The 144,179-nt window shown below is 43.0% G+C and overlaps 1 protein-coding gene across 1 annotated transcript; it reads right to left on the reverse strand.

Annotated features, from left to right (window-relative positions):
* Positions 1 to 26,667: 26,667 nt before the first annotated feature.
* LOC144717914 (adhesion G protein-coupled receptor B3-like) lies at positions 26,668 to 88,827 on the reverse strand. The gene is made up of 28 exons (XM_078593717.1): positions 87,157 to 88,827; positions 84,628 to 84,795; positions 83,779 to 83,886; positions 66,549 to 66,647; positions 65,456 to 65,562; positions 65,088 to 65,282; positions 59,131 to 59,199; positions 58,726 to 58,834; positions 57,462 to 57,608; positions 54,805 to 54,874; positions 53,018 to 53,120; positions 52,290 to 52,333; positions 47,892 to 48,021; positions 44,970 to 45,076; positions 44,522 to 44,624; positions 43,627 to 43,777; positions 42,917 to 42,986; positions 41,808 to 41,874; positions 37,264 to 37,349; positions 36,822 to 36,920; positions 36,090 to 36,261; positions 35,010 to 35,105; positions 34,778 to 34,817; positions 33,686 to 34,344; positions 33,335 to 33,370; positions 31,897 to 32,001; positions 31,516 to 31,560; positions 26,668 to 28,744 (listed from the first exon to the last, which is right to left on the reverse strand). The coding sequence occupies exons 1-28, from the start codon at positions 87,929 to 87,931 to the stop codon at positions 28,568 to 28,570; spliced, it is 4,137 nt and encodes a 1,378-aa protein (XP_078449843.1). The 5' UTR covers positions 87,932 to 88,827; the 3' UTR covers positions 26,668 to 28,567.
* Positions 88,828 to 144,179: the final 55,352 nt, after the last annotated feature.

Raw genomic sequence — 144,179 nt, forward strand, 5'->3', positions numbered from 1 at the left:
CGTTGGTTCGTTTACATTGACATGCTCATCCCTCACAGTACAATGACCACCTACTTAGCTCTTCTTCGTTGTGGAGGTGCATCAACCACAACCTCCCCCCCCCCATCTCAGTTCCCATCTTTGGATTTCCCACTCGCTGAGGCACAATCTCTAACCCCCACCCTCTTGACCGATGCGGCAAACCACAGTCTCTCCCCCTCCTCTCGGCTCTCTATATATAAGGACTTGTTTTATATCAGGACTTGTTTCAGAAGCCTGTTTCTCTGACCCACCGGAAGATGATTGCTTGTGTGGCGATCGAAACGTCGTGATCTATTGTTTTTTCTACCCACGTGACTTTACCGAAAGAACCGAAGAGTATGGATTCCTGCAGACAGGAAAGCTTCAAATCAAGATTGCGTGTAAACTACAGAACCACAAGGAACAGAGCAAGAGTTTACATTGTCACGTGGTACACATTGGACGTGCTGAGTCACTCTTGGTGCAGACTGAATTGTCACGTTGAAATAGTAATACTTAAAAAGTGTCACCGATCGCTTGAGTCCAAGTAAAAAAATAAATGCGATACAGAACGTCCCAGCGATCACGGGGAAATGTATGCAATTGAAAAAGATAATTCTAAAATCCATAAGCTGTACAAGTTACAGCTTAAAAGGGTGCACCACTTGTGAAGTTTCAATATGTCCTTCAATTGTCTCCAGCCAAAAGAATATTCACTTTGACAGAAGTGTTGAATCGCTGTCCTTTGAATAGAGGCTAAGCACTCGTGAGTTCTCCTTTCTTTCTCACAGATCCCAACGAGTGGTGGGGCATGTTTGAGTGGCTGTTTAAAACAAATGAATGAGGACATAATGCATTCTTTACGAGTTAAAACACGAACTGCAGAACAACTGTTGCTGCAAGGTGAGAGCGACCTTTGGTGACACGGTGAACGCGTGGTCTCATTGTCTCGTTAGTGTTGCGGAGGCCATCACTGCCAAGCGATCCAATGCGGTCTTGTGCTTCGTCACTCACGGGCAATGGAGAGTGCGCGCGGTTTTATTCTGTGGCCCAACAACTGGATTGCCGCCTTCGCTGATGTTTTGCTCACGCAGAGACGTAATATTCACAAAGGCTACAGAGCTCACTGGCGGTTTAAAATCATTGGCGGTCCGTATAACGCGCACAAAAAAAGATAGTTCTAGATTTGAAGCTTTCGTGACTGCAAGGATGCATACTCTTAGGTTTTCTCGGTAAAGTCACTTAGGTAAAAATAAATTATAATAAAATAATAGAAATAAAATTATAAATCATGACGTTTTGGAGGCAACACACGTCTCCGTCATCAGGTGGCACCGTCACAGCTAGATTTACTGTATCAAGTGAATCTAGCTGTGACGGTCCCACCTGATGACGGACAACTTGTGTTGCCTCCGAAACGTCGTGATTTATAATTTTATTTCTATTATTATTTCTATCATTTTATTTTTATTATTTATTTTTACCTACGTGACTTTACCGAAAAAACCTAAGAGTAAAAAACGATAGTTTTTTTTTAGTCCATTGCTGACAATGAATGCCACGTTGGTCAATGCGGGTTGTTTGACCACTCCTTCACCAAGCTGGTCAATGCGGGGTTTGTCAATTGGGGGGGGGGGGAGGGGTGCAGCATAGGACCAATTTAGATGTCACCACTCGCCAGTGATGTTGGCCATGGCTGGGGAATCGAACTTGGGCCGTCGGGTTACATTGTGCAGTTCATGAACCACTCTGCCCACAGCTCCGTCCCCAACGTGCGCACGCATTAAATCAGTGTAACTTGACTCGTTTATAATTAATGTGTTGCAAGAGGTTCGTTGGAACAGCATTCTTCTTTTGAAAAGGAAAACTGTGAACACCTACGTGATGATTGGAAAGACCATCGTGGCAGCTCAATGCGAATTAATAATTCATAAAGGCCATAAACATAAGAAACACACATTTCACACAGGCATGCACATCGCATAAATTGATGTTTTTTTGGTAGATGTACATCTTATCTGAGAACTAAATGTGCACTGCACACATTCAAAACTGCCCTTCACTTTTAAGCAGTAACAAGGTTCGAAACACAAGATAAAGGAAGTTTAAATGATTGCTGACAAAAATCGGTAGCTTCCAGCGATGTTATCCTATTTTGAGTTCAATCCAATGTATTAAAATGCTCTAACATGAACATTGCATTTTATTTGAACGAATAATATGTTAGTAATTTGGTATGTTATCGGATTGTGCATGACCATGTGTGGAATACTGGTCGTGTACAGTGTACTATATACTCTCTGGTTCTTTCAGTAAAGTCACCTAGGTAGAAAAATGTAATAAAACAAAAAATAACATTCCACGACGTTTCCATCGCAACACAAGCGGTCGTCCTCAGGCAGAAAAATATCATCCAGCAGTGGAACTGCTGAACCAGCGAGAGAGCTGTTACAACAAGACGTTATTTCTGTGGCGATGGGCAAGCAAGCGGGGTCTGAGCTGGAAAGGAATTTCATCCCCGGACGCAAGCACATCAGTTGTGTTAATGGGGGAGATTAGGGAGAGAAAGATTAGGGTAAAGGTGTAGCCCTGTAATTCCTTGCTCACAGAATTGCTGGTGGAAGGGCGTCCAGTAGAAAGCCCTCCGAGAGGGTACTGGCCTGCTCATCCACACGAGCCAGACCTCTTGCAAGCGGTGGACGTATCCACACTTCACCTCGCCACACTCACTCACTCACATGGAGAAACTTTCCCATCGTTTTAACTGCCACTGCGGGAGATCAGACCGATAATCTCAGGAGTGCAAGTCAGGCGTAATCATCGTTATACCACAGCAGCTTCCCTTCATGTGTAAATAAAAAAAATCCTTAATTAATTACTCACAACGCTTAATAGTATTAATTTTAAAAAAGTGGTGCAATGGCAGCGTGACTGTTACAAAATCATATTCGGGACCGTTATTAATTTTGAATGAAAACTCAACGTAAAATTCATTAGTTGTCATTTGCTTTATTTGCGCATTTTTTTTATTGCTCGGCCACATCTGTCAGGTTCCATTACGCCAATAAATTGAGGAATGCGGCGCCAATCTTGGATCCTGTTTATTGTCGAGGATCAGATGTTCGCTGCTCACTCAGCGCAACACGGACGCCCAATCAGACAGCTGTCCGATACTTCTAACCCATCCCAGTGAGTGGAATGGACACAAACGGAATCGGTGATCCGTGTCTCCTTGAAGAAGTGTCCAGGATATTTTTTTTTGCATGGTGCTCTTTTTCTTCATTCTATTTGTATTATTGGTTTTCAGCGAGTGAACACGGACAGCAGTGGAGCGATAGCAACAATATAATAGGTTCATGGCAATCGCTGGACATCAAGTGTTAGATTACACTTTGAGAACGAGTGTTGCCCTAAGACACATGCTTGCCCGCAAAAACAAAGAATCGTCGCGTTGAAAGCGCTGGACTTCATAGCGTTTACAGTGTGAAGGGTATTGTTCAAATGTATGCCCCATGGGCTTCAGGTGCATTACCTAACGTTGCCATTTTTCAACGGAGCCTTTATAGGATAAGATTAGTACTGTAGTCATTTTGAAGGCGCACCAATGTATTCCTAACATCGTGGGCAATTTACAATAATGCTGCAAATAAGATCTGGAGTGTGTGTGTGTGTGGCGCATGGGGGGCTTGGTGGTGGTACCGGTGTGCGAACCGCAGAGAATATTAAACCGGCAGCAAAGCAAACAGGACAGGGTGAGAAGATGCAATCCCAAGCAGATGCAGAGGTGTCAACAGACATCTCGGTGAATGTCATCTCCTGCCATGTGCCAGTCTGATGGCCACGTCTGCCCGATAGTGTTAAAATACTAAGTCTCTGCCCTAGCCGAGGGCAGAGACTGTAGTCAGAGACTTAATATTTTAACACTCTTGTGCGTGCTTCTGTTTAACCATCATCCATTAAGTCGTTTAGGTGTCACGCAATGTGCGAGGGGTGCAACGGTCAAAGTTCACGGGAAATTTTGATCAATGAACCTTCCTGCGGGACCGCGGGGTCCCGAATAAACGGAAGTCAAAATCCTAATTCATTAATTTTTGGCGACTCCGTCCCACCGCGCACATGAATGCCGCGACCCACCTGGCGCGGATCATTCTGTCGTCACGTCGTGTCCAAGCGCAACGAGGACGAATGCGCAGAAGAGCTGAACAAGCGAATGCACTCCATGCTCGGGTATGGGCAGGATCATAATAAGTCTTATCCAAAGCTGCTCAAACTGCCTGCACGACTAAAGTCCTTTATTTGTCATCACGGGATGCATAATACAGTGAAACTGCTCTCTTATCTTCATTATTATTTGTGACCTACCAATGTCTGCAGCCAGGATCAATCGATGACAATCCTATTACCTGCAGATATTTGACAGATGAGATGCGTTGCACCGTTAATTCCTCCTGTCTGAGAAGACTTCTCTTGTCCGTATGCATCTGTACAGATCGTTTTTTTTTGGCAGTTAAGCCATAGTCCCCAAATACCGCTGGGATCAATGCGGATAAGAGGAGTGGCGACCCACTACTCTGTCAAGTAACATTGGTATAAAGTCTTGTTACAATATGAACAGCGCATTGAAAACGCATACTTTTTTATGTACTGTTTACAAAGTGTGTTTACAAATCCACACTGAGAAACACGATGATTGACAGAGGGGTGTAAATTACTTTGTCGATAGTGTATTTAAATAAAGGTACGGCAGGTAAGTAGTTTTCAGTTTTAAAGGCAAAGCTTAACAAGACAACACTTGCCACCATCCTTCAAACCCGTTAGTGAAAAAGAGCAAAGTTTTTGTTTAAATGATATTATAATATCCTTGGTTCTTTCGGTAAAGTCACGTAGAAGGGAAATAATAAAATAATACAAATAAAACATAATATTATTATGTTTTACTTTCATTATTATCATGTTTTACTTTTATTATTTTATTATTTCCCTTCTACGTGACTTTACCGAAAGATCCAAGAATATGAATCCCTGCAGTCACGAAAGCTTTAAATTGATATTATGTTTATGCTTATGGGACCCCGGGGTCCCGCCATGAGGTTCAAATTGTCGCTGTTTCAGTGGCCATTCAGGAGTCAAATGTTTTTTTCGTCTCGTTTTTCATCGCTTCGTTTGTATTGTTTCTGAAATAAATAAGCATTGCTCCCTTCTTTGTTCACTCCATTGGCTTAAATGTAACATTAGCATTTACATGAATATAAAAACACAAATTCCCACACAATCTCTTTGATGCATGTATTGTAGGCCTTAGAAGTTAATCCGAATCGATAAATATTTACATTCTGACTCTACCTTAATTTTCGAGGGAATATTATTTAGGCTTTAAAGGTGTTTGCGGTGTGTAGCCAAATTGCTGTTGGATGATAAAACACGGTTGCCTAATCTGTTCGCATGGTTTTTAACCCAGACTATAGGTGCACGATCTCATTGGTTAAGAGCAAAATCACACGTACACATATGGTACTCACTCGACATTAGTGAAGGTTAGATTCTTGAAATGTTGCACGAAAATATAATTCGTGAATGTAGATCAAGTGTGTTCTCCTATAACGCTGTAGTTGTTCCTGAAGAACACTGCATCATGGAACAATCGCGTTATAACATAACATAGGGAAAAGCATAGTCTGAGATGACACGTGAGATGTGGATGCAGGCTGAACAAAGACCGAGGCGCGTGGGTAGCATCTAGAAGAATCCAGCAGCATCCCGCCTTGCGTGATGCTACGCCCAGACAGCCGTACGACCGCTTATTCAATTCGCGCGATGGAGTTCTCTTAATTCATTCACGTTATACCCAATTCGCGTTATGAAAACACGCGTTATATAAGAACAGACTGTACGAATATTCTCCGAGTCAAGAGTGAAATCAACGAACGGCAGCGTTAATCCGTCTCCCTTGTTCGCAGGTGGAAGGGTTCAAGTTAATTTAATGCAACGGCTGCGACCCATTGCCTATTCTGACACAATGGTGGCCAATAAGACCCATATTGTCAGCTCCGTTCCAGTGAGGGCAGGCAACGTCATTCTTAACCGAGGACAAAAGTGAACCATGTCGACTCACCCCAACTCCTGCCGACCCCAATCTGTCAAGGGCACCAACAAATTCAGGCCGAAACACAAAGTGCGAGAGAGGGTTGCCCAAACGTTTGGGCAGCTGCCTGTAACAAAAAAAAGGTGAAAGGCAAAAGCGCAGCTCACAACACTGCTGGCACGAGCGCCTCAACTCGAGCAAGCTCGATTAGGGAGCCCGTCTCGAGGTGATCTTGGCCTATTCTTTCACGCCGGCGAGAATGCCTTTGGAGGGATGGGAGCACCCCACACGTGTTGAGTAGTTCCGACGGACGTACTCGTAGACGGAGGTAAGTTAAGGGCTTCCGCCAGGGTTTATTAAAGCTTATCAATATTACACAGCAGGGTACACAACTCCCAGGGGCTAGGGGTCCTACTCTGAGTCCGGGTCCCTGCCGGCTAGCTGCGGTCTCTCTCTCTCTCTCGTGTCGGATCGTGGACTCTGCCGACTCCACCGACCGGAGAGAGAAGCACCTCTACGGCTACCACCGGCTTCTCCCCAGACTCCCTATTCGATCCCTCTCTCTACCCCTGGTTCCCTCTTCACCCTGTTTACTTTATCCGTTCCCACCGTGATCCCACTTACGTCACGGGGTATCCCTTAAGTACCCTAGGAGACGTGACGTCATCGCACTGAACGGCACACCTGACGTCACGTCCCCATTTTACTCCTCTACACATAAACCGCCACCTGCTGATTGACTAACTGGAGCGTGTGTATTGCGTGCGCGCTGAACATATTTCTCACCGGACGTAGCTATTCGTAGGTGCGCTAACCCCCTCGTATGTACGTTGAAGTTATTTTGCACCGCGTGTACGTAGCCAACCGTACTAATCACTTGATGTGCTGCACACAATGTGTAAGCATGTCGGATTGCATGCACAATCAGCTATTTATACTGCAGTGAGGGACAAGTGGGGGGGGGGGGGGTAGGAGGGAGATGTGAGAAGTTTGCTTCTTTATTTCAGTTTAACACGTAGGCTTTCGCAACCAATATTATTCATAATCAACGTTTTTGGGTTTAGATCGCGTTATTTATAAATGTGTCGTAAACCTCCACCACCCGACACGGCCAATCAGTAAAAAAGTGTCACGTTGACAAAAGACAAATAGTTCACTGCTTTAGCCCACCAGTGTGTTGAAGCGTGAAACCACAACATTTACAATTTGAGTACGACGTTTCGCTGGTAATTGCATCCAGCATCATCGGGCAATTCAACTGCCACGTCGGGAGGTCGATCCGGTGACCGCTCGCTTACAAGTCCAGCAGCATCCACGTTGATGACCACACCGCTGGTCAACTGTTCATTGTTAAAATCAAGAAGACATCAACTGAAAACCAAGAGATGTTTTTTTTCTTGTTAGGTCGCGTAAATATAAATGTGTCGTTAAATCCGCCATCGCTGAATGTTGCCTGATGAGGCTGGTTGTAATTACCGGCGAAACGTCGGACTCGAATCGTAACTGCTGTGGCATTACTCTCCAACGCACCGGTGTGCTCAAGTAGTAACTAATTGGCGCGTTTTGTTTACGTTACAATCCTTACCAATTGGCTGTGTTGGGTGGTGCCGAGTTTAACGACACCTTTATATTTACGCGATCTAACCCCCCACAAAAAACACCGATATGATGAAAACGAATAACTATCCGTGGATGCAGCCTTATTATACTATTATACATTTCTGGCGGATGTAAAATAACCACTGTCAATGTAAAATGTAATAGTGTTGCACCATGCTCTTCCCCCTCCCCCACTCACCGTTACTCTTGGGAAGATAATTTTGCCCTTGACTTTATATTCACGTTGCTAACAAGAAACACTCAATATTAATTATAATGTTGTAACAAAGCATACAATTTGTGGGGAGTGGAGCTTGTTCTTCACCCGGACTAGCCTAAAGAGGAGGTGCCTCCGTTTTAATTACTCCATTAGGAACATATTAATGGTCCCGCCTTGTGCGGCTGGGGTCATTAAAGGTAATGAAAGAGCACACCGATTGCCTCGTTTGTTCGCACAATACGTAACCAGCCCAAGCGATAATCAGCATTGTTCTCCCCACGTAAATTCTTATCGCTAACCACGGACAATGATTTTTTTCCCCCCATCCTCTCCGCCCCGGAGTCGGGGCAACCAGCGCGCACATCATCGCACGCGACATCGCACGCGACATCGTTGCAGCACCGGAAGATCGTCACCCCGACAAGGGGCAAGCGCCCAACAAAGCGTCGCCTCGCACGGCGATAAGACGTGAAACTGCGCGGGGTTTTTTTTCTTTTCAAAAGGCGTATCAAGTCAACGAATCTGAAAAAAAAATTAACCCGTAAAAACAAAGTTTTTCACTATAAATCCTTTATATGCGTGGCATCGGTTTTATTTTATTATTCATTTCTGTTTTTCTTGAGTAAGAGTTTCATTTTGATCACATTGGTATTTTAAATTAAGTATGAAAAAAATTTTTCACGAAAATAAATTGTCACGCACAACGAGTCTGTGTGCAAAATGTCAGCTCGATTGGATCACGGGAAGTGGGTTAAAAAACGACCGAAAGATTTGCACGGTCGTAAGCGCGCAAGCAAGCAAGCAAGCGAACTTAATATAAAGGATTTAATGACGAGAAAATTCCCCAACTTAACAGACGGGTAAAATAGCGCAGAACACCTTAAGTTTCGAACAACAACAAGGGGTAAACACGTGTAGAAAGCCTTCAGCCTTTGTGCATTATGCAAAAATAAAACATCAGCAGGTCCTGAATAAGTGTGACATAGATGGTGTTTGCGCGTTTATTATTCCTACAACCAATGCGTTATCATGCTGCTGCTACTGCTTTATATAAACAATGCTCACAATTTGGCCTGTTTTAATGTAACCTTGCGTTCATTGCGGCCTGCATGGAAATTGGTCGACAAAATGTATGCGTGTCCCCCCCCCTCTCTCCCTCCCTCGCATTTAAAGATGCGCGTGAATTTCTGAACACATTTGAGAAATGAACCATAACCGCTGCGGCCAAGGTATAAGCGTGTATCTTTTATAAGTGCAATAAAATCTGCTGTCATTTTTCAAGCAAATTATGGAAATTTGGAGTTGACATTCTAAATGGAGTCCATGGTGGGTCCAATTTTACAATGAGATTGCTTTTATCCTTGGGAAAATGGTGAGCTCATTGGCCCAGGCAGTAAAAATGCAACGGGAAAACAAGATTGGTTCATCTTAGTGGGTAATTAACCCTTGTGTCACCCAACGCTCAAGTGCACATTTCCGTAAATGAATGCCTGCTGCATTGTTATGCACTGATGGAATGAAGGCAGCCACGTGTCACTGGTTCTCGGTTTCTGCTGTTCCCCACATACATTGTCACATGCCGCCATGCAGTGCTACATCGCAGTGTACAAAAGTACTTACCGATAGCCGTGCTTATCCGTATAACTCGTCTAAGAAAGTTGTTCGTTTATTCCAAACAGTTACACCTAGTAATTGGCAAAAAGAAAGTTTCATCTTGAAATATTGCACGGTAATTAAAATTTATGGTGCTGTTTTCTCATTAAGCAGAGACGAGCTTTGATGATGTGATCAAGTGTAAAATTGGAAAATTCTGTAATTTAACCTGCTCACGTTTTAGCCCGCAATGAATACGCCTCCACTGAAGCAACTCTAAATTGCACGGTGATCGATCAATCAATGCAAAGAGAAAAGCAGAGTTAATGGAGGGGAAAAAAATGAGCTGAAAAGCGATTTTTTTTTGTTGCTAAAATGTAACAAACACAGAATACGGCCTCCTATTTTTTGCCATGGTAAAACACAGCAGGGCGGGCAATCGGTGAACAATTTTGGAAGCGATTTTGGGGCATCGACATTTTCTCGGCCTTCCGGGCTGACGCTTAAGTTGCGGAAGCACATTACTGTGATGTACTGTGGAAGCTAAGGCGTCATTCTAATGATGCCTTAGCTGGAAATCATACCTTCCGGTAACTCTGCAACGGCCTTCATGGCGGAACCGTGTTAAAAAGGACGGCTTTGGTTTACTGCCCTGCCATCTCAATGGTGATTTAACATTCAATTGTCTGGCAAAGCTCCGAAATAACCAACCCCCCCCCCCAAACCATCAGCTGGTAATTTAAAGTTTCAGCATTCTCATCGCGGTGGGATTGTCCACAATCTGTATGTTTCCAATATTAATAACGAACCAATCGAATACAACGCGTCACAACATCGCCAACATTGCTTCCACACAACATTTCTTTTTAGGAAAGCTATCACTGCAAGTACAACAATAACATCGCATTCTCCTTGTAACGTCCATCCATCCTGCAGATACGGCACTCAGCCATCAGGAGGGGGCACTACGGCATTCCATAAATAATAATGTTACAAAGCCACTTGGCAATAGAAACGCATTTATTTATTAATGATAAGTATACAACTGCATGCATATGTGATTGAATGAGAGCCTACATTGGGACCAAATCTGAAAGGACAACTGCAGAGCATGTGTCGGCTGCATATGTGATTGAATGAGACAACAGAGGTGACACGGTGGCTATGAGATGTTAAATACCTCGCCTGGTATACAGGAGGTCATGGGTTCGATCCCGACCCTGACGGCTGTATAATTGGAGCATGCATGCCTCTCTCCCCATGGTCGTGTGGATTTTTATCCGGGTCCTCCGGTTATTTTTCCTCCATTTGTGATCAACATCACGCGTTTAGAGTATTTGGCTGCTATAAATGTCCACGCGATAAGCCACTTCATTGAGATATCATTTGTGATAGCCAGGTCGCTTCTACAAAAAAGCTACATAGCTCGGTGGGCCTTACCTGGGTAAAATAAAATAAAAACATTGTGTAGTTTAGAGTTTAGTTTGAAAGGAGGACTGAAAATGAAAGGACAACCAAACGAATGGAGTGACGAAGCCAGGGCACGCGCGTGATGGGGCTCAAGTTGAAGCTTGCGCAAGGTCGGAAAGAGATAACCGCGAGAGGCTTTCATCCAGCAGTAGCGCGAGCATGACTGCTGACGAGATAGATTGTGCACTCAAACCATAATAGTCCTTGGCAAACTCTGGGGGGGTGTAAAGTTATTATTATTTTTAACTCGTCGTGCCCTGCATCTATCTGTAACTGAAAGCTTCTATTTGTATTGCCTGTAAACCGTTTGTGACAATGCATATAATAGCACACGCTATGTACCCGCGAGTAGCTAATATATAATATTTTGAAGTATACAAATGCACTCTGATAAGGAATGTATTAAAGAGACTTTCACCCCTGGCTACAGTTAAACTACCTTAAAACATAATGAATATGGCTCTCAGGTTTGCGGTAACTCTTTGCAAAAACACACTTTGTATCAGTAATGCCACAATGTTGTGACATTTTAAATGGATTTTAAGCACATTTATGTAAATAACAATTAGATGACCAATTACTGCAATCCATGTTTGAGTCCTCTGCGATGACTACAACACAGGCATCAATCGAATGTGTGCCTCATTATAAGGGAGCCTCAAAACATCGATTGATTTTTAGGAAAGGTGTGTTACCACGTGTAATGATTAGCCCACTGGACTTGCAAACCAGAGGTCGCTGGTTCAAGCTCATTGCGGGGTAGTTGAAACAATGAGTACGTCTCTTGAATGCCACCAGTTCTGCCCACCGAACAGTATTAATGGATACACCACAAGGGCACAGCATCTGATTGTCAGGTTGAATGCATCTGGTGGGGTAAAGTATCGTACTTCCACCTTGTCCAAGACGTATAGACAGCATGGAATCGTAGGCAAAAATACCACGAGGACATCTCCAGAGGTCCCTAGAGTGTGGAGGCTCTTCCGCCAGCATTGGCATGAGCAATAATTGAAGGCCGCACCTAATTGGGAGTGGCGGCTGTGTGGTTAGCACACCACACGATGAACCTGGACACCTCACTTTGAATCCCGGCTTGCGCTATCTTCAGTGGAGAGAGAAGTATAAACTTGTCCTGTGTTCCCCTTCACTAAGCCGCACTGAACAACACTTCCCCGCACCTCCTATTAGCACGGTTGGCTGCGTACGGTGCAAAATAATTTCAACGTGCATACGAAGAGCATGGTGAAGGGCGACACAGCATGTGAAGGGCGACAGCATGGGGAGGCCTTCATCACGTCGTGTATTGACCAAGGGCTGAAAATTGTAAATTTTAAATTACATAAGACATTTCGCTGGAAGCTGCGTCAAGCATCTTCAAGTCAGAACCGAAGGAAGTTAGTTTGATAATGCCTGAGAGTTTGATGCCGCCCCACAGGAACAGTGCTGTTCCGGAGGGAGGCATATAGCATGCCATCCTGTGCTATAATGGACAAGAGGCTTGTGTCCAATGTCAACATTTTTTTTTGCATTTTAGTCATAGTATTAATTTAGTTGATGACACACTCTGGAATCTAAGTTAAGTTTTAGCTTGTGAATTTCACTTTGTCATTCTTCGTGATTGATTTTGTCGAGAGGGGTTTGCAATTTTTCTCCCAAAACATTATCAGGCCAGCCAGTCAGTCAGTCAATGAACTTTGCGTATAAATCTTTGCGCATACTTTAGAGACATTAATAGTAGGAGGCACATACGTTTATTCTACACTTCCACAGTACAGGGGACAGCTACACACGGGCCAGGACAGCCGGCACACTGCCTGACCCACAATGCCGAGGAGGTAAAGACGCAGACGAGACTTGCGCAGACGACGGGTTCCATTCCAAACGACAGCCTCGACCCAGCTTCGGGACCTCCCTTTTATCCTCCCCAGCGTGGCTCCGCCCTCGGCCACGCCCCCTTCTGGAACCTACCAGAAGGTTCTGGTCTTTGCCCCACGTGTCCCCCCCCCCTCTGTCACCTTTACCCTACATCCCTTACCCCGGCCTATCACGTGCTCAGCTGGCAGACCGGCTGCTGTGTCCTCAGATCCCCCGTCTCTGCCAGCAACCGGCGCTATGCGCTCCAGTGACACATTTCACCTGCCCTGCTGGTGGACCGGGCTATTACACCCACAATCCCGCTCTCGACCAGTAACCAGCGCTATGCGCCCTAGTGACCCATTCTATGTCACTACACATATACAAACAATTACCATTGTTGGTTTTCCTCAGTGCACTGCAGTCTAATCATGTTACTAAATCGTCTAGGTCTTTGGCATCATTCAAACTCGTTAATCCAGTCTCGTCACAGTCAATCATGATTAGTAGGTATGTGGTGGGTAAGTCGTACTCACGCTGGATAAAATCATCCACCCATGGTCATCGTTGATTAAAATTAAAAACACCTTGTTGATGAATGTATTCATGACCAATTCCTTATGAACTAAATTAGCACCTGTGCTACACCTGGTGACGGGCTTGCTGCTTGATAACAAATGTACCGCTTACTCTCTGTATCACGAATGCCGTTAAAATCATTTTTTATCTCACCAGATTGCGAAGCACCACTGCCAATGCTGGGTATGGAATTCCAAAAAATAGTCTAATAATTTATACAATTTGGAGGCAAGGTTGCAGAATGCCTCTTGTTTAAAATAAAATATCTCTCAGGAGGGACTATAACGTGTCGGTTTCTGGGCGATTTGAAGTAAAACTATAAATTATTAAAACTAAACAATTTTAATATTACCAGGTAAGCCCAATGAGCGGGAGATCTTTTTTCAGAATCGACCTGGACACATGATAGCTCAACTAAATGGCTTATCATGTGGAAATGTATAACAACCAAATACTCTAAATGCACGTTTAGAAATGGGCACGGAAAGACCGGAGGACCTGGGAGAAAATCCCCACGACCACGGGGAGAATATGCAGGCATCAGGGTCAGGATCGAACCCACAACCTCCTCCATACCATGGCGAAGTAGTTCACATCTAGCCACCGTGGCACCCCAAGTGTCAGTGTTATCCACCTCATACGTATGTGTTTTTTTTTTTGTTAAGAGGGCCATTCAGCACAGGGCTTGTGTCTTCAAAATGGACAACTTCTGTAAGCGAGCATTAACGACGGCTCAGCTCAGGCGAACACACGAGCCAGACAGACGGGCAGAAGCTTGAGTCCATACAGCTCCGCCCTCTGTACAGCCCTGCCCGCGAAGAGCCCGTGTTGTTGGATGATTTGTAAAGATTTGGCACATCAATCTGAACGTGAGAGAAAGCAGCTTAAAGGCCTATGCAATTTCCATTAATCCCCAAAGCTGCTCTAAAGAGAGTCTGCGTACCACGAGAAGCGACGAGACTCACTTCATTCTCCAGAATAGCTCCGAACGCATGATAAATACACCCAACTAACAAGCATTTCCCAGCTCCCTTTTATATAATGCACATACTATATAGGAGACAGACAAATCGTGGGTATACTTTATTTATTTGTTATGTTTTTGCGCTTCAGGAGTTCAATTGAACCTCTAGTTCGTTTACGATTGCCACCTATCCTGGTTTTCCTAGGATCGCCCTCTATTTGAAGTGGCTGTCATGGGACTTTTCAGTCTTTCGGGGCATGAAAAGTCACGATTGTTGCCATTTGCGTAATAATCCACCGCTCGGGACAATGCATTCACCGTGTAGTTCTTCCCTCTTCCAGTATTGTGATATTCTTCTTCCCATGAAATGTTTGTTGTATCTTCTTGGTTCTTTCGGTAATGTCACGTAGAAGGGAAGTAATAAAATAATAAAAATAAAACATAATAAAATAATTCTCACGACGTTTCGGCCACAACGCAAACAGCCGTCCTCAGGTGAAAAACATGTCTGTCGATAAGACAGAGTCTGAATGACATGTCCTTATTAAGTTTTATTTTTATTATTTTATTACTTCCCTTCTACGTGACTTTACCGAAAGAACCAAGAAGATGAATCCCTGCAGTCACGAAAGCTTTAAATCGAAATGTTTGTTGTACTTTAGAAACGGTGGGAGGCGGGGATGCATATTTGAAACACGAAATATTGAAATACCTTTGAGCGGCATTGAGCTCAACTATGACCAATGTAATAAATGGCAAACAGCTGGGCCCGATACTGTCCAGCACTCCGAACCTCCTCGCTAACTCGTACAATATTGATGCATGCGACAGTTCGCAATATACGTGTACATGGACGTTTTATATACGTTGCATGTACGTCGTATGTACGTATGTTCGACTTTTTTTTCGCACTGTACGTAGCCAACCGTGCTAATCGGAGGTGCAAAGAATGGTTGGCATGGAAACCAACGTTCTGCTCGCAATGATGTGGATATCTCACCCTCGTAAATGTTCACTAAATTATGTCAAACGATGTCGACGCAAGCAAGCGTTTAAATACTCACGGATTCGCGTAACATAATAATAAAATAATACAACGGTAAGTTGTCTGCCATTCGCAAAACTATTTCTTACAACGTGTTTAAATGTTGCCTGAGTAACACCACAAGGACCACGTCGTTCCAACGCAGATGTACGTATGTTGAACTTCTTTCGCACCGTATGTAGCCAACCATTCTAATCGGAGGTGCGGGGTAAGGGCAAACTAAACACAAAAATAAGTTCTAAAAAAATAATTTTTAAATCTAGATTTTAAAGTGCATAGCTCCAGTGGCTTCATAATAGTGAAAGAAAGAGGGTTCCAGATGTCCGTGGAAGCACATCTGAAAGCGAGCGATGCAGTGGAATGGGGCTTGTAATTTAATTTCTCCTCCAGCTCAGACAAAATTACCTTTCGGTATATTTAAGTAACACAAATTTAACCCAAAGTTGGCTAGGTGGCTGATAGGTCAGGGCATTCAGCTGCCACAGTTACAATCTTAGATTTGATCCAGACAGCCACCTGGGACTGAACCGGGTTCTCCAGTGTATTGAGTTGATAATCCCAGGCCTGGTAACCAAAAATTCACGTGCACACAAAAAAATTCACCGCATTTAATTCAATTGTGCACTTTATTTAGCTCAAATCCATCTCTGAGAAGATATCGGTTTGACTGTCGTGCGACGAACATTTATCTCGTGCAGAGCAGGTAGGAAAGTGCTTCACCCCTACTGTGTGGGCCAGAGATCACTGGAAGGAATCTCAGAGGTAGCTCTGTAATATCTACTTCCGTGTGCAGTTCCCCTACCACAAAGGGTTGCACAGCTCTGCGAGAGATCCAAATGGATTTCCTGTTTCATGATGTGACACCAATAGCACAATAGGGATACATTTGTAGAAGAAAAAATATTATTTAGAAAAAAAACAACAACAATACATGCAGCACTGATTTCCGAAGCCAATAACATACACTCATGTTTCTACACAACTTTTTTAATTTAGTAAAATGTTACTCTTTTGAAATGTCTATCTAATTCTCTAATGTGCAATAGGTATTTAATTAAATCTAGATTTTAAGCTTTCGTGACTGCAGGAATCCATACTCTTTGGTTATTTCGGTATTTAATAAGTTTAACTTTGTATCTGTATATGAAATAACTCGTAATGGACAAGCATCACAAATACACCACAATGAAACTGCTGGTGTACCTATAACCATTGCATATTCTCCTGATCGATTACTACCAATCTACAGAGTAGTTTTGGAGCTTCAGGCATGTGGTCTTACAATTTAAAGCCAAGTGTAAGTAACATTAATATTTCATTTAATTTAATTCAGTCAACTTAATTATGCTTTATTTTTTATTGTAGTGAGTCATCATCAGCCATGATCAATTGACTGTTGGATGAACGCCCCCCTGAGCTGTCTCCATCTTTCACAAGTCTGCAATACAATAATTCACTTGATATAACACCTGCACACAAGCAAATGTTACTGTTCCATCTCCTTAATATACGTCCTCTCGGATGCATTCCATACATTTGCTGCCACTCCATCATTATTCTTGATTTTCAGTCACCGTCCCTTCATATGGACGTGATCTGATCAAGCCCACTTACTTTCTGTAACAGTTTGAATTATTGCATCGACTATTCCTATGTGTTTGTTTCTATATCTCCTGTTGAGAGTAGTCAATGCTGGAAACAAATATCTAACGATGGCATTTATACTGCATAATTCATGCACATTGCCTCTCACAATCGCTAAGGAAACACAGACCAAGCTGGGAGACTCTCAGGCGGTGAGGCGGTGTCGACAATCGCTCTGCAGTTCTCTATATATTCAGATGTTTTCGGCCAATTAGTGAGTGTTCATAGATGTGTGGGAGGGAACCAGAGTACCCGGAGAAAACCTACTCGCGTGAAGGGGACAAAACTCCACTCCCGCACCGAAGGGGCAGATGATATCAGTCCGCACTTTACCGTACTGCATTCTGCTGCAACTCGATGCCCATGGGAAGAGATTTTCGCAATATGTTGCAGGATTCAGTGCGAATGTGAATAACTACTTACCGGACTGATTTAGGGCCACGGATACCCTACACACCATTCATTTGAAGCTGTTCAGGAAGTTCTTGCTTGATACAGCAATCGTGCTGTGACGGTTCCACCTGAAGATGGAAGCTTGTGTTGCCTCCGAAACGTCGTGATTTTTATTTTACTTTTATTAATTTAAATGTTTACCTACGTGACTTTACCGAAAAAACCTAAGAATACTGTTCAGGAAGTTTGGTCATTTTCAACATTTGGGATTTAATTATTGACGGCTTAGAGTTTTCAGTGGTACCACAAAAACGCATGTAAAAATGCATTTCTCATTCACTTATGAATGAGAAAAATGCTGCCTCTCACCCCTTGACTGCATACCACTGTGGGTATGTGTCAGAGGCTAGCTCAACCATAAGGCGCAACATTTCTTCGTGGGTGCAAACTTTTAGTTGAATGACACACGGGGTGAAGTGTTCCCTTGGCTTGTGCCAAATGTCATCGCAGCCAGAGTCTTACTGCCACCTATGTGTTGTGTTTTATGAACACTCTCTTGTACCCTCACATAATTTTTTTATTACTTACACTAAAACATGTATGTATTTATTAATGGGCGTAACGGATTTTGTGGGGAGTACTGTTGCGACGGGTAAACGCGCAGCGCTTTGAAGCAATAGCCATTCGAGTGAATGCAGTGCAGTTCATTACGTAGGTGCTACACGGAGGGGGGGGGGGGGGAATTAATCCGATACATTAAAACTTGAAAGTGGCACTTATTGCAAAAGTAAGAAGGCAAGGGATAATGTGCGGTGGGAGGAGTACTTCCAAAAAAAGTTAACATCACATTTTTTACAACTGTGCACTGCAGAACCGATACTTCAGCACTTAACTGCTTTTGTGGCCAACAGTAACCACTGAGGAACAGTCCATTATGATTTCCCCCCCCCCCCCCATACTTAAACAAACCCTTGGGCTTATACGATGCCACACTTGCTCTCTTCTATGTAAGCTCTTCAAGAAAGTTCTGGCAAAAACTAAAACTCTTAAATTGCCCCTGGATCAGATTCGACACGTCTGTGCATAATAACACGATTTTTGGGTTTAGATCGCGTTATTTATAAATGTGTCGTAACCCTCCACCACCCGACACGGCCAATCAGTAAAAAAAGTGTCACGTTGACAAAAGACAAATGGTTCACTGCTTTAGCCCACCGGTGTGTTGAAGCGTGAAACCACAACATTTACAATTTGAGTACGACGTTTCGCTGGTAATTGCATCCAGCATCATCGGGCAATTCGCCAGAATGGTGAGGCTCTGCTGTGTCTCCCGTTCTTATATAGAGCAGCAGCAGGGTGACGTCATCATTAACTCATTAACTCATCAGGTGCAAAGATTTGAGGGGGGGGGTTATTGTAATTATATACTTGATTAGTAATAAGGCTATTGTTACGATGCGAGTTGTAGATTAGTAATCATTTGGAATGTGTTCTATTGTGATTATGCTACATTAATAATCAGTTAGTGCTTGTTTCCCTTATAAGGAATTGTAATGCATCTTATTTAATAATACGCTTCCAGGCCGCACTAAGCCTGTAGCTGTCTGAGCGATTAAAGTTATTTCTGTTTCTCTCAATCTCAATGGATTCTCTAATTAGTCTTTGCCAGTAGTAACTAGTTTTACACAACACTTCAACGTTGTCAAAATCAATTGAGTGTCCCTGATGACAAGCATGTTTTGCCACTGCCGACAGTTGTGTTTGCGATAGTTTAATATTTCTCTGGTGTTCTTTTAGTCTTACACTAACGTTACGCCCTGTCTGTCCAATATAGCATCTGCCACATACACAATTAATCCGATATACACCTTCTGTTGATAATTAATTTATAAATAACGCGATCTAAACCCAAAAATCGTTGATTATGAACAATATTGGTCGCGAAAGCCTACGTGTTAAACATAATAACACGAGTTATTGGTCTATGCTTTGTCAGGGCCATCCAACTCAATGATCCGTTTTAAACAAAAAATAATAATTATTTTTTTCCACGGCGTAAATTCTTCAAAATCCTAAGAGCTTTTTTCAGGTAAAGTTTTGGTCATAATTTGGGCTCGTTCATGTTTTTCATTTGCTCTGGTTCTCGAAAACAAATGGTGTACAGAACAAGCAAGCAGCCCACACCAAGCCATGCTTGCTGTCACTTCCTGTTGCGAAGAATATAGCTCAAAAGCAAACATCCAATCAATAGCGAATTAAAAGGTGTTGTGGCCCAATTGCAATGCTATTGAGGGATCATATACACGGAAGTAGTACTGATGAGACCCAGTCATTTCAAACCCAGATGCGATTGTACGCATGCAACTTCTTTCGCACCATACTTAGCCAACCTTGCGCATCGGAGGTGCGATTCTATGTCGATTAAATCCTGTCCACAGATTCATTTCGTGTCAAACTAATAATATCACATCATAGCGTGTTAGATGAAAAAATGTAGTTACATTTGTTAATAACAAGGTAAAGGCCCAAGCCTGATGTGTTGTTGCTCACACCATTATTGGCAGATGATTCTTCGCTAGAGACGGCTCTAGAGAGCCCCTTTAGACGGTCCTTTGGCCTAGTCTTCCACACCGGCCAGACAACTTGGAAGAGGTGGGAGTATCCACGCCATATCCCACCACACGTGACCTACCAATTGATTGTGACTTGTATTATTGAGTTGTCTTCTTGTTTCAGCTGCCGCACCGGGAGATCTCATCGAGCCACTGATTGCAAGTGACCTCCACTGTGTTCAACCATTGCACGAGGGCGGCATTGTCTCCTGATTGTATTTTACATGGATGCACATTTGGTGTTAAGGTTTTCTGAAATATAAACAGAAAATCCTAAAGTTAGGTTCCAAACCATCAAAATCGCATTTCAGTCATTAATACGTGTATAGCTTTGAACTCCTTTTTCCAGATTTATCTGTTCCTATTTATGTAATTCCACGCATGCACCACCACTTGCTTCTTGGTGCACATATCAGACGTGGTCCCATTACCTTTGTCATTGTCTCGGTTTCTGATACGCACAGCAGGATGTAACATTCACCTATTATAAACACATTCTTCCCCGTCGCACAATGATACGTTGCTTTTCATTATCAGTTCAGTTTTCCAAAAGCAATCCTACTTCCGTCAATCTCTTTATATCACATTGTTGCAGGCCGACCTTTCGTGACTGTTAAATATATACTGCACATACTCGCATGTGTTTTGGAGTTGTTATGCCAACATGACAACGTTATGCCAACACCATAACAACTCCAAGACACATGAACGTGCACAGGACTTTCGCTTTGCTCATATTTTACTTAAACCCTATATAAATAAAATACGTTCCGTATAATATAAATACCCTGGAAATTGTATAGTGCAATACAGGCATGAGCATCAGTGGAGAATGTGTGAGCCATATCAGATTTGCCACCATAATTATAATAACAATGAATTGCAAAATAATGATTGCAGTCTTGCACAAAAAAGATTGCAATGTTTGACTCAACGTAATAATAGTGAACAAGCAAAGGTCATGTATACGTTTGCTGATAACATATTTAGAAATGTAAAACTACAGCTGAATTTACTTTTGCAGTAAATAAAGCGATATAGATCAAACTGGTGAAATTAATTGGCCAACAAGAATGTTTTTTTGGAAAACTCAACGTAATAATGTAAAACAATTTGAAACAGTGCATACTTCCATAAAATAGCGTATGGGCCATAAACACAAAAAAAACCTAAGAAATTGGAGCAAAAACCCATAAAACCACAGCAAAAATGATTGAGATGCACCCTCAGAAATACACAGCAAGGGAAGCACATGGTTTGCAACAAGGGATATCAACAAGGGAACACAGGGGCTGTCAGGTTTGTGGAATGCCAACCTGTGCGATCGACTGGTCCGTGCCACGGGGAGTAACTGGAGCGACCAATTGGTGAATATCACAATTGAATAATGCTGCTGTGACTTTGCATGCGATTACGCGTTAATGCATTCTGTGTGCATGCGTCACGCATCAGACCCACAATCCTGGGGGGTTAAAGGGGGTTCAGCCCCCCCAACCCCCCCCCCCCCTCCAAGCTGAAGGCTCTGCTCCCCTTCAAAATTATTATAGTCAAGTCAAAATAATAATTGGAACGCTACTTAACAGAAGTGGCGGTTTTAACATTGACGTTGTCATGTCCACCCATGAGTTGTGCATTGCCCTCCCTTTAAACAAGGTCAAGCTATTGGGGCCTTACACGCGCAATGTATTGGACTTGACAAACCTGCATCAGAGACATCGTTTTAACGTTAATAAAACTTGGGCAGGAAACATCGCTTGAAAGGAATCATCGCCGATGCACAGCGCTAGCGATGGAATGGCACTAAAAGGAGGGCAGACACCCACAACTATGACCACTTTGGATACGCAGCAAGGAGATCAAAATATACTTGTAGGAACCTCCTGGTTACACCAGCCCACAGGGGATTATTGTGTCCGTCCGTCGTGAATCCAAAAATGGGAGGGGTGGGGCTAGGTGGAGACGGGAGGGTAGGGAGGGGCTGGGTGGGGAGGGTGGGGAGGGGCTGGGTGGGGAGGGAAGGGTGGGGAGGGGCTGGGTGGGGAGGGTGGGGCTGGGTGAGGGGTGGGAGAGGTGGGGCTGGGTGGGGAGGGGCTGGTCACCCCGTGGGTGCCCTTATAAAACTCAACGTTTAACCTACTCACGCCGGCTTGTGCCCGCCCTCACAGTCGGGCATATTTGCGGATTACACCACGCCGCCGTTGACCCTGGCCATTGACCGAGCAACCCAACGTTCCTACCAGCTCCCTCCGCAGGAATGTGTTATGTGCAGGTGTGAAGATGGATTTGTGGTTTTTCAGGACCATGAGATGCATATCACAGCTACTGACTGTGGCATAAACACATACACATCATGCTACAGTTTTAGACAGCATATTGATACACAAGGCTTGCTTAAATACAACAGCACTATTGTAGGCCAACATTATAGAGCAAAAATGCCGGACATCTTCAATGGTGTTAGTTTGCCAGTCCGGAACGAAGGAATTATCAATTAATTTTGCTAGGAAACAACGTTGCGTAATTACACCACGGTACTCTTGGTAAAGAAATGCACTCTAACCATCACAAGACGACGGCACAAGGTTTACCCACCCTTTTCGAGGAAATGTGAGATTGAGTGTATCTTATTTTTCAACGTATATACATGCTTGCCCTCTTTGGAGTTTTGGTGCCTCAATGCCCAAAGTACAGAATTGTGAAGAGCAGACACCCGCCCGGGCATTATTATGGCACCAGTTCGTACATTCGTCGACACTATGTACGAGGAAGGCTCCGGCGCCCGTGGAATGATGTACCAACATTCTACGACTTGACTCGAAGAGGGGGGGGGGGCGGGGGGGGGCTCTGCCTCCAGCATCCTCAAAGCTCCGTGGCTAATGGTTATTATGCAACGGTGAGTATCGTCCTTTAATATAATTAAGGATAGCCTATCACGAAGGTCTGAGTGCTTGTGAACACCTGGTGATGCTGTTTGTAATTCATAACAGAGGTTTTGGGGTTAGATCGCGTAAATATATAAATGTGTCGTTAAAACCCGCCACCATCCGACACAGCCAACTAGTAAGGGTTGTCACATAAACAGAACATGCCAATTCGTCACTAGTACAGCACACCGGTGTGTTGGAGAGCCAAGCCACAACATTTACAATCTGAGTACGACGTTTCGCCAGTAATTACAACTAGCTTCATCAGGCAACAGCCAGAATTGTGGAGCACACTAAAACCATCTGCTTGGTTTAGATATGTGGATGACACATTGGTGGTCTGGCCACACGACAAAAATACACTGAACGCATTTCTAAATCATCTCAACTCGCAAAACCCATCCATCCAGTTCACCATGGAAGTGGAAGCTGATAGAAGTCTACCATTTCTGGATATTCTACTCGGACGGGGTAAAAATGGTAAAATAACAGTGTTTACCGAAAGAAAATGCATACTGACTCCTATCTGAATGCAGAGTCACACCATCACCCCGCACGGAAATCTTATCAAGATGCTCATTCATCGAGCTAAGAAAGTGTCAGATGGTGACAGTTTGAGAAGTGAAATTCAACATGTTAAAGAAGTGCTTCAAATGAACGGTTACAATTGTAGGGAATCTGCGAGCCATCCTCACGCACTCGCACCACGCAGACATGAAATCTCCACACTTAGCATAGCATACACCAATCACACGCACGGGAATACACGAGACGGGGGTCAAGGGTTAAAGGGCACTGACGTCGCATGGACTCGAGACGGAGATGTGTATTGGGAACGAGGGCGGAGATGGAGGTTTTAAAAGGGGCTGCGAGACGCGTATTCCTGGTTGGTTTTAGGAACGAGTGTGGCTGTGGGTTGAAGAATAAACAAGTGCGTAACCAGTCTCCGACTCCTCTTCACAATAATGCACAAATCAACAGGGCATTGAATATAAAATTCCTAGAGCATTGAAAATGCCCAAGTAATACAAATGATCAAAATACCTTACATTGCGGGAGTAACTGATACATTTGCCAGATGTTTGGAAAAACATAACATCCGAGTCAGATTTGGCATGGTACATAAAATGCAGAAATCAATATCTCGTACAAAAGATGTATTACCGAAGCTACCAACAGAAGGTGTGTACAGGATTAACTGCACATGTGGTAAATGTTATATTGGGCAAACAGAACGAATGATCAGCACAAGACTTAAAGAACATCAGATAAATAGTAAATTCTCCAAAATACAACTGTCAGCAGTAGCAGAATGCACGTGCCAACAAGGACACTCAATTGATTTTGATAATGTTGAAGTTGTGTGCAAAAATAGCTACTACTAGCTAAGACTAATTAGAAAATATATCGAAATTGAAAGAAATCAAAATAACTTTGACTATTCGGATAGATACCGCCTTAGTGCTGCGTGGAAGTGAATCATCAAATAATACATTATTTAAATGTGTAGTGGCGTAACGCGCGCAGGGTTTGCAAACAGCAGTTGCATTATGTACGGGGTTGCAGTGAGGTCAGCTAAGGATAAGCAGGTGCAGGCGGGTGGCCTGCGTGACAGCAGACAGAGAGACGCCCGCAATTAGGGAAAGAGGCAGTGATTAGCTGGCTGCAAATGCAGAGTAGGCGCCACGGAGGCGAGAGATAGTGGCGATAAGGGGGAGAACACGTGCGTGAGGCGTGGGGAGGACGCCGGCTTAATGAAGGCCATCTGGGGGCACTTAAAACGGAGGGGGATAAAAGGGGAATGTGTGAGGCAGAGGAGTTGAGTTGGTTGGAGTGAAGACAAGAGTGAATTCAAGAGAAGTCCGAGACCCTGCTCGCCACACCTCGTCCTCTGCAGCGGTGTTGGCTGATCCCCCGCTGGAGGCACGGGCAAGGTTGGAGGAGTGAGGGTAGACAGGCTAGAAGTAGAGCGGCTAGCGGCTTAAGTGAGAGGGTGATAAGGCTAGCAGTAGAGAAGCTAGCCGAGTGTATAGTGAAAGGCTAGCAGTGGAGAAGCTAGCGGAGTGTATAGTGAGAGGCTAGCAGTTAGTGAGAGGCTGGCAGAGAAGCTGGCAGAGGGCAACGTGGCAGTCTAGCGGAGCGAGCAAGTTGCGACGGAGACGTGTGGTGTTAAACGCGAGAAGTTTTGTACGAATAAAGTGACACAGGAGAAAATAATAAGTTGTCCGTGTGAAATAACACCACTACAAATGCATGCCTACGAAGGGCAGCACACTTCAATAGGGATTACCTTTGGTAGAGCTATTTTAATAAACAATAGACAGGAAGGACAAGTTCAAAGGGCTCGCATAATGCACATGCATAACGTACCTTGCCTCGGTAATCCCCCCCCCCCCCACCACATTGTGCAAAAGTGCAGAAGCATGGTCAACACATCTACGCCTCTATATAAGGAACGAAACAGGTGGACTTCTCCAAATCTGGCTGTCGCAGGATTAAGCTAGTTGTAATTACTGGTGAAAAGTCGTACTCCGATTGTAAATGTTGTGGCTTGGCTCTCCAACACACCGATGTGCTGTACAAGTGACGAATTGGCATGTTCTGTTTACGTGACAACCCTTACTAGTTGGCTGTGTCGGGTGTTGGCGGGTTTTAACGACACATTTATATATTTACGCGATCTAACCCCAAAACCTCTTATGGATTACAAACTGCATCACCAGGTGTTCACAAGCACTCAGACCTCGTGATAGGCTATCCTTAATTATATCAATGTACATTACATTGGTGATAACTTATGCTGTATTGATTGGTCATATAAATCACCTATGGAACGGTATTGCAGGAGGTAGAATTTAGTATAATTGTATCCGGTGGAAAAAGTGATTGTTTCTTACATTTTGGTAAATTTTATTAAAATATTGTTTGTTGATGGCATTCTTGTCATTAAATTATGGATTACTTTTACCTGAAAAACTAAAGTCAGTTTTTCTAGTATCTAGATTCAAATTAACAGCATCCAAAAAAAACATTAAACCTGGTGCTGCACTTAATTTAGATAAAATTTCAGCTCTGAGAATTAAACTATTGGTTTGACTGAACAATACACTAATATGCAGAGAAGATACAAAAAAAGTGCTACGACCTACTGTTTGAACCATAGGTCACTTGTAGGGATCTCAGTAGTAGCTCTGTGATATCCACTTCCAAAGGCCGTTCTCTAATAAGTAGGAATGCACTGCTTTGTAAAAAATACAAATGCATCATCTCATGACATGACTAGAACAATGAAGCAATTGTGGAAACATTACAACAAAAACCATATAATACAGTGAAAGGGCACCTTACGGCAAATTTTATGGCATACATATTTCTTCACAATTACCACATTTGTTTGAATGATTATTAATGTACCGTGTGAGTTGAAATGAGGCTTGAAATTATGATTGCGTTTTTTTTATTGTACGTTAAAAAATAATAGCAATCAAAGACACTCGATGCATGGCTTCGTTTACCTCCCTAAGCAGTGAAATTAGGTTGCAGATGATGAATAAGTGTGGCTTTCCTAAGTTAGCAAAGCACAGGCATCCACAAAAACGCACCCAATGAAATCACTCAAACGTGACTTCCACTGCACACCCAATTATAAATATGCATGTGTGCAAATAATATTTACAATTGCGAAAACTTGGGCACAATATATTTTATTTATAAATTGATTTATTTTAATAAACATGTTTTTACATGTCTAGTAACCCTCTGAAGCCTTGTACAGCTTACAAACTTTCATACATCAGAAAATAGCAGTTTTTAAGCTACTATAAATAAATGACAAACCCAAGCGTTGCATTAGCTCGGGGAAAAACGTAATCAATTTTTTTTATCTCTATTGAATAATACATTGTTAATAAAACAGCCAAACATATACTCATCCTAATTTTTTTAAACTAAACCGTTAGATGTTCTGCTTACATATTATATCAATGTACAATAGGTTGCTTAATAGTATAAGTTTTTTTGTTCTGTTAAAAAAAGAAACATGTTAGCACAATTTATACAATGTATGCCATAGTGCAGATGGAAAGCTGAATGCATAAATATTTTTTACAGAAATTAAAATTCATCAGCCCCAAGCGATTTTTTTCATTTTAATAATCCTATTTATAAGTAGCGTTGTTTTTTTTTCGTGTGACTTGTTACCCATTGTAAAAGCAAAATTGTGCAAATAATGTTCTACATGGCTATTGCAAACTCAAACCGAGGTCGCTGTATGAAAGATTTAAGAGTGAGCATGTAAGAAACAAAATACTTGCAATATCTACGAGACTTTATATTTAATATTATTGTATTTTAAAAAATAAGTTATCTCTGTGTTGACAGTGTATAAGGTAGGTTATATGTACAACTTGGCAAGTGGAGAGGATGCTTTTGAAAATGGGAGTTCAAACACAAAACTAAAAAGTTATAATTTATGCTTTTTTTACACATTAAAGCTGTAAATATAAGCAAAGTCGAATCATACGTCACCATATTTAATACTCAGTGGTAAACTACATTTTTAAAAGGGCCAATGGGCACATGAATTACACACCTGTTTTGTGATTGTCAATGTAATAACATTTTACCTTCTAGTTTATAATTCGATGGCATGTCCAATTAAGGCTGACTTTTGTTGTAAATATACAGTGGCATTTCTATTATACATTTTTTGTGAATGCAAATTAAAAGGTTAATCATATCTATTTGTATCCAAAGGTAGTAACTTTTTTTTATATATATTAGGTATCTTTTTCTCACTGCATGTCTTATGTAAACGTACCATCTCCTGCAATAAAATAAACAATCTGAAAAAAAATAAAAATTTTACTTCATTCCAGTCCCTTACATAACCACCTTAAAGAGTTTAAGGATATCCCCACGTGATCTTATGCAAATTTGAAATGTGTACATTCTTCTATAGAATGTTGTCTTAATCTATATTACATGTGCATAAGGATCAAACAAGGATGTTTTAAATGCTATTCATTGGCTGCCCTATAGGATTTTATGTAAGGCAATGTTGGAAAATATACCATATGAAACACGTTTATTCCACATTACTTCACAACACATTGGTGGCTTTTTAATATTTTCAGAAATATATATTAAAAAAATACCATACTGGTATACACCAGTAACTTTAATATATCGACATATCAGCATACCTTAAGTAAAATTTAGATATTTGCAAGATACTGAAATTGCAGTGATAGGAAAAAAAACTATTCGGGTGAATTTCATTTCTAACATTTGTAATATATCAACTCAAATGGCACAACAAACTAAAATAATATGTTAGAACGCTGTAACACATTCAACTAAACAAAACCACGCAATTTGCTTCGACGAGGGGGGGGGGGATGATAAATGGCATCGTGTATTTATAAAGCAGCACAATCATGATCAACAGATCAACAGCAGGACGCGGGTGCCTGGTATTAAACACAACGTTCGTTCGCTAAAAGTCCTCTTGCTCTGTACACCTCCAAGTCGCGGAAAGGGGGGAGACACGTGCAAGACGTGGCGCGTGGCAGTGCGCGCACACGTTCCTACACCTCCGTCTGAATGTCCCCCTCGTGGGCCACCAGGGGCAGAGGCCCAACGGCTTTCTCCCACTCGGCGGCGCTGGGCTGCGACTGGCAGGCCAGGCCGCTCCACGCGGGCGACATGTGGTTCGACGTACTGCGCTGTCCGTCCCACGCGCTGCGACTCGGGGTCAGCTTCTCCTGGGCCATTGCAGGGCAGCGAGAGGGGCAAAAGGGGGGGCACGTGAACGAGGATTGCTTTTTAATGTCGCGCGAGGCAGACGACGTCCGCTGGATTTCCGTCTCGCGTTACGTATTTCACACGCATCCAAGCGAGCCCTCTGTTTTTAACAGGATGTATTGCCACCGGGGATGACTTGACATTACATATGACAGAGTCAATCAATGTTACATGCCAAATGTACTGTATTTAGCACAATTGGCCCCTCCCGAGAGGAGTTGCATGTATAAGGTAGAAGAGCGATGTTTTTCTTCTTTCATTCAGACTCAAAGAAGTAAGAAATTATATTGTACAAAAATTATTACCTACTGTTATCGTTGAATTCGTTTAGCCGGTTTTTCCTTTAAAAAAATGTTTCCAGTCGTTATTGCTTGAGTCTGTCTTGTTCCAGGATATGTCTCTAAATCGAATCTTACATATGTTTATATAACACCTTATTCCAAGGCACTTTACAGAGTGGGGTTTTTGAAAGTACCAAGACAGTTATGGTGTCAGGAGAAAAGGTGGGGGAGGTTAAGCATGGGTTAGAGTCGTGATTGGGGTAGTGGTACTGATATGGGCTGGGGTAGTTAGTGATAGAGGTTGGGGTAAGACTGGTCGTAGCTGGGGGGCGGGGCGGGAAGTAGCAGTAACAGGCTGGGCTAGGGAGAAGAGATGGGGGTTGTTTTAAGAGAGGAGCTGGCTGGTGGGCAGCAGCGGCAACTGTGGTGGACAGACAGTACACACGCCGGTGAGTGTGTGTTGGCAGGGCGGAGGAACTGGGGCAAGGGTCACGGAGGACCCCGTCTGGAGGCCCCTGGAACCTGCTAGTGGGTTCGAGAAGAGAGGCGCATTCAGGGCGGAGCCAGGCCGTGCTGGGAGCATAAAAGGAGCCGAGAGCGGGGGGCTCGGGGCTGCTGGTTCTGGGAGTTGACTCATCTCGTCGTTGCTGTCGTCTCGTCGCTGTCGTCGTTAAACGTCTCCGCTAGGAAGGATAGTAGTCGGCTATCTCAGTCAGCGCATTAGTGTTAGACGGCTCGGGTAATGCACAGGCTAGGCTGAGCTACTGTGGAGAGTGTGCGGATGAGGCCATGGAAACTGTCTCTGAATCGTTGACACTGCACATGCAATACATGATTTAGGGCAGAACTAGTGATAGGGGTTGGGGTATGTGTAATGCATGTGTAACACAGTCGTGAATCTAATGTAACAGATATGGTAATTTGGATTGCATCTATTCCCCTTCTACAAGTCTGTAAATCACACAAAATGTGTCTTACTGGTTTCTTTAACAAGACCGTAATTTTTTTTACATAAAACTTTCATGACTGCAGGAATTCACATTATTTGGTTCTTTCGGAAAAGTTACGTAGATAGAAAAAATAATACAAATTAAAACCACGATGTTTCGATCACAAGCGAGCGTCGGCTTCATGTAGAAAGAGGGGGGAGGTCACCGAAGGCAACCGTTTATAAAGGTTTCAGAAATGGGCGTGGCACAAGAGCTCTGGCGGCGCAATGAAGTGGGAGGGGCATATGTGCCCTGGGGTAAGATAACAAGGAAACACAAATCAAGCCATGACCCAAAGTGGTTGATGACATGAAACACGGGAGGACCAATATTTCTGCCGTGGCTGATCATTATTTTAATGCGGCTGGCTCACACGAAACTGATTTCTCCAAGACGATGGTACTTTGCAAGCCCACTGGCTATCAACAAAGATTCGTTCATGAAGCCATCCATATATGGCTTCATGGGAAATGGAATATAGCATGCAGATCCTTTATTGTTGAACCAGGTTATGACCCAGTGAGAGTTGAGACAAGAGTTCATTTTTCAGAGCAACCTGGGTTATACGGTTGGATATAGGAATAGGACAATTTTGACAAATAAAAAACACATTTTAAATTCAAACAAAACTTGAGCAAGGCTCACACAGACGACGCTAGAGTTGGTGCACAATTCTTTGTCTTTCGTCTGGCCGATGTAGATACAGAGCAACGAATACAATTTAACATTCAAGGTGGTCAAGCCAGTCAACCACATCAGGAGTAGCAGAGTGTCGCTGTGATGTCACCTTCGTATTTGTGGATCGAGGGCATTGTCTCGTTATACGTTGTACGGTGTGTTCTGGGTGACCACAGTCGCACTCTGGAGAGTTTTTAATTTTCCACTTGTGTATCAGGTCTTCGCATCCGCCATGGTTTGTGCAGTGGATGCGATTTAGGGTGGTCCATGAGTTGCATGGTCATGGTGCACGATTGATCGATTGGGATAGTCAAATATATATCAACATCTCCAGCAGATGACAAAACAAAAAAGGCAAAAGTGCAGCCCCACAATTGATTACTCTGGAGAATCGCTATATAAAAGGTATTTGGCCTACTCTTTCACACTGGCCCGACGAATTGGGACGCGGTAGGAGTACCTGGTCTTTGCCTCGCCATGCACGACCTGCTGATCGACTAACTTTGATGGAGCCGTCTATACTGCTCGGTGGACAGATGTGGGGGGGGGGATTTAAGAAACTTGCATCGTTGTTTCAGCTACCATCCCGGGAGATTAAATCACACTGGCGACCTCTGGATTTGTCCACTGTTCTCACTTTAACACAACGGCAGCATCCCAATGCACAATATACGAAACAACAAATAGGATAACACAAATGTATTCCATTGCATCATTGACTGCATTTTCATAATTAGACGGCTACATTTGCCTCCAATTTGCAGTGGTAAATGTAATTTTTACCTTTTCACTTCCTGCTGAAGAAACACTCCACCTCTGGCTCGATTTCTATTCAAATAAAACCACAAGAGAGCAAATTTACAACAAACACCGAGGGAATAAGCAGATAATGCGTCTCCTTCACACACGTATGTCCTGCATCATTTCAGCAGAATTGGGCAAATACAAGCCAATTTTTGGACCAGTTTTGACATTCAGCATCTCATCAGGCCTGCTTAAACCATTGCTGATGAACCGCCAGATGTTATGAGGCAAGGACGTTCTGTTTGCCGCGGGGCTTAGTTTGACGTACAACTATATAATCCACAACATAAAATAATACTGTTGAGCGTTGTAAACATGAATTGCATTGTGAGAGGGTACTTACAGCTCTTCAATTCTTACCATGAGATCAACCGTCGAGATATCCCTGTCTTTGTTGACATGCTGGAACTTCTGGTTCAAATCCTGGAACATGTCTAAATGCCTCTTGCGTGTACGCATAATTTTCTAAAACAAAGAGATGAGTATACAACGAGGGCCATTATGTTGGTCAAGGCTGAGAAACAAATACATATTCTTAGGTTTTTTCGGTAAAGTCACGTAGGTAAAACATCAAAATTAATAAAAAATAAAATAATATAAAAATCACGATGTTTCGGAGGCAACACAAGTCTCCGTCATCAGCCGGATTAGCTGCATCACTTGATGCAGCTAATCCGGCTGTGACGGTCCCACCTGATGACGGAGACTTGTGTTGCCTCCGAAAAGTCGTGATTTTTATTTTATTTTTATTAATTTTGATGTTTTACCTACGTGACTTTACCGAAAAAACCTAAGAATATGAATCCTTGCAGTCACGAAAGCTTCAAATCTAGAAACAAATACATGTTTATTTCCTTGCATATGATGTCGCGTTCCTGAGCAGGTGATGCGAGAGCTATAACCTGTAGCGCACGTGAAATGTGAATGCCGGTGGTAGGAGTGGACATTCCTATTGTGCAGTGGTGCTAACTTAACTAAACAATATTTTATTTTACCAGGCAAGGCCCACTGAGCTACGTAGCTATTTTTCAGAAGCGACCTGGCCTATCACAATTGATAACTCAACGAAGTGGCTTATCATCACGTGCAAATTGATAGCAGCCAAATACCTGAGGGATGTGATGCATCACTCAATACATACACACAATGTATTCGTTTATTTTCCAGTTAAATATATCCAATAATTGAAAGCAATAACCAATGGAATAGCTCAAAATTAAATGCTAGTCAGACACATGCTTTTTAAGTCCCCCCCCCCCTCCTCCTCCCACCCACCCTCATGGCTCTTAGGTTAAGTGTTCAATTTGGAGAATGAATCTGCCAGAAGTCAACAAATTGACTTTCGGAGAGGGCTGCTTGCTTAGTAAGGAGCTGAGTTTTAAGGGCTAAAATTGAAGGGTTAGTGGCCAGTGGCAAGTGTGCAATTTTGCCAACATATATATGTGATGCAGAATTTCTATCTGCAAAGCTCAAATGCACACAACGTATTTTTGAATTTGGTTTTGGTATTGGGTATGCCATAGGGTCATCATAAGTATCAAACGTGCGTTTGGTCGATACGCACTGAATATTAAATCGGAAAAATGACTTCATCGCAAAAAAAACATGTTTGTATTTTATTCATAAAGGGAACACACTTTTCAATTTCTCCATTATATGAAAACCAACCCGTCATGATTAAAGTCATATTTGGTTCACGTAATATCAGAAAGCTTTGCACTTCCCCCTGATTAAGCTTAAGCTGAACTGCATGAGAGAAATTACATTACAGTTCACGTAAGCAAAACCATCTGCTCACCTCAACATCCAATTCTGAATATTTACATTTTCTTCTCTGAAATGGAGGGAACACAACAGGCTACATAAGATTAAATGATCCTGAGTGCAGCTTTTGAAAATTAACATGAGATACATCAGCATCACGTGAAAATACACGTTTTTTCAACGTGTGGAATATGAAATACAAAAAAATGCCACTGATCATTTACAAGCCAGTAAAGAGCACTTCTTTAAATGCTAATGAATTACATTGCTTTTGGGAATAAACACTGGGAACAAACAGCACATTTTCGCAGCCAGACCAATTTTCTTTTTCTCTTTAAGCCAAGCTTGTTTTTTTTTACGGCGGTTCAAACAATTATTTACATACCTCCAAGGAGTTAAGAGAAACCGTCGAGCTCGTTTCGCTCCTTAAAACCTGGCCGAGCATCTCTCTGTTGAGAGTCCCGTAGCCAAATCTCAAGGACGAATGAGCCGCCGCTTCCAAAGGGGCGCCCTGGTGCCTCATCGAAGCGGCCTCCAATAGGCTGCTCGTCAGGTCCATGCCGCAATCGCCCATGGGCTGACGCTCGGTGCCGTCCTCGTTGAAACGCGCCACACGTCGCAGGGTGACCTCGTCGACATTCCCCTCCAAGCCGTCGCCACCGGCGCCGCCGCCGCCACCCTGCGACGACGGCGCGCTCCTCGGCAGCACCACGTAGTCGCTGGCAAGGGCCCGCTCTTGCGCTCGCAGCAACTCCACGTCCTGCATGTTCTCCCCCTTGCAGAGGTACACGGGGCCCTGCCCCCCGCTCGCAATCTCCATGCTCAGGTGGTAGTTGCCGAGATCGTTCATGCCCATGGGCAGCACGGAGGTGGACAGCTGCTGCAGCTGAATGTCTGGGAGGTTGCTCACCAGGTAGCCCGGCTGGCTCACCACCTCTGGGTTATAGTCGGGCTTCTCCAGGCTCGTTTGCTCCGGGAGGATGTCCGTGGCCATCGACGTGGTCATTGTGGCCGTCCTACTTATGCTGCTATCCTTGCTAAGCACTGGGGGCAATGGTGAGAACAAATAACAGCGGCTCATAAGTTGAATTATACAGCGATGTATCTGAAATCAAGGACAATTAATTATTAGGTAAAAAATATAAATGGAGGGTAAAGGTGCCACAATGCGATATCTGTCTCATGCCACTGCGGGCGGAAAAGTCCTCCATTTGAGAGGAATTAAGGGAGCTACTCTGGAGGGTACTTTGACATACACTTCCAGGCTAATGCATTATTATACATTAATAAGTTACACTACATTCTAATTATGAAACGGATTATCATGAGCGTTGCAATGTAAGCAGAACAATATTTTAAGAGAACATGGTAGGCATTTTGTTTCGCAGGCATTTTGTTTCACTTACGTAATGAGCAATTCCAGTTTACACAAATAAAAATGTAAATAATGCAAACATTTTAAAGATAATAAACTCACCTGATCTACAAACCATTTCAACATCCTTTTCAAAGTCAGACTATGTAAACAAATTTGAAACAAAAATTGGGTCAGAAACATCACAAATGCAATTGTTTTAAAAGAAGCATTCATTGCAAAAATATAATCAGCTTAACATTAAAACACTTTGAGATAAAATATAGGTCATTTACTGAAAGCTTAAACCAACAATCCACTAATACTGAGGATTCGATGTTAATGGTGGCTTTACCAAAATCTCAGCATGACCGTTTGGAAACGTTCCACTTGACTCCCCATTGCTTTGGTCGGCCGTGTTTCTAATTCTACACTTCAGGGCATCTTGTACCTGGAAAATTTAAATTACAAACAGCATGGCATGGGCATGTCAACATCAATGGTGTCAGCTCTCGCCTTGTGTCAGGCTGGCATTGAGACATATTTCTGCCAAGCAAGAGTGGACAGAATTTCAACTTAATCTTGTTTGAAACACAAACACCCAGTGACCACAAATTAAATTCCCAGATTAATATTACTCGAGGAAAGTACACATTTATGAATGCTTAAACATGACATATTTATTTACAGCTCAATGTAAATATATAAGCGAAAATATAACATGTGTGGAACTTTTCCCTATGACTTAGGAATCACGTGAGCCCGATTCACATCTTGAAAGATTTATTTACCATTTTGATAGACCACCAGCCCATCTGTTTTGCTGCCAATCTGCCACTTAAATTATAATCAGTAATGGAAGTAGCATAAGAGTTAATTAATTACACCATCCACCACGTCTATTTTTATTGCAGGGGCACAACGACACTTGGGTAGTTGGGGCTGTCTTACAAGTGATTGCTTCCCTGTGGACATTGGTCAGATTAGAGGGAGGATCCGCAGCATTCACCCCCCCCCCCACTTCACGAAATATTTGTTACCGTATGGTAATTAAATAAAATCTACGCAACAACTGACTCTGTCGTTAGTCTACTGTTTGCGAACTACTGTGTATATAAAGGTCCCATCATCAGTATAATCAGCAAGTCACGTATTGAAAGGAGATAGAATATGTACTCAAAAATACCATGGTTTTCATCCAAATTTTTATGGGTGCCTCTTAGCCACAGCAGAGCTGCAGGTACCGTGGGTTTCGTGGACATCCACGATACACACAAGGCTGTGACGTATGTGCCTCGGTGACGGTGAATGGAGCCACGCGGCACCGCGGCGAACGCAAGGGATGGCTAACGCTGCCGATCCACAAAGCGGATTTATTCTATTGTTCAGTGCCCCACCCTGCCCCACTCCACCACACATCCCCCCCCAGCCTGACCTCCTTGCGGAGGAAACTGTGGACGACCATGATGACAATGCCCTGGAGGGAGTCAAAGACGGCAAAGAGGATCTGGAAGAGGGCCGAGCGACGGTCGGTGATGGCGAGCACGGCAGACATCCAAGTGAGGGCGAGGAGGGGCAGCACGACACACGAGCTCCACAGGGAGGCCCTGCATGCCACCACCAAGCCAGGCAGAGGGGGCATCATCAGGGTGCGGGGGGGGGGTTCAGGGGGGAGGGGGTGGTTGGATGGGGGCAGTGGTTGGGCAGAAAATGAGACATTTACGCCCGATTCTGTTGGTAAGCGTGTTTACAGCTGCGGCATGACATTAAAAAAATTGTTAACGTGTTTTATTTGTTAGTCGTTCAATTATAGAAAAATATGTGTACTTTGTGCAAAATTATGAATTACATTTTTCTATATATAAACAGAAATATTGAATATTTGTACTATGTCATTAAGTGTACACTGCAGTAATAGGTTCAGAAGGAAAGCGAAAACTGGAAACAGTAGCGGGCGTTATTAATAGCCTGGATAATTCGCGCGGCACGATCGCGAAATTCATAACAGCCCTCTTTGGAGCTGTGCACTTGTGATGCGGTGACCGTGCAGGAGGGATGTCGTTTAAATTTTTTTGGACTGGTTACAACCTTCGCTTTCCCCTCCCAGAACTGTCAGGCGGTGCTGTGCATGCACTGTGATAGCTGTCGTGTGCAAAAAAAGACTAACATGGCATTACTGGCAGTTGAGGCTGATAACGAGCTTCCTGATACAACTCCACACTTGGAACATTTGACCTTCATACCGTTATGTGGAAGTGCCATCTGACTGCAAACAAAAGTGAAGAAGAAACCAAAAGCAAAATGGTTGGAGCCTAAAAAACCAACACAAGCAATGCAAAGAAGAAAGACGTGCAACCAAAACCGCAATTATAGCATCGCGCATCACTTTTCCTAAATTATAAAGAACGGGATTACGAAACTTAAAAAGTACAAAACAACCCAAAAACACAAAAAAACATGTGAAAATTGAATCACGTTATTTTTTTTTACGTCGTAATCATGAGAATAAATAATAAAATACTTGAAAACTTAACATCCACTATTATTGTTTTTAAAATATATATTTCAGTAAAAAATAACACATCTCTTGTCTTTCAATACTCCCCTACCTAGCCGTGTGCTTCAACTTCTTGTCCGGAATACCCTCCTTGGACACTAATTTGTTGAACACCAGAATACAGATGGCCATATTAACCTAAAAAACACAAAGACAACACACACACACACATCTTGTCAATCAATGTAATGGATAATTCATAATACACCGTTCAACCCGTAATCATTCAACATCTATTCTTATCCATGCTGTGTGCAATATTCTGACCTTTAGCAAGTGTTTTAATACTTTATAAGAAAATGCCAAAACAGGTCTAACCTACATGATTATTTTAAAAAAATACATTTTCATGCAATTGTGTTTCTGACCGTGACAATTAGATTGGTTGAGAAAGCGTACAATGTTTTCACGTAAATTATTCCTTTGGATCGACTCTTCGCGTGTTTTTTTTCCGTCACCAGACGTTGTACCCCACAGTAACACAGACCAGCAATTGCCTCACCTCTTAAAATTGACTCATCGAGACCAATTTCATGAAGTAAAAGTATTTCAGTTACTAAACCCACTTTTGGGGGGAATTTGAGAGTGGTGGTGGTGGTGGAGTCGTTAGCACGCTGCGCACTGAACCGAGCAGCATGAGTTCGACATCCGGTCACGGATAATTTGAGTGGTGGGTGACGACGAAACCGATCCTATACACCCGCTTTCACGGACTTGCACTGAGCAGCATGGCGAGTGGTTTCAAACAATCCCCATGACTTCATCCAACAGTGTTGTGAACTATTGTTATTATTAGGTTTTTTCGGTAAAGTCACGTAGGTAAAAAATATAATTAATAAAAGTAATAATAAAAATAAAAGTAATAAATCACGACGTTTTGGAGGCAACACAAGTCTCCGTCATCAGGTGGGACCGTCACAGCTAGATTTACTGATTTTCTGATACAGTAAATCTAGCTGTGATGGTCCCACCTGATGACGGAGACTTGTGTTGCCTCCGAAACGTCGTGATTTATTATTTAATTTTTATTATTACTTTTATTAATTTAAATGTTATTTTTACCAACGTGACTTTACCGAAAAAACCTAAGAGTATGAATCCTTGCAGTTACGAAAGCTTCAAATCTAGAATTATTATTATTATTATTCTCCACTGGATATATAATTATAGCCATAACCAAAGTTACATGATTTTATTTTTTTTCCCAAAAAGAATACAGAAAGACTGAAAAAATCCCACATACATACCCGAAACCCTCTACTCTCCCAATAAAGGTAACGGTGCAGCAGTACAATTATTGGCTCACACCACTACTGGCAGAAGGGCCTCCACTAGAGGGAGCTGCAGACAGCACCTCTAAAGGATATTTCACAAACGTTTACATGCTGGCAAGACGTATTGGAAGAGGTGGGAGCTTATCTCACGACACGTGACCTGCCCATCGACTAACTGTGTTTGTACTCATTTATATGGCTGAGCGGAGAGAGACGAAAAGAGTGAAGAAACTTACGCATTCGTTTAACTGCTCCTGTATAACAGGAGAGATAGTAACGTCTCGCCACCATGGCGAGACGTTAACTACTTAATCCATTGCAAACAACTTACATCTCAAAACATTTGGACAACAAAAATCTGATACTGTGTAAAATTAAATATCGTTTGGGAAATATATTAGAGCAGTGATAATGATTATTAATTAATGCTGTAAGAGCACATACTCATACCACAGCACTGTATTTCAGTTACATAATGTAACTGATATAAAAAGCAAAATATATACACACGGGCATTTAATCGGCTTATTTTTAAACCAATGGTTAAATCTGGTTAAGCGTTAAATGATGGTTGTCATTGCTCCCGTCCAAACAGAATGACAGGCATCGGAACCCAAGCAATTAAGGGTATGCTGCTCTAAACGAACTTTCAGCAAATTATGTACAAACGACCATTAGCAGTGATGTGATTAACCTCAGCCGCCCGTAGTTAAGCGGCTTGCAGAGTGACAGCTCCTGATGGAAAAGCCCTTCAATTGCTCCCATATATTATTACCAAGCCAGCAAGTGATCCCAGCTGTTCGCTCAGTGGGCATTTGCTTATGAAATGTGCTTATTCATTGCAACTCAATCACATTCCGAACATGGCTGCTCTTTTTTTTTCTCCCGTCGACAGATTTTTGAGTTGTCATTTTGCTGAAGTCAATGTTGCCCACTCACGCACCGCTTTTTTAAATTGTTTTACTTTATCGTGACACAGTAAAGACACTCTATCTTTCAAATGTATTTGATTTTATGGTAAAGGTACATTCCCTATAATCGTATGTATGTATGCTGAACTTCTTTCGCACCGGACGTAGCCAACCACTGCTGGTGGAAGGGCCTCCACTAGTGGGAGCTCTGGAGAGCCTCTCTAGAGGATATTTGGTCTACTTTCCATGCCATCCAGACATCCACCACACACGACCGGCCAAATTGTGGTGCATCCATTTGTTATGCTGGGTGGATAGAGGTCCGATGGTTTAAGAAACATGCACCATTGTTTCAATCACAGTGCCCAAAGATCAAATCAAGCAGCCCAACCATTGCATTGCAAGTCCAGTCTGCTAACAATGACGCCAAGGCAGCATCCTTCATGTTGCTGTGTTAAATGTACGCATGTTGAACCTCTTCCCCGCCGCACGAAGCCAACCATGCTAATCGGTGTTGCGGGGGAAGGACAACAAACTAAACGAAAAAATGAGTTCGAAAAGAAATTAGTTTTCAATGTAGCTCCTGTGGCTTTCTAATATGAAACATTAGCGTGAGCATCAGTGAAAGAGGGATGTCTGAATCCTCTTTTTTTCTCAAGAAATAAAGAAACCCTTACTAGAAGTGAAGAATGAATGGATTTCGTACGTCAAATTACTGTCACATTTTGTGCCATCTTCAATACACACCCTTTGTAACGTCTCAGTAGAATCACAAGACAATAAAATTAACGCAAAATGTAATACTATCTAAGTGAATGTAGATTCAGTTATACGACATATATTGCATTTTTTATACACGTGCGTATATTCTGCTTCTAGCACAGATATGTTACAATGGACCTTATACATGAATACTTTTAGACATTAAATCTTAAAGCTTTCGTGACTGCAGGAATTCATACTCTTGGGTCTTTCGGTCGAGTCACGTGAATACAAAATAATAGATCACGACGTTTCGATCGCAACACAAGCAATCGTCTTCAGGTGAGAGAGATGTTAACTGACTCTTTCATTACTAGGTTGTATGTCTTGATATTGACAGGCTGGGTGTTCACTGCCCCAGCCTCTGTGGTTGGACCATCTCTAGCTCCACCCACCTACCTTGATGCACCCATCTCAGGACAGGCGAATCTCTTACAATACAAAGGCCACTGCCCCAGCCTCTGTGGTTGGACCATCTCTAGCTCCACCCACCTACCTTGATGCACCCATCTCAGGACAGGCTAATCTCTCACAATACAAAGGCCACTGCCCCAGCTTCTGTGGTTGGACCATCTCTAGCTCCACCCACCTACCTTGATGCACCCATCTGAGGCCTACGTAAGACCTTGTCTCAGCAGCTATCTCTCTCTCTCACCTGAAGACGATTGCTTGTGTTGGGATCGAAACGTCGTGATCTATTATTTTTTATTTACTTTTAGACATGACTACACTATTCACGTCGTTGTAAATCGTCGTCATGGCATGTAATGCTCATGCAAATGAAATACAATGTGATTTATTTTTTTTGAAATGCTTAACACATTAGTGCGGTTACTGCCAATGCAGCTAATTATTGGGACTTAATCCTCCATAAAATTTGCGAGCACAAGCCAAGAATTCATAGGCTTGGTCAGTGTCTGGAGAAACGCATTAGTTGCATTGCCAGCACAAACAGATGTATCTGGACAAACGCGTCAGTCGCATTGCCAGTACAAACAAGTGTACGCCAAAAGAAACGACACCCAGGTGGTTTGGCAGTGAACTTGCACTTTCATTTAATTCAAGCCCGCCTTCCAAATATCTTAAATTAAGGCGGCCAATTGCATGCCAAACTGGTTGAGATGGATTTGGATTTCAATCACAGGAGACATTTTTCAATATGTGTCCGATTAGTGTAAGACAAAAAAAAAATTTGGATTATCAAAATGGGGTTCTGTTATTTTTTCCTCCAAAATCAATGCATGAATGAAATGTCATACTCCCTAAATCAATTCGGGAACACCATTATTGATATTAATCCATTAGAACGGGGATATTATTCTACAGCATATGGCACAAATAAGCGAATGTTGTAGGCCTATTTATTTTATTTGAGAACTACCAATTTGTATTTATTATTATTATAGACCTACCCATTTACATGTTTTATGTATCTTCTTGGTTCTTTCGGTAAAGTCACGTAGAAGGGAAGTAATAAAATAATAAAAATAAAACATAATACAATTATTCTCACGACGTTTCGGCCACAACGCAAGCAGCCGTCCTCAGGTGAAAACCAGGTCAGTCGAGGCGACAGAGTCTGAATGAAACTCGTCGTGAGAATAATTTTATTATGTTTTATTTTTATGTTTTATGTATTATAGACCTACCAATACCACCCCCGCAGCTGGGCCAACAAAGGCGTAAAGGAGCCCTCCATCGAGCGACAGCCAGCAACTGAAAAACAACGAATTTGGGGAAAAATCACGCACACGCATTGATTTTTGTAACGCTTTCCATCATGTGTTCAGTCCTACAAAGTGTTTCATAATTATCGGTACAGAAACTGATTGCTAGCTTTTAAGGCAAAAAGCAATTGCTTATTTGCAAATAGCATATTTTGCTCCGCTTTGGGTCTTCAAGTTTTGGGCAACGCTATGAATCAAGTTGGCTAGCTTTCTCTAAGATAAGCCCTTAATATCTACACACCTTTATACTATCATGATATCATGCAACGGACAGACAGAGCTAATGCTTGAGTAACACTGTTGCGTATATATCATTATTTTCAATTGAGATATGAATTGGGAAACAGGGAATCGCACACACATACGGCTGAGTAGTCAATTTGTAAACATGTGCAGTGGTGGAGGGCACAATAAAAATACATTACAGGGGCCCTGCCACTGCCCTTTTGAGGAGAGAGTATGCCCACTGCATTTACAACTCGGTTATAAGAGGCAACTCTGATTTAAAATAAACAACATTAGCATGAAAGTGCAAGACGTGACTGGCTCCACTATTTACTGTTTGGGCAGAGGGGAAAAAAAGGTCAAATATTCTCTGTGCAGTTTAATTAATTCGGATGTGTCCAACTACTCAAACAAATGTTTGTATAATCTCGGGCGTGTTATTTATTCTTCTAATTGGACTACAAACACGAATAAGAGGGAGCACAAAAAACAACTTTCTGTAACCGAAGCTTGATCCTGAGATGCTAAACATGACATGTCAAGATGTTAAGATAGTGCGACATTAATTCCCCCCTTTCATTTACTCTACATATGCATCAGCAGCATCGTAATTAAATTAATTGCCAGACCTTGCTGTCCTATGGCTATACCACTACAAACTTCACAGATGCATGCAACTTATGTTTGAGATGCCAACTAGAATGGGCTCATTGTGAAATGATTTTAACTGACAACACAAGCGGGACTTATGAGGCTATTAAATGTTCTAATGTCACCGTGACCAAATAATTGTAACGACTACTTACTACTGAATGGTCCCATATCCCTTTGTCTTCGTGAAGCCGACAGAAATAGCAACGATAAGAGCAGGAAGACCTGTGCATGAATTAAAAAAAAACTGTCAGCGTGTGCTCTACGAAGATTGCTTCAAACAATATATACACGTTGTATGCACGCATACACAAATGGTCAGTTGGAATACGGTTTTACGTTGTTGAGTTTTGTTAAAGACTTGTTCCTCACGATAATGTTTCAAGTGGCTCTCTCTTTACTCTGCACATGGCAAGTGCTGCGTTTCACAGACGCAGTCCGCAGTAGTTTCACAGCGAGAAACGACGTTTCCACTATGTATAACCCCAATTGAGTACTTGGCAGGTAACGCTTCAAATTTAGAAAATTTGGACCACGATTGCCAGAACGCAATGGCCTGACCCTTTCGAATGATATCACATGACCTCGAACGGTCACTGTGAAACGGACAGCACGTAAAATTTATGGCAAGTACGCCAAGGATGCCTGCCGGAATAAAACCGCAAAACCTTTGCAACAAGCGGCAAAGGCATTGCCGCTCAGCCGTGTTCCCGCTCGCAAAGGTCATTGGGTATGTAAGCACTGGTTTGCAAGAAACATTTAAAGGTTCCCGCCTGATAACGGGTTTATTTAACCCACAAAGACTCGGCCCGTACAGCAACGTGTGTTTGCAATGCACGGCACGTATCACAAGTCGGTCACTGACCCCATCCGAGGCAGAGGAACCGCTTGCGGACGATCTTGCTGCGCTGCTGCCCTGTGACGGCAAGGTAGGACTGCCAGGCCTCGGTGAGAACCCAGCAGAAGGACGCCAAAAAGAAGAAATGGAGGAAAGCAGCGATCGCTGTGCAGAAGGCCTGCAGTTAAAGAATACAAAACACATAACGCGTTTTTCTGGAAACTTTTGCGCAAGAGCATATGCAAGCAGGACCCTATAATGTTTCTCCACATAGCAAAACAAATGTTTTAATCCATTGGCATTATGAGTTTCCATACCAATATTATTCAGCAGCATTTGTTTAAGCAAGCAAACTCTGGACCAGTTTTGACCTACTGGGTCTCATAAGCAGTCGGCCATCTTTGATCAAAGTTGCTACTGTGCCAGGCATGAGCTAATTATCCAAGATATTGGGCCCTGATCAAGGAAAAACAAGTGATATTTTATATACACTCATGCATTATCGTGGAGCACTATGGGTAAAATCAAACATCAGCATAACGTCATTGTATATCTGTACATGTTAATACAAATGTTTTAGTTTATTGGCTTTTCAGAAAAATATGATCCAATAGCATTAGTCTCAAAAGCCAATAGACCAATATTATTCATTAATATAGATTAGCAAAGCCAATATGTAAATTGACTATTTGTATTGATATGGGGAGACAGAAATTAGTTGTGTGTGTGTATATAAAGCTAAAAGAGGACTGGTATGGTGTCAATGCAGGAATTAAGCATTAGCTTATCATGCTATTTGCACATCTTTTCTGATTAACTGCTTATATTTTTGCATTTCGCAAAAATGTTAAATTGTCAGTGATTGCAAAAGTCCTGTAAAATATCGTGCCATTTTTTGATTGTTATAAAAAACATTTCAAACCTTATTATTGAGCTGTGCTTGTCCTGCCACAATGAGGGAGTTGGATAAGATGATGGAAACACAGAAGTTGATCAAAATAACAGATCTTTCTGATTTGATTGACCTGCAAAAACAGAAGGAAAAGCTATTGATGTTATTGGAACAAATTTGCGTGCATTTTTTTACCATCGCAAAAGTTAACTATTTCATACGGGGAAATGTGCGTCAACAAAACAGATCTTGGGTCGCAAATTATGAACATGAGCAATTTGAATTAAAAAAAAAGCATCTAAATCAAGTGCATCTCAAGAAAACATACAATAGTGAGAAGGACAAAAAAACACCCCACACATTCTTCAATTTACTAATTAAAAGCTGCACTGAATGTCAAGAGTCATTCAGAAGGATCCCGGGAGAGGGTTTGAGAGGGTCACGACTGATTTGTTTTAAGTAAACGTGAAAAGCCTACCTCCAAAAGATGCAGTACATGATCATTAAGCAGACAAGTGCGAGAGAAGAGACGCCACATCCAATGACGAGGGGAAATGACGACGCCTCTGCAATGTCCATCTTTGGCTGCAAAAAACGAGACGTTTTAACTGAACGCATGCATACATATCGTGCAGCACGTTTCACTGCACTCGAAAAACGAATCAATGCGATGCATATGATATATAGTTCTAGTTCCAACGATATTTAACTGAATTTCTATTTTCATTAGCACGGCCCACACCTCCGATTGCCACTGCTGGCTACATACGGTGCCAAAGATGTTCAACATACATACAAACACAATGATACACGATTTACCACGAAAAATTTACCACAATTAAGATGGTAATCACAATTACAAACTAACTACGATGAGTATTAATTTCGGCATGTGGCCAAAGGGTGTGTATATATGTATAAGGATGTGTTTCCAATTTTTTTATTAATCGGCCAAATCTTACACTCAAGAGTAGACTTGAAATTATGGATGATCGAGACAAAAAAAAAAATTCCCGAAAGTATGACTCCACAGGAAACTACCTCACTAATACTCTTTGGTTTTTTCGGTAAAGTCACGTAGGTAAAGAATAAAATAAAAATTAATTAAATCACGACGTTTCGGAGGCAACACACCTTGATACAGTCATTTTGCTGTGACGGTGCCACCTGAAGACGAAAGCTTGTGTTGCCTCCGAAACGTCGTCAAAGAGTATGGACCCTTGCAGTCACGAAAACTTCAAATCTACCTCACTAATGTTACATCACTTCTGTACTTTTCCCAGCCAAAAATAGGGGGGCACGGTGGCATGATTCCTCACACGAAGAAGCGTGACATTATTACAAAATATAAATGATCAGAAAATCCATAAAATGATCCAAAAATGTCCTAGAAAATCGAAATCTATTTCTGAAACGTTTAAATCTGAACTTATCTCCGGCGCATACAAATTCACCAACACTCCCATTCGACCAACTTAAAAAAAATTAAGTACACCATGCGATTTCGCGAATGTAGCAGTGTTGAGATGACCTGTCAAACTGTCCGCTTGACAGAATCTCTGGTGCTAAATGTGCAAGCATCATGTTCCTGTTGGCAGTAATGTATCGCGTGAAGAGAATGCAATTGGAAAAAGAATGTTGCAGAGTGGAAAAGATTCTGGGGCTTTAATCTGACAGAGGACAATAACGTGTGGGCCTGCGGGAGGTGTAAATCCACTGTGGGCAATGTCTTAATGGCTTTCCTGCCCTCGGCAGCTGAGAAGAGACCACAGACGATTTTTTTGGGGGGGGGGGGCGGGAGGAAGAATATAACCGCAAACTGGAATAAAATAATAATTTTCTAAAATGTTGTTAACAATTAATTGGCGATGCGTCTGATGTTCAAGGGGAGATTATATGTACCGCTGAAAAACATCTTGCGTTTTACGTAAGGAGTTTATTATTTAGTTTTACGAACAAACCAAATGTCATTTTTTTTTATTATACTGAAGATAAATGTGTAAGCAAACATAACCAGCAACATCATGTATATATCAGCAGTGCTTGTTAGTTACTTTGGCTGTTATTCCTTATTGCCACGTTTGTACGTAAAACATCACAGCGCCGGCAACGCAGCAAGAAGAGCAAACATTGTCAAATATCCCCTACATTTTATTAGGTTCCTTTGTATATTTGTTGCCTAAAATAACATTCACTGCCCAATGCTTTCTTTATTTTCTTTTGAAAAAAAAAGCATCCATCGAAATTGCTTTGGCAGTCAAATTGGCAGAACAAGATTAAAATAATTGTTGCATTGGAGGGGCTTTTTTGTGATGACCTGGGGGTAACTGTGAAGGAATGGTACTCAATTTAGAGATGAGCGGCCAGTTCTGTGGGGATCACTAAGCGGGCCCTCTTCCGTGCAAAGATCAAAGCTTTATCGACCACTCCCAGGAAACACTAGGGCACTTGCATGTGGGAGTCCAGTTTGAATTACCAGCAGGCAATTGCCTCTTTCGCTTATTCATCAGATTGCATTTTATCCACCCTTTTTTCGCTTCTAAAATGCACATTGCATATTCCGCTTACACAATTTCCCTATTCGTTTAACAATACGCCCATAGATTGCATTGCCGTAATAAAATAACAAGTGGCACTCGAACCTGAGTTTTTTTTCCTCTCTCTCTCTGGCTCTTTTTTAAACAACTAATATAAAAATACAAAAAAAACACACAACGTAAATTATTAGGCAAAACAGCAATTTAATGCAGGTGTATTTGAGTTAATAAAATTCGTGCACATTACCCATTGCTTACAATGTCGGCATTTGTAGACAATATCACACGGCAAATGTTAAGCCGGTAAAATGCGTTGTGGTCGAACTGCACTATGCTGAAGAAACATGACCCCACGCAGAGACGTCTCTGCACAGCTTCCAATTCCCATCAACTCAAAATTAATTAGGGTGCAACCGCGAAAGTAAAAAAACATCGCATTGTAATGGACAGACAAAAAAAATCCCAAACGTTATTACGGGAAACCTAACAAAAAAAACATTTCATCAAACACCTCAATAAAATCGAGCCCCACGATTTAAATAAATGTATTATGCATACAGAACATAACTAACGGCAGACAAAACACCAAGAGATATTAAACAGGCTCCGTGAATATATTTACATCCATCAGCCGTCTGTTTACAGTTCAGATTTGCTACTGATTTAGCACGCCGGAAGATTACTGTCAAGATAAACCACAAATCTTTGTCATTTTTTTCTTGCAAAAATATTATTTTTGGAACAGCCAACGGTATGCTCCGCATTTTAACCATTTGCATGCGATCTGGAATTGCGCGTTTAATAGAAAAAAAAGAGTGGAGGACGCGATGTTTAATGCATTGCATCGGAGCCTCTGCACTTACCTCTTGAGGCAGTGGATAGGGAGACAAAATGGCGAAGGCGGAGAAGCCATTACAGAGGCATCTGGTCTGCCAGGAATCTCCGAGCACGGTGGCGCATGGCTGTCCCAACCAGCCCTCCGCACGTCCGTGCCTTACGGGCGCACAGCGCGCACATCAGCGACAGACGCGTACAATTTTGGACTCGCGTGAACGATTCACACTCATTGCATCGGCGGGCACGCGCGCGCGCGCGCACGCACGTGTCACAAACACAGGCGCAGCAAAGGCAAAAAAAAGAGAGGCTTGGTACATGTGGAGTCTGCGCAGCAACGAGCCGCCAGATGATACGAGATGAAAGCCGCTCTGAGCAAAAGTGCAATGGGGTGGAACGGGAACGGATGAGTGATTTTTTGATAATGAAATTAATGCCCTAGATTCCGTGCGCTATCCCTGGTGACCAACCACATATGTACAATAAATGGTGCTTTGAAATGGCCAAGCTTGGGCACAATGTAGACGCAGTGTTATGAATATATTCGCGCCGACTTAGTTACCGTGCATTGAAAAAAAAAACTTTATGTTTTGACCAATAAAAATTAAATAAAAGTTAGCCAGAAAATAAATCTCAAGTCTCACGTGACTGATAGAGATTACATGTCAACATATGTTATTTATAAGGAATAAAGTAGTAACTACATGATCATAGTTTAATTTGTATAATCAGTTTGTTGCCATTTAGAGTCATATCTCACGTGGATGTTAATATATAACTAAGCCAAACTATTGTTAATTTTAATCAGGTAAGACCCAGTGAGCTATAGAGATCTTTTTCAGAAGTTACCTGGCCACAAATGATAGCTCAATGAAGCGGCTCCTCGTGTGGAAATGTATAGCAGCCAAATACTCTAAATGCACGTTTCTAAAATGTGGAGAGAAAAAACGCAGGACCCGGAGAAAAAGAAAAAAAACGACGCAACCACGGGGAGAATACGCACACTCCAAATACACAACAGGCGTCAGGGTCGGGATCGAATCCACGACATCCTGTATAACCAGGCGAGGTTGTTAACATCTCATCACAACCTGTTCTTAAGCACATCCTCTGCACACGACATATGCAGCGGTTCCAGTTGGTCACGCTAAATATGCTCGCACAACAACTATTATACCGCTCTTCCACAACCGTTTAATTGCAATTGGATGGCAAATTAAACGACTATTTACCATGCTAAAGTGACATCTGCAACAATTACACACGTGGGCTAAACAGTGGCTTCGCGACAGCCCTGCAACGCACCGCTGGTGTGTGTGCGGTTATTTACGGCTCAGATTATTCTCCGAGCACGTGAGACAAAAGGTCTTCTTCGTCATCTTCTTTCTCCCTTCACCGGCCAAATTGAATCGCGCCGCACTCGGCAATTACCAATCGTATTTTGAGCGGGTTAATCGCACAAAAAGAAATAACCGGCACACGTCCATTAAGACAATTAAACACGAGCGTGCCCACAAGTGCCGCCCTGCCTGCAAGCTTGTTACCGCCAAATGTACCGCCAAATGACATTTAGCATTTCGCGTAACAGTAACAAAAACAGGAATTCCCGACTGCATACCTGTCAACCCCTTATCGGTGCCCTACCTTATTACAGACCAATTCAGACTTTATTGGTCACCCCGTGCCCCTTATAAATCTCAACGTTGATCCTACAAAGTCCCCATCACAAGGGAGAAGCAGAAACTAATATCCAATTACCACCACTACACTCACCACTAGTACACTCACTAGTATACTCACCACTACATACCTGTCAACCACTTATCAATGCCTATCCTTGTTGTAGACCAATTCAGATCTTATTGGTCACCCCGTACCCCTTACAAATCTTAACGTTCCCCCTACAAAGTCCCATCACAAGGGAGAAACGCAACCAAATAGACAAAAAAATGTGCCCGTATGGAAACGCCGTATGGACCTGAAAACCCAATTCCCCTGTACAAGAACACGGGGTTTAAACCGTGTGGTGGGTTGTCAGCTAAGCGACTTTCGCTGAGCGGCCGGTCGTGCCTCTTGCGTTCTCGCACCCACACCACCACCACCACGGCCACCCTCGCTCTGTGCTCGCAGAGCCGCCGAGTATGAAAATGATGGCCCTGCCATGAATACAAATCGTCGGGGCGAAGGGAATTGACAAAAAAAAAGTCGAGGAGGCTGCTACACCACCACCCCCGCCTCCTCCACCACTCCTCTCCCCACCTTCCAGCGGCACTCTGCGCTAAATGCCAAGACGCCTGATGTACTATTGTTTTTAAGTAGTACAGAGTATGGGACTATCAGCTCTGTAGTGTTTGCGGGGGGAGGGAGGGGTGCAGGAGCAGACCTCCATCCCCCCCACCTCTGCTTCAAGCGTTTAGTCACCCTTCTAAATTACTTGTCTAAGTAAATAAAGCGGGTAACGGGTAAATGGAAGCGGATCATGAAACACTTGTGTTTAAAGTTTGTTGACTGTGCCCCATCCTGGGTTAGTATATGCCCCTCCCCCCTGTTCATGCATTCCACTCATAGTGTATGTGGCTTTTTTTTTTACAGAGCATGTCAAATTAGAATTGCGCAAATGATTAGCAATTAAAATTGTTTCACTTGTGATTACGATTCACGCCAAAGTACAGATCGGACTGTCCCAGGAATGTTCCCAGCAGTCGTACTGCGTTAATATAAAAAAGAAAATTCCCCTCCGGAAAAAAACAGAACAACACAATGAAGTCACTCAGGATTAGTATTCAGAGTCTGCGGTGTGTAAACAGACAATGAGTTTACTACAACTACTACTTTGCTTTGGGCAGTGTTTATGAACGCAGTGGGGTTATTTTTGTTGCAGTGTCACTGCAGATTGTTAATCCCACTCATATTATTTTACCCATAGGTTCTGAATGGTGATGATGTGACAATCGTAACAAAAATATCCCGTGGGGCTATCCTTTTCAGAGGGCATGCGATGAAACATTGAACAATCAATTAACATTGACGCATGCAACAAATAACTTATTTCGGAATCGATGATTTTTCCTCTCATCGGGAAATTACAGGCAACGGCATATGTTAATGTCACAGTCAGGATAATGGAGCAAAACTAATGTACAGATAGGAAAAAAACCACGATAAAAATTAGGTGGTAAAATTGATATAAAAAAAAGATTAAGCTCTTGAATCGAATCCCGTTCAGTAAATTGTGACACTTTGTCACACTTTCAGAATGGGTTGCATGCCTGCTCTCTACCGAAGATGGAAATGTGGGGTCTTTACCGGAGGCTACATTTTAGACTCGCCCGGACTACACGGGGTCTCACCCTGACAGGAGACAATACATCATGCAGCAGGTGCACTGGGGCACGTTGTTATTCCCTAAACAACTGAACCAAAGGTTTCAAACAAGACACGGACATTGTGCAAAATGCTAAAACAAAAAAGTTCCATCGGCATTTCCTCAACAGTGCATTGTGGTCTGAGATCACCAGCGAAATAAATTTCAGCAAATGATATTCATAATACCAATTGGAACCTATGATATTCATAATGTAAATGTACAGCGATCTGCATGGGGTTATATTCTTATTGCACTGAACAAATGTTAATGGGAGCATAATGACAGGAGATTAATTGACATGCGTGATGAGAGACGGATTTGGTGGAAATGCTGGTGATGCTCATGCCAACAGCTTTGCAAGCTACACGAAGTAGACTGTTTTTTGGAACTCATTTCAACTGGACATCTGTGCCTTTACAGTGACGTACTACATTTAATGGTCAAAGATTACACTGCAGTTGAATGATAGTCTGGCCTGGCGTTCCATGCGTATCACATGTAACGTACAGTATTATGTTATTGAAGTTCATGTCATTATATTTTATATATGTACGCATACAGTACATGATGGTACGACACTTTTCACACCTCCGATTAGCACGGTTGGCTACGTACGGTGTGAAAGAAGTTCAACATAGTACGTACAAAAATGTTTTCACATAACAGTTGCTATAGAAGCCGTTCGTAATGTATTCCCTGCAAAACGATCATGAAGACGGCAGGGTAAATGCGCAGTGGGTGATGCCTGATTGGAGACGTCGCAACAGATTCACCATACCAACACTGGTCTTTACAAAAAAAACACACACACATTATCAAATAATCGACGCACAATGCGCCGTGTTATTTAACATCAACCGCCGTTAGTCGCAGTCAAAGAAAACTTAGTATTCACTGCCATCTGGAGGTGTCAACAGCCAGAGAGAGGGATGTAAGTCAGTGAAAGCAGCAACTTCCCTGACGTGAATGCTAATGAGGCCGGTTTCATTTGCAACCATGCAAATGAGCTGCTTTCCTGCGCAAAGTCCACAAACAGATGAAGCAAAAGTTGCATACTTACATTTGGGTGTAATTCCAAAAGACGCAGAACGATTCAGTCGTTGACTGCAAAGACAAATGAACAAAGCAACTTTTATCTGTGAGCCTTCTGCAAATTATTACGCTGGCCAGAAGCCACTGCCGCACTTATGAGATTTGAGGGTGCTCTACCCAGTGACTTGTTCCCCATGCTTATTGGTTAGATTACCATCAGGTTCGAAAGAATGAGAAAATCGCCCCCCACCACGCTCCCACCACGAATATAGTAGGAGTTCGTCATCTACAATGATAAATTAAAATCTACACAACCATTGGCTACCAGGCCAGTTTTCGAGCCCACCACACGAGCATGACTGCGAATTTCAAGGTTTCCGTCATCGGCAATCAGCACTGATCTCGCCGTTCTTGAAGAAAGGGAAAAAATGCACAATCCAAAGAATACCGTGACTTTTTTGTTTTTATCCCAAAGGCTGTGGGTGTCTCTTAGACCGTATCTATAACGTATTAGAGGTGTCCAGAGTCCCAGCAGCACTCCCTGTCACAGTGCCTCCGTATTACTCATCACCGCTACCACCACCACCACCACCATCAAGCGTTCCTGCAACCCAGCTAAAAATTTCTTTTTTTTCGTGACCAAAATGCAACCAACCGTTGTGGGTAAGCCTCGGCTGAAACAACCGTTGATAGAACCGCAAGATTGCAAACTCCGACTCGGCGAACCTGCGATGCAACATCTGTCTGTGTACTCACGTTGTTCAGGTGCGAGAGCGTGATCTCAATTGGAACATCGATGGCACTGGGCATGGGTCGCATCGTGAGGGCAAACACCTTAGAATTCACAATCGTCGAGTTCCTGCGCGAGAAGGGAACAACGCAGCACTTTGTTGTTATTTTGCATGTGCGTATCAATCGAGAGATGGCGCAGTGCACTTGCTAAACAACGGAAATTTGACATTTATCAACACGGATGTACAGTGGTTTAAATGTGACCAGCATTTTGAAAGCAAAGAGATTGAGTGCATTCGAAGAAATCACAGCCACAATGTTGGCAGACAACAAGGACTCTATTGAATGTCCATGCGACGCGCATCGCCAACGCCACGGTGGGCATGTTGGAGGGTTAGAGGGATGGGAATTACGTGAAAAAAAAAACATCTCTCAGGAATTACTAACAGATTACTTGGTCTCTTGAGTTTTCAAGCGGTTAAGCAAAATAAACTTAAAGTCACGCTACCAAGTTGTATATGTGTATAGTTTTATTGACCTATCATAAAACTGGAATTTAACTATCATTTTTAATCTAACAATGGATGATACCTTTATCGACACCCGATACAGTGAGTGTAATAGCATCAGGCTACACATGTGCTTGGAGACAAAGAATAAATAAGTCAGCTGTCTTGGGAAGAACGACAATACATGAGGGATTGCGATACCATGTGTTATTTTACAAAGGCAAGCAGAATCTGCAATTCCATTGCGATAAATAATTTAATTCCTGATGTCAAGAGTATAATACTGAGAAACTAGATTTTAATATAGACAAGTATGTCACCGATGCATTGCATACTCAGTTAAATTAAAAACATTAAAATGTGTAGCTTCATTTTTCTAAAGGTATGCCAATGTGATTACAAAAAAAGCTTATTTCACTGTTTAAAAATGTGCTCTGTCAAAATTTTATCATTACATTCTGACATGAATTTTAAGTTATACATTAATTCTTAACTGAAAGTAAAGTTTGCTGTGTGTTTTCACGTAATAATAATAAATGTCTCAGCAAATATTAGCTTATACAGTATTCAGTATTCTTAACTACATTAGTACTAACTCGACTCATCCAGCAGTGAATAATGAGGCTCTGACATTTAACTGTCTTCACATGTAACATTTTAGATCGTATTTTATTCATATAGGTTAGCAGATCTTTCGTACAAAGCCAATAAACAGGGTTTTTTTCTATTTAATGACAGTTCTAACTATGGCAGACTTAAAATGTGTTCTGCTAACATGAATGCCATATTTTCAAATAATATAGAACAATGAAAAAGCTAATTTATATGCAGAAGAACAGATGTTTTTTTTAATTTCGAATAATAATGTGCAACTTTCTCTCAATCCACTGCTGGATGAAACCTTCCCCATGCTCTGTTCGTCACAGGAGTAATTTGTTCATACTTTGCAACGCTGGTCAGTGCGAGTTGAGAAACTCATTACTTTCCAACGATCGGTTTAGATGTCACCTGGCAGCGATGACAGCCATTGCCAAGGATCGAACTTATCGGGCTGGGTTCACAGTGCGTTAACCAATGCACCACAATTCCACCCGATGCATTAATATTGCACTAAATTAATCAACTGTATAACGAATTGCTATACATCTAAAATAAATCAGTATTTAAAATGTAAGGATTTGGTATCGACAAAACAATACTTTGAAATGGAAGATTGCACTGGCAAATTCAAATCGATTCATGAATACGATTTTAATATCTGCAGCATCATAAACCATCCGAGTCTGCGGGTGCGTGGCTCACCTTGTTATTGGAAGGAGCAAGCCTATGTTCTTGTAGAGAATGTTTCCAACAACAGCAAATTCTCCCTTTTCTAAGTAAATTCAAAGAAAACATTTTACAACCGATTGTCAACATTTTAGATGATTATTTTGACCTAAATTCTATCATTTTCATGACTAGCACCGAAGCCAAATAAATTAAGTACATCCCATAACCTCTCTTAGCCATGTAACAATGCATCAGTTCACAAATTAAATTGGACTCGTGTGCTAATGATTCGCACAACATCGAATCACAGTGTGTGAGTAACGAGTTATTAACTATTTATGTGCATATAATGTACATTATGCGGAAACATTGCATGATTTTCTATTCCTGAAAATGCCTCATGTGTTCAGGAGCTAAAAGACAAAGTTCAGGACCTCGTCCATTGAACGAAAACAAACTATGGTGGTGGACTAACAGGTCCATAGTTTGGGTTGCATGGCCACAGTCATACTGTGGCGTGTCTTTCATTTTCCACATATTAGATTAAGGCTAACGGAGGAAACAAAAAAGATAACTACACAGACTGGAAAGTATAAATTATACCAACATATTTGAAAGCCGAATCAAAACTGTGATGATTAATCCAATTTCTGGTGGGGTGACTCACAGTGCACCTACACACCTCCTTGACATAGTGTTTACGAGCAAGGTGACACAAAAAAGCATGATATGCAACGTGCTAAGTCAAAATCCTGTCATGAAAATTGTCAATGCATCTTGCGGATCTGACATTTCAAGAAAGAATGACATCTTTGACTGGTAATAAAACGTAATGCATGCTGCAGAGATTTTACGTGAAAAATGCAAATGATTGCAGTTTGCATAGCGAAACATGTTTTGATGTCCTTGTATAATTTACATTTTAAAATGTGAAGGAATGCATGATGCACGTTTCAAATATGCACATATAAACACATGTTAAATATATGTGTATATATATACTCTGGCACAGCTATACATGTCAGGTTTGAAACGTAAAATAATGCATGGTAAAAGTGATTTTCATTGCTGGCATTAAGATATGTAAGATATATTAGCTATAATTCTCATATCGTAGTAAGAAAGGTAGCACAGCAGGTAACATAAAGAGCTGGTTGATGCGTTTGTACTTGATCAATTGTAAATATTTTAACAAGTCTAATTCATATTGGAAATTTTTTTATAGACTGAAATGGCAATGAAAAAAGTGAATTCAAAATTCTGCAACTCAAATGATGTGTATGTAGATTCGGTGTAATTATATATCTTTATTTACTCACACAAGACTCAACACTTCTCAAGAATTGATCCTTAATTATTATTATTTTAAAGACAGCACTGTGCCAAGAAGTAAAAACTTTTCAGAACTGGTATGGAGTTAAAAGTTTCACCAATGCAAAGATGACTTTATGTTTAACCCTCACATTGATATTGCTATTATCAATCATCCCCCTTTGGTTGCCAGTCCATCGTTATCCTTCACGATTGGCCATCATCCCATCTAGCAATGTATCCAGCTCATGCCCACTTACTTAACAGTAAATGTGATGATGCCTTCAACCTGTTCTCAAATTCCACGAGTTCCTCCCTCTGTTTCTAGTTGTTAATTCAAGCATCGAAATCCCCATTCTCCGTTGGACACTTAAGCTTTTCTTCCTTTTTTCTTTGTCCATGTTCATGTTCAAATTCTATATTTCATATCAGGTGATATGCACTAATTAAAAACTCCCTTCTTTGCGCAGATTGGTACATCTGTTTTTTGCAATACTAATCATAGTGTTTAAAAAGCACAAAGAGCCTACCAATTTGGCCATTTTACTATCCGATTTGAAAAAGGAAAGAAAAGAAGGTGACAGTGGTTCAGAAACGTGACAAGAAAGGAGGCTGTTTCCAGGTGCTGAGACACAGAAGCAGAAGAAATCAGGAGTAGGGGAAAGGCAGAAAACCAGGTCCGATAGAGCGAGTGGTAAAAGATCTATAAGAGAAGCGATTGAGATTGAGTGAAGCAGTGGCACTAGCTAAAGAAAGATAACCTTGGCAGGAATTGGCACAGCTGCATCGTCCATAACACAAATTCTTTTGGTTAGCTTCGTCACTAGTAAGCTGACAGGAGGGTCAATACATGATACTACATATTGATGCTGCACTACTTATTAATGAACTATGGTGTGCTTAATAGAGTATTATTTTTTATGAAGAGTACTCAATCATATAGTCTTATAAAACTACTTTGGTGTCTTGACTTAAAGCTTTTGTGACTGCAGGAATTCATATTCTTTGGGTCTTTCGGTAAAGCCACGTAGATGGGAAAAAAAAAATATCACGAGGTTTCGATCGCAACACAAGCAATCGTCATCAGGTGAATTGATTGTGTTGCGATCGAAACGTCGTGATATTTTTTTTTATAATTGTTTCTATCTACGTGGCTTTACCGAAAGACTAAAATAATACATTGTGTCGTCATATTTTCACTTCATATATATATGTATCTCAATACATTCGACTACATTTAACTTTTACAACTCATTTTCATTCGGATTTAATTCAATTAATCACTTACGTGCCATGCCCTAAATTCACGAAGCGCAAACAGTAATTATTTGACATTGTGCTTCTCGTAATATATCGGACTGAAATTAAAGGTCCCTTACCTGACGGTAGAGAGGATATGACATACTTTGGCACAACCATTTTGTCTTCCAAGTTACGTGCCCACTCCACCATCCCATTCCTGCCTTTCATCGGAAAAATGATGTCTGTGTTGTCCTCCGTGATCAAGAACTTGTAAATGTTGATTACTAAAGAGAACACACGTCTGTTAATTTTGCACTTCACAGAAAGTATAAGCGCGAAACTGAACTCAACTTTGGACTGCAAGTTTGTTCGACGTTGGACCATCTTGACCAGTGTTACAGTGCCTCCCTGTTACGGATTGACAGACAGCAAATGTGAAAACGCTTTCCACTTTAAATAGATAGCGTTATAAATATGTCCTGTTGACAGCATTACACTGCATATATTTCACCATCAAACAGTCCGCTGCTGGATTGGAGACTTCCCCATGCTGTGTGGGCCACGGCAATTAGTTGACCATACTTCATCACCGTTGGTCAGTCCGGGGTTTGTGTAGGCAGATATTATAGACGGGGTGAGCTTATAAGTACAGTACAATAATAGATTTTGCTGCAGTGCTTTCTCCTGCCCGCCTTGTAGCCCTAATGCTCAACAATAATAACAACTTTCGATTTAAAGCTTTCGTGACCGCAGGGATTCATATTCTTGGTTCCTTCGGTAAAGTCACGTAGAAGGGAGATAATAAAATAATACAAATAAAACAATAAAATTCTCACGACGTTTCGATCGCAACACAAGCAATCATCATTAGGTGTGAAAACCACAGCAAGAAAATTAGAAAAAAGTGGCGGTTTTCACACCTGATGATGATTGCTTGTGTTGCAATCGAAACGTCGTGAGAATTGTATTTTTTTTATTTTATTATTTCCCTTCTACGTGACTTTACCGAAAGAACCAAGACTAATAATAACAATAATACTAATTAACAGCCCCTTTCTTTATAAATCTCCTGCTTAGTGAAGCTCCTGCGATGGCGTGCCAGTCATGGAAATTGTTTTTTTCACCCCCCCACTGGAGGGAGGGGAGGGGCAAGGGGTAGCCGGGACGAGTTCAGATGTCACTCGACACCGTTGGCCAGGAATCGAACACAGCTTTAGAGTAGTGCCCTGCCCTGCGCCACTGTAACTGGATACCGTTTTTACAAATGTAAATCTTTTTTTATTAACCAAAACTGGAACTTTGAACGAAAAAGATCCACCAATTAACCCACGGACCTAAATGTGGCACATTTATTTAAAAAAAAACTATATACTTTAAAAGCCATGGGGAAGTGATCGTTACCTAAATTTTCTGTGACGAGATAAAAAGTCTGGGCATTCTTAATTCCATTTCCCATGACGTGAATAAAATCTTCCACAATTTTCATCAGTGCAATGGAAGCAGGGTAAATCTGCAGAATGAAAATATTGAAAGGTTATTTCATACATAATTTTTTTTTACTTGCCATCTCATTATGACATTATTGCATAATGTTGAGCTTCTCATATATATATATATATATCACGAATATAATTAAATAATTGTTCTGCAAGTTATTCCACGAATTATAAAGTTGGAGGTGTCGACAAAAGGTGTGAGTCATATGAAAATTGTTAAAAGTCAGAATAATACTCATTTTTAAAACTATTTATTAACTTATGGAATAAGATATTTTATAATAATTTAACATAAATGTGAGTTGCTTACCAGTTGGGCATCATCCCACTTCTCTTTGTTCTCTTCAGATAATAAATTGCTGACGACTTGAACAAAATTCTGAAAATAATTGTCACAAAGAAACACATGGTCACTGCAAATAAATTAAAGTCGTTTTTTAATCATCAGAGTAATATGAAAGTGTAGCGTATAAATATTTTGACATCACGCAAACGTAGAACGGTACAATTGAATCGGAATGTTTTAATTACGAATATATGTAAAGGTAATGGTTTATTCACGGTATTGGCCATTGGAAGTCTCAAACGACATATCCATCCATGCAAAGATAGTGCATCAATGATTCACTGTCCTTACATACCTACCGTTGTCTAGGTCTATCTTGCAAAACAAATTATTCCTACCTGTTGAGATAAAACACTCTTTATTGCCAGTTAACTACACTGGGGCTTATAAACCTCCTGGCCTAGTTCGATACACTCACCGAGACAGAAAAAATCTAAACATAAAGGTGCAGCCCTGCAATTGCTTGCTCATGCCACTGCTGGTGAAAGGGCTCTCCATGAGAGGGAACTCTAGAGAGCTATAATAATATGCGTTTTCCCCTTTTTCTGGCAACAAAACTGAAACCTTTTTACGATGATTCATGTCTGCATTAACCATAATTCTTGCAGTCAAAATACAAACAAAAAAACACACTGCAAATATATGCATTGTCCTTGAAACTGATTGGTCCACTCCAGAGACAGCTTTCTTTCTTTTTCCCCTTTTTTCTGGCTGCAAGTATTGTGGTTAATGCAGACACGAATCCTCGTAAAAAGGTTTCAATTTCGTTGGCAGAAAAAAGGGGAAAACCCCTATTATTATATTTTGGTACTGGCAAAGGAGTACTAATGATTTAGACAGCTGATTTACCAGCCCTTCCACGCTGGCCAGGCTACTTGAAAGAGGTGGGAATACCCACACTTTACCCCACGAGATGTGACCAACTGATCAACTGTGAGCCACCAATGTATGTTGTTTGGTGGACTGGAGTAGGGAGGCTGAAGCTACTTGCCTGTTGTATCAATTGTCACACTGGGAGGTTGACCGGGTGAGCTCTGTATTGCAAGCCCAGTGTGCTAACCATGAAACAACAACAGAAGCACCCTAAGAGGACTCATGCCCACAGAAATTTGCACGTGAAAAAAAACCGTGCTCTCCAGTGCAATCTATACGCTGAAGCTCAATCAAGGTAAAACAATAATGCGGCTTGCTAGAACATGAATGTGTCGCAGTTCACCATGAAACGTGACATTTCTACGTAGGAACCTTTTACGAGAACGAATACGAAAAAAATGAACAACCCTTTGTCAATCGACTGCCGTGTCAGTCTTGTGGGTGGTTCAACCGCACTTCACCATGATAGTATAGTCAGTGCGGGTTGGTGAGACACGTATCTGGGACCGTTTTCGTTACCAGGCTCGCTCGCCCAGCGATGACTAGCGCGATGGGGGAAGCAACATCGTGGTGGTCGTGCGCATGCCACAGTGTATGCACGTGTGTACGTTGAACTTCTTTCGCACCGTACGTAGCCAACCGCGCTAATCGGAATTGCCGCACAGTGCCATTGCTCCTCCCGCAATCAAGAAAATCTAAATTGCACCTTTTTTGTCAGCATTTTGGATTGTTATTCAAGCACCCAGAATACAGTGGGAATTTCAAAAGGAGGGAGGAATAATATATAAGGTATATAGCAAGCCAGGCATAATGCGACCCTCAACAAATGTAACCTTGTAATCACAATAAACTACAGCACGACGTTCAAACTGCATTTCGATCCATCTGCTGTGTGCTATAATGGTGAAAAACCCAATTTCTGGCTTGCACTAACACAGGCACAAACCACGAGTTGGAGAACGCTATATTGAGGTCAAATAAAATGCACTTACCAAGGCTACTGTAGTGAGATATAAAAGGTTGTCTCCCACTATAATGGGCAGAATATGTGTGCTAGCTTGAACTGGCACACACATGGAAGGAACGACGTAAATGGATATAAGCACTGTAAGTTCTGGAAAGTGATACATGTATACATTGCCATTCTTCTGGAATGTATTATTATTATTATATTATATATTTATAAAACAACTCTATTGGTTGATATTGGATATCGTCCTTCATATGCAGCATGTCTTGCCCCGGTGGCCCAAGATGTTGACCTATACAGTAACCAATTTCATCACATATTCCAGGATAACTCATTGCAATAGTACCTTGGGGCTCTTTGATTATACCCTGAACTTAATAATTATCAATAATAACGTAATAATAATTATTAGTAGTATAATTGTTATTAATAATGATAATTATTTATAATTATATCATTATATTATTAAGTTCAGGAGGCAATTGTATAACCATTGTTTTCCCAATATTTGCAGAGAGAGCATCGGCCGTCAAAAAAACGTAATGTTCTGTCCTGTATTTTAAATTAATGCACTCAGTTAGTAACCCATTAATTCATTATACTCTCTATCATTTTCATACACATTTTATATCCACACACGCTGCAACTATAAATACACGTATATTGCAAAAACGTGTGCCGTAAATGCAATGCTGCATTGAATTCAATATTAGCTCGCATTACTATGTGAATGGTAATTATGAAATGTTGATTATTGTAAAAAACAAAGATGGACGATTACTCATGACACTACAAGGTTTGGTGTAAATTAGTAATTTATATTAATACATTTGTTGAAAAAAATACGTAGTAACCACTTTTAATACTGAATACAGGAATTATTCCCACAACTGAATCCACATCGATTGATAAAATAAAATCCTGGCTTGTTATTTGAGCATTAGTATACCAGCTCCTGAATCACATTAATGCTACAGTGGTCCCAGGGCGAAGCTTTATTTAAACTCCATGATGTGGAACAAAATGAGTCGGCCTGGGTTTTTTTCCCGATGTCAGGTGTGCCAAATTCCATTACATGAAAATGTGCAAGGCTGCTTATATGTTGAATCATAAATGTAATGATCACTCAAGGATGTGATCATTTTAGGGACAACCGTGCTACTTTTTGCTCATGCCACTGCTGCAGAAAGCTCTAGAAAGTCCCTGTGGAGGGTACTCTGTCTGACTCTACCACATCAGATAGACGCATTAAAAGACGGGAAAGTACCCACAATTCACCCCACCGTGTGAACAGAGGTGGAGAGATGTACGAAACTTGCTCCATTCTTTCAATGGTACAACAAAAAATCGTTACTGCAATGTCAAATGTATTCATGTATATCGGTAATACAATAATAATTTGTCGATTTTTGCCAATTTACTGCGAGATGAACGTCTACCCTTTGCATTTTGCTCATGGAGGCTATTTTTGTAACCGTAATTCACTGTGCTGGGCAGTATTGGTTGGTAAAGTGGGGGTTCTAAACCAGTAAAACATCACCTGCCAGTTGCATGAGCCAAGGCCAGGAATCTGACTAAGATCGCCGGGTTTATGGGGCAGCGTGATAACCGCTTTTCCACCCCTCGACCCCATGTCAAATAAAATTAGTAAAAAGGTTGCCATCTGTCCTGATTTTCCAGGATCATTCTCTCGTCGAGGTAGCTGTCCTGAGCTATGTGTACATCTTCGTAGAGCGTTAAAAGAATCCATGGTTTTGTCAGTTACATATTAAAATTACACGACTCAAGGCAATGTGTTAATGTGGTTATCCCGTCTTCTTGTATTGTGAGATATTATTCTACCTATGATGTGACATGTCCTGGTTTTTGTACCTCAAAGATGGCATCCCTACTGTTTAATCCCAATGGTTTTTAAACTAGAATCATGGGGAAATGTGAATGTTTCTTACAATAACGAACAAATATATGCACATGATGAAAACATGAGAATAGGTTTTCCCATTTTTTCTGGCAATAAAACAGGTGTTAGAAATGGTGTTAGACCAGAGGATGCCAAAAAGGCATCCTCTGGTCTAACGCCGCTTTGAGACGAGGCTCAAAAGAAAGCTGTCTCTGGTGTGGACCAATCAGTTTCAAAGACAATGCATATATTATCAGAGTATGTTTTTTGTTTGCATTCTGACCACAAGCATTGTGGTTAATGCTGACATGATTCCTTGTAAAAGGTTTCAGTTTGGTGTTTTAACATCTCAACACCTGTTTTGTTGCCAGAAAAAAGGGGAAAACCTATTCTCCTATTTTGGTACTGGCAAAGGAGGTCCCATGATGATGAAAACATTAAATTCATTCTTCCTCCACCTTACTCAAAATCAGTTTGCCTAAACTTAACTTGGCGTTCACTTACATATATTTTAATCATGCAATGAGAGTGTATGATATAACAATGTCTGGGTTAAAACACTTTCCTGCCAATAAGACACCTAATTACACAGTGCCATCTATAGTTAATACAATGCCAAGAAAGGGTCATATCATTTTAAACACTCCTATGCATTTTCCATTAGTTTCTTGCTACTGCATTGAATATTTCGTATTAATATTTGCATACATAACGAGTCAGTTAATGTGAAATGTAAAAATAATGTCTTTTTTATAGTATACTTTTAATTTCCAGGAAATCAAAAAATGCTGGAACCCTGGAATTTCAGCATACAGTATTGTGATAGCCTAGAATCGGAATAATGTATATAATTTACGTAATATGTATAACAATTACATCGTTAAAAACGAATTGGACATATAGCCATAGCATTATTTCATGTTTAAATCAACAATAATTGTTTCATGCTCGAATCGGCTTATTTGAAAAAGTTACAATTTTCCATTTTTATAATTGCAGTATGTTTATAATGAGGCTCTGTGTGTGCATGAGTACTTTATACATGTGAGGAGCTGGAGTGTAGTGGTTAGCACGCTGGACTATAAACCCGGTGACCTGAGTTCAATTCGCGCTCATGACCAACATCAGTGACAAATTTACAAACGAGTCCTGGACCTCTCCAAGGTCGACTGAGCCTCATATTAGTACCTGGTACAGTGTGTAAATATAGCCACTAGAGAGACAAAGGCGGCCGGGCGTGGTGCTGGCCACACACCCCCTCGTATGCCGTGCCGTGCTTAATAGGTACTCGCAAACAGCGCTTGCCCCAATAGTATTTAAGGCTATATGGGGGATCTTTGTCTTTGTACTTTTTATACAGAAAAAAAACATGCAACCATATCAATTGTTGGGGCCATTAGTGTTGACGGCATGGCTCCCCCCCATCCACCCTCCGCCCTGGTTGTGTGTCCCATGGAAATGTGCGGGGAGTGCGAGTTACTTTAAAACATACAATTAAATTGTATTCATGCTGTGTTTAAATGCCACTGTAAATACCATACGTGAGTTCCTCTCACTAGTGTCATGCATAATGTTATTGGGAATTGCTAACTATATTTTAACTGTACATAGTTCTGGTTATTTGTTAGCCCTGTATCTACAATTTCCCTGATTTTGTTCTCTGCTATCCCTGTACAGGATGGCCACTTTGGCTGGGTCACCATTGAAAATAGCTTCTTAGTTCAATGGGCCTTACCTGGAGCGAATTGTGAGTAAGCCTGCCTCTTCAAATGCATCTGGATAATGTAAAGCAGCATCAAACATCCTTCGATTTCATGAGGCTATGTCCCTAAAATGGCCTCTTAACAGGGCCGAACTTTCCCCCAAAATAATACTTCCTGCATAGGTGTTCGTGCTTGTATTGCTCTGTGATGTGTTTGGTGATTGTAACGCGTGTTTGGTTCTCCACAATGCGCTGGGATTTTCTCAATTCAATACACATAAAGCTCCTAGCACGTGCAGCGAAACGTCAAACGTCGTGCTTAACAACACTCATTGTACAACCGAACACACATCAGAGAACCGAAGAACACCAGCTTAACACCTTCTAAAAATAAACGCGATAAATAAGTACGTAGATTCCACAAAACGATACAATCGAGGCTTTGATAAATGCAACTGACACTTTGTGGCACTTACCTGAACGTCCTCAGAAGATGGGTTGTAGTTGGCACGTTTGAGTGTCTGCGTCACGTTCGCCAGAATTTCCACAGAGGCCAAAAGATCACCACTGTAACCCCTCTTCTGCTGGGACAAATCCAGGAGATCTTTGGTGACCTGGGACATCCCTTCTCCCGCTAGAATGCGGTGACCTTTGGACAAATGTTCCATAATCTGCCATGCACAACGAAAGACTTCTCACAACCATGGTACAGATTTTATTTGCAGCAAATGTAAAACCCATGTTCATTAGTCATCAAATGCCCACGAGCAGAATTAAAGTGCCTCAAAAGCGATTAGTGCTTTGGTCATTCTTGCAAAAAAATCACAATGAAATTGGCACTTACGTCTTGCTGCAGATTACGATATTCGTATGACACACAACGAGCAAAACTTGGACTTTCCCAAAAGGCCACACCATTCTCAGTGAGGGCACATCTTCGTACGAGTACTCCTAGCACATAGAGAAAATTAGACTAGTTTAGTTTGACATTAGAAATAAAACAAGTTAGGATCAGTAAAACGAGAAATGCTGAAATTTTTTTTTTTAATATGACTCGTTTCTGAGATTTTTCACTTCATACTGATGCATGTACACACACACAGAGCATTATACGCATGGAGGGTGAGCGATGATGTTGAGAACCAATCACGTGAAAGCGAAAGTATATGAGACCAGTGAAAAAGTAAATGTTGTGCCCCACACAAATAAGGATGATGATATTGATCTCAGGCAGCACTAGACAAGGTCGGTTCAGAAACAAAGATACGAGGAATAAGGCAAGAGTGGTTCCCATCACAAACAAGCCTAAATAAAGTTGACTTAGATGGATAGGATGTGGCATATGATGCGAGGAAACTACATCAGAAAAATAGTGGTGATCATGAAAGCAACAGGGCAGAGAGTGAGAGAGAGGCGTAGAGAGACGTTGGGTCGAAGTGCTGAACTAAGATATGAAGTACTGTGGAGTGGATGTGGAGATGATGGCCCAGGAGAGGAAGGAGAAAGAGACACAAGACAAGGAAGACAGACCCAAGATAGAGAAGACAAATAACAGCAAGAAGAAGCAAAACTCTAATATCACTATATATGTACAAGCAAGCAAAGAAACAATTATATAAAGACATGTATATATTGCGAACATATACACACATATGTTTAAATGGAGCTCCATTCGATTAGATACATTTTAGTCTCATTGTCTAAACCTTGCATGTAAGCATAAGCAAAAACACACCAATAAAAAAGATGCATCAATGAAGTGGATATACTTTAGTATAAATGGGTGTAAAGGCAGGTGTTATGCCATAATTCACAGGAACAATTATTCACCAGCCTTTGAGTAAATTTCATTTTAACAATAACCCACGTTGCCTTTATGGTCATTAGTCTTTCATGTACATATAACAAACAGATGACTACGATAGTGACTCACAGACCTGTGGCGTTTGGAGGGCAGAGAGTTCCTGTTGATTCACCGGCTGCTGTTCTCCTCCAGGTTACCCAGAAGTGGTCTTCTTCACAAACCTCATGGGCCTCTACGAGACAAACACCACGCAGGTTCAGACATAACCTAATTTTAACAAGTAAGCTTTTGGAACACAGCCATTTAACAAAAGTTGTCATGTGAACAAACGCACCAGTGCTGCTGAAGCAGTAATACATTGGCACGTTTGTTCAAGTGATAACTTTAATAATTGGCTGTGTCGGGTGGACGAGGGTGTACGACACAGATTTTACTTACACAACCTGGCCTGAAAATCATTTATTAAGCAGGGCCTTAATTTCCTGTCTTAGTTAAAAGGCACAAATGTGTGATAACACGTTGGTAGTGGTGCATAGGGGCAGTCCATAAATGACGTCACGCGATTCCTTCGTCACACGGCGTCACAAAAAGTCAGACCCCCCCTCAAATATGACGTTACAATGCTCTGCCCCCCCCACAAAATAAAACATGCTTCAAATCGCTTTAAACTATTGTCATTGTAGTGCGTATTTATGTGGCGCTGCACTCTGATGTTGTAGGAGAAAACATGTATTAAAAAGTGTATTTAATTAAGTAGAACGTGTTGTCTATATTTATTTAAAGTTGCGCATTTTTATGTGACGTCACAATTCTCAACCCCCCCCCCCTCGTCACACATCGTCACAAATGTCTGACCCCCACCCCCCCCCTTGGTGCGTGACGTCATTTATGGACGGCCCCACAAGAACCACCAAGATAACTAACACCGCTCTGAATCGAAAGAGGTACAGAGAGTCCTCTAATTACGTTGCTTCACTATAACGTCGCCAACGAATTAGGGATCGTGGTTCGATTTACAATGCGTGGAGCCACTTCAACGTCGTTTTGGAAAATTTAAAGAAAAGAAACACAGGAGTTTGGGCGACGTATGCGATTACGCACTAGGCCACAGTGCTCCCCAAGTGGGCATTGTACCCTCAAAAGTGTTTAACAACATCGCCGCCATACTGTGTACTGTACAACATCGCAACCATACTGTGTACTGTACAGCATCGCCGCCATACTGTGTACTGTACAACATCTCCGCCATACTGTCTACTGTACAACATCGCCGCCATAATGTGTACTGTACAACATGGCCGCCATACTGTGTACTGTAAACATCGCCGCCATATTGTGTACTGTACAACATGGCCGCCATACTGTGTACTGTACAACATCGCCACCATACTGTGTACTGTACAGCATCACCACGCCAAACTGTGTACTGTACAACATCTCCGCCATACTGTCAACTGTACAACATCGCCGCCATACTGTGTACTGTGCAACATCGCCGCCATATTGTGTACTGTACAACATCGCTGCTATACTGTGTACTGTACAACATCGCCGCCATACTGTGTACTGTACAACATCGCCGCCATACTGTGTACTGTACAACATCGCCGCCATACCGTGTACTGTACAACATCGCCACCATACCGTGTACTGTACAACATCGCCGCCATACTGTGTACTGTACAACATCGCCGCCATACTGTGTACTGTACAACATCGCCGCCATACTGTGTACTGTACAACATCGCCGCCATACTGTGTACTGTACAACATTGCCACCATACTGTGTACTGTACAACATCGCCGCCATATTGAGTACTGTACAACATCGCCGCCATATTGAGTACTGTACAACATCGCCGCCATATTGAGTACTGTACAACATCGCCGCCATATTGAGTACTGTACAACATCGCTGCCATATTGAGTACTGTACAACATCGCCGCCATATTGAGTACTGTACAACATCGCCGCCATATTGTGTACTGTACAACATCGCCGCCATATTGTGTACTGTACAACATCGCCGCCATACTGTGTACTGTACAACATCGTCGTACTGTAACTCCACTCCACTTGACCCCACAACCACCTAAATGCAATATCCACCACCATCTCTGGTGGGTACTCTGTATTCACTTATATTGTTCATTTAAACTTGCCGGGATCTTTTGTTATATATTTTTGTTCATTACTTAATATTTCTTCAAATTTTGTAAAGAAAAATTACCCCCCAGGAATGTATCCTAAATTCATATAATTACATCAATGACAACTATAGGTTTTGATTTAGATTCTTTCGCATCATGTCGTATTGTCCAGCAACGCATCTCCAACATAAATTGATGACTTACGTATTATATATTTAAACAGGGCTTTGCCGAACATGCCACTAAGTAGTTTTTAAATCCTTTTAGAGCAGTGTTATTGATGAATGTATTGCGTTTTTTTGTGTGCGTTGTGTTTGTGCCATAGGTAACATAAGGGACAAAAACATTTGGGGGATGATCAAGGTCTGACTGTAATAGGGAACATGCCATTGGTGGCGGTGTGAGCTGCCACCTGGGCTACTGCTGCAGTGCTTTCTGGGAAAAGTATCAACAAGTATGATCTTCATCTGAGAATAAACTAAGATTTGTCAGTGGAAAGAAAGAACCATGAAAGTCGTCATTAGAGAAGCATTCCCACTCGTCCTTTGTTGCTGACAAATTGATCTTCATTCTAGCTTTGAAGCTTTCGTGACTGCAAGGTTTCATACTCTTAGGTTTTTCGGTAAAGTCACGTAGGTAAAAAAAATATATAATTGAAATAATAGTATAAATAAAACAATAAATCCTTATTTTATTTCTATTATTATTTCAATTATATTTTCATTATTTACTTTTTACCTACGTGACATTACCGAAAAACCTAATAGTATAAATTGATCTTCAGTTTACCAGCACTATAGTAAAAGAGACGCACATGATGTAACCTTTAATCTTTTTACTCATTCTCTCAGATAGTACGAAACATTTCTGGGAATATATTTTGCCTTGGTTTTTTTTTCATCATCGAAGCTCATTAACCCTAACTATAAACATAAAACATGGGTGGCAAACTTTTTTGTGGTTAGACTCTCAACTAAAATGAGAGATAAGGTAAAAACCTGTTAAGAATTTTGGGCTTAATGAAAAATGTAGGAATACTCCCGAAATGTTCAAAAATATCAAATTTGCAAAGGAGTAAAGATCATGTGCTAGAATGTCATAAAATGACAGCATGAACTGGCGAAATGGAGAACACAAGGATATTATCATGCATAATTCATTAAGGGGAGCATCTGCTTTAGTTTTATTGTGACAATAGAGCGCTCCTCATTAGCGCTAAATAACAGTATATGGAAGATGCCACATTGTACGAGTAGTAAAAATATATATGCATTTTATTATATTGATGATTCTGTAATAATGTATGATGTATATTTCAACAAATGACAAAAAAGTTTCCTTTGAAATTGTTAGTCATACACAGAATTATATTAATACTTGGTGCATGCAATATTCTTTTCGAATTTACTAAAACAAAACACCATTCATGGCTAATAAATTTCAAACTGGGTTCTCACCTTAGGAACAGATTGCACAAAATAGCGTGTAGTGTATAAAGTGCACACTTCATGTTGGAAATTTAATCACGGCCATATGGTATTTAATGTACATTGATGGAAAGGTGTTGCTTAATATGCGTAAGATTCCTCCTCAACATTCCACATTCAGGAACTGAATTTGGCTCCCAGGGCATGGTATAAAACATTGGACATCAATCAACACGTAGTATGATGAGTAAAAACACTGGATAGCAACACTCATAATTCACATCATCATTGACAGACATTTGTCATTCCACTGCTTGATGAAGCTCTCTCCCGACTGTACAACATCACCACCATCGGGGGCTGTTTGGCCATACTTCACCACGCTGGTTAGCTCAGGTTGGTGAATGGGTGGCCTGAGACAAGTTTATACATCACTCACTACTGATGATAGCCACATCCGTGTATTGAATCTCGAGTGATCAAATTAATAGTGCAGTTCGCAAAACCACAGCACTACCACTTGCCCACATGCTTAACATTTAAGCAATAATACGAATATTTATTAACCCATGTTAGGCGTTGTTAAATGGAAATCATTAGATGTAAAATGTGTATCTGCCAGTTGAATCACAACACATATTTTATGTTTTTTTCATAAAGTATGTTACATATGTATGAAAAGTTTATTTATTTTTGCAAAAACTATTTGAAATGAGTATTCATAAATTCAAATTACAGGGCGAGTCAGTATGTGCTCTCGCTTTAATTCCATGAAAGTGCGTGGGGGGATTTTTATAATTTAAAACGGGTCTGAACAACTCCATTCATAAACTCTCACCACGGGTCCTTCAAACTTAAATCTCTTTAAGTACAGAGAATCAGACGAATTATAGCGGTTCTCTCTTGCAAGAAGAATATGCCCAACACATTTCTCAAAGTATCAGTGTATCAGATTGTATTTGTTGGCCTAGAAAAAAATTCAATCAGATTGTAAAAGCCCAGACAACCCATTACAGCATATTTACCATATTAATGATTTGCCCATACCACATATTGAGCATAATGAAAACATACATATACATTGTGTGCAATGACATTTCAGGCAATACATATTCTTGAACAATAACTATTCTATATACAATATTTTTGAATTTCAAAACAACAAAAATAACTCAAATATGGAAACATCGCTACTAATATATAAACAACTGTGTAATCTGAAACATATTACATATACTCTTTGGTTATTCTGTAAAGTCACGTAGAAAGAAAATAAATTAAGTACTAGAGTACGACGTTTCGATTGCAACAAGCAGCCGCCATTAGGTAGAACTAAATTTGAGAGAGAGACAAAACACAGACACGGGGACACACAGACAGACACACAAGCAGAGAGAGAGAGAGAGACACACAGAGACACTCAGACAGACACACATGCAGAGACAGAGAGACAACACAGACACACAGGGAGAGACACACAACATAGACACACAGAGAGAGACACACAACATAGACACGCAGTGTCTCTCTCTGTGTCTGTCTTGTCTCTCTCTGCTTGTGTGTCTGTCTGTGTGTCTCCGTGTCTGTGTTTTGTCTCTCTCTCAAATTTAGTTCTACCTGATGACGGTTGCTTGTGTTGCAAGCGAAACGTCGTCTTCTATTATTTAATTTACTTTCTTTCTACATGTCTTTACGAAATAACCAAAGAGTAATTCCTGCAGTCACGAAAGCTTAAAATCAAATGTTACATATGTTAAAATGTTGAACAAACGTCAACAATTCTGATGTTGTTGGGTGCCACTGAGCCGACAACGCCGAGTGCCTGGGTTCAAGTCTCAGCATGGCCTCCGTGATTCAATTGGGTTCTCTAGTGTAACAAATTCATGGTCTCAGCCTGGCGTGTCTCTGGGAATTAAAATAACATCATGGTCATTATGCAAGGACCTCATAGCAGAGAGTGAGAAGGTGCACGGCTTAAATTCAACAAGATATGAAGGCTATGAAGGACTGTTGGAAAATATATATTTCCAGATTGTTTATTATTGTTATTACTGTATTATCATTCCGCTATTTTTTTCCGGCAAAGCCTCAATTAGTAACAACACATTATTCGGGAGGGACTGCATCAAGATTCGCAGTAGGAGGGGAGGGATGTTGCTGTGAAATTGCAATTGAGTAAAATGCAGATATACTTTTTAGCATTAGTATGTTTGGCCAATTACAGGAATATCCTATGTTTTTTTGTACATGTATCACTCTCTGAGATCGAAAAATAGGTTCTCCATCTCGTGACATGATCCACTTGACAATTGTAGAAGATTTGGGATAATCGGCAAAAAAGAGAAACGTCAGAAATACCAAATCAAAATATTAAGTAATTATAAAAGATCTCACAATTGAGCAATTCTATAGGTATGTGATGGACATTAAATCACATATAAGTGTATGTGGGGATTTTCTTAGAGTACATCATGTATGCATGCATGTTGAACTTCTTTCACACCATATGTAGCCAATTGTGCTAATCGGAAGTACGGGGGAAGGACAATAATCTAAAAAAATATAATCATACAATGTACATGTTACAAGACAAATTGCCATACATTTACTTTAATATATAGTGCTTTTGCAAATAGGTAGTTTCATATTGGAGATAATAATTAAGTAATTGATTAAATATTACATACAACTCTCAAGATTGTAATATTAATATTTAATGTTCTGATGTATTTATTTCAATTGAAATTAAAGTCACTCTGATAATTTTCTTTAATATACTATTTCGTTCGTAATAATCATGGTTTAAATATACTTGAAATCTAAATGCAATCTATTTCTTAAGCTGGAAAAAACATGTATCCTCGGAAATCCTATTACATGCAAGGATAATCGGAAAGCTACAGAACAATTACGAATAAAATTATACATTGCACTCAATAAATATTTCCTTTATGCTTTACGGTTTGCCAAAATGTTTTAAACGTTTTAGAAATCAGCCAGGCAGTGGCTTTTGCGAGTGGAATGGGTTCCTTTATCACCACTCACTATTCAACAAATCGTTGATTATTCAATAATCTATCCATTGTGTAACATCGTGGTACATCTAGTGACCTCTAAGTGACTGGAAGAGTCACGTGAACCTATAATGTACAATGTATTAAAATTTAGGAACGTTGATCCATACACACATAATCCAATACGTATATCAAGGTCTTACGAATCAATATTAGTTGGTGAATTCGTGTATCTTTACAGGCAGAGTTATCCAATTTTGGGGATTTCTTGTGTGAATACCTTTCAATACTTTCTACATAACACAGGCAAAACATGAATTATGCTCAGTGCAAATAAACGTTGAAATTAATTTGGGACTTCAGTCGAGGTAATTGAAATGTTGAATGATTCATATTGACACAATTGTAATGTAAACAATAACATTTAACAAAGCAACACGTGATAACTGACCTCTTATTTGTGCGTTGGTCAAACGCAGGTATTTAATACGTGTACAAAAAAAGGTTCTAACAATGACAACAGCAGTGAAGGTGAAGAATTATCGGAGGGGAACGCGTGTCAAGAGCACGCGTGGAAACGCACAATGCTACTTGATGACTAACAAATGACACTCGAGAATTCGACAGAATTGAGCTGAATGTGCCTTTTCCATTCGGCTATTCTTTGCATCGTTAATAAAGCCAGAATTTACGTCAGTATTCAAACGTCATAGTTACAACAACAACAAAAGGTCGGAACAAAATAACAAATAGCTTCTCTCTTGCAATAAGTCTATCAACGTTGTGTCTTTTCACGATTACAAAAAAAATACTTTAAAATCTATTGGCATCACTGTAGTGGCATGAAATTAATGACGTTATATTACAATTACGTAAATATTTTCGCGTGCTGAGTGAATGCAGCTGAAATTTTGGAACTCAGAAAGCCGTGGGACCGGTGAGGTTGTGTGATTATTGTTTTATTTTAATCGGAGAAACAGATATTTGGAGACAAAATGTATGCTTATATACTTGGACCTTATATTCTGCACATTTATTAATATAACAAGTTCGTGTTCTATTATAAAGCACTAGAGTAATGCACGCTTGCATCCACATTGAGAGAGAAAGATGTGGATTAAAGGATACATGCAGGTTAATAACGTAATTAAAACAGTTAAGCGGGCTTGGGCATAACACATTGCTAGAAGAGATGACGGCACACAGTCACAACATTATGGCAGTTGCAGCCAGGGAACAGATCACACATGAGAGTGCATCTATGCCGAGGAGATGGAGCAATCAAATCAGATTATGTGCACACGCGTTATTAATTTGGAGGTTCATGAGAGATGGTGTTGGATTGGAGAGGCCTCAATCCAGCAGGGGATTGACCACGGCTGACAATGACAAAATTGTTCGTGAGAGTGTTTGTGCTCTTGACTGGTTTTTTGTGTTCACAAAGTTTCAAACTCGTGTCAGACAGTCCAGGACACACTGCTTAAGGTGTTTACCTACAAAAGAAGAGCGACTTCTCCATCTATAGACATTAACCTGCATGCCCTTCGAGTTTTTTTTTCCCTTTAAGCTTCCGTGAATATTTCTCCATAAGAGAATGAGGTCTTGAAGCAGCGTGGCAGCATGCCACCCTGAATGTGGTGCCCATTCATTGTGGTAGCGTCGTTGGGTCTGGTTTGTGTTTGGATGGGAACACAATGTGTTGTAGGCTTGCGGCCAAGAGAGAGCAGCATGATAACATTTAAATCTATCTATCTAACCTATGTTATGGATTAAATCTATCTGTCGGGAGCTTTGAAACAGAGTCTTGTGGCAAAGTGAAGTTTTCCCACGTGAAGGCCATCATTCTTAGAGCATGAATACGTACTTTAATGGCAATAATTATCATGAGAATTGCGTGGAATTGTAGTGCATTGGTAACAATTGTCCCTCGCAGCAAGAATGGCCTAGATTTGATTGTCAACTCTGGTGCCTTTCTTTGTGGAGTTTGTATGTTCTCCCCATTGTCTGCATGGGTTTCTTCAGGGCTCTCCGGTAACTCCCACAGCTAACACAAAAAAATCATACAATGTAACTGATGTCACACGAAAACATCTCAAATGCTGAAAAATGACCCACAAATTACTGAATTGGATTACATGTAGCTGCATTTCCCCCTGCTGAAAGTACTTGGCAGGAACCTCCTGAAAAGGGTTGAGACTCCCAACTAAACCATAAAATAAACTATTTTAATTTTACCAGGTAAGGCCAACTGAGGTAAAACAATCTCTTTTTCAGAAGCGACCTGGCCACAAATGATAGCTCAACGAAGTGGCTTATCACGTGGAAATGTATATCAGACAAAATCTCTAAACGCGTGACTCGAAATGTGGAGGGGAAAAACGGAGGACCCGGAGAAAGCTCCAAACAACCGCAAGGAGGACATGCAAACTCCAAACAGAGAGGCGTCAGGAGCGGGATCGAACCTACGACTTCCTGTATATCAGGTGATGTAGTTAACATCTCTCCACTGTGATGCCCCAGGAGTACTTGGCAGGAACCTCCTGAAAACGGGTTGAGACTCAGTAAACTTTTCCTGGGTAAACAAGTTTAATAATAGTACATGCACACATTGTGGAGTAGCATATGGTACCTTCATAAAAAAAAAACATTAATAAATTACATCACCACCTTAGCAGTTATCTGTAATAAACTCCCTTAAGAATTTAGAAAATTGCCCGTGAAAATCGGAGGGTGTTAATGTGCCAAACCAATAAAATCACAATCATCCCTAACTTTAGGCTCACATGTCATCCCCCTGGTGGTAATAGCAGCATATATAGACAACTGGCTCAATAATCACCCACACATGGCTTGTCTCAACTGGAGATTATTTTCAACGCCTTTGATAATTACCAATCTTTTATCACTCGTTTCCGAAGCACAGACTCATTATTCACAACATTTTGGATAAATAACTTGCACATCCTGTGTTAGGAAGCTCTTTTTTCCATTGTGGCTTTGGCTTGATGTGAGATAATTTGCTGACTTTGAATTCAGCATCGGTGTATATAGTATCCAGTATATGCAATTGTTCAGACATTTATCTTCGACTCAAATACTGATTTCCCAAATGCCACTGAACTGTACTATTATACAAATTATTATTTCAGCTTATAATATCTAATTTACATTTCAAATACAAACGTAACCTGGCCATTTAAGCATCTGCTGGAGTATTTTTTTGCATTATTATATGTGTATGGTTACTTTTTATTATGTTTTATTTTTATTATTTTATTATTTCCATTCTACGTGACTTTACCGAAAGAACCAAGAAGATGTATGGTTACTGTCGTATCTATTCGCCACTATTTTGCAGGCGTTATCATGCTTGATGAAGAAATGTCTGGACCTTAACATTCATGCACGTAGATTTATAGCTCGTGTAAATGTTTTGACAACCTTCGTTAAAGTGCATAACTAAGACTTGTGGTGACCATATAATCATACTAAGCTGTCACCCTACACTGATGCGGTCTAAATATGACCTCATTAATTCTAGATTTGAAGCTTTCGTGACTGCAAGGATTCACACTCTTAGGTTTTGTCGGTAAAGTCACGTAGGTAAAACATTAAAATTAATAAAAGTAAAATAAAATAAAAATCACGACGTTTCGGAGGCAACACAAGCTTCCGTCTTCACAGCCACGACAGCTGTATCAGCTGTCGTGGCTGTGACGGTTCCACCTGAAGACGGACGCTTGTGTTGCCTCCGAAATGTCGTGATTTTTATTTTATTTTACTTTTATTAATTTTAATGTTTTACCTACGTGACTTTACCGAAAAAACCTAAGAGTATATGACCTCATTTTATTTAACATTTTCATTACAATTAGAAATGTTCTTTTCACGGTTAATTCACATTTGATTTGATTGCATGAACACTGTGCTGTTTTTGCTCTGTTAAAATTACATGTTGTATGAAGTAAGGTTTAAATAAGTTGTGTGTTCGTTAAATGGTTTAGTTTCGTGTCATTTGAGGTTTGTACAAATGTCAAAAAAGTTATTTGACTTTCCTATCATGTACGTTTGATTAGTAACGTTATGACCTGGCCCTACTGGAAATATTTGAATAAAACAAGGCTCTTTAACACGCAGGCTTTCACGACCAATATTATTCATAAGAAAGGTTTTTGGGTTAGATCGCGTTATTTATAAATGTGTCGCAACCCTCCACCACCCGACACGGCCAATCAGTAAAAAATTGTGTCACGTTGACAAAAGACAATTATTTCACTACTTTAGCCCACCAGTGTGTTGAAGAGTGAATCCACAACATTAAAACAAATTTGAGTACTAAGTTTTTACTGATTGGCCGTGTCGGGTGGTGGAGGGTTGCAACACATGTATAAATAACGCGATCTAACCCAAACACCTTTTATTGTGAAAAACAAATATCTAGTGTGCACTCACAACGTTTAGACCTTTATTTTGTCAAATAACAAATGTATGTACGTTTAACTTCTTTTGCACCGTACATAGCCAACCATGCTAATCGGAGGTGCGGTGTCATATAAATATATGCAACTTAAATAGATGTAGCATCTTGGTATATCATACTGGTAGGATTCCCCTGGTTACACCAGCCCACAGGGGATTATTGTGTCCGTCCGTCGTGCAGGGAGGGGCTGGGTGGGGAGGGAGGGGCTGGGTGGGGAGGGTGGGGAGGGGTTGGGTGGGGAGGGGAGGGTGGGGAGGGGCTGGGTGGGGAGGGGCTGGGTGGGGAGGGTGGGGCTGGGTGGGGGGTGGGAGGGGTGGGGCTGGGTGGGGAGGGGCTGGTCACCCCGTGGTGCCCTTATAAAACTCAACGTTTAACCTACTCACGCCGGCTTGTGCCCGCCCTCACAGTCGGGCATATTTGCGGAATACACCACGCCGCCGTTGACCCCGGCCATTGACCGAGCAAACCAACGTTCCTACCAGCTCCCTCCGCAGGAATGTTGAATACTCGCTTTAAGAGGGTCTTCTTTTTGCTATTTGCATTAATTCATGTTTGACAGAAAGCTGGTGTACATGAAGACAATCTATGCTTGTGGGGGGCTTAATGTTTAAGGCTCTGCACAGATGGATGAAGGAATCCATTGATTTTCTGCCATCTCTTACACATCTTTCAGGGAGCAGGATTGGAGATTAGAGAAGAGAGTGGGAAACAGGGGGGTTTCTAGCTCGACTCAAATTTTCAAGAAACAGTTCAGACCGAGAGCACATCAGTTCAAGCTCGTAAAACGTGACACTAATTGTGACTCTAAATAAAGTTACTAACACACAAAAGAAGTTACATTTCAGCCCATTAATGGTAGAAAAACACATCTTGATTCTACAGCTTTAATGAACAAATTAACATACGTGATTCATCATAGTACTTCTAGTGTTAAGTTTTAACCATTATAATGCAGTACTGTATGTCTATATGTAATCTATGGCCCTCTCAATATTCAAGCACTAAGCTCAACCGTGCTTAAGATACCAAGATCTGACACGATCAAGCACGTTCCGGCTCATTACACTGGAGCAGCTATTAGTTAATGAGAATAAACAATTTATGCCAATAAACGCATTGCATAGCTTGGACCGCTTTAACAGGCGATGTTTTATTTCAGCCCAGGCATATTTTGCACTCTATCACCACTTTTACAAGTCCCTTGCTATGAGCCATTCGCACATTAAACTAAGCACTGGCACCAATCTGCTCAGGTGATACGATTGGCATCAAAAGTCATATTAAAAATGTAATAAACTCCACGGAAGATAGGAATCATTCGCACAGACACGGCTCATGGTATCCAGGGCCAGATTAACACTGGAGCTTTAGGGTCTGCAGTCCTGAGCCTCAGATATTGAGAGGGATTCCAAGAAATAAAAGCATATAAAATAATAATATATATAGATAATATATATTTATTCACCACTTTTTCTTTATCGCCTGTCAATTTCTGTGCTATGAAGAAAGCCCATCATCCAAAATGTCATCTATTATATAGATTTACTTTTAAGGCAGTGTTTTTTTTATTAATGTGTAGAGTTTTTCTTGTTATCTGTGCTTGTGCACCACTGCCAATGCAGTATCACCAGAAATGTGTTAAATATACACTGTACTGTGCTATGGTTGAAACACATCGCTGTAGCATTAAGATAACTCCTACACGCAAAGTCCTTGCCACAAATGAACCACAATACATTTTCTAATGTCGCCAAGGCGCATAAACCACCACGCAAAGTCCGGTCATCCTCGCAGTCGTTATTCACTAACCATCGGACAAAGAAGGTCACCGCATGGCGCGCTTTCAGATGCTCTTCTGCGACCATCTGGAATGTTCTTCTTTGCAATATTAGGAAGCCACTGGAACGACGCACTTTTAAATCTTGATTGAAAACTCATTTCCTTAGAACTGCATTTTGTGTTTAGTTGTGTTGTCCTTCCCCTGCACCGCTGATCAACACGGTTGGCTACGTACTGCGGGACAGAAGTTCAACACATGTAGAAGCAGACACTTCCTTTCGTCCTATCATCCTCTTCTCCTCCCCTCACCTCCTATCCTGGTCCCTCCGCCCCTGTCGTTTAACTTTCTTCTTATTGAATCTAGATCTGAAGTTCTCTTATTGTTTTAAATCCTCACTGATATCTCCTTGTCTGGTACTTTGACCCTGCACTGTCATTAAAAGGCATGAATAAAGCATACGAACTAAACTTAAATAACGATTAAGTTATTGGGCCATCGGACACGTGCAAACAATTACTACCCTGGGCCCCTATCAAGCGTAAGCTGGCCCTGCTGGTAGTCGCGTCACTGCATCCCATGCCACTGTGATGTGTCCACTGTGTCGTTCTATAGACCTAACAAATATGCCTCTTGTGTCAAGTCGGTGGGCAATTTGCAACCAACTTTGCCGTCGGTCACAAGCAGTCTGTCCTCGACCCCCCTAAGGACCCTGCCACATTGATTCACAAAAAGCTTTGCCACCCATCGACCAGCACACTTTATTGTGCTCTCTTCATCTCAAACAATCATTCACAGTCGTCAATATTGTTTGCTCCAAAGTCGTTATTATTCATCAGTCACTGTCCGCCGTTAAAGCTCTTCTTTTGGTCGTCTAATTAACAGCTATGCATCCGTCGTGTTAAGTACATAAAGTGCAATTTGGTAGACGTAGGCAGAAAGAGAGACGCGGAAAAATGATCATAAATATATTGTGGAATGCAGTGAATACATTATGCATATGTCCCGTTTATTTGTAATGAATGTACAAATATAGCTTTGAATAAGAAATCTCAAGGAATTATAATCTGATAAAACCCCTAGAAAAACATAATTTCTGCACACATGGCATCACACCTAATTTATGTGGTGGAATAAAAAAAAAAGAAATATATAAAGGGTGGCCCAAAAGTTAGGACACAAAAGGTTTTTATTTTATTTTATCAAATCACACGCAGTTATTTTTTTTTTACAAAATTGAATAAATGTTGCAACTGCCTTCCACTAACATTAACGCATGCATGAATTATCTTTTGAAATGAATTTAGGACTTTTAAAAGATTACAGGTGTAATTATTGAATGTTCATCAATTACGTTTTGTAATCTCATTTCATTCCGGGTTCTCGGTGGAGTTTTGTAAACGACAGATTTGAGGTGACGCCACAATTGATAAAATATTAACTTAAACAATTAGAATGTTTTCATGGCAGTGTTAAGATAAATGAAATAACCCTATGTATGCTGACTTTTGGGCCACTGTATAATTCTTAAAAATGATTTGTAACCGTGAGCCTTCAGTGCACAGTATTGCATTTGGACGTAAAGTTCTTATTTGACCTGGTGTAGTGTGACTGTCATGCCCATAGAACATGACAGGCTAGTCATCAGTGTAAGCATGTCTGCTTTTAGTTTTTGGGTTGCTGACCTTCCCCCTTACCTCCGATTAGCACGATTAGCTACGTAAGGTGCGAAAGAAGTTGAACACACGTACGTAAGAGGGCCTTTACCTTGACACACTTGAGGTCGCACTGATGCTATGTTCAAACATGACTAGCAATGATAATTTCCAATCACAATAACCATAATTACCCACCTTGCCAAGTTGCATGATTAGTTTCATTGTTTAATAGCTATACTTAAAAAAATAAGCTTTTGACAAATACACTACACAATGTCCAGAGACATTTGTAACAAGACTCTCTTCTGAGAATCCATTCAACTTTGTTTAACCATTGCTCTTAAACATTTTATACACCCACAGAGGAGCACTGGAGATAAATAATTTGTTACAAGATGCATGCATTTATGATGAAGAACGTAATAATTCAAAGCTTTTATTTAACTTAATATGGGCACATATATAGAAGCAACATAGAAATATGCAATGTGATGTTTTAGTTCCCTTCAAAGAGTTATTCAGTATTTGAATATAAATAAGCACATAAATGACCCATGGGTTTTATTGCATAATAAGTAAAGTTAATGATTTGTTTTGCATTTTCTCATAATTATAATTAAAAGAGACACCTACAAGCGACATATAAACACTGAAATACCAGCTGTTAGATTTTCCACACGTACATTTATTTTGGAAATAGATTAGGTAGATTCACACAAAACACAAATGGCAACCCATATTGGCTCTGTGCATGCCAGTTTAATGCTTGCTTTGGAAGTCGTATGTGAAATTGCCTCCTAAGCCACAAGTTGCAATCTTCTTTTCAAAACAAAGCTCACGGAAAAAGGCCACGTGTATTCCTCTCACAACTTATGCCTCCCATAAAATAAGAGCTTCCCATTAAATATCCCAGCAATAAATTCACTGAAAGCTGTAAAATATAACTCAAGGCACACAAAATAACTCGAAACTTTCCACTTGAAAACGTGCAATTTTTAGCAACGCAAAAAACGTATATTTTCGTGGAATACAAAAATGCATCATCTCCATCCAGATATAATTTAAAAATGAGAAATGACAATCCATAAAAAAAAAGTTCACCCGAACATTTGTGATTTCACAAATTGATTTTAGATGCTGCAATGGTTATCGCACTGGACCTGTAATCCAGAGGTCGATTCGATCTCCCGGGGCATGGGCAAGTTTCTTAAAGTCCCCCCCCCCTCTGTCCACCTAGCAGTATAAATAGGTACACAACAGTTAGTCTGTTCGCTGGTGGCATATGGTGGGGGGGGGGGGAAATGCGTGTAATGGAATAATAGACCAAACTATCCTCTAGTGGGACTCTCTAAGACCTCCTCGAGTGTAGGATTTGCCACCAGCAGTAACACAAGCAGGTAATTGCAGGGCTGCACCTTTACCCCATTCCTTTCAACCATGTAAACAGAGCGACTCAATGAATTTTTGGTCACGTGGGAAGTTGAAGGACGGTTCGTTTTCCCGCCACATTGTTGCAACACGAGCTCAATGACAAAACAAACAAAAGACGCATCGTTGCGTCTGCAGCTTCACCTGTGCACAGCGAGGCGGCATCGCAGCCGCACAGCTGGCTCCAGGACCCACTGCGGCGGCCGGCACCTTCCATGCCCTTTGCACTCCTCGTCGTGTTTTTGCATTGTTTGTTGTAACGTTCTGACCTGCCGTGCCCACCTACTGGCCATCGGTGAAAAAAGAGCTTCACAGGCCATCGGATTCCTCCAGCCTCAGTAAAGATCGATGATTCTGACACGTGGCGAGGAGGCACGGGCGCAGGGAGAGAACGCGCCTGGCGGCCGTGGCCACGCGACACGGAGCGGAGGCCCCACTCGGCCCACATCTCCAGCTCCCTCCCGGGGGAGGGTGCTGGGGGCTCTGCTCCCAGCAGCAGCCAACAAACCCCACCATGGCAGCCACTACCCTCTGCAGCAGCAGAAGCAGCAGCGGCAACTCTCAATGTGTAAGTTCAGCCAACTATATTTGAGGGTTGTTAACAAATTCAACATGACATAACCAGATGATCGATGAACACTACCGCGTAGATTTTCGCGGTTGTGCTGTGTAGCCCTCCGATGCGGTTTTGTTTTGTTTAATCTGTTTGAACCGCGCGTTGTTCGGGACGGTGTCCAATGTTTGGCTCCATGCACGGAGCCAAATGCAGCTGCACTCAATTTCCAAGCTCAGCAAACAATATTTAAAAGATTAAAACGAGAGATATATATAACTGCGTAGGTTTTTGCGGTTGTGCTATATCGCTCCCTGGTGCTCCCAGCATGCACAGCAAAATGTCCAACATCACGCTGAGCATCACGCGGTGCAACCGTGAAGCCCATCGAGAGGGATAAAGCGTATTAATAAATGTCACCGTGTCTCAATCACACGATGCGCCGGCCTTCTCAAGATCTCCCAATATCAAGACCCGCCACGTTGTCCCACAGCGCAGTCTTCACCAATTAGCATCAGAATATTTGTGAAGGCAGAAAGGTGCACTGCGGTGGGCCAGCGCTGGAGGTTTTGCACATTTTCAGTTGTGAACTCCTTTGTGGCTGAGGACCCCCTGTGGATCATGCTGGAGTGGTTCACAAAACCCCCATATCGAACCACAGACCTGTGGTTGAAAACCAATATTTTGAAGTGGCCTTTATTTACAAATGTGAGTTTTAGGTTTCGTTTCTGATGCGGTCTCTATTCAACCTTAATCATTAAGGTAATTATCAAGATTATCAAGCTACGTGTGAGAAAGAACATGCCACGAAAGGTGTGGTGAAATACAATTGGTTGTCAGCATCAGGCGTGACCGACTGCAGAAGCACGAGTTACCTGATCGTGATCCCATTGCAGGAATTTGATCCCAGCTGCCGTCTGTGTCTTTGATGCCAGATCGCAGTGAGTGAGTGTGATGTGCAGTGTAGCCCGATTCCCATCGGCCTGAAATGGAAAATAGGCGAACTTGAAAGAAAAAAAACGCAAGTCTTGTGAAGGGACAATTAGTGAGGAAGCAGTGAACGTGTATATATACATACTAGATATATTCTGTATTAAAATTACATTTTAATTCGAACTTAATTGGATTAAGTGTGAAAAATAAACTTGAAATTTTGAATTAATATGGTTTAAATTCAGATTTATATGTCAGACTAATTTTCCTGTGTGTGGATGTGTCACCTAAGTGGCTAATCGTTAAATGGTATTAATTACTGTAATTTGTCTTTCCATTCATTTAAATAATTAGTACAATACAAAAACACATTTTGTCGAAAGCCATAAAAAAACACATTTTCTTTAGTAATATTTTGTCATTGTTCGAGGTAGACTATTGCCAATTTTTAATATTACAAAAAAAAAATCACGACCAAAATTAAACCGTTGATTTTTCACCAATTTGCTTTCGCTGATTTGTCATTACTGGGGTCTGACCCACAATTTCAGCGGGCCTTTCACGAGATAACCTCATGAGATACGAGACAGAAATTAGATGGGCACGTATTCGCCACTCATGTGAACATTTGCACGAGCGCGCTGGCCTTGATTTTGTAACCGTGAATCCAACAAAAAAAAAAGTGGTTAACGGCACAAAGCGCCGGGAGGCAGCTGACCTGACGGCGAATGAGCTGATAAGCTGCGCCTCCAGGAGGAGAGGATTACCGCGTCACGCTCAAAGCTACTTACTGTCACAACTGTGGCGATTGCACTCTCGCCACTCCTCGCTTAATCCACTACAGGTCCGCCCACGCTCCCACACATTCTCCCATTGGCACGGCCCACTGCATGCCCGGCTCCGCATCTGCAGCCCACCGCCGCACGGCTCCGAGCAGATGCCCCACGAAGACCACGGCACTGCAATCGGAACACACGGCGCACTGCTGATGATGGTGATGACGATGGTGGCATTGGCTCCGCAGAAAGCTAAGCGTCCCTAGAGAAGGAGCCTCAGCAAACCAATTGACTTGCGGTGCTCAGGAATTGTCCGTACTGTGAGATGAGATGTGTGGTGTTCCATTAACAGGTATACCGATGTTAGAAAACCATGTGTTATGTATTATTTCTTACTGCAATGGTAATACTATTTTCTATGTAACAGGTGTGTTTTTAGTGTGTGTTTTAAATATTGTAAGGGCACATGTGCCTTTTTACACAATGCAATTTTATGATACCGAATAATTGAGAATTAGCTTTGACAAAAAAAATTCCCACAAGCCACATTGTGCCCAAAAAATGTTGACAGTGCGTAAGCTATATATATTTCACGTACAATTTTAAGTGAATGCTTGCATGCTTTATATACTGACAGGACATGGCAATGTACTCCAAATGAAAATGTATTGCCCTGTTATTGAGGTAAGAATTCATTTCAATAATAAACTGGCAAGCTGCAACAGCATGCCATGCAAGAATATGAATTATTACTTTTCAAGTACAAAAATTCCCATCATTAAACGACATTGGGAGCCTCTCAGAGCAAGCAAACGTACCATGCAATTTAGTTTCCTCACCTAAGCCGCGTGTGCTTATATTAAAAACACACTAAGAGCAATCACTTCCCTCGCACCTAATGCCAATTATTTCCAACACTTTTCTCCTGTAAACGTCGGTTAAGATGGAGGTCAGTCCGTAATCAATTATAACAAATCCAAGCAGTTATCACAGCCCAAAGGGAGGCACTGTTGGGCAGAAATTGTGCAATATACTGTACTGCCAACTACGTCCTCCTGCCAAGACAAACGCAGTTATTTCCCTCTCTGTAACGATGCCTTGTAGAGACTGCGTAATTACACAACACAAACGCGTGTTCTAATTAAGGCTCCATTCGGTGCATTACCTGACTGCCAGTAAGATTATGTACAGAGAGCCAGTGTGCATTTTTGCATGACCAAGAATGAACTGTGAAAAAATGCGGCTCTGTTCAAATTGCCATTGAGCACGCCGGCTCTTTGAATGGCACCGTCGTCACAAGCGTGCATTGCGGGCCCATTCATTACGGTCATGGCTATTAAAAAAAAGTTTCCAAGAGACGATGTACCAGACTCTATAACCTATGCCACAAATCATAAGATCATTCCGACTGCCACATGCTGCTTGATAATATGACTGCAGTTCCAACACTATAATTGCAGTGACTGCATGTTTATCCGTACCCTGCACTCAATGCTTAAGTGATGCAATGCATCATTTGTTGTTCGAAACAATCTGCTTTACACGTGGAAACGTCTTTTACTCACTGGCACTTCAACATGTTATATATATATATAACTGATGGATGTTATTGCTACACAAACATAAATTTGGCAGCAGATTCATGGTGAAATGTCACTTAAACCACCCCCAATATTATTAAAATATTCATGATGTGCAGCGTCTGAGTAATAGAAGGGTGAGAGATCACCGATGCACTTCATTTACTGGACACTTATCCATGAGAGGACAGCCACTTTCAAATAAAGTACAATTTAGATTTCCGTGGGATATACAGAAGCATCACATGACACCATAGCCGGGCACTGCATAATTACACACTTTTAAGACATGTCAGGGGTGGAAATTTCGCATAGCCCTGCAGTGTGAGATCAAAGCGATCTGAAAAAAAATTGCTTTAGCACAAATGCTTACAAATTTTATAAGAATGTTCTTTTAGTGGGACGTTTATTTGCATGCACTTTTTTTTTAATATAAAACCCGATTACTGTGCACAATACTCACGACAAAATAAAACACGTAATAAAAATGCCAGATTTTGGATGCGGTTAGATTCGGATGGTCAATTCTTTAAAATATTCCTCCCCTCATTTGCATCTCAATTTGGAATTTCACTGAATCGTGCGCGTCAATTATTGTCATTAGGCGTCTGTGCGTGAACCGAAAGCCAGACTCGCAGATTTACGATTCCCTCCCCTCTCTTATCAGCGTGCCAATGATATTTTGTTTTTAATAACTTAGCTGAACACACACACACACGTTGTCTAGCTACGGTTATTGCACAGCGACACGCTGACCCGAGTCCCCCACCTTGGGTCTTTGATAGGATTTAATGTTTAGAATCGCGCAACGTTGACGCAATGACAAACCTCTCATATATCAAGCGCATCTCTTTTTTTTTCGAACAGTCTACCCCTGGTAAATCGTTTATCTAAAACTCCCGAGCAAATCCCCTGGGAAAGATACTATCTGAATTCTATTACAGCATCTCATAAGCAGCCCCACCTGATAATGACGACGACGCCTTATCGCAGTCATGCGCCACGAAGAGCAGGTGCCTGGAGCCGACCCCTTCCCTCCTCCCGTTGCAGGGTCCAGAGTCGAGGCCAATGTCCTCCTCGTCCGATCGAGGGGCAAGGCAAGAGCAGGGAGACTTGGCCAGCGTGCAATGACCCCTGGGGTTCTCGGTACACCAGCAGCTCTCGAGCCAGTCGCAGAAGAGGCGGCAAGCATCGGCGTTCGCCCCGCTTTTATCCATCACGATGTAATCCACCGAAATCCAGTTGTTCGATGGCGACGATGGTGACGATGGCGATGTCGAGAGGGCTCCGGAGAGCGACGGCCGATTGCCCCGCGCCTCCTCGCGAGTGCACTGCAGCTTCACGTACTTTCTGTCGCTCTGCATGAAAGTTACGCGGCTGCTAGAGTCGCACACATCCAAGAACGCGTCTTCCGTCTCCTCCACCTCCTCCTCCTCCACCACGGGGGTGCCTCGAGTGTCGTACGCGTGCGCCCCGAGCTTGTATTCCGCGCAGGATCCGTTCCCTTTGGTAAACCTGAGCAGCAGCACGTGTCTCCCGGGGTCCGGGTTCACCACCAGCCTGCTGCAGCACGCGGACGCGTTGCGCGGCGCTCCTTGCGCTCCACCGAACGCGAAGCGCCCCATGAAGACCCCCTCGGCTCGCGTCTCGGCGCCGCAGAGTCCCGCGGCCAGGCACACGAGGCGGCACGACACGCAGGCGGCCAGAAGCAAGCGGAGCACTCGAGGGGACGGCATCATCCTCCGCCGCGGGGCCACGCAGGGTGCTGCTGAAACGCCAGCGGTGGCAGTGGCGGCGGGGGAGTCGCGGTGGGCTGGGAGGGAGGAGGAGGAAGGTCGCGCAGTCGATGATGCCACGGTGGAAACTCGCACTCCCGCGCCGCTGCCGGTGCTAGCCGATCACGCCCGGCTCCTCCTTCTGCTGTAAGCGAGAGATGAACTGTGGTGGTGGTGGTGGTGGCGGTGGTGGTGGTGGTGCCGTCTCGAGCGGACGGGACGGACCCGCCCGCCGGGGCATTATTGCCATGCAGCGCAGCGCGGAACGAGCGGGAGGCGCGCGCGTAAAAACAAGAAAGCCACCACGGGAACGATTCAGGCTCCCGACTGCTGCACTTTATCCAACTAGCCTGCTACCACTCGGCTCAAGCTCGTCTCATACGTTAATCGCGTTATGTTTCGCGCGTGATTAATGCGTTATTTCTACTTTTGTGCGCAAAACCTTTGCTTGTGTCCATCGCCCCGTTAATTTATCTAACGCGCCGGGGTTAACAGTTTACGGGGCTCGAATTCCTTTTTTTACGCATGTTTACGCATCATCGTCATCATTGTCGTCGTCACTACGACGTGCAGTTAAATCGCAACGAACACGCCAACCAACGACAAGACAGCTTCGCGGGCGCGCAGCTGCGAATCGAATTGAGACAAAATAAATGTCACGATGCTCCCATCGCAAAGAAGAGGACGCACACAAAAAACACCCCCCGACCGTAGCGCGGCATTAAAGTCCCTTAATTTTTTAACCCCCCACCACCTCCTACCCCCCCTCCTCCCTCTGTTCCCCGGTCGCCTTCGTCTCTCCCCGAGCGAGGGTGAGCCCGGACGCGTGCGCGATGCACGCGCAGTTGAACAGGCGGCGCGCGACCGCGATGATAATCGGCGCTGTCTAAAAGTGGAGAATCTGCGCTCCCTTCGCGTGACGAGCCTCCCCACACACCTCCTCTCCCTCTTCCTTGCCCACCACACCCCCCCCTCTCCTCCGCCGCTTCTCGTGCGCTCGCTCTGCACTCGGAAAGCGAAGTCGAAAGCCGAACGGATTTTGATCAAATGGCTCCACCTCGTGGCGATCGTCGGGAACGGACGATTACGGCAACGGTTGCGTGGCTTTTTTTTGTTGAATATTTTTTTTGTTGAATCTTTTTTTTTTGTGTGCGTGCGTGCGCCTGTTTGCGGAGGAGTTGCAGGAGGAGGAGGAGATGGTAAAGGATTTTTTTAAAACTATAAAACGGTCTGGTGCCGCTGCGACTGCACCACGAAACACATTATGGGTTTACGCAACGAAAATAGCGTTGTATTAATGTGACGCCCCACGTAAATATCGGACGCAATCATTACCATGCTCTGCCGGACTCGACCCCGTTACGTAAGTTGCACTCGCCAAATATATAGCCGCGTGCTGCATTTTTGTGAGTTTTTTTTGTTTCGAAATATAATTTCGCAGTAACATCTCTTAAATTGGTTTTGAACGCGGGCGACCGATTAACTTTCTCCAATTGCCCACCGCGTTTTTGTGCGTGCACTTGTTTTTTTTTGTGTGTGTTTACGTGCGCGTTTTAATTTGCACTAACAAAATAGCGTTCACGATTTGCCAGCAGTGTCCTGGCTCTCAGTGATGCTGAACCGCATAGCCCCAAAAGGGCTCGCCAATTTGGAACCGTATAGAGAGGCGCGCGTTCGTATACAGACACCCCGGGGCCGGTGAACTGTATCTTGGCAGGCTTAGCTTCGACTGTAAAATCTCATTGCTAAAGGGAGATGACGCTTGCTTCTCTCTCTCTCTGGAGGTAGGTGATAACGTGCGAGGATGTGTATGGAGTAGCCCGTTCCTGTAACCTCCACGCAGCGCTGGCTAAAAGCTGAAATCATCTCCTCTCCGTGTGTGGCATCTATGACTTCAATACGGCATGTCGAATCGATCGATTGGACACGAAAAAAACGGATCGAAAAATGTCACCCGCGACAATGACTTATAACAATCATAATATTATTGCGCGAGTTGCTGGTTCGTTTAAAGCCTTTTGTTTGTTTATTTATCTCCGATTAAAAGTCGCCCCATCCCATCCCATTGCGCCGTCTCTGGCTTGGCCTCACTGCGGTAACTCTCGTGCCGCGTTGAGCACTGGCGATAGTTCGGAGCAAACGCAATTGCAATTTGCACTCCAACTAAGGATTAGCACCGTTTAAACAACAACAACAAACAAACAGAATCAAGTCGAATAACACAGGTCGGTTTCAGAACCACGCAAAAAACACGCGTCGGCTTGTGAGATGCATGCCACTGGGCCACGATTACACTCCGGCAGGAATGCGCGCAGCTTGAATTTTTTTTCTTGACGCAGCCTTTTATGAATGTTCCTTCCCCCCCCCCCACTTTCTATGCGAAGGCCGTGGGCCCTTTCCATTGTGCGCGCTGAGGCACCCAATGGCAACGAGTCCCCCTCCTTGAGACAGAGAGCGCCTTCGTGCCCAGCGTGTATCTCGCCTACACTCGGAATAATGCCTCGCATTTAGTGCCGGGTGTGCGTGGTTTCCAATCGCGTCTGACACGCGCTCGCGTTTTCTCTCCAAACACCCAAAACAGACCGCGGCTACGGAAAATTATCATCGACTTTTTAATTCTGGAAATGAGCATACGAATGCCCCCACCCCCCCTCCACACCCAACGATGAATTTGAATTAGTAATCGCAGGAAGCGCGGCTGCTAAATGATGAACGTTTCAAAGCAAGCGGCGGAGATTGGTTAAGTGTAACGGTTGCATTGTGAGCTCACATGCAGCGAAGATTCGATCCGTAAACGACTTGCTGCGTAGTAAGCATTTAGCGATCATTGTCTTGATCCGCGCAGCACAACGTGTTCATTTCTGTCATCCGTGAGTATTACGCACTTATAACGCCTCTGTCGGCTACACACCCGTCAGTTTAACACGTCTATCCCGTAGTGGACATAATTATGGGCTAAGCTTAAAGTGATTACATACCCCCCCCCCACCCCTTGCAACGAAAGTCGCTGCACTGCGATTTTTTTGATTCCATCAACAACAACAGCAACAACAAAAAACGACACGCCGAAAGTAAACACTGTGTGGCTTTAAACAGAGAATAGCGTGTGGATATGTCGAGCAAAAAAAATTGCGATGTGTGTACGTGTTGGGTTCCCGCAGACGCACGCCCTGGGTGCACGGGTCACGTTCCCTACACGTTTCTAGCCGGGGAACGCTAATCGAATTACAGTGACAGCTATAATTGTCTACTTACCGTCTTCGTGGCCGAGGCTAGAATGTAAAACAGCCCATTTAGTGAGGAGTCTGGGACGCTGGCGCTTGAATGAGTAATTACAAGAGCAGGGCTCGGCAGCAAAGAGAGAGAGAAGGGAAGAAAAAAAAACAACAAAAATCCCACCACAGTCCACCACCCCTCCCCTCCTCCTCTTTCGTTGGGCTGGTTGGCTCCTCGCTCGTTCCTCTTTCTCCGGCTCCCGCACTCTTCCCGGACAACCCCCTCCCCGCCCCCCCAAAATCCTCTCAACCCCCCCCACTCTCTCCACACACCCCTCCTTCCTCACGCCCAGCCAACCCACACCCCGACACCACAGCCCGGTCGGAGGCGATGGACCTCGTCGCTCACCCCCCGCGTCAAAACGAACGATGGACGCTGCTCCGTCAGCTCCGGCCCCTCCAGGACACGAGCGCAGCGACGCCGCTGCGAGCGCTGCGGGACTCGGAGCTCGCTGCCCGGCGCAACACCAAGAGCTGCTGCTGCTGATGCTGCCACCACCACCACCATCGTCATCGTCGTAGCTCGGGCTTGCGTAAAGGGGCGCCCGTTCGCTGCTCCCGAGGGCTGCTCCGATTGGAGCTGTCGGGAAAAGGAGGTCGGTTGTGGGGGGGGGAAGGGGGGGATGAGTTGAGGGAGTGCAGGGAGGTGGGGTGGGGGTGGAGGTTGGGGGGATGTTGGATCGCGGAAGAGCGCGTTTCGGGGGGGGGGTGTCCACCTTCTGGAGTCCACGAGAGTCGAGTCCTTAAAGCGCAGATGCAGCAGCAGTAGCAGCAGCAGAGGCAGCGCACACAGAGACCACGAGACCCCACCCCCTCGGCAGCTCGTGACGGCGGTCCCAGCAGCAGTGGATGGATGCAGCAGGTTTTTTTTTTCGCGTCTCGAGATTTACTATTTGATTGTGCTGGCTGAGTTACATCTTCCAAACATTGCTATTGCTGGCACGTGGTTCATAATTGCAAGGCTATTGTTTTACCAGACTGTGTCTCGTAACTTACGCTTCGAAACGGCCGATGTTTATGTTTGTTGATTTATACATTGCAATATATTATACTGAACTATATATTATTATTATTCGCGTGTTGGGCACGGAAGCCGGTTGTGTGTACTCGTGGAGGCGTCCTCCCCTTCTTCGCAAGAGCACGCGTTCGTTTTGTTGGCGCTTCGATATCGCTGCATGCCAGCGGGAACAACCTTATACATTATTATTTAACTCTCCTCGCAAACCCCTCCCACTAAACAACCCAGCCTAGCAATCTCTCCCCGCCGCGTTGCACTGAATCCAGTTGCAGGGAGTAGGAGATGGCGAGGGCGCGCAAGCAATCTGCGCGCCACCCCTCTTCGCACATTTCAATAAATCCGTGCGCCGCTCTTGGAATCTCGCAAACGCGAAACCCCCACGGCCACCGGCAGCGCGAACGCTCCCTGCGGTGCGCTTTAAATCCACGCAGCGGGTAGGGGAGAGGATACAACAACAACAAAAAGCGAACATTATTCACCCCCGAGTCTCACAGCCTCCGTCAGTATCTGGTGAATGGAGCGATACGAAGTGCTAAACCAAACTGTTCAACATGTTGCGTACTTTTGTTTGTTTGTTTGTTGTTGTTGCGACGACATCCCGGTTTCACCGAGGCATGTCCCTGCGTCTTCCTCGTCCACCTACGCGTCATCCGCAGATTGGCCCACGACGGTCTAAGCGAGTGCGCATCGCGTGCGCAATGCATCGAGAGCGATTGCAACGGCGTCCCAGCGAAGATGAGAGACTCGGTGCACACAGCGACGCACCGTGCATTCCTCCCCCGCCTTCCTCCTAGCGCGAGGAGCAGACGCGTGCACAATTTCCCCATTTTCTTGCTTCTTTCGGTAAAGTCACGTAGAAGGGAAGTAATAAAATAATACTTGACGGACCTGTTCTCCACCTGAGGACGGCTGCTTGCGTTGTGGCCGAAACGTCGTGAGAATTATTTTATTGTTTTATTTTTATTGTATTACTTCCTTTCTACGTGACTTGAACGAAAGAACCAAGAAGATGAATCCCTGCAGTCACGAAAGCTTTAAATCGAAATTTCCCCATTGTTAGGTGGCTCGGCTCGGCTCGGCACGGGGGAATGGCCAAGCAAACCGTGCATCGAGCCAGCCTTATTGTGGGCCCCCCTCCTGCGAGCGATACGAATTAACGGTGGCCGTGCACCCTCTGAATTTTAACCAATATGAATTCATCTCGCTTATTTGACGGTTACTCTCCCAGATAGCCTGTGGGGCTACACATGCTGCTCCGTGAATCACACAATCACAGATGTACTATATATATATTTTACGAGTATTGAAATTACTTCACACGCAATTTTTCTTTTTTCTCTCTCTCTCTCTCACCATATGTTTTATTTAACGTCTATATCAGAGCTGGAGAACACTGAAGCCACTCACTTTGCCAGGCAGTGACCCAGAGTTCATCGGCAGCTGGAGGGCACCCACTGACATGTAACTTTGTGCACATACTAAAGGCAGCAAACACCGCGCACATTTGCGCATCGCTAACAACAACTCGCGCGCACACGGCCACCCCCCTCATTACGGTGCGGCCGATTTAAACGTCAAACTGACACAAATAAACCGAAATACCTTTGGGGCGGTCCATAAATGACGTCACGCGACTTTGGACGATTTTTGACACCCCCCCCCCTCGTCACATGGCGTCACAAAAAGTCAGACCCCCTCTCAAATATGACGACACAAAGCTCTGCCCCCCCCCCCAAAAAAATGCTTCAAATCGCTTTAAACTATTGTCATTGTCGTGCGTATTTAATGTGCCACTGCACTCTGATGTTGTAGGAGAAAACATTTATTAAAAGTCAATTTAATTAAGTAGAACGTCTTCCTTGGTTCTTTCGGTAAAGTAAAAAAATAATAATAAAATATGTTTTATTTTTATTATTTTATTATTTCCATTCTACGCGACTTTACCGAAAGAACCAAGAAGATGAATCCCTGCAGTCACGAAAGCTTTAAATCGAAATTTAATAGAACGTGTTGTCTATATTTATTTAAAGTTGCGCATTTTGATGTGACGTCACATTTCGCAACCCCCCCCCCCCTCGTCACACATCGTCACAAATGTATGACCCCCCCCCCCAGGTGCGTGAAATCATGTATGCACGGCCCCTTTGCTGATCTCAAGGAGAATAAACCATCACCCGAACTCCGGTCTTCCTCTCAGCAGCTGTCGGCTAACCGTCGAACAAACACGGTCACCGCATCGCGCGCTTTCAGATGTGCTTCTGCGGTCATCTGGAATGCTCTTCCGATGTTAGGAAGCTACTGGAGCTATGCCCTTTTAAATCTAGATTGAAAACGAATTTCTTCGGAACTGATTTTTGTGTTTAGTTTGTATGTCCGTCCGTCCCCCACACCTCCCCATAAGCACGTTTGGCTACGCACGGTGAATGAGAATGAGATTTACCCATACATGCAAACGTGCGTCAAACGTTAGAAACAGTTTCAACCTTCTCTGTATATCCCCAACACTTGACCACCAAATATTCTGGCACAAAGCGTTTCATCATCAAAAAACGCATTCTCAATCCATCGCGCCCCTCGCTCCCCAAGCGCGATCTCTTGCGGTGAAATCAAAGTTGGAGTGATGAGCAACATGCATTGAGCACTGAGCCGGTGACCATCACCGATTCACGGCTCTGAGCCATTTATTGAAATTACACAATCTTATGGTGGGAGAATTGTCAATCCGAAGGACAAGACTGTTGACTGCCGCCACTACCCCCCCACCCCCCCCTCAAAAAAAGTGGAACACATTTGATTGATCTGGAGGGATAATGGGCTGAGTGAACCCCCAACCAGGATTTGGCGGCTAAACATTCCCACGTGACGAGCCACTTCGTCGAGCTATCATTTGTGTTGAGGTCGCTTCTGAAAATAAACTAATATCTCAGTGGGCCTTACTTGGTAAGATAAAAAAACGTGTATTTATTAAAATGTATTTGCTTACCTTTCCTATACTTTGTGCTCCTGTTGGGTGTTTTTGTATCGTAACTTTCTAACCCGCACCTACTGGACATCTGTAAAAATAAAAACACCTTCATAGCTCATCGGATTTCTCCAGGATGAAAAAAATATAAAGATTCTGATTCTAAGCCGTCTGATTGCGAGCCTCTCGATCTCTGGACTCCGTGTTTGGTGATTGTGAGAGCGATTTCATTTCACTGTTGCCCCCACTTAATTTTGTCAACGTCCTGTTCTCATTTGCCTTTGCTCATAATTGTTTTCAGTGTTAATTGTTCGGTTTATATTATTGGCATTTAGCTTCACATTTGCATGTGCCATGCTTGTGCTACTGCTCTTGTTCCTGTGCTTGCCATTGCAACTTGACAGGTCCACCCCTTGACAACGAGACTTTTAGTCTCAGTAGGTTCTCACCTGATTGAGCAATGAATTATCTGAGTTATGGACTGACCCTATGGGAATAAAGGTACTGGAGTCCTTGACCTGTACATTAAATCTAGTGGGTGGTGAAAGCTTACGCATGATTACATGGCTGAATGATTGCAGGCATGTGAAATATGCATGTGTATATGTCTCTGGGGAGCAGTAGCGCAGTGGGTTAGCGCGCTGCGCTACGATACTTGGCGACCCGAGTTCGGTTTCCGCTCACGGCCAACATCGGTGACGGATATCTGAACGGTCCTGGGTCTCCTCTAGGCCAATGCAGCCTTAAATGCGCTCTGGACGCAGTGTGTAAATGTCAGCAGTGGGCGAGAGAGGCGGCCGGGAGTGATGTTGGCCACTCAACCAGTGGTTCATCGTCAAAACCGGCTGGAATACTATTCCAGGGCTTTTTCCAAGTCCAGTCAAAACCACGCAGCAGGTACAAATTACATTTCATAGCCAATGAGTAAGATATCATTATTTTTGCTCATCGAATACAAATATTTATTGTCCATTAGGCCGATGTGCCTTGCTGTAAGGTTGCCAATTAACATTAAAACAATGTAACACTTTGCATCACCCCCATCAGCGATTCACTGAATTACTGCTATTAAGGGTCGCAATTTACATTAAAAATCAATAATTGTCTTAACATTTTCTTGGTTCTTTCGGTAAAGTCACGTAGAAGGGAAGTAATAAAATAATACAAATAAAACATAATAAAATAATTCTCACGACGTTTAGGCCACAACGCAAGCAGCCGTCATCAGGTGAAGAAACAGGTCTGTCGAGAAGACAGCGTCTGAATGACATTGGCTGCAGGGAAGGAGTGAGGCCATTTACATGGAATGTATACTGCATATGAATAATTCTATGAAAACATTGACTTTTTTCACAGGTGATTCGATGTACAAATCGCGTGCTTCGGAATCGACCTTACCTTATTGAACCATTGCATCGTTTCACCCATTATGCATGTGTGTAGTTACTCATCCTCTAGTAACATATTACGAGATATTCTGATTACATCGTGTTGCAACTGGAGATATATATATATAACACATGAGCTTAGGAATAATAATGTTATATGCTTCTTTAAGCATAGTCATAACTAATAGTAAACGCCATCATACTACACGCTTATTAAGAATGTAGTATGGTCGTGTTGACTGTTAAGTCAATGTACTAAAACAAAGCTGCGTTCACACTTGTATATTATACAACATTCTTAATAACCAACGCGAATTACATATCCTGTATAGGTGTATATAGATTTTACCTAATAAAACTTCACAAGGCAACCCCATTAGGAGCAATGGTTTCCCGTCCTAATGTACACGCGGTAATTTCTACAGCGTCAGCTTTCACCGTTACGATGTATCACTCTGCGAGGCACTGCACGTTGCTCGGCACGATTGTCCGACGTTTCATGCCAGACAACACGTGGTACATCCCGAAAATACATCGGAGAGCTGTACTCGATTTATTCTTCGATGAATCAAGAAGTCATAGTAAAAGATCCCATTTGTAGCATAGGAAAGAAGGCAATAACATTTCTAAACACCACGCTCCTTTTGAAGACAAGGTGACATTATTGTGAGTACCGTAATCATAATACATCTTCAATATAATATGAAGTGACGTCTTACAAATAAAAACCCTAATTGGAGTTGAAAAGCGTGTTTTTTCTTTTCTCCAAAAGACTAAACTGATTTCTTCCATAATAAACAATCAGCAAGTTTGGCTGATATGGCCAGGCCACACGGACCTGATCTAGAATCGCCAGCGAAGCTTTATTTTTCCTATTTTATTAGCTGTCAATATTCCGGCTGATGAATCTGGCTCAATAAGCTAATTTAGTCGGGGACCTGGTGAACACATCGGCCAAGCAGATTTACTTGTGCCTCGTGATTTCAACTTCATTTTCTTTTTTTAGTGCTTCAGGGCGATTTTCAGAAAATTGAACCCAGGAAATTAAGACTTTTAAATTAATATGTCTACGCTTTGTTTTTTTGCTTCGTGAAAATTAATTGACACGTACCGTTAATGGTATTACTTACAGGCAGGATAATATATTTTGATTGTTAAATTGTTTTGTTAAATTAAATAATAGTTCTCATTGATCTGCTGCTGTGCTAATTATATTGTTTTTTTGGGGGGAGAACATTTACAAATGTGCATTTGTCAATTTTGTGTCAGAGAAAGGAAAACATTTGTTTTACAAACTCCAAACATTGAACGGAATGCCACAAAAGTCGACGGGTTTATGTCACACGGACTTCAAATTCTTTATGAAATTGCCACTTACATTATTTAAATGCTTTCATGTCAAAAGGGCAAAAGCAGCAATTTTGGTATCGACTCGTGTGTGATCATGAATCAGCCCCTGTTGGACAAAATGTTGGATAGAATTACAAGACCCACAACATCCTCTATAATTTATCTGTGACAAATCTCGCAGTCAACGTGGCTATGTCTTGTTAATGAAGTGAATGCGCGTGCGTCTGTGAGCCCAGCTACGCTTTTGTTGCAGCAGTCTCTGAATCTTCTTGGTTCTTTCGGTAAAGTCACGTAGAAGGGAAATAATAAATTAATAAAAATAAAACATAATAAAATAATTCTCACGACGTTTCGGCCACAACGCAAGCAGCCGTCTACGTGACTTTACCGAAAGAACCAAGAAGATGAATCCCTGCAGTCACGAAAGCTTTAAATCGAAATTTCACCTCCTCATCATCACTCCCCTACCCCACCGGTGCACACAAGCAGTATAAATGGGCACCCCACAGTTACCGGTAGTCGATCACCAGGTTGTAAGTGGTGGGGTAAAGTGTGGGTATTCCCACTTACTCTAAGGTGTCTGGCTAGTTTGAAGAAGTAGGCCAAAATATCTTCCAAAGGGGACTTCTCGAGCTCCCTCTGGTGTAGGACCTTCGACCTGCAGTGGTATGAACAAGCAGTTGCAGAGTTTCACCTTTTTATTTTTTCCATAGTTTATTCTTTCGTTAATTTCTCAATCCGCTTTATCCTGGTGAGGGTCGCGGCGGCAGCGTGATGAGTAGGGCGGTCCAGACCTCCCTTTCCCTGGCGACGGACTCCAACACTACATAACAATACACTCTAAACTACACTACTATACACTACACTATGCACTACTATACACTACACTACTACACACTATACTATACACTATTATACACGACAGTATACACTACTATACACTACACTATACATTACACTACTATACACTACACTACTATACACTATACTATATACGACTATACACGACAGTATACACTACTATACACTACACTATACACTACACTACTATATACTACACTATACACTACAATATACACTACACTACTATACACTACTATACACTACACTATATACTACTCACACTACACTACACTTTACACTATACTATACACTACACTATACACTACTATACACTACACTATACACTACTATACACTACACTATACACTACACTATACACTACACACTACACTATACACTACTATACACTACTATACACTACACTATACACTACACTATACACTACTAAACACTACACTATACACTATACGTTACACTACTATACACTACAGTATACACTACTATACACTACTTCACTATACACTACTATACACTACACTATACACTACTAAACACTACACTATACTTTACACTACTATATACTACAGTATACACTACTATACACTACTTCACTATACACTACTATACACTGGACTACAATACACAGACTCTAGCTTTTCCTGGGGAATTCCCAGGCGTTCCCAGGCCAGCCGAGCGACATTATCCCGCCAGAAGCGTGTCCTGGGCCGTTCCCGGGGTCTGTGCCCGGTGGGACGTGACGCCACACCGATCCGCTGGCAAGATCTCCCGCTCCCAATTATCATCACTCGTGAAAGAGACCCCGAGGTACTTACACTCCTCCATTGAGGGCAGCTGTTCCCCCCTCACTTGGAGAGCACACTCCACCATCTCCCGGGAGGGAACCATGACCTCAGATTTGGAGGTGCTGATTCTCATCCCAGCCGCTTCACACTCGGCGTCAAACCGCTCAAGTGCGCGCTGGAGATGACAGACTGACGAGGCAAAGAGGACGACGACATCTTCAAAAGCTGCGACGCTACCTCCATGCCTTGATATCCTGTCCATGAACATCACAAACAGGAGTGGAGACGAGACGCACCCACGGCGGAGTCCAACACCCACAGTGAACGACTTTGATTTAACACCAAGAATACGGACACAGCTCTCGCTCCAGTTATAGAGGGACAGGAGAGCACACACACAAGCGGCACCGGTGCATCATCCCCCCTCAGCACCTCCCACAAGACATTCCGTGGAAGACGGTCATATGCCTTCCCCCAAGTCTACAAAGCAGAGGTAGACTGGAGAAGGGTACTCCTATGACCCCTCAAAATATCTATGAGAGAGAAAAGAGCTGTCTTCTTGGTTCTTTCGGTAAAGTCACGTAGAATGGAAATAATAAAATAATAATAAAAAATATATATATGATTTTATTATGTTGTATTTTTATTATTTTATTATTTCCATTCTACGTGACTTTACCGAACGAACCAAGAAGATGAATCCCTGCCGTCACGAAAGCTTTCAATAGAAAAGAGCCGGTCCATTGTTCCACGACCCTGACCGGAAGCAGCCTCCTTTCCAGCACTCTGGCACTGGCTTTACCTAGGACGCTGAGGAGTGTCACGTGACATCTCTGTAGTTGGAGCACAATCCCTCTGGACCCCTTTCTTATAAATGGTGACCATGAACCCAGTTTTACAACTGCAACAGATTCGTCAATTACACTTTGGCTTTAAATTAAAACATATACATTAGGGGACATTTCAGGCAATGGGCCTTCTGCAGAGCACATACTTGTCCTTGTGTACCGCTGCCAATGTGGCATGCCAAAGAGGTTTAGAATAAAAAAAAACGTGAAGAGAACCTATCGCCCTGCAACAGAAAATAAGAGGCTTCTGTCATTTCCATACTATTCTCACAATCCCCCTGTACTCCAAGCACTCGCAGTAATAATCTTTTTTTTTACCAAATAAAATGCCAAGATAATATGTATTGTGAGGTGTTTATATATTGTGGAGGATTTAATGAATATTCTGACAAAAGAAACGCAAATATTGAAAAGTTGTAGCAATTTCAAATGTGCCGCGTCAGTTTTCTATATTCGTTCCTCCCCCCTCTTCAGCGTCGCTATCTATGAAACGTCTTCTGAACTTCTTCCCTTGTTGAAATTTAATTCCGTGATTATTTGTTACACTGAAAATCAAGTGTAGCCAGTTACCCAGCTAGTTTCGGTGGTAATGGCCCACAGCGACGAACAACAACAGAGTTACTGCCAAGTTGGAGAGGAACCCAGCCAGCAGCCAGCCAGGAAACTCGAGGCATAGATGATTATTATTCATAGTAGTATGATGAATAGAAAAGTCATACAGTACTGTGCATGAAAAAGATACCACGCTGCAGTGGGGTTGTATTGGTAGAGATAACTTTCTACAGCTCTAACAGCATGAAGGATGATTTAAATGAAAATTTATTTTTATTTTACCAGGTAAGGCCTACTCAACTATATGGCTCTTTTTCAGAAGCGACCAGGCCACAAATGATATCTCAACGAAGTGGCTTATTACGTGGAGATTTTAGCAGCCAGATACCCAAAATGCATTTTTTTTTAAGTTGTATAGAAAAATCGCAGGACCCAGAGAAAAATCCACACGAACACGGGGAGTGAGACATGCAAACTCCAAATATACAGGCGTCGTTGTCAGGATCAAAACCACGACATCCTGTATACCAGGCAAGGTGGTTTGCATCCTTCTATCTGGCCATATGCTCTATGCTGAGAAGTTGTTTGTGTTATTCTAAACACATGCCACTCACACGTTGAATGCCGTTGCAGCAGCCCTTATTTTACAAATTCTGTGACTGAAATTGGAGATTACCGGGTGTGAGTGACTGGCATGCGAGGGGAGAAAATCCGCCTTCGAGTCAGCATGTAAGCATCTTATTATGGCGATAAGAGAAAAATCGTTCGGGAGATTTTTGAATATAATAATCATGGGACAGAAATCAATGTTATAAACCGATGTTTTTTTCATCATAAATGCTTAGAACTGATGACTGTGATTTTGTTGTTCTTACAAAATATATATGTTTGTATGCAATGCTCAATTGCAGTATATAAAATAATATATTTTGTTTCTTCCTCATAAATGAAATGCTATCATGAAAGTGAACATTTTTTGCCACGCAACATTTTAAGGAAAGGTGTTTATATGCATTACGTGATGCAGATTAATTTTACAAGCCGTTCATTACACAACCAAATTTACACTGACATTTTCAGATTCGTACATGAGGTGAAAGTCTGAACATTTGGACCTAAATAAACACACAACCTGTACACACAGCATGCAGAAAGAGTATTAAACACTCTTCGAATCACGTGGAATTGGAGGGCGATCTAGAAACTTCCCGATGAGGGGGGGGGGGCGGTGGGGGGAGGGAACAAAACGTTCAAGGGATTGGGGGGCAGTGAGGGGAAATCCATTGTTGTACTCAAAATCTATGCTTCCACGTCTACGCTCGCCGCCTTCGCAAGCCCACACTGACCAGTGCGGTGAAATATGGTCAACCGACCCCTACAAACTGCATGTGATGGGGAAACCCTCATCTAGCAGTGGAATTACAAAATAGACGTACGCGTACGCACATGCAACAAGCACTCTTTAAACGTAACGCGACTCTTTTTTTTCTGGCGCATTCAACCACTCTGCTGGCCAGCTCGAAATCCAGGTGTGGCAGTCTCACTGATTCGTGTGGTCCACACAACCTTGCACCCAACAATCGGTGTATCAGCTCCCCTGTCCAACGGCGAGAAGGCATCGTTGTTGAATTGGCCAATGCACAAAGAAACACCCAATAAGAAGCCCCATTTTTAGACCGTATGTCTTGTGTTTGAAAAACTCCAAAGTCAGATGTTGACCCGCATGTTGACCTGCATGTGTAAAGTATCTGTATTGAAAAGTAATTTCTTTGGAACTGCGTTTTGTGTTTAGATTGTCGTACATTCCCCCCGCAACTCCGATTAGCACAGTCCTCTACGTGCGATGTGAAAAAGTTCAACATACATACATAAATTAGGTGTTTTTTTATATTATCACCATCGGCCACAATTAATCCACTGCTGCTTAGAATCGTCACCAAGCCGTCAGCATCTCTAATGATCCTGCGATGTATTAATCCACGAGGCACCTGCACACGAGCTCATTTCATTGCTCCATCTCCTCCGTGGACTCACTCTCAGATGCGTCTCAATTCTTGGCTGCCACTCCACGCATCCGTTCGCGGGATTTTGTTTGTGTCTTTTAATAAAAAAAAATTACAAGCGATAATAATGATGATAAAAAAATAATGAGTTCGAACACGTTTGAAGAAATCACAATTTCTGATTTCACAGTTGGATGGGGTGGGAGTGGGGGAGGGGTTATTTGCTCAAGGGTGAGTTGAAGATTTCCAACTGGGACCTCATTATGCACTTACCAATGTTAGGAACCTCGGAAAGTTTCAAGCGATTGAATTGAGGGTAAAAAAGAAGAAGCCATTTGACACCATTCCTGGCATTCACGCAGCTCAGTATGTATTCTTTTTTTACTGCAGGGCTCGAGTCGATTATTCATCTTTGCTGCTTCAATTCACTTGATCAAAGGCACAAGATCCCTGCAGCAAATCAAATCTGACACATCCTCCAGCATCCACGTACATTTTAGAACATTCATTTGAGTCCCAGCATGCGCTACCCGGTTATATGTGTGCAAAATGTCACTCACAACAATGTGAGTCAAGCCATGCAAATTCGCAACAGACAAGATGTAAAAAAAATAAGCAATGGTCAGGACCATTAGTTTGTGCAAAAAGCTGCAGGTTTTCGTATGCGGCTAGAATATTGCAATATATGGTCTTTGCGAGAGAAAATATATATAGATTCGTAATTCGTTTATTTTTGGATTACGTCGTGAGGCATAATGTCAATTAGAGTTCTGCACCCTCATCCACCGAACAAAGCAATACAAATTAAGTTGTCACATGGCCAAGTGTGCCAATGGTTTTTCTTCAGCAAACTTGTTATGTTGAAAAGCAAGCAAAACGTTAACAATTTTGTAGGATGGTAAGATGGTATAGCCAGACTCAGATCTGCAGTGGGCGCTTGCTAACACCTGATGACGATGACGATGACTGCTGGTTGTAATGTCCTCGATCTGGCTTTGAGGCCAAGGCCTGGGTTTTCAGGATCAGAGACTCACCATAATGCAATATTTACATCATAGCAACACCGCGTGTCTCAAACTTTCCAGTCACTGCAAGAAGCCTGTTTAGATCCGGGCGAAATGCACGTAATTTTTTTCACTTCCTTACTGGATAACTCTAAGGTGTGCGATAATGCGTGGCGCGTCAAAGGTGTTTGAGAGTAATATTCGGCCCTCTGGACGAATGTCCTCACCCCATGCGTCACAGTATTGCATAATTATTTGAAAACTAGTTATTAGCAATTTCAAATACCTGAACACGTGGACATGCGTGTCGTGTATATGTACTAGCGTGGGTAACCCTCCACAGTTTCCCACGCTTCAGATTTGCACCATCTGGTGCCATGCTTCAAAGATCCAAACTCACGCTGCACGGGGTTGTGGTTGTTGTGAAGGGGTCCTCAGATTATCTGGCAGTTCTTCGCTGTGGCAGATGGGTATGACTTTTAGAATTAAATATATATAAGTGTTCAAGTACAGAATGTACGCACTGAATACTGGTTCTATTTTTTTTACTTTATATATTCATTAAGAATAAACTCATTTTTATGGCTATTGACCATTCATATCATGATCATCATCATCATTTCTCAGAAGTCAACATTGGAATATGATTGTGAATGAAATGCCAAAGGTACGTATTGTGAAACTTGATTCACTGGCTGTTTACAGAAGTACTTATTAAATATAATACCAATTACTTATCCAGAAAAGCCTCGTTGAACCTTGACGTTTTGGGACGTTTGCCAAATTACCATTCATAAGCGTTTCTCATATGGGGAGAAAAACCCGGTGGGGAGTAAACCTACCACACGTACAATAGGACGGGAACTTCACACTGACCTCTCCTGATCACACCTCGTGGCTCCACGTCTACAAACCCAGATGGCCCACCAATCCAAGTCCCAGTCAGCCTAAACCCCAAAAGAAAATGAAGCGATGCCTTACAAGTTGGAACCTCATTTGCCAGTAAAAAAACATGATAATTGATTTTTTTACCCTTTTATCTGGCAACAACACTGACACCTTTTTTTACGAGGAGTCATGTTTGCATAGACCACAATACATGCAGTCATAATGCAAACAAAAAACACAACTCTGATAATGTATGCACTGTCCTTGAAGTTGATTGGCCCACACCCGAGACAGCTTTCATTAGAGCCTAGTCTCCCTCTTTAAGAACAACACAAAACCCCGAGGTTTGATTCGTTCTATGGAAGTGAGGCCGGCTCGGTGGTGACTGCTCCGTCCCCGTTGTGGGTTCGCTATCGCCACGTTAAGATTTGGTAATTCAATCGTTGCCGACCGTGAGAAATCTCCACTCACTCCTGAGGTAGCTGTCATAGGTAATCGGCAGAGAAGGGTGAGCTCCAGTCTGCGTGGATCGTACTTAAAGTTCCAGGCTCCTGATTGTGTTTGCTTTGTTCAATGACTTTGTTTTTCCTTCCTTGAATTTTGTTGGTAAAAAAAAATGTAGTCATGCTTTGTATTCCATTTCCTTGTGTTTTCGACCGCTTTTCGATGCATGCCACGCGTAAAGCACGTACCCATGCTCGCTGTTTGTATCGAGACCCATGGAACCACCATTGCAACTAAATAAAATCGAAAATCTAAAAACGTAAAACCCGCATAGCTTGTGAGATATTGACGAGTGCGGGCACATGAGGGGTAATTTGCCGATGAGGAAATGTTGTGCATGACAGACTGTGGCAAAGGTGGGGGTGGGGAGGGTGGAGAGGGTGGGGGTAGTAAACAAACGTCAGAATTAAATATTCCCATCACGTCAACAGGGAATGCATTTTCATTCCGCCAGATGTTTTTTTTCTTTTTCAATGCGACACTGCTTAAAAAGTTGATAAACAAAGTTGCGTGAATTTTTAATTTGACAAAAGTAAAGATGGCCTAAAGGGATAATCCATTGTCCGATGATGATGTCGTACCAGGAAACACGTCCATTCTCTCGCTATATACAGGGTGCTTCAAAATAATGTTAACACTTCGGAGAATTTGCAACAATACCACGATAAATATGCCTCGGGCTCTGGAGACCACCTGGAGAAGATTCCAGGCAATGTGTTGACAAAGATGGCGAATTAACATACATTTGTTATAATTTTAAAGTGTAGTATCCGTTCTTTTTAAATTAAAAACCGATAGTCTCATATAAGTGGTAACATTTTTTTAAACACCCTGTATAAAAAAGATGGCAACCTGGATTTACAGCATCTAATGGCAGCCGTATCTCAAGACACGATACAAAAAGGAACAGCAAGGGATCATAATGAACCACGTTGTACTTTGCATTAACACATTTAAAATAACTGTCATCGCACTGCTTTCCCGTTAGCAAAAGTCATCTCCGCATGGCCCAGCATACAGTACAACACACAACCACCTATCTAGACGATGCATTTAAAATTCAATGTCAGAGATGAGTTGTTCGTACAGCAAGCGAAAATACCATCCTGTCTCGATGCGTCCAAAGCGATGTCTACGAACATGCTCACAGTCAAGATGCATATTTGTCAGCGGAAACGTCTGTGCCACAGGCAAATTAATATGCTCGTAACAAATTACAAGACACGTGGAACGTATTGCACGTGTCACAATGTGCAAAATGACAGGTTCATTTTTTTTGTACGTTTATTTTTGGCTAGCACCTGCATAATTTTGCGTGGGTTTTGTCAGGGCTTCTTGCCGAGCCCTGATTTTGAAAATTATACCTTTTGCATCACCATTAAATATGCTCAATTGGATATCGCTATTGACAGGCCAATGTCGATAGCATAGCCAGGCACTCGGCCGATTGAGCGTTACGGGTTTAACACATTACATCAGCAATTACTCCCGACGCATGCATTAGATTGCACTGTGCTGCCAAGGACTTGCACCTGTTTATTCCACTGAGTCTTCTCTGTGAGAATATTACTATTTTGTCCTGAATATATACATTATATATGTAATCCAACAATGTGCAGAAAATTGTTGGATTTTGTCACCCTAGGCTTGCAAAAATAGCTACTAAACAAATATCAACATAGTCATATGTGGTGCATTGATTAGTAAGTGGCTGTCATGGTTAGCTCAGCGGTAAAAAAAAAAAATTGTCCACGTTTCTGAAATCCCCCACCTCTCTTCACCCAGCAGTACAAATAGTGTTCAACCAGAGTCAGTGGATCGCTAAAGTGGGCAGTCCCACAACTTCCAAGGCGTGTGGTCAATGTGGATGAGTAGGCCAAACACTATCCAGAGGGGGTCTTTTGAGCTCCACCTCGCGGACACCATTCTGCCAGCAGTGCCATGGGACAAGCAAGAACAGGGCCACCGCTTTACCTTTCGTGTTGGCCTTCAACATCACGTGACATGCCGAAACACACATGGTAAAAAAACATATTCTCATATGTAGCCCTATTATCCACGACTCCTATTACTGACGGCCCCAGTCGACCCATTACAATTCCTACTATCCATGGATGGGTTCTTTCTATTACAGGAGTTGTTTTTTTAGTAGATGAGGTGTTACCATAAAGAGGTGGCACATTCGTTCTGTTGCCCGCGTTTATCTCTGGATAACAGCGTCGATATTGGGACTTATTGTCACAGATGGGTACAGATTATAGGATGCGCCAATAATTCCTCCATGGAGGAGTGGAAAACAGCATTTCCACAGCAATGCAATAAAATATATAAGCCACTGCTTTTTGAAGCATACTCCAAAATTAATGCACCGACACTTATTTCAGAATGTGAACACACTTTGCAGCCCACATCAACACCACTGACAGGAAGGCATGATCCCGGTTCAAAATCCCCCAAATCAATTATTATGCATTAATTGGTGCTTCAGATATGATCAATAAATGCAAGAACCTCTGAGCTCAGTAGATCCGAGAAAGGCTACCTCATTTCTTGGGATGCTTCTGACACATTTGCCAATATAGAGGGATCTCAATCCCGGGAGCTCAGTCAATACAGCTTCATGTTCCACATGCACGCAGAAAAAAACTTATAATCTTGTAAACTGCAGATCAAGATAGGCCAAATGCTGTGTGCTTGAAATTAAAATCTTGTACTTTGAAATTAAATCAGCATGTGGGAGAGTAATTTTAGAATTTAATTGGTATACTATATGTGTAATTAATTACCGTTATACTTATTTTATTACATTTTCTTTTGTTGTCTGATTTTGGTTCAAGATTGCAAAAGGATAATATCTAATTTATGTCAAACTGCAGGATGCTTTGTAATCATAATTGAGAGGCTATGAAATGCAATGGGGGGGTGGGGGGGGTGGGGGCGGGACTACAGCTTCTGCTAAATTGGGCATCCATCACATTTAGAACTAACTCAGTTTGGTGCAGTAGGCGATATCAGTATTCAAAATTAAATTCAACAAATACCGTACATATCCAACTGTATATGCTTGTTTTAATATGTCAGACGCAGTCAAACTGCCATTGGGATGTTGCTGTCATGGTTCTCAGCCGGTAACTGGATTCCTACTGCCGGGATAAGGACCTCTGCCAATTTGTGATTGCCACTGTGCAATGGATGGCCACTTCCAAACATCAACGGTTTACTTCAGCCAAGTGTTGCCAAATCGTTGAAATTAAAATTACCCATAAAGCATCGTACAGCTCACCACATCTCCACACCGAAGCCATTGCCAAACAACTCTCCTGAATACGCTCATTTAGCTCAATGCAAGTTTTAAATCGCATTGGTTGAACATATCTTGAGAGCTATAAGGGGAAATAATGGCAAGGACAGAGCATTGTTATAGACGGAAGGGCACTGAGAAAAGTGTGCGTGCTCCCACCTCTTCCAAGACGTCTGGCCAGCATGAAAAATGAGCCTAATGCCCTCTAGATTGGCTCTCTACAATATATCTCCATCTCGTGGAGGCCTTTTTGCCAGCAGTAGCGTGAGCAAGCAACAGCAGGACGGCCTTTTACCGAGAAAAGACAAAAAGCCAGCCTGGTAGCTCAGCGGTAGAGGGTTCGGCTCACCCCCACCATACGAATGTGGAATTTCCAAAAACTGCCTTTGGGCTGTAAACGGAATATAAGCAATGCCACCACGTCCACTTTTGGTTGAGAAAAAGAATACGGGGTAGTGAAGTGGGCTTAATCCCTCCACCTTACCTTCTCGGTGATCTGCCTTTCTATCCGCCGTTAAATATTGTGCACACCAAACACAATCTTCAAATGCTCTTGATTTCTTCTCAGAATGGCAATTTGCCCTGTTAAACAAGCAGGCCAAAACAGCATCGCTGGTGCCGTTAAGCAAAACAAATTGAAACACTTAACCTTGGGCATGGCTCCTATCAGAATGCATTCACGAATCACACAGCTCACGGGTTGAACGCATCTTGGATGCAAAAAAAAAAATCAAACACTAATCACTCAATTTTTCGATTTAAAGCTTTCGTGACTGCAGGGATTCATATTCTTGGTTCTTTCGGTAAAGTCACGTAGAATGGAAATAATAAAAAAATAAAAATAATAATACAAATAAAACATAATAAAATAATTCTCACGACGTTTCGGCCACAATGCAAGCAGCCGTCCTCAGGTGGAGAAAAGGTCTGAGTCTTCAGACTGAAGACTCTGTCTCCTCGACAGACCTGTTCTCCACCTGAGGACGGCTGCTTGCATTGTGGCCCAAACGTCGTGAGAATGATTGTATTATGTTTTATTTGTATTATTTGTATTATTTTATTATTTCCATTCTACGTGACTTTACCGAAAGAACCAAGAATATTAATCACTCACTTTAGTTCAGCTTGGTGCCAGTTTCATAGCCACTCTCTCTTCCCTTCATTTAAACACTTTATTATTATTATTATCATCATCCGGCATTACTTCTTCTTGGGGGCCACTGCCTTGCCTCGGCAAACAAGCTCGAGGGCCTTGTAGACCTGAGTAGCTCTGCTGGGCAGGGTCAACAGCACCAGTCGGGCTACTCGGCGAGTGGCGAGGTCAAATGATGCCCCTTTTGCAACGCTACACTGCCCACCATGGCGAAGTGAAGGTCAAACGGTAAAACCACCAGCCAGGTCAATGAGCACCCAGCTCTGGATCCAGCAGCCACGGAAAACGCTGAGTAGTTTAAGGATCGGGGCGGTGGGGGGTGGGGTTTGCCAAAAGTAATGCACAGTGCTCGTTTTTGAGTGTCTATCAGTGTCATCGTCAGCCGTTACAAAAAAAAAAGACAATATTTCGTGATATTGTGTTGCCTGTGTTGCAAAACATTGCAACAAAAAAGGTAATTCTACCTCTCTGGCCTCACTATGTACGTGCCATGAAGAAGAGCCATTGCGAAAACATCACCTGTAGTGGCACCTTTACTTTTATGGCAGAGTTATTGAGGAATGTGATGAGTTTTTTGTTTAATCATCAGCCATGATAAATCCACTCCACTATTACCACCTCTCACGATTCTTGCGATGTAGCATGATACACGTTTGTCTGTAGTGACGGTAAATTGTTATAAAACACATAAACATATGCCACGTGGAATTTTGATTGCACCTTCCTAAGATGGAGTGGCTGTAAAAAATGTACTTTGCATAAATTGTACGGCTCTCATGAATATGACCCGTAATATAATTAGATTAAAATAACACATTTTCATGCTAACTGTAACATTGGCTGTGTGGATTTTTTTTAACCTCATTTTGATTATAAAAAATATATTAGTTCAAGAAGCACTTATCTTGGAAATCGAAGTGATGTGCTCTGCAGAAAGAAAGAACGTTCTGTAACTTATATTTTGTTTAGTTTCTTCATGAATTCCAAATTAAACATTAAATAATAATGATTAAAAAGTCAACAAATTCGTCAATAACACTGCATTAATTGGAAATTTAGATTTTAAACTGTTGTGACTGCAGGGATTAATATTCTTTGGTTCTTTTGGTAAGTTTCAGGTGATGGTTCTTCTTCACAGCACGCACATAGAGGGGTATATTCACACTCTTTGTTTTTTTCGGTAAAGTCACGTAGGTAAAACATATAAAATAAAGAAAAAATGAAAACAAATAAATTAAATCACGACGTTTCGGGCGCAACACAAGCGTCCTCCTTCAGGTGGGGACAACGTAGCGAAAGCACAACCGCTTAAGTGTTGTCCCCACCTGAAGAAGGATGCTTGTGCTGCGCCCGAAACGTCGTGATTAAATTTAGTTGTTTTCATTTATTTTATTCTATTTTTTACCTACGTGACTTTCCCGAAAAAAACAAAGAGTATGAATCCTTGCAGTCACGAAAGCTTCAAAGCTAGGTATATTCACAGTTGGAGACTGCACCTTACACTATGGGGCCTGTTGAGATTAAAACATGAAGTAAAACAGATTTTCAGATGGCAAGGTTTTCAATTAGCGTATCTACAGTGATCGATTCGTAACTCGCGAGTTACGAATCTTCAAATGATCAAAACATATTCCGAAATTGACTCATTTATATCATAAGAAAAAGCATCATATTTTTTAAGAGGATGATGTTGAGTCCTTTAGCGATACTTTTTGCTCTGCACTGCCGTGTCAGTTTATGGCGTTTGTTTGTGCTCGTCACTGATGATAGCGGTGGCCGCGTAATTTGGATGCCGGGTTCATGATGCTCTTGCTGTTTTTGTGATCTGCTTTTTGCGTTTGGTTTGGTGTCCTTCCCCCTCACCTCCGATTAGAACGATTGGCTACGTACGGTGCGAAAGAAGTTAAACATGCGTGCATACGTGCTCTGCGCAAACCACTGCGCCACTAAGTCCTGATAAGTTGTGTTGTAAACATCATATCTTGTGGGTTGCAAATTAATGCAGAACTCATTTGCACGACTCTATTTCACATTACGCTTTCAATGACGATAAAAGCAAGTAAAACGCGTCAATTGATTTACTGTACATTCACAAAACTAGAATTAAAACTTGACAGTCGTTTAAAGGTAGTTTAGGGGTATCCAACAGATGGCGCTCCCATAGACAATACAAAAAAGTACACTTAAAATAACATTTTACATCGAATATTTCAAAGTAAAAAAAGAATCAGACAAAAATGTTACGGCGCCATTTTGTTGTAAAGCCTTTGAATACAACTACATATGATCAAACAAGAGCTTTCGGTTCGATAACCAATATGTAATGTTTCTACCTCTGAGGTACTGTCCGAAAAAGCAGGACATATCACGGGCAGAAGAACATCTCACAATATGGGCAGAAGGGAGGACTCTAGATGCGAATGCGTTGTCTTGAGTCGTGTATTATTATGCGACTGACGACAACGCACAACAGGACTTTTAAATACCTGGGAAGACATGCAGATTTCCCAGGTCAGCTACCTCAAAAAGAGCACGATTCCTAACATCAGGAATAAGTCAGAATATTTTTTTTACAGCTGTTATTACATGTTTGTTAAACAAACAAACAAAAAAACTACAACCTTAAATTATCAAGCTCATAACGTCATGATTGATTGTATAACCGAACATCTGGCATTAGTTATAATAGTTTATGTATTGACAGGTCATCAAGTTACTGTTAATTAAACAAGTTTTTGGAATGCGTGTGCCCAATTTGTGGTGATTTTATTTTTGCAGGGTACAAATAAAAGTTGTTGATTTATCCGTACCTGTGCAGCTCTTGTCTTACACTTTTCTGCAGGCAACCTATTAGCTTTGAATACGGGGGTCCAAAAATCCATCGCCGCTGTATTACTCTTTCAGGAGAATCTCGCACCTTCACGGCTGTAAATTGCGTGCCAAAAAAACATACGGGCAGCAGTAAATGGCGAACAGGCTCGCTCAACGTCTGCAACGAATACGACTTAGTCGACCTGTGTTTGCTGAAGTGGGGAGCCGCGTTTACCAAAAATTGAGTAGCATCTCTTGATAACCACGCATAAATAACGAGTGGTGTACACTCACAACTTGCTTGGGAATGGAGGGCGCTTTATAAATATTTAAAAGAGAAGTATGGGCCAGAGAGCCTATGTAGCATTCTACAGCATGGCATATAATAACAATAATACATTGCTATGGCACGATTCTTTATTTTGTATGTCTTTGACTGTGTTATTTTCATTTGTTGTGATATGGCCGAGTGCCACACTGCGATGGTTTTGAGTTCAGATCCGAGGTTGAGGTTCGCACAGCCCCGTGAGATTTGTACAATAAAAAAAACACTGAGAGAGGTGAACTGTGGTTGTCCTAAAGATCGACTTTCCCCCTGACGTAGAAATGTAGAAGTTTCACCACTGGTTGAAGCACATCAAAGTAGAAAATCCCCATACTCGTTTGAGCGGGAAATCTATTTGACTTCCATCGAGTGTTATTTTAATAATAACGATCTAAAAAATCCACATGAAGAATATATGAATTAAATATAACTAAAAATTCGAAGCTGTCGTGACTGCAGGAATTACTCTTTGGTTCTTTGGGTAAAGCCACGTAGAAATAAATTAAATAATAATAGAATACGACGTTTCGATTGCAACACAAACAACCATCATCAGGTGCAAATGAATGAAAAAACAAACATAGTGAACTTGGAAATATAATGCAATACAACACAGAGAGTCGGCCAACAAAACAGTCAACACCCACCTGGTTGATTACGTTCTTCCAAAGATTGCTAAATTTGAGAGAGAGACAAAACACAGACACGGAGACACACAGACAGACACATAAGCAGAGAGAGACAACACAGAGACAAACAGAGAGAGACACACACATAGGCACACAAAAAGACAACGTCTCTGTGTCGAGGCCTTAAATATAAAGAGAGGGGCGGGGGGCAGAGGGGAGTTGTGTGAAATTCCTGCCCATCGGTGGATGGACGAGCTGGACACTGACTTCTAAACAAACAGGCACGGAGCGTTGTGTGGAATTACTGCCCATAGCGGCCGGAGGAGAAAATGGACCTATAAACAAGCACGGTAGAAAGAAAATTAAGTAAAATTAGGAAGTGTAATGCAATGCAACACAGAGAGTCGGTTAGCACACAGTTAACGCATAGCCTGGTTGATTACGTTCTTCCAAAGATTGCTAAATTAGAAGTTAAGTGTGAAACAAACAAGCACGGCAAACCCTCCCCGTAGAGGTGGTTTAAACTAGATTTGAAGCTTTCGTGGCTGCAGCAATTAGTGTTTGGTTCTTTCATTTATTTGTACCTGATGATGGTTGCTTGTGTTGCAATCGAAACGTCGCATTTTAATATTATTTTTTATTATTTAATTACATTTATTTCTACGTGACTTTACCAAAAGAACCAAAGAGTAAACTAAAGATATCAGATGTGACGTTGAGTTAAAACAATTATTTGACATGTTATTTATGGAATTAAATACATATCGCTTTGAATATATATATGAATTTAGAATTGTTGCAATGTTTGCATAAAATGAAACGTGGATCATTATCATCATCCATGATCTATCCACTGCTGGATCAAAGCCTCTTCATTCCATCGCCATCCCTTGCGCAAAGTCACAATCCATCCGACTTCGAGCACGTAAATTGACTTCATAGTTACACCTCCACGGTGTGAACACTTCCTCCTTTGGCTGCAATTGTGTCATCAGTCTTGTCCACCTCCGATAGCACATTTGGCTACGTAAGCACACACACACACATATACGTCAGTCCAACGACCATCCACCCGTCTGGGCATGCGTCTTCCTCAATCCCAGTGACGTTTTTCAACAGTCAAATATAATGTCCTTGGTTTGTGTTTGTTCGCGGAATCCACGTGTCCCTCTTCCTGTCACCCCACGCACGCGTCTACACATTATGATCGTCGTGCAGCAAGCAGTACACTTAAGAGCTCTTTCACGATATGCATCATCGGGCATTATATACGTGAAGTTGCTTGCGAGGGCTGTGTCCGTTTAACCAGTTGACGAGTCGCGGCACGTGCAATAAACTAAAAACACACTTGCGCACACACAATGTCGACCGCGGGCTCGAGGTGGGATCGTGTGTAGTCCCACGATCTTCCGCTATTCATTGTGTTAATGCGACCTGTTCCCGACGATTCACGTCGAAGCATCATGTCAAATTATTTTGAATGAAAGCAGTTTTCCGCAATAGCCATTTGCCCAGGCACGGGAGTTGTGTGGCAGCGCTGACAGGCCAAAGGGGGTTCTGAATCATGCAATCAACTGCGAGTTTTGTTTCCGAATCTGCAGCACGTGCCATTGAAGCATTTTGTTCGGAATTAAAGTAAACACATATGCTCGATATTGTGCGAGTGTGTAGTGTGTGTAGTGTGTGTGGTCGTGTGTGTGTGTCTGAACTGCGGGGAGCGGTTGTGTAGTGGTTAGCAAGCTGCGCTACGAACCTGGACACCGGAGTTCGAGTCCCGCTCATGGCTAAAGCCAGTGACGATTACCTGAACCAGTCCTCCCCTAGGTCGACTCAGCCTCAAATTAGTACCTGGTGTGGTGTGTAAACATCGCCACTGGGAAGGCAAAGGCGGCCGGGCGTGGTGCTGGCCACCCACCCCCTCGTGTGCCGTTCCAGCCTGCATAGGTACTCGCGAACGGCACTTGCCCCAACAGTCTGTTAAGGCTATACGGGTGATCTTTGTCGTTGAACTGTGTGCACCCTTGTATACATTGTTAATAATCAATTATCCTTCAAGTGTGCAGGTCCATGGCTGGAAGCCGAGACTTGCTGTAAAATCTCCTGGAGTGGATAACAGATTAAAAGTTTTAGCTTTTTTCTACACTTTTTCCAAATCCACTGGCCTCCCACCCATTATCCCCTTTGGTACCGGGTGTATCGCACGGCTGCAGTGAGCATCCCCTGCTACGCTATCTACAATCATTCCCAGCTCACCGACCTAATCTGGGGTTCTATCCCTTTGTAAATCTGTAGTCAGCACATAGGCCTGTGTGTCGGTGTTGCAGCCGATGCCACGTGCCATTATGCTGTTTGTTCGTATTCATTCATGTTTGCGTGGATAATGATTGCGCAGTCAAGGTAAACTGTAAATCATGATTCTAGATTTGAAGATTTCGTGACTGCAATGATTCATATTCTTAGGTTTTTTCGGTAAAGTCACGTAGGTAAAAAACATTAAAAAGTAAAATAAAATAAAAATCACGACGTTTCGGAGGCAACACAAGCTTCCGTCTTCAGGTGGTACCGTCACAGCCACGACAGCTGTATCAAGTAAATGAGAGATTGCAGAAGCTACCTCTCCGTTTATATAATGGTTGGAGAAGGTGGTGGGGCAAGGGCCGCATACTTTTGTAGAGGTGTAATTGTGTATGGGAGCGGATGGCAAACAAACACAAGGGGCGTGGTTAGGGCCGTACACATAGGAGGTGGCCACACCGACGTCCGCACCTGCATCCCCCACGGGCCCCTCCCGGGGGGGCCGCGGACTATAAGAGGGGGTGAGCCGGAGGGCTCGAGGTCGAGGTATCAGCTTTAACCAGCGAAGACGGAAGACCAGCTAGAATAGGCCCCGGAGCTCCCCTGGCTCGCTGTCCTTATAAGGGCCGACCAGGGCAAGCCGGTGGCGTGGCCCCGAGAGCCCAGACTGACGAGCAGGTCTGGGAACTCAGGGGGTCGGATCCCAGCTTGACCAGGGCTGGGACAGGTAGCCTCCCCTAGCTCCCTAGTGGAGGACTTGAGCTTAGGTTAGCGGGGCTTAGATGTTGTGTCTCCCTGTTAGCCGAGTAAGGGGACGTTACCCCTTAGGTCCTGTGTATACTCGCTAACTGTATACAAGTTGTGTTAATAAATAAGTGTGCCTCCGATCCCGTCGTCAAGCCTCCTGAGTAATTACTACATCTGGTGTCAGAAGTAAAACGTCCAAAGATGGACACACGAGGGACGACACGTACCAGGGAGTCGGAGAGGGAGGACACCGCGGCCGAATCACCACCAGAGATGGCCGAGGTCGGATCGGAGCAGCCGGGGCCGAGTACACCCGCGCCGCTACGACAGGAGGGGGGGGATGCGTCGGCCGAGGGACTTCGGCTGGCTCACTCCCGCCTGGCGGAGCTGCTCTACGCCGCGGCCGCCGTGTTGGAGGAGATCACGCGGCTGGGAGCTGGAGGGGCTGCGCGGGAAGACGGCAGCAGCCGACGCACGCCGGCATTTCCCGCCACCCCGACGCGGCTCGCGGTTAAATTTCCCGCCATCACTACAGTGCGAGCAGAGGGCGGGGCCGGCCTGCGTCAGGTGACTGCTGAGGGCCAAGCACGAGCCGTGACATCATCAACGCCGGCCAGCGCGTCAACAACGGAGCGACCGGCGATGCCATGCTCACAGCCCGCCCACACTGTAACGTCGGCTGGGAACGAGGGAGCGAGATCCGCAGCCACGGACGTCGCCTTACAACAGCGACTGCCGCCTCTCAAGTAGTTCGTGGGAGCGGCTGGAGATTGGGGTGGCTTCAAAAGGCGGTTCATCGCTCATCAAGAGATGGCGAACTGGACGGACGCCGAGGCACTATGCGCGCTGCCGGCGATGCTGGACGACGACGCCCTGGCTACCCTCACCTCGGCGCCTAAGGAAAAGCGCGCCACGCTGCACCTGGCGCTGCAGCTGCTGTCAGCCGTCTATGGGCCGCCTTCGGACTGCAGGCAGCTGTTCCACGATCGGCATCGGGGCGCCAACGAATCGCCCCTGGCCTTCCGAACGGCTCTCCTGGCCCTGGCAAAGGCAGCTTTCCCGCGGATGGACGAGGAGGGAGTGGACGCCATGGTGGCTGAAAAGCTGCTGCTACTCGCCGATGAGCTGGACATCGCCGTCTTGGCTCAAGACGACGGAGAGATGTCGTCCCTGCTGGTCGCGCGCCACATCCACGGGGGCTTGCGGTCCCTGCGTCGCAAGGCTGCCAAGGGGGTGGCCGGCCATGCCATGGCGGCCACCGCCCTCCCATCAGAGGAGGTCTGCGGGGTGGAGCGGCGGGGGGAATGGAGATCGGCGGCACCGCAGGCTCGGAATGGACCGAGCCGCCAGGAGCAGCCCAGGCCATCTGGGGCGCTCACACGTTGCTACAACTGTGGCCTGCAAGGCCACGTTGCGTCAGGATGCCGGGCTCCCCGTCAGCGCGGAGCGACACCTCGTCAGGACGCCACGCCGTCTCCACCCAAGCTCCAGCAGAGAAATACGGCGAGTCGTGGCACCTCACACGTTTGGCCCATGCACACATCCGACACACACTCACGCGCTCAACTGAACAGGGTTCGAAAATCGCCGCCCATCGCGCGCGATTGTTCTGAAATGCGGCGAGCGCTCCAACCGGGTCAGTGGTCGGAGCTCGCCCATCGTGTCGTTGCTGCGTCGGCGGGATCATCGGTTGTGGTCGGTCATATTGATGGGGTAGAGGTGCGGATTTTAATTGACACAGGGGCATCGGCGACCATTATATCTGATTTGATTTATAACATCCTTCCCGTTCAAAGTCGTCCCTTGCTCCCTGTTGACGTGCCATGCTATGCTGCTAACGGGGGCTCGCTGGGCATTATTGGGCAAATCCGCGCCAAAATTTGCATTGGAGACATTAAATTATCCGGGCCTGTTTTGGTTTCCTCCTCACTCGCGGTTCCGTGCCTGTTGGGGACGGATTTCTTGGCCAAAATGCCCATCCGTATCTTGATTGACCAGGGGTGCATCGAGCTCCCATCGGGCCGACGTGTTACATTTTTGTCTTCCCCCACCACGGAGCGTCGGGCGTTTGCCACCGTGCAGGCGCTCGTGACAAAAACTGTGCGCGTACCCCCGGGGGCTCAGATGCTCGTCCCTCTTAGGTTGCGTCGGCCGTTTGCTAAAGGGGTTGCGGATCGGGGGGTCTTGTTGGGACCATCTCGGGCCGGGGTCAATGGACCCGATTTGCTAGCGGCTCAGACCATGGTGAAAGGGGATGGGGACCCCTTCATTGCAGTCCTTAATGTAGGATCGCGAACGGCCGTGGTTCCTCAAGGGACCGTGCTTGCACACGCAACGCCGGCGCCCTTTGAGGAACCACTCGTGGGTCAGGTAACCACCGATCCTCCGTCGCGACCGCATTCGGACTGTGATGACGGATGGCTGGATGCACTTTGCGCGGGATCTGTGGATCTGTCCGACACGCAGCGTGCGCAGCTGCGAGTTCTCCTGAAGGAATTTGCCGACGTTTTTAGTAAACACAAATTTGATATTGGTTGTACTAAATTGCTGCGACACCATATTGACACGGGTGACAGCGCGCCAATCCGCCAGAATCCCTTTCGGCTCAGTCCCGCCGAAAAGGATCATGTCAAATCGGCTGTTGATGACATGCTGGCCGCCGATATCATTTCCCCTTCCAACAGCCCGTGGGGCGCACCGATCGTTTTGGTGAAAAAACACGACGGCTCACTGCGGTTTTGTGTCGACTTTCGGCGATTGAACAAAATTTCTGTGGCAGATGCGTACCCGCTTCCTCGAATGGATGAGTCGCTCGATGCCTTGGCGGGGGCGCGATTCTTTTCCACCCTCGATTTACTATCTGGATTCTGGCAGCTTCCTCTGGATGACGAATCAAAACCTAAAACTGCTTTTCGGACACCGCAAGGTCTCTTCCAATTTAACCGCTTGCCGATGGGCTTACATTCTGCGCCGGCAACTTTTCAGCGGTTAATGGAACTGGTCTTGGCAGGCTTGCAATGGGATTCGTGTTTAATTTACTTGGACGATGTCATCGTCTTTAGCAAATCCTTCGAGGAACACCTCCAGAGGCTGCGTGCTGTTTTTCTCAAAATGCGGGCTGCCAATTTAAAATTTAAACCGCAGAAGTGCCATTTGCTCCGCGAATCGGTGCGGTATTTGGGTCACATTGTTGGGCGCTCGGGGATATCCACTGATCCCGCCAAAACAGAATGCGTCAGCTCCTGGCCGACTCCCACCTCGGTGGGAGAGGTCAGGAGTTTCATTGGGTTCGCGTCGTACTATCGACGGTTTGTGGCTGACTTCGCTACGATCGCGAAACCATTGCATGCCTTGACGTCCAAGGGAGTCAGGTTTCATTGGGGGCTGGAGGAGGAGGCTGCTTTTCACGCCCTCCGGAATGCCCTGGTGGGGGCTCCGCCGTTGAATTACCCCGACTTCTCACAACCCTTCTTGCTCGATACAGATGCAAGTAACACGGGCATCGGGGGCGTGCTGTCCCAACTCATTGGGGGCGTAGAGCATGTGGTGGCTTACGGTAGTCGGGTACTGTCTCCAGCGGAACAACGGTACTGCGTTACCCGTCGGGAATTATTGGCAATTGTTTATTTCATTCAGCAGTACCGCCCATATCTGTACGGTCGGCGTTTCACCGTCCGTACAGATCATGCGGCCCTACAGTACGCTCTGCGGGTTCAACAACCATTGGGCCAGTTGTCTCGATGGTTGGAGATTCTCCAGGACTACGACTTTGTCACCACATATCGTAAGGGCGTCCGCCACACGAACGCTGACGCCCTGTCACGGTTGCCACCCACTTCGGAGTGCGCTTGCCTCCTGGGTTCGGGGCGTTGTAGGCCCCCGAACGTCACCACCGATTCGGTCCTCGTGGCCGCCGCCGATGCGCCTTTGGCTTCGGGTCCTATCGAGCAAGAAGGGAGGGATTCGTTGCTGGGGTTGTCGGTCGCGGAATGGGGACGCCTCCAAATGGAGGACACCTCCCTCCTCGCTCTGCGCCGTCGCGCAGGGGGGGTTGGGCAGGGGGTGGCGAACATTGACTCGTGGGGGTTGTTCCAGGGTCTTTTAATGCACTGGGACGGAAAAACCCGCCGCCAGCAGCTCGTGGTGCCTGCAGCATTGAGGGGTAAGGTGGTATGGGCTGTTCATGAGCGGCTTCTGCACTTGGGGGTTCACAAGACCTTTGCCACGCTCCAGCTCGATTTCTTCTGGCCGGGCATGGCAAAAGACGTGGGGGATCTCCTGGGGTCGTGCACGAAATGCGCGCAGCGAAAGCCACCAGCTAGGGGGTCCAACCCTCCGCTGCAGTCCATAAAGGTTTCCCGGGTTAACGAGCTCGTTGCGCTAGACATACTCGGCCCATTTCCCGCTACACCCAGGGGGAATAGGTATTTATTGACAGGGGTCGAATACTTCACGAGATGGCCTATGGCCTGGCCCCTGGCCAACCAGTCGGCAGCAGCCATCGCGGAGGCCTTTGTCCAGGGCTATGTCCTCGACAAAGGTGCTCCGGAACGGCTGCTTACTGACCAGGGTAAGAATTTTTCGGGAAAACTCCTCCGCGAGGTGTGCGACCTCTTGGGTACGGAAAAAATTCGGACCTCCCCGTATCACCCTCAAACTGACGGGATGGTGGAACGGCTACATCGGACCATCACGTCTATGCTGTCCCAACAGGTGTCCGAATCCCAGACAGATTGGGACCTTCGCATAGCCGGTGTGTTGCAGGCCTACAGGATGGCTCCCCATGCGGCCACCGGATTTTCCCCTTTCTTTTTAATGTATGGCCGCGAGGCTAACCCCCCTGTGACGACCCAGCTGAAGCTCTCGGCGCCTCAGGCGAAGTCTACCTTGTCCGAACACGTTAAATTTAACATCAGCAAATTGTCTGAGGCGCGGGAAGCGGCCGTGCAAAATTCTGAACTCCGCCAGAAGGCGAACGAGAGGCTTCGGCTGGGGCGGGTACATGTGTTCAAATGGAAACCAGGGGACAGGGCATGGTTGCACTGTCCCCAGGTGCCACTGGCAACCTCGTCAAAGTTGGTACGGCCGTGGCGGGGGCCAGTGGAGGTCGTACAGGTCTTACGGCCGCAATGTGTTCGCGTCAAATGGGGGAGGCGTCGGTGGTACGTGCACCCCTCAAGGTTGAAACCGTTCATTGCGCCGGCCCGTGGTTCACACACACACACGCATGGCCAAACGTGTGAGGGGTCCGCCGACTCCCCGACGTCGCTGCTCTCGCCTAACATGACGTCAACTGTTCCATCTCCAGGTGCAACAGGAGTGACGGGTCCACGCCCGCCAACCCCTCCCGGAGGGGTCGGGGGTCACTCGGCAGTGACGCCAGACTCTCTTGCACCCGGACCGTCACCAACCACCACTGAGCGTGCCGGGTCGAGCCCTTGTGACGGGCCCGCCGCGAGAACGCGCGCCAAAACGCGCAGACTATTGTGAGGTCGGCCGTTGGGGGGCCCTTGCGGACAGTGGGGGAGGGACATCCGGAGCGCGTGTATATATGTTGGGTTTGCGGAATGGGGTATTTATTCGGGAGGGTGCGCCGGGTTATTTTTTTTCTCTTTCTTCTTCTACCTGTTCCTGTTGTTGTTGTTGTTGTTATGACTGTTATCGTTCTTGTTAAATTTACGCGAGGCACACACGGGTTTGGGGAGGCATGCACCTTTATTCTGGTTTTGTTGCAGCCGGGGACGGCTGCGAGCTGTACAGGGGGGGGTGATGTAGAGGTGTAATTGTGTATGGGAGCGGATGGCAAACAAACACAAGGGGCGTGGTTAGGGCCGTACACATAGGAGGTGGCCACACCGACGTCCGCACCTGCATCCCCCACGGGCCCCTCCCGGGGGGGCCGCGGACTATAAGAGGGGGTGAGCCGGAGGGCTCGAGGTCGAGGTATCAGCTTTAACCAGCGAAGACGGAAGACCAGCTAGAATAGGCCCCGGAGCTCCCCTGGCTCGCTGTCCTTATAAGGGCCGACCAGGGCAAGCCGGTGGCGTGGCCCCGAGAGCCCAGACTGACGAGCAGGTCTGGGAACTCAGGGGGTCGGATCCCAGCTTGACCAGGGCTGGGACAGGTAGCCTCCCCTAGCTCCCTAGTGGAGGACTTGAGCTTAGGTTAGCGGGGCTTAGATGTTGTGTCTCCCTGTTAGCCGAGTAAGGGGACGTTACCCCTTAGGTCCTGTGTATACTCGCTAACTGTATACAAGTTGTGTTAATAAATAAGTGTGCCTCCGATCCCGTCGTCAAGCCTCCTGAGTAATTACTACACTTTTATTAATATGGTAAGGTGAGGCTTAAGACTAAAAATAGACTGCATAACAATTTTCTTAGGTTTTTTCGGTAAAGTCACAAACCGCACCTCTCCATAACAAAGGCTGAGCCTTTGTTATGGAGAGGTGCGGTTTGTGACTTTACCGAAAAAACCTAAGAAAATGTAAATCATAAGTCCGATGTTTCGTGCGCGACCATGGAAAAGGTGCAGCTACAAAGACTTTGCATTCATACAGTCTAAACACAACCCATTCCTCCGTACGCTGTACATAAAAGTGGGCGTATATATTTTGTCGTGAGAAAGAAAGGGAGGGGCAGTCAAGTCATAGGCAGAAGAAAAATGAAAGGTCTCGAGCCTGAACTTGGACATGGGCAGGATATTTACCAGAATGGATGGCTGGGGAAATGTTAGGGTTCTGGTACGGATCCTGCAGAGGGGGGCGAGCGACCTAGCATCGTAACGATCGTCGATTGAGGGATTCAACAGAAAACCTTGGTTGCTGGAGTGGAGAGAAGGTTGCATAGAGGGGAGTAGAGTGAGATGAGAGGGGAGAGGTAGGAGAGTGCGTAGAGGGGAGTAGAGTGAGATGAGAGGGGAGAGGGTAGGAGAGTGCGTGGAGGGGAGTAGAGTGAGATGAGAGGGGAGAGGTAGGAGAGTGCGTGGAGGGGAGTAGAGTGAGATGAGAGGGGAAAGATAGGAGAGTGCGTGGAGGGGAGTAGAGTGAGATGAGAGGGGAGAGGGTAGGAGAGTGCGTGGAGGAGAGTAGAGTGAGATGAGAGGGGAGAGGTAGGAGAGTGCGTGGAGGGGAGTAGAGTGAGATGAGAGGGGAGAGGTAGGAGAGTGCGTGGCCGAGAGTGGAGTGATATGAGAGGGGAGAGGGTAGGAGGGTTCGTGGAGGGGAGTAGAGTGAGATGAGAGGGGAGAGGTAGCAGAGTGCGTGGCCGAGAGTGGAGTGATATGAGAGGGGAGAAGGTAGGAGAGTGCGTGGAGGGGAGGAGAGTGAGGCAATAGGGGAGATGTAGGCAGGGGTAAATCCATGGAAGATCATGAAGACAGTGAGAATGATCTCGAAATTGATTTGGAATTATTTCGAGAGCCAGTTGAGGGATTTGAGCATTGCAGGTGTGGTTAAGAAGTCTGGCAGAAGCACATTTGATCATCTGGAGTTTGACACTGGGCGATTTAGGAGAGGCTGAGAGAAGAGTTTAAGTCTTCAAGTTAGGATGCAATGAAGGGAGTGAGTTGGAAAACAAACGAGTTGGAGAGCTCCATGGGATTCCAAGGGTTACTAAGAAGGTGGCTGTGATGGATCATGAACATAAATGTTTAGGAAGAGAGACCTGAGGTTGAGTTGAGCCCATAAGAGCCGGATATGAAGTTTGTCTGGCTGTGGCGAATAGTAGGCTATAAAGCGTTTGAAGCTGCAGGGCATGGGGTAATAGAGAGATGCTCTAGAGGTGTTATTTTGGGAAGTTTACAGCAGATAATTTGCTTACAGGGTTAGTAATGAGGGTATATATACACGTACATGAGAATGAACAATCAAAGAAAACATATCACGATGAAATAATATTTCAGTACAATTTTAATTGGATGTACCAAGAGGGATTTACAATAATGAATACAATTACTTTTGTGTGGTGATTGTCTTAAACAAATTGTCGCAATGCCAAACATGTAATTAGAATTCCGTTGTAAAATAGGCAAGTTTAATCACGACCATTTGTATTACTTTTACATAAAAAAAATTTGTAGAATAGTTAATTCAAATATTTTTAAAACGTCAGAAACTGACTTCAAAGGTGATATTCGCTGAGTGTCAATTAACTTGTTTTTCATCAAATGCTTTCATATACAACGCGCATAAAAAATGCTGATTTTAATATTTGTTGGAATTTGACTCTAAATGTATTCACATAAGTATATGCTATGAAAATAATTAAACTTTGATGTGTTGGTGTGTGCATGTCCTTCATAAGCTTCCAAATGTATAATTGAATTAGACTGCGCATCATGACAGTAATTAAATTCGATTAAAAAAATCTCCAACATTAAACAACATTCATGATAAAAATGTGGGCAATTATAAACCCCTACGACACAAATGTTTAATTTGGCGACACAAATGTGCATTGTTTTTGTATTTGATTTCATAAAAAAAATAATAACCTGCCACGATACAATGGTTCACACACAAGTTTTAAAGAAAATAATCCACAGGTTTGCCGGTTCGATTTCCTAGTGCGGCTATTGGAACGTTTTGACAGCTTTATTCAATTTCCCCCTCCGCTTCTGTTGAACCGAGCAGTATAAATGAGTGTACCGCAGTTAGTCGAATTACAGTTTGCGTGTAGTGGCGTACAGTGTGAGTCCTCCCACGTCCTCCAGGCTGTCCGGCCAGCAGAGGTGTGGACTCGAGTCATGTGACTTGGACTCGAGTCAGACTCGAGTCATGAATTTGATGACTTGCGACTCGACTTGGACTTGCATAACAATGACTTTGTCCCACCTCTGAGATGTGGACTCGAGTCATGTGACTTGGACTCGAGTCAGACTCGAGTCATGAATTTGATGACTTGCGACTCGACTTGGACTTGCATAACAATGACTTTGTCCCACCTATGAGATGTGGACTCGAGTCATGTGACTTGGACTCGAGTCAGACTCGAGTCATGAATTTGATGACTTGCGACTCGACTTGGACTTGCATAACAATGACTTTGTCCCACCTCTGAGATGTGGACTCGAGTCATGTGACTTGGACTCGAGTCAGACTCGAGTCATGAATTTGATGACTTGCGACTCGACTTGGACTTGCATAACAATGACTTTGTCCCACCTATGAGATGTGGACTCGAGTCATGTGACTTGGACTCGAGTCAGACTCGAGTCATGAATTTGATGACTTGCGACTCGACTTGGACTTGCATAACAATGACTTTGTCCCACCTCTGAGATGTGGACTCGAGTCATGTGACTTGGACTCGAGTCAGACTCGAGTCATGAATTTGATGACTTGCGACTCGACTTGGACTTGCATAACACTGACTTTGTCCCACCTCTGAGATGTGGACTCGAGTCATGTGACTTGGACTCGAGTCAGACTCGAGTCATGAATTTGATGACTTGCGACTCGACTTGGACTTGCATAACAATGACTTTGTCCCACCTCTGAGATGTGGACTCGAGTCATGTGACTTGGACTCGAGTCAGACTCGAGTCATGAATTTGATGACTTGCGACTCGACTTGGACTTGCATAACAATGACTTTGTCCCACCTCTGAGATGTGGACTCGAGTCATGTGACTTGGACTCGAGTCAGACTCGAGTCATGAATTTGATGACTTGCGACTCGACTTGGACTTGCATAACAATGACTTTGTCCCACCTCTGAGATGTGGACTCGAGTCATGTGACTTGGACTCGAGTCAGACTCGAGTCATGAATTTGATGACTTGCGACTCGACTTGGACTTGCATAACAATGACTTTGTCCCACCTATGAGATGTGGACTCGAGTCATGTGACTTGGACTCGAGTCAGACTCGAGTCATGAATTTGATGACTTGCGACTCGACTTGGACTTGCATAACAATGACTTTGTCCCACCTATGAGATGTGGACTCGAGTCATGTGACTTGGACTCGAGTCAGACTCGAGTCATGAATTTGATGACTTGCGACTCGACTTGGACTTGCATAACAATGACTTTGTCCCACCTCTGAGATGTGGACTCGAGTCATGTGACTTGGACTCGAGTCAGACTCGAGTCATGAATTTGATGACTTGCGACTCGACTTGGACTTGCATAACAATGACTTTGTCCCACCTATGAGATGTGGACTCGAGTCATGTGACTTGGACTCGAGTCAGACTCGAGTCATGAATTTGATGACTTGCGACTCGACTTGGACTTGCATAACAATGACTTTGTCCCACCTCTGAGATGTGGACTCGAGTCATGTGACTTGGACTCGAGTCAGACTCGAGTCATGAATTTGATGACTTGCGACTCGACTTGGACTTGCATAACAATGACTTTGTCCCACCTATGAGATGTGGACTCGAGTCATGTGACTTGGACTCGAGTCAGACTCGAGTCATGAATTTGATGACTTGCGACTCGACTTGGACTTGCATAACAATGACTTTGTCCCACCTCTGAGATGTGGACTCGAGTCATGTGACTTGGACTCGAGTCAGACTCGAGTCATGAATTTGATGACTTGCGACTCGACTTGGACTTGCATAACAATGACTTTGTCCCACCTCTGCCGGCCAGTGTGGAAGAGTAGACCTAAGTATCTTCTGGAAGGGATGTCTAGAGCTCACTCTAGTGAAACCCTTCTGCCAGCAGTGGCATGAGCGTGCAAATTGTAGGGCTATACCTTTATATCTTCTACATTTTTCATTTTAAAAAATATACATAAGCTGGCCTTTCCTACGTGGTAATCATGTCTGGCGTACACCAGCTACTCCAACGAAAGCGAATATGACCAATTTGAATGTTAGCTCATCTCACCTCGTTCTGTGAAAAGGTGACATGTGTCTTAAGCAAGTGCTTATCCTAATCCAACAAAATACAGATTAAAATGCCTGAGGATGGTAATCAGACTCATCACTATTTTTACCAACTAAAAATACTCTATATTTATACAGCTTGAATAACTGATTATATTATTAAGGTCAGTCTATTAACCCTTTCTCAGTCTGTGGACATTCAATAAAGGTGCGCCCATGCATTTCAATGACTGCCAATATTATTTGTACGAATTATCTTACCTTTGTTATTGTCAAAGCACCATCAAGCTAGTTGAGTATTTTATTTTAGTCAATGCGAATCATTTCCCAGCTTCTTCGAATTGGCCGTTTTAATCTATTTATTAATTTTGTAGTTATAAAAAAAATCTCAAAATAATGGAGGAAAAAAAAATCATATTTGCTTTGTCTGATTGCAGGAGATTGCAAAACTATGCCTCGCGGTTTAATTCAGTTACGTCGTGCCCATCATGCCACATTCACATTAACTTATTTTTCTTCTGAAATTAAGAGGGCCTGAAAATGATTTCACTTTGTTGGAAGTGATATAAAAAAAAGTGCACAATACTTTTCCAAACCAAGAAGCATACTTTCAATCCCCAAAGAATTGGCTTGTTGTCTGATGAGGATCACAGACCTCCCCTTTGTGAGACTCGTCAATTAATCATTATAAAATACATAGCGTGTATTTGCTAATTTTGTATGAAAGTGACAATGACCTTGTAGAAAATGCAGAGTGGATTCATCAGCCTTAATATCCGCCCACATTTATCACGATGAAGGCAAATGCAATTAGTTATATGAAGAGGAAATTAAAGACCATCAATCTTTGGCCTTTATGCATCCTGATATGCCAAAAGTGGTACGACATTAAACAGATACAATATAATGACATAACAAAGAGCCGTATAAGCCATTACCTGTCTTCAGTAGAAATGGACACAAAATATAATCATTAATCACTTAACGAGTACTCATTGGGAAACTAAAATTTATGCCACACTTTATTAATTCACATTTTAGGCAATACACTGAGCTCATAAAAAAAAATCCCACTGTGCAACTACTCCTGACAGGTATCAGTTAAACTGATAGATTTTTTACAAGATTATTATTGCTGTCATGTTTGATAAAATACTGCTGTCGCTCCTAAAGTATTAATAATGACGCGGCGTTTTTAGTTTTTTTTTAGACAAAGGGTCTCACGTGTCTGTTCAATAATGCATCTTACGTGACTTTCAAACTTACCGCACAAAAAATATCCCAAACCAACATCGTGAGCACAGAGAACAGTGGGGGTTCAGAGTGTAATGTAAAACAAAAACGAGGGCTTATATTTAACATGCAATCAGTATATCTTTGCCATTTAAAGCAAAATGTATGCATTTTAAAATAAACATTGAAATTCTATATTTGAAGCTTTCGTGACTGCAAGGATTCATATTCTTAGGTTTTATCGGTAAAGTCACGTAGGTAAAAATTTAAAATTAATAAAAGTAAAATACAAATAAAAATAAAAATCACGACGTTTCGGAGGCAGCACAAGCTTCCGTCTTCAGGTGGAACCGTCACAGCCCGACAGCTGTATCAAGTAAATGAGAGATTACAGGAGATACCACTCCGCATATATAATGGTTGAGGGGGGCAGGGCCAGGAACGGCACACTTTTTTTTATTAATATGGGAAGGTGAGGCTTAAGACTAAGAATAGACTGCATAACAAATGACTGAGCCTTTGTTATAAACATTGAAATTTGTTAACATCCTTTAAAAAACATGTTTTTAAAAAAAATCTTTTTCTCAGAACTATCACAGAGCAATGCGTGTATTCGCGTTGAAGATGGCCCTCAGAAGCGGATACCACAGAGCGAGTCTTGAGATGCCTTCAAGTGCCCTCTGGCCCACACAACAGGAGAGGGCAGCACTTCTCGCTTGCTCTGAAGTTGAGAGTGCAATCGTTCATCAAACGGCAGTCAAACTGATATTTCAATTCTCAGAGGTATAATTTTGAAGACGGTCGCTTGTTGTTGCGATGGAAAGGTCGTGATCTATTATTTTAATTTCATTATTTAATTTTCTATCTACGTGACTTTACCGAAAGAACAAAAGAGTATGCATTACTGCAGTCACGAAAGCCTCAACTCAAGAGTATAATTTTGCATAATCAAGTGCAGGACTAAATGTAATGTTCCAGTTCTTTGTTGTGTGTGTGCAGTCATTGGTGACTGGGCTGAAACCATACACTTACTCGTCTTTCAAACCCGGTAGCTGCCTGGAACTGTATGTATGTGTTTTGAACATCTTTCGCACCGTGAGTAGCCAACCGTGCTACTCGTAGTTGCAGGAACTGAAGCTCAGAAAGACCTCAGCCGTGCCAGCTCAACTCCCCGACTTCCGGGCAAACGGGCCTCGTCTCATTCATTGAAATAATGTTTTGTGCGCGGTGTCTGTGTAGAAATGACAACATTGATGAAACAAAGTCATGGTGTAGCCTTGAAATTACATTTACAACACTGCTAGTCGATGGGCTGTTACTACTACAGGTATCTGGAGGGTTTGGGCCGAATCTTCCATGTTAGCCATACATGTTGGAAGAGTATGATTATTGAAAAAAAACAGCTTTCTGAATATTGATTTTAAAATATCTTTTGAGATAAAAACCCAATCAGAATCTTTATTTCGACAGGAGGAATCCGATGAGCTATGAAGCCCTTTTTTCACGGATGTCCAGTAGCGGCGTGTCATCAAGTGTGCATTTTTTAAATGGACTTCATACGAAGGCAATCTTTAAATAGAATACCTGCACATCCCAACATTACCTGGGTAATAACGTCAACGCCTTTGGTCACGTATGGAATGCTTTAAATTGACTGCAGTCGGTGTTTATACTACGTGAACAAAAAACCATGAGCAATGATAATTGACTATTTACAAAACATCATATGGAATCTATATTATTGGTTCTTTTGGTAAAGTCACGTAGACAAAAAGAGAAAAAAAAAATATTGAAAATAATTAAAGCAAAAAAACCCACGACGTTTCGATCGCGACACAAGAGGGGGACAGCCTCCAAATGCAACTGCTGCAAAGGAGGGCTCCCAAAGTGAGTGGGCGGGAGACGAGAGCTGGGAGGAAGAGGAGGAGGAGGACTGTGCCATCCACGTGACTTTACCGAAAGAACCGAGATTATGAAATCCTGCAGTCACGAAAGTTTTAAGTCAAAATTTAATATGGAATCTAAATAGGGGGAGAGAAAAAAAACTAGCAACGTAAAATCACGTCAATGGTTGTCTATTTTTTTTTATATTGCTCTCTGGTGGATGCCGACGTACCCACGTAGAAACAGGACATTCAACGTTTCAATTTACCTCGCATCCGACGAAAGCTTGGCGTTGGCATGCGGTGGCGTCACAAGTCATGCCTGCAATCCAGCACTCTGGAAACGACGGTTAGTGGATCGCACAAATGTCGTGAAACTCCCTTTCCTTGGGGGGTGTCGAAGAGACGCCATGCCCTGAATGGGCAGGAGAAGGCGGTACAGCAAATGTGGACCTCACCTGTTCCATCTCTACGTGGGTTTTCTCCAGGTGCTCCGGTTTTCTGCCACATGTGAATTGGTTGATCATATATCGAGGACTTGCAGAGCTTGGCTGCATCGCGTGGTTCACCATGCCTCCTAGTCACGCTCACTCTCTCTCTCTTCAAAAGTGAGTGAATACTGCGCACGTCACGAGTAAATAATATCACGTGCAGAAATGTTGCTGGATGAAGGCCTCCCCCTTGCTGTGGTAGGTCATGGAGGTTATCTGAGCATACTTCATTCTACTGGTTAGTGTGTGGATGAAAGTGGGGAGCATAGATGTGGAAGCATAGAACTACAGCACAATAATGGATTCTGCTGAAGTGCCCTCTGCTGTCCACAACGTAGCCCCACCACAGCATATAACACCTGTCATGCACGGTGGTTTCAGATTTCCAATATCTAACGATAATGTGCATTCCCGGTGATTTGGCCAAAGACGAAATTATAAGGCGTGCTTCTGAAAATGTCAAATGTGGGTGCAAGGCAATGTAAGTCACGGTGGTGCCATTTGTTTACCCTTTGGCGCATGCCGCTTCCAGATGTTGAGTTATTTGACACTGTGGTAATCGAGACACACAGGCACATATGGAATGCTATGATTATGCCCATACCCTTTGGTTCTTTCGGTAAAGTCACGTAGGTGTAAAATAAAATTAATCACAACGTTTCGGGCGCAACACAAGCGTCCGTCCTCAGGTGGGAAAGCATGGTCTGCTGCTGAGGCAGACTGTTTGTGCCCGAAACGTCGTGATTTATTTTATTTTATACCTACGTGACTTTGCTGAAAGCACCAAAGAGTATGGATTCCTGCAGTCACGAAAGCTTCAACTCAAGAATGATAATGCTCCCCAATAAGGCTAATCATTCGTTTTGATACGGCACCTTATAGGCATGGGTGTCTCATCGTGCTTTCCATCACGTCGTCCTGAAATATTAGAAGGAGTACCCAGATCGGCTGCTATCCCTGTGGACACAAGGTGACTCGGTACCTGGCCTGAAAATTGGGCATCAGTCTTCCCAGTAGGGGGGGGGGGGGGGTGATGATTTGTTGTCGTGTAATCCCAAATGAGTCATATTTTATGTTGCGTTGTACAGCCAAAATTGCATCGCATGCTTTTACGCACATTGGCTTACCTTAAAAAGTCTAGTGTGAGGCCAAATTTAAGCTGAAATGTGTTGCCAGTTCAGTTGAGCAAGGAATAAAAAGTTGCATAGCAATATTCTTTACAAAAGGTATTGTGCTATTTTATATTTTACAGATAATCGCAAACTGCCAACTTTTGCCCTATATTGACATTTCGTTTCCTACAGTTGTGATAAGCTGATGGTTCTAGATTTGAAGCTTTCGTGACTGCAAGGAATCATATTCTTAGGTTTTTTCGGTAAAGTCACGTAGGTAAAACATCAAAATTAATGAAAATAAAATAAAATAAAACAAAAATCACGACGTTTCGGAGGCAACACAAGTGTCCGTCATCAGGTGGGACCGTCACAGCCGAATTAGCTGCATCAAGTGAGGCAATGATTCAAGATGATGGATTGATAATGTAAGAAAAAAACTATTTATAATAAACACAAGGCAGAAAAAGCACACATATGCATGGATTCTGGAACGCTTACCAACACGCATTTGTCCTCCAAAGTATTTAATTCGGAACTGCACAATGAGATGAGGTCTTAAGTCTGAATGGATTGTCATTCACTTACGTAGAGCTTTTGTGCATTCAAACTTTTCCAGTCATACTTTTTTGTATTACGTTGGATCCCACCCCTCTCAATCTCATTCCAATTGTCCTGCCGACATCATGCCACGAGATTAGTAAATGTCTTTTCACAACTCATGCAGAGTAACGTATGGTGCCTTCCTGGAGAACGGCCTGTGGGAAATTAGTGATATCTATTTGGTTTATGTTGTAACATTTATGGGTGTATTCATTTATTTTGTTGGCTTTTGTGTTTGTTTCAGTTGCCTTTCTCACTTACCCTGAATTCCGGCTTACTCAAGTGTGGCTTCAAGAGGTTTTATTGTACATGATCATTGCTGCTGAAGTGCAAAACAAATCTCATATTGATCTCTTGGATTCATTGCCTGAACGGAACGGGAAAAAAAATCGGCACGTGAATTATTTGGGAAGTTGAAAATGCAAGCGTAAGAAAAAAGGAAACTTGGCTGCTAAACACATTAATTCTAAATCAATTAGTGGTGGGTTATGGTCAAGACCTCAATGGTTTGGGCCACAGCCAAAATAAAATGGAGTATATTAAACCGTTACTCCGCACAGAGGGGCGGTGACGTAGCCCAGAGGGGCGGTGACGTTGCCCAGAGGGGCGGTGACGTGGCCCAGCCGAATGGCGTTCAATGCCAGTTGCAGGGGTTCGCGGGGGTCAAATCCGGCAGGCCACCCTGGTTATTACTACCGCGGCTATCAATCATACAGTGGACGTTAAAGATTCTCCAACCCCCCCCCCCAACGTCATCCAAAAATGCACAGACCATTGTGTGCCGGCGTCATGGTCCAAATATGCCAAATCTTAAAAATGAAAAAATAGAAACTACTCATGTGAGATTACAAAGTAACTTCCCTCCCTATTGGCGGACTATATATCAGTCTGTGAAAAATATCGCCTTCAAAATTGCCCTCAGCTCGAATAATTGTGCGACTACAAAGTGTACTATGCAATTAATTAAATAGGAAATTGATTAAGTAGTTTTTTTGGTTCCTTGTCGACCAACGATCTCATGTCATGTCCGCTCGTTTCAATTCATATTGTTCCCATGTGTGCGTATAAATAAATACACCCCATAAATACACCACCGAAAATAAATACACCCCATAAATAAATGCAAGTCTTTAAGATCACATGTAAACAGTGGTTTTAACATGGTTTAACCATCCACGGCGAGATAGAACAAATTAGGTGTATTTATGCCCCAAATACAACAACAGTACAACAACGCCACCCATGTGTACACAGTTTTTAATGGAATCTATTCTTGTGTAGTAATTCTGAGTCTTCAAAGCAGGAGATAATGATGCAGGGCTAGAATGCTTAGCATGGCAAAACATTCATTTGCTTCCTGAGTAGATGAATGTCTTCGACCGTGTAAGGTTATTGATGGCGTGGCAGATTGCAAGCCCAGCCGTGTGACTTCTGAGTCCATTGTGAACAGCCCAAATTGATAACAGAGATATCAGCAAATAATAAAGCAAGGTGTACCGCGATGAAATTTTAATGGCTTATTCACGCCAGCGGTCACTGAAATTGTTGTTTTGTTTGATTTCCCTTCTGCATTGTTTCAATACCTATATTATTCATGAAGCTCGCAGGGAGAGAGACAGAGAGACAGAGAAGAACATATAAACAAAAGATTCCTGCATGCCTACGAAGCTCCCTGTGGCACTCCACGAGGAATGACGATCTGTAAAATCGTTATGCCACGCTCATGCGAGCATTGTGGATCGTCGCACACTGTACACACCGATTCTTTTCCATTACACTGCAGGGGGTTTTTTTTCTCTCGGATTACAGGAGCCGGTGGATTTGCATACAAACGCAATTTATTTAGCTCCCCATCTAATTTAACTCGCAACTCACAAAAAAGCTGCTACTTCCCCCAATTAGAATAGGGGGCCACTCAGTTGTGGGGCAGGGGGAGGGGGGTGAGAACGTAGATAAATTCTTCCAAGTATTCCAATAATGGTTGGGAAATCATGAACCGCGAATTATATACTGGGATGGGTGATGGGGGGGGGGTCTTCACTGAATTTTTAGGACCTCAATCACTTCTGAGTTGATGTGTCTCTTTAACATGTTAGTCTCGACAGATGTATTTTAACATTCTACACGCTAACACACCTTCGGCACCCACGAGGAAATGCACAGTGTTTGTGCCTGGTAATTGCCCCCACAGTTTCTTCTATAATTAGGAAAAAAAGTTAATTTAACGTAGACATTTCAGCTGAAATTAAGTTAAACTGTTTCCATCGATCAGGGGCACACGCCGAAACCGTAGAGTTTTCATTCGCTTTAAGACAACGCTGGAAGTCATTAAGTAAACTACCGATTTTTAAATTGTTCGTTTGATGTGCACTTTTCTTCCCGGCACCAAAGTTTTGCTTGGATATTGAGTTCTGTGGGTAAACGTATTCGAGTAGCGTCGCAACCAAAAGGTGGCAAGGTCCTTAAGAGTGGCCAGGGCAAGCCTCCTGGCTTAGTCTCGTCGGCCGTCACGCCAGCCACAGTCCTGTAACCGGATTAACCCGAATGCCACTGTTAGGTTGTGACACTGACGCATGGAGTCACGAGATTACGGCACGGTGCAGATTCCCATGCCTCCTATTGGGACAGCGTTTTAAAAGCATTCACAAGGTTACGTGAAATAACAGGGAACGAAGCTCAGAGTGAAAACTGTATCAGCACTGGGTCGTAACTAATAATTCTGAATTAATGGATTCTCGGGAATAATTTATGATTGTCGTGTATTTTCTCATTTAGCTAATACATTAATCCCTTAAATTACAGATTGACCCAAAGCAATCATGTTTAACGGAATATAAAATATGCATTTATTTGCTGGCAAAACTAAAACGATTTGACGTGGCTACATAAATTCCTCAAGCTAAATTATAGTGGGTTGTAAAAAAAATTGCAAAACATTACCACTTCGTGCATTTCCTTTAACCAAATTTCGATGTTAAATATACCAATGTGTATAACGTTCATGAACATAGAAAGTTACACGCTAAAACAGTGGCACAAATGTAGATCGCATGATTACAAACACTGTCCTTGACATGCACAAATATACGGTTGTGTCTGTTAATATATTTTAAAATACACTCACATCAAGCAATAACGCCCCTTGCTGTATAAGATGGAACGCCTGTTGGCGTGTTATGTTATTGGAACTCAAAGTAACACGAGAGGCCAACTTAATTATACTCACAAAAATCGTGCTGAAACTTCCGCTATAACATAACAAGTAGAACATCAAATCTGAGTCATATATGTGTGCACAATGTGTCGCTGTAGGTAGCATACAAAGTGAGTGGATGATCACATCATCGTCACCAATGATCAATCCGCCACTGGGTGAAAATAAAAGTTGTCGCCCCTTCTCACGACCCTGTGGCGTTACAATGCACCTGGCGTTTTCGTCACTCCGTCTCGGTGAACGTGCCCTGACGGACACGTTACTTTGCACGGGCTGCATATGTACGTATATCATTGTCGATAACGCATCTTATGGGTTTAACGTTCATGTAAGGTATCGAGTTCTCTCATCTCATTTGCTATTCGAAGCATTTTTGTAATTCAGTTAAGCGGACAAATTCGTTTCGATTTAAAGCTTTCGTGACTTCAGGGATTCATCTTCTTGGTTCTTTCGGTAAAGTCACGTAGAAGGGAAGTAATAAAATAATAAAAATAAAACATAATAAAATAATATAATAATATAATAAAATAATAAAATAATATAATATAATATTTTATTTTATTATGTTTTATTTTTATTATTTTATTACTTCCCTTCTACGTGACTTTACCGAAAGAACCAAGAAGACGGACAAATTCGATTGAAATAATTCACGACAAATGCACCAAGTGACTGAATCGCACTCGGTTATTTTTTTTTGTTATCCAGGGCTCTTATGAATACTGTGGTAACGTTGCCACTATGGGCTTTCTCTCGTAAGTTTATAATCAAGGACTGGATATCATGGCTCAGCTCTAGTCTCCTACAGCCACATTTTAGCCAAGCAGGCATTGGACTTAAAAAAAATGTATAATCAAAGTGCATCCAACACTGGTAATGGGAACAAACTGATAGTCAATTGTTCCTCATTTACCCCTCACCGCTGCACATAATTCACTCGATTGGGGCGCGTGTATGGAATACCACTGGTCGCGCGCAAATTGGAACCAAGGGGCTATAATCAGACTGCAGAATTTGCGATGGTGCCCAGCCCTTTGGCGCAAGAGAGGGGGGTGGGGGCCAGTGTGGGGGGGGGGGCACTGAGCCCCCCCCCCCACTCGCCCCCACCCCCAACTCTACTTTCCCACCACTTCTAAATTCCTGTAGGGAGGTAAAAAAAAAGAAAATGTTGGTTGAATATTTAACCCCAGTGGCGGGTTTTCTTCGAAGCTCTTCCAATTTGGCGAACACCCATAACCATAACCAAAAAAAAGTGCCCTTATGCGTCGGCTTCAGTTCAGTGAATCCGCGACTTTGTTTTTTTCATTCGCCGTGTCACGCCCAACCCTCCTGCCCCTTTAAACAAGGTCAAGCTAAACAAGGTCACGCTAAACAAGGTCACGCTAAACAAGGTCACGCTAAACAAGGTCACGCTAAACAAGGTCACGCTAAACAAGGTCACGCTAAACAAGGTCACGCTAAACAAGGTCACGCTAAACAAGGTCACGCTAAACAAGGTCACGCTACTGCGTTATTCGCTGCGCATCCACGAGGATAATTTCCCAAATTGCACGAAGACAAAGATCTCCCGTGTAGCCTTCAACAGACTGTTGGGGCAAGTGCTGTCGGCGAGTAGCACCTAACTAAGACCGGCACGACACACGAGAAGGTGGGTGGCCAGCACCACGCCCGGCCGCCTTTGTCTCCCTCGTGGTGATGCTTCCACACCGAACGAGGTACTCATTTGAGACTGAGTCGACCTGTAGCACACAATACACACACAATGCAGGTCGTCATCAGAGACATTGCAGCTGATTGTTTGTACAATCAGTAACTTAGAAAGTTGATCACTAAAAGGACGTGGGCATGCATTTCAAGCAACCGCTCTTCAAGTGGTCGATTTACGATCCGCACTTTTTTTCTTCCGGTGGTGTTCCTACGGCCGCATTGCAGTGAAATGCGGCTTCAACGGCCCGTGCAAGAGCATACCAGGCACATTATTTGCTCAGCCACCAAAGCAGTGGTGAAATGGTATCCGTGCCATTTAATTCTAGATTTGAAGCTTTCGTGACTGCAAGGATTCATATTCTTAGGTTTTTTTGGGTAAAGTCACGTAGGTAAAACATTAAAACATTAAAATTAATAAAAGTAAGATAAAATAAAATAAAAAATCACGACGTTTCGGAGGCAACACAAGCTTCCGTCTTCAGGTGGAACCGTCACAGCCACGACAGCTGTATCAAGTAAACGAGAGATTGCAGGAGCTGCCACTCCGTTTATATAATGGTTGGAGAAGGGGGGCCAAGTACAGCACACTTTTTATTAATATGGTAAGGTGAGGCTTAAGAGGGTATCCGTGCCCTTTGCATGCGCCCATCGCTTACGCACGTGTACAAGCGGAACTCCGATTCGTCTCCACGTGCGAATACGTAAACACAAATTAAAAACGTCCATTTGGCTTTTCTGGACCAATATTGGTCAGCAGCGATTTCGGAAAGCATCCAGTTTGAACCTCTCAGCTCTCAACCGAGTCGTCAAGGCTACTTGACTCTACTTGACTACTTCGTTAATACAATGTATCCTACACTTTATTATGTATTGCCGAAAAAGAAAAAAAAACGTCACCTTGTGTATTTGTGCAATTCTCATTAGACGCAAGCTCATTTGCGGACTTTAACGACAATTGTTATGTTCTTCTTAAAAGGTGAGAAGCTAATTGAAGCACATTTTCCACTTATAGATGACATTAATTGTGCTTGGGAATTGGCAATGACTGTTACCTCACCTCAGCAAACCCAGAGCTCCCCCTGGATCATGTTTTAATGAAGTCTTACAATTTGCCATTGAATTTCAAAATCCAGGGGGAATTATTTTTTATTGGACACTGTCTTAAATGATTTGAGTGGTGTTGGTCAATATCGCTAATGACCTAAAGATTTTAATGAATAATTTAAGTGTAGACAAAATTATATACTAAAAGAAAAACAATTGCCTTTAAACCAGTATTTTTTTTTTTTTGCACCTGTTCATTAAATCTTCCTAAGCTTCACAGGAATGGCTGTCATAGAGAATTCATCACCTCCCTGGTACCAAAGACTCGGTGGAAACTTTTCTTGGAATTTTTTTTTATCAATAATGTATTACGTTTCTTTCTTTTTTTCTAAATAATGGATCAATTTGAGTTCAGTGTATCATGTATGAAGCGTTCGATAAATAAGTAGGTCGAGATGATTTCTATCCAGTTTTTTTTTTTCAGAATACAAGAGTGCTGACGAGAGGTCATTGCTTAACTCGATGGACATACCAATGTACGGTTAATGTTTGCGTTATACTCTATATTCAATTCAGCTGGTCGGCACAATGTTACGTCCAAAGGCATGACATAAGCTATGGTCTCAATTCACTCGCATTTGCTAAACCAAGTGCTGGATTAAATACACCGGAGGCATTTTTTCACAAAATAATGATAATTTAGACTCCTAAAGCACGCTTCACCCGGACATCAGCAGGCGATGTACAAAATGCACACACGCTCAAGGCTTACGCCAAAAGCACGTTTAACCAAAAACAGTGCATACATTGCGCGGTCGCGAGCTTCCTCCAGATGTTTGGGTTACGTCCCAAATGAAGCGATGAAGAAGAAGAAAAAACAACGTTGTTTGACCCATGTCCAAAATATCTTTCAGAGTGCCAATGCCTGGCAAAAATCTATCAGTATCTGGCAATATGACCAAGGGGAAATGTGAGCTGATGACTTCAACTCCTGAGGAAGCTGCGAGCACGTGGAGACAAGAAGTTGGACGTCATCATACCAAACAACACGTGGTGCAAACACAAACAAATGCAATAGAGGGCGTATTGGCAGTCTATAATGTAGACTGTAGCAATGGTTATTAAACTGAACCTGAGTGAGCGTACTGGCAGTCTATAATGTAGACTGTAGCAATGGCTATTAAACTGAACCTGAGTGGGCGTACTGGCAGTCTATAATGTAGACTGTAGCAATGGCTATTAAACTGAACCTGAGTGGGAGTACTGGCAGTCTATAATGTAGACTGTAGCAATGGCTATTAAACTGAACCTGAGTGAGCGTACTGGCAGTCTATAATGTAGACTGTAGCAATGGCTATTACACTGAACCTGAGTGGGAGTACTGGCAGTCTATAATGTAGACTGTAGCAATGGCTATTAAACTGAACCTGAGTGAGCGTACTGGCAGTCTATAATGTAGACTGTAGCAATGGCTATTAAACTGAACCTGAGTGGGAGTACTGGCAGTCTATAATGTAGACTGTAGCAATGGCTATTAAACTGAACCTGAGTGAGCGTACTGGCAGTCTATAATGTAGACTGTAGCAATGGCTATTAAACTGAACCTGAGTGAGCGTACTGGCAGTCTATAATGTAGACTGTAGCAATGGCTATTAAACTGAACCTGAGTGAGCGTGCTGGCAGTCTATAATATCGACTTATTCTGGTTCTTTCAGTAATAAAAATATACAAAAAATATTTAAAAAACCAGGCCACAGTCTACCAGGCTACAGTCGACATTATAGATTGCCAGTATGCTCACTTTTATTATTATTATTATTTTAATATCTACGTGACTTTGCCGAAAGAACCAAAAAATATTAATCCCTGCAGTGACGAATGTTTTAAGTCAAAAGCACGAGAGAGTTGTCTAATACTACACGGTACAACTGGTGTATAATTCGACGACCTTGTAATCGCTTTCCATGTTACAGCGCTATAGAAATTGTCATAATTTTTTTCATGAACAAAAATATAAAAATACTATTTATACATATATCGCCAGCGGTTCTGAATTGCTATTTACAAGCAACAAATACACTATTATTAAACCTTCTAATTTTACTCCCATTCATTTGTAACGTTGGTGCAATTGTAACCATAAAGGAGCTATCCAACTGGGAGAAGTGACAACACCATGTGGAGTCTTTAAAAAAAGATTTATTTCTTTTGTAGTGACCCTGCTAATCTGTGTGGACCTTCTTGACCCAGCTACTATTAAGTACATCACCCTTCACATCACCCTTCAGGGTGATATTTATCTGCCAAGTAAGGGAGGCGGGGAGTACAAGCAAAGCTTGAGCCCCACGCATTCAGCTCCCGGATAGAATTTCCCAGCACGTACAGCCGAACGGCGTCGGGCATCACTGCCACCAACTCGCGGTAACAACCCGAAGGAAGGAAAACAACAAACAAACATTGCAGAAAGAAAGAAAAACTGCACATTGTTACGAGCAAAAACGACCCATTTATTCCGTTCCTTCGTTGAACAAGGAGGGTGCCAACTACCCCTGGGCTGACACAAACTCCGATGCCAACGAGGTCCGAGTGGACCCAATCCCAACTCCCAGCAGCCCATCACACGGACTTGCACTCTTTCCCCCCTTCCCGCCCCCGCTCTCTCTCTCAAAATCCCTGGATGCGCCGCTTCACACCATTGACCGCCTGCCAAATATCTTTCCAGTGGTTTCAGCTGACATCAGCAACAACAAAAAAACTCCACTTTCAGTGTGCATCTAAACACTCCAATACGCTAGCATGCTGGCCGGAAAATAAATGGCATTGCGTTGATTCAAACTTGCAATCACAAAGTTGTGTTTGTGAAAATAGAACTCGGCTTTGTCGTGATGACGAGACGCACGCATATGAATAATTGTATTTGCAATTTAAGATCTGGGAAGCTCACCTTTTTTTCCCTCCATTGTAAAAGTTCCATTGTAAGCTCTTGTATCTGTCATTTTCAGTTACCAGATACAAGTGGAGAATTTCTTAATAATTACAGCCGTTTTGAAATGGAATTACTGTAGTATTAAGCACGGTGCCTGTACAATTCCACAGATAATCCCGTTTTAATTGGAAACCTTCTCTGCCATATTGTCTTTCAAACTAACCTCTTATTTCCTGTTGAAGGTCACACTGCACTTTGAAAAGAACGTTACAAATGGTTAAAATATTCAATTACAGAGCCAATTTTCACTGTCTAATGTGGACAATTGAAGGCTTTATCCAAGTAACAATGAGTATCCATTTTGCAGCCAACATGAATATTTTAAAATGTTACAAGGCGTATTCATCCTTCATTTAAATGCTCATTTGGAATCATTTTGCACATTTTTTTTTCCCAGCTAACAGTTGTATTAATAATTCCAACATGCTGTGTAAAAAGCATCAAATTATCACACACAGGGAAGCACACAAGAAGATGATGAGTGTGCAACCCATGAGATGTCCAGGTTGACTCTTTACCAGGTAAAACAAATCATTTGTGGAAGCAGAATCTACAGGTGCACCAATGTTGTCTCCTTTGCCAAAAGTAGCCATGTAATGAGTTGCTGATTTTCTTTACATGCACTTTGAGGAGGGGAAATTCCAGTTGTTAAAGTTCAGAACGATTCACATGTCATTGTTTAAGATTATTTTCTTCTCCAAAATGTGTTTTCGGGTTACACTGTGCGGCACGATGTTTGACGTTTCGTCCTACGTGCTGGGAGCTTATTGAGGAACGTAACGCTCATCCCCAACAACACACGGCACAGACTGAGCATCCGTCAGGGAACGCCACAGAACAACGGCGAGAACCTACACTGTAATATTTTCGCCCTCCGATTTAAAATTTACTCATAGGCAATATTCCGTGACTACGTAATCACTTGTTGATCGAATCATCTGCCACGGCTATCGTCGTACGGAATTTTTTTCTCGTAAAATATACAAATACGCTCAACCCTTGCTTTGCGTACTTCTTCCGAGCTTCCACGTGCCGAGATAATTACCCTCCTTTGTCGCATGCCAGTCTGTAAAAATACAAATAGAATTAACTTGGTAACTTTCTCCCGCATTCGTGAACTCCTGGCTCAATCACAACGTCCAATGAGCGTCGTGAAAATTTCAAAGACGACGCTTACATCCGTTTTTGTTTTTGCTGTTGTTGCGTTGTCACAACGCAATTGAAAAACCAACGCGTGTGGGGAGGGAATACATCGAACGGCGGTTATCATCGTCGGCAGTATGTGTACATTTTTATTTTTACAGATTTACTATCAACTATTCTTGTTTAATTTTAGCAGGTGAGACCCACTGACCGATAGCTCTTTTTTCAGAATCGGCATTGCCACAAACGATAGCTTAAACGAAGTGGCTGATATAGTGGCAATTTATAGCAGCCAAATACTCGAAACGCGTGTTTCTAAATGTGGAGGGGGAAAAAAACAGGAGGACACCGGAAACAAATTCTACATGACCAAGGAGAGAAACATGCAAACATCAAATATACAGGCGTCATGATCGGGATCGAAGCCATGACCTGCATACCTTTTGCATTCGAAAACGCCGATTCATAGATATCTTGCGAAACGTCGCAGAATCCCTGCTAATAAATCAGTTGTCCATCAACAAACACAAATCTACACCAGCTAATTAAAGTATTGCAAATGAGGCAGCCTATCCTTATTAGCAGTAATGAGCATAATTCAAATATTCTCAAACATGCAACTGTTGATGCCTTTCATCCAGTGCACTATAATTTGAGGCGATTAACTTTTTTTGTTGTCAAGAGATATCATGTTTATTAAAATTAAACCTCCGAGAGTAGCAGCATCCTTGGCTGTGTCTCAAACTCCATTACACTATTTATTCTGACGGCGCGCAAGGTCAGAAAAAAGCCATCATTATAGGAAGACACTTGTCGAAATAATGCTAACAGACAACAGATACAAGAGGTTATATTTTTCACAGCAGATATCAGAGTGATGTAAATTCCGTGTAATTGAAGACACAGCAGGGTTAATCGAATGCAGAGACAATAGCGCAGCGCTAGGCTGTGCTGCTAAAAACGGGGCGGCTAGGATACCGTGCGAGAACAAAACCGGGTCCCTCCGGTCTGCTTTTTGGGCCCTCTCTGTCATCCTGCCATCTGCTGGTTTGAACGCCTGCGCCCAACGATGAATCCTAATCAGTCCCGCGTAAAGCCCAGAGCATCAGAGAAGGAGCCGAGACGCACGCTGCATACATAGCACCTGTCCGCCCACTGAACGGGTCCCCTGACCGTCAATGTGGCCGTGTGGGAGGGACCGCTAAGCGCATTTTAATGGTCCGAGCAGATGGCCCCGCACAATGAACTACCCCTT

The sequence above is a fragment of the Lampetra planeri genome, chromosome 4, assembly GCF_965212315.1.
Source record: "Lampetra planeri chromosome 4, kcLamPlan1.2.h2, whole genome shotgun sequence".
NCBI lineage: Eukaryota > Metazoa > Chordata > Hyperoartia > Petromyzontiformes > Petromyzontidae > Lampetra > Lampetra planeri.

What these genes read in the sequence shown, in the direction of transcription:
- LOC144717914 (XM_078593717.1), bottom strand. Translation starts at nt 87,931, where the DNA reads ATGATGCCGTCCCCTCGAGTGCTCCGCTTGCTTCTGGCCGCCTGCGTG. An exon ending in CTGCCCTCCAAACGCCACAG is followed by an intron (nt 65,563 to 66,548) that starts GTCTGTGAGTCA and finishes TCTATGTGCTAG; the next exon opens with GAGTACTCGTACGAAGATGT. An exon ending in AAGTTGAAGCACACGGCTAG is followed by an intron (nt 36,921 to 37,263) that starts GTAGGGGAGTAT and finishes TTTTGTTTGCAG; the next exon opens with TCAGATGGCACTTCCACATA.